Here is a 142,485-nt window from a genome sequence, read left to right as displayed (position 1 = left end):
ATCCCAAGACAGAGATGTTAAAAAGTCCTTATTTTACGTGAGCAACTTCAGAGTGCTAACCACCCCCAGGGCTGCCACTATTGCCTGTGTACATTTTTTTTTTTACGAAACCTTCCTTCCAAATATATTAAGAACCAGAGCTACACTTGAAAGGGAAAATAAGCATACCTAAAATGTAATTCCTTGTGCCATATAATGAGGGAATCAGCTCTCTGCATATTTTTCAAAGTCAATGTTTACCTGCCCAAACCTAAATATTTAACTTAGCTGGGGCACTAGATGGGAGACCTCCACGATCACATATTGCCACTGAAATTGTGCTGTCTGACAAGCAGATACTCTTAATCTGTATATATTCACTCTCTCTCCTTAGCTCAGAGTAGCCTCAGAACACCAATGAGATCCTCAAAGGTTGTTTGGGCTAAGTTCCCATGCACACAGCAGCTACCTGGGCAGCACTTCCTGTGCCCCATTAGTCTAGAATGATCCTAAGCATTACTGCAAGAAAAGGGAAAAGATACACATTTGAATTGAACCTACAACCTATTAAACAAGGTTGGCTTCATGATGAAATGACAAAAAGAAAAATTGCAGCCCACCGGGCTCCAAAAAGACTCAAGGATTGTTCCAGATGAGGCTTTTATTGCTCATTCATGGTTTTTTTAAACAAAAGACCCGTATTGCCATGTCCAACTTTTGCAAAGCCTCCCATCTTTCCTCATTTCCATCATTTTTCTTTCCAGAGAAAATCTGTTCAGAGGAAAAGATTGTAATTGTTGCAGAACACCTTTCTTTCTTTGGATCAATGTTTAAGAGCCTTCCATCTGGAAGCCTATCCAGTCTCACCTGGAAAAAAATGGCCCAAGCCTCCAGCAGGAACACTGTCCTTCCTCAAGTGGGTCCCTCAAACAGCCTTATCCTTTGCCCCCTACAACATGCATCAGGATGAGAAGACGTAGCTGCAGAATCTGGTTTGTTGATTCAGTTGAATCTCAGAATCTACCAGCCAAACGTAGATGTTAAAAACCCAAAATAAAACTCTTGAAGAGGACTTGAAGTGTGTGTGTGGGGCGGGGGGGGGGGATCAGGTACATAGAATTAAAACACTTGCATTCTTATTTGTTTTCAGTATCAGAACTAAGCTCACAGTGTTTTTAGGTAAAAATCCGCTCCAGGTTTTCTTCTTTTTAGCACCTACCTTAGGGGTTGGGGGTGGGGTAAACTTATACCTGCTGCTATCACAGATATTCGACCAACTGTCCAGCAATATTCCCCAAATTCCGATGTGCATTCTTTCTGCTATTCACATAGACCAGTTCTGCACCCTCTGATCTTACAACAAATCTTTTCCTTCCTGACATCTTCAGTGTGCCCCAACTCCCCAACATGCTGAATTGAAGGATTTCCATGCTAATAAAATAATTGTCATTCTCAACACTGATAGTAACCACCCCCCCACCCCCCAGGGATTTCTGAATAATATGCAGCTACCTTGAAACTTACACGAGACCCAGCTGGATCCTCTCCCTGCCCCTCCAGTCTCAGCTTTGGTAAGCTGGACCCCCTCTGGGGAATGAGAAACAAATCCTCCCCAAATTACCTCTCTTTCGCCCCTTTCTCTCTCCCTCCCCAAAGCAGCTACAAACAAAATGGTAGGCAGTGGATATTTACGTTTGAAGTCCTGGATGTGGCGTAGGAAGGTCTGGACTTGCTCAAACATTTTCAGGTAGAGAAGGATGACAAAACAATCGGGGAGGAAGTTAAAACAGGGAGTGGGTCCTCTCTCCCAGCTGTTTTTCCTGCTTTGCTCTCTGTTCTCCTCTGAACCCCTCTCAGGAATTTCTCCCTTTGCCTGATAAACCAAGGACTTTCAGGGGAGGAAATGGAGTGGCTGACGCTTAACCTGTTCAGAACCAGGAGGAACAAGCTGCTCTGTGTGCGCGGGCGTGTGTGTGTGTGTAAGTGGAAAGTGCCTGGTTATTTTACTCTCGCACAGAAACTACAATTAAGGCTTCTAATTCTGTAGACACAAGACATCATGAGAGACAGGTGCTTTCTCAAAGGATCAGAAATCAGGTGCATTTGCTTTCCCATTCTGTGCTTATTGGACCAGAAGACCAAGAAGGTTGTCTACGAAGTTACATTGGTTTCCCCATCATTTCACTATTATGCTGGATTGCTTCTTAACATTCTTTTCATTCTGCTTCCCCACCATGGCCCCAATATGCACACACACAAAATTTAGAGAAATGCACATTTTACCACTCTGTGAAGAAAGAGAATAGATTTCCCCAGCTGAAACACAAAAAGTCATGTGATGCTTTTAAAATTAACATATTTATTACTGCATGTTTTCATGGGCTTGAATCCTACAGTCATACATGTGCAGTCTTTAAGATGTCACATGACTCTGGTGTTTTTGTAGCAACACGGCTATTCCTCCTGAAACTGAACAGCAACTGTAGTACAGATACACGGAAAGATGTCAGGCTGAGATGCTTTATGTAACAAGGATTGGCTGCCTTAGGTTTTTTTAAAGGTGTTATTTTGAAAATGACAGATACAACATGGCACTTTTGATTGCTGTATGCAGTGTTGTGGGGGTTCTACAGAACCATGCAATGGGAGTAAAATACAATAAATAACATACCAAATTCTGAAGCGAGAGCCCTCTTTTACTTTAATACAGAATTTAACAAGGTGAAATCTGTCACCAGATTATTTTCCCACCTGAAGAGAGTCTTTGTTTTGAAGGTTACCTTCCTTCCAAACTCTAATTTGTCTTCAACAACTTTTTTGCCTAATGCACCAGTTCAGCTTTGCGGATATAAAAGGCTGTTGTATTTCTCTTTGCTTCTGTCTTCCACGGAGCCAGCAGCCCCTCCCCCTATATTTTAAGGAAAGAGATTGATCTGGATTCTCACTTATTTACAGAAAGTGTGTGTGTTAGATCATTCTTCTTTCTCTCAGAGTGCCAGATATAATCTGATACCTGCAACCTACTAGTGACAAATACATTGAGTGTATAGCCAATGTTTTCACAAGGTTAAATTAGATGTGATGACATGTGACCTACTTCCTTTTCTTCCTCGATTCTTTGCATTTTGTATTACCTGTCCTGATTAAGGGGTTCCAGATAACCCAGAAACTTGCACTGTTTTATATCATCACCTAATATAAGAATTGTGCAATTGTGTATTTTGGATTTTCTTTAAGGGCCAGCTCATCTGTTTTCATTTCTAAAGTGGTTGTATCAGTGACAGCAACAAACTGCATACAAAGGCATGTTTTGCAAATACCTGGAATCTGCTCAAAGCTCATGGCTGAGTACAACATTTGGAATTTTGGCAGGAAATGGATGCAGACTATTCCCAATATATTCCATTCTCCTTACCGGCTCTTCCAGCTGCAACTCCATTGGTTGATCGTGCAATGCTACATCCATGCTCTTCTTTAGGACCATCCACACTTACGGGTTCCCCAGCCCCTCCGGCTGGCTGAGGCCTCCTCAGCCTCTGGGAACAACGAGCAGGACACACAAGTACATTCCGAGGTTCAGGACCCACAAAACTGGTCACCGTCAAAGTGTCACCTGGGGGACCTCCCCAAGGATTAGAAAGATCCTGAGGACCTCCTTTATTATGAGTGGAGTTGGGCAAGAAATGTTCTTGTCTAAAAGAGCAGTTTTCCTGAGGATGCCTATGGGAGTGATGGCCTGTAAGAAGAAGAAGAGCAGAGGGAATATTCTATTAGGGGTATCACCAAACTGCAGAACCAGGTGACATAACTAGTATTCTCAGCAGAGATTGAAGCATTTGGCCACACCTCAACCTTGGTATACCCATATCTAGTTTTCAGGACTCCTAGTTTCAGTTCTGATTCTTAAAGCCAGTATGGTCTAGTGCTTAAATCACTGGATTGGGACTGTGGCAATTCAGGTTCAAATTTCTACTCAGTCATGGAGCTCACTGAGTCACTATGGGCAAGCCTAACTTACACCATGGGGTTAATGTGAGGATAAAGGAAGACTCAGGTGGAACACAAACATAGCAAATAATTAAAAGTTTTACCTTTGAGTCAATAATTGATGTGAGTGAGAGAATGTAATTATAAATCAATTTGAGAGATCCTTGCAAATGAAAACCACCACTCTAAATAGGGTTTACTAACCTTAGCTTTCATTCTGAAAGAAACAGACTTTTCCATTAAGAGCTGAAAATGAATTTGCATCACCCAAACCATGACAAAATCTGCTTTGTATCACTGATATTCTCCCTTTCTTCAGCAGAGCATAAGATGGAATGTGCATGTTCCATCTGGGGGCTGTCTGGGATCCACTTCTCTTCAGCACTGCTGCCGTCTTCTGCGTACGTATATACTTATTTGTTCGGTTGGTTTTATTTTGAATTGTGTTGTTATATTTTAACTTTTTTGTTACGTTGTGAGCTGCTTGGAGTCATTTCGACTCTGGCAGCGCCTAAATCAAATAAATTAAATTATGTGAATATTTACTAGTCCAGATCAGCCTCTATTATCCAGCAATCTTTTCTGTAGGTCTCAGAATTAACAGTAAGTTTACAACACAAAATTGGATGCAGTAACATGGCTGCATTTTACATGTAGCAATTAACACTGACAGCAGGCTGAGTAAGCTTATGAAAGTGAACCTATTTTCTCCTGAAGCTTACACGTCCATTAGGGCAGCTGTAAGGAGATGTTCAGAAACTTTCAGTCCACTTTCAGACAAATTGCAGCTTGTTATATTGTCCAAGTTCAATTATGGTTATTAACTTTGATTTGTGGAAGCAAGCTAAACATCACTGTTTATTATACAGAAAAGTCAGTTTTCAAACAGAATTTTAGGATAAATGACTATTATTGTTAGCCTGTAGTTCACTATAACAGTTTTGATTAGCCACTTTTTTTTTTTTTTTGCCTTCTAGTCGGTGTTGACTCCTGGTGACCACTTGAACTAGTCCCTGCAGTTTTCTTGGCAAGATTTTTATAAATGATTTGCCCTTGCCTCCTTCCTAGGGCTGAGATAGAGTGACTGGCCCAGGGTCACCTAGCTGGCCTTGTGCCCAAAGCAGAATTCATGACTTCCAGGTTTCTAGCCTGGTGACTTAACCACTACACCAGACTGGTTCTCTAACCACATTTAGATAGCATATTGAACTAAGATTTACAGAGCAGCACCTACATCTGGTTAGTAGCTGGATGGGAGACCACCAGAGAAACTGTCCTAACAGTCAGAAATCACACTGAGACAAGGAGTAGGTCTCTAGTGTTTATTACTGCTACATAAAACAGAATCCTAACAAACTGAAGAAGTGTGGGAAAAACCCAGACAGATAAACCCCGAAAGTTAAGGCGGGTCTGATCTGTGTCTCTTGAATGGCTGCTCAACTCCTCAGTACTACGCATGCGTTTTCCCCCCTGGATAGAGGCCCCCTCCTGCTCGCCATCAGTACTCATGACAGAAACCAGGGCTATAGCTGAAATGGCAGACAAATTCTGCTGTCAAGAAAACTACATGGATATGTCCCTGAATTGTGCGGACGTTGAGCTCATCTTGAAGGAGACTTTACTTTTTAATCCCAAATAGAAAGAGAAATAGAAAGATTTCAAAGGAGAACAAAAGTATGAATATCAGTGGAGTCTACACTTTGAAATGCTGAAAACCATGGTTTGGCATTATACCTGAATACTTTCGTTACTTAAGTGCTGATATATAAAAGCATTTAGTTAACTGTATACTTGTCATGAGCACAGCTCAACGGCACACATAACAATACCACGGAAACGAGAGTAAGGGATTAAAAGATAAGCAAAGCGACACACAACAACAGACACAGACCCCGAGGAGAAGGGAACGACCCCGGCCGGAAAAACCAGTCAAGAGAACACAAAGGGGGAAGAAAGAGCGACAAAGACAGGGCGGATCACGAGGCACACCTGAAGCTGTCAGCAGGAACGCAAAGGATATCGCCCAGCTGAAAGCAATCACCGGCCAGAGGAAGAAAACGATTATGAGAGAAGCCCGGGGCACCAGCAGGGGCCCCGCGACCCCTCACCTACCGGCAACGAAGCACACAGGACTTGGGGGGATGACACAACCCAAGGTGGGGGGGGCGCTGACCGGCGCGGGCTATTTAAACCCCGTACTCCCTTCACTCTCAGCTTTTTCTAGCTATGCACTATGCTGAAATAAACCAGAACCTGATCTTCCCTGAATTAGTGTCTGTGTTTTACTCAGTAGTAGGCAGCGCATGACAATACTAATATCACTATTTAAACCAGCCTTTCCTAATCTGGTGCCCATCAGATGCAGTACAAGTAGTCCTTGCTTATTGACCACAACTGGGACTGGCAACTTGGTTGTTAAGCAATGTGATCACTAAGTGAAAAACCAAGTGACCGTGACTGGGCTTATGACCTTACTTCCCCTTTGGTCGTTAAGTGAACCAACGTGGATGCTAAGCAAAAGATCACGTGACTATGACTTACAATTTTATTTCCACCTTCTGTATTAACTCTGCTTGTTGCAAGCCAGTTGCGAAGTACACAAAAGGCCATCAGTGACTGAGGGATACGGCGACAGTCGCAAATGCGAGGATTGGTTGCAAAGTTATTTATTTTAGCACCATCGTAACTTTGAATGGCTGCTCATGAGGCAGTTGGTAAGCAAGGACCACTTGTACAACTACCGAAATTTCTGAGTTGAGGAAGGCTGGCTTAAGCAATGAAAACAATCCCCTTTGAACAGCTGAAAAAAATCATGCACACATATTCCAAAACAGTCAGACTGTAAAATTCAAATACTGATAGATTGGGAAGCAGGAGGTCATGGAGAAGAATCAAACACAGTATTGCAAAATCTGAAATTTCATGTTTTAAAAAATGATACAATTTTTGCACAAAAAGTTTTCATTGCCCTCTACAATCTTCCCTCAAGAGAGTACTATAGCTGGGGTACTGCCCTATCTTCTCAGCACTTAGAGTACCTTTTTCTCCACCCCAGGAGTACAGTACTATTTATTACAACTCACTTGTGAAATGAAGTGGTATGAGTGTCACAGGCAAGCTATTTACCTATTTTCAACATTTATACCCCAGTTTTCTAACACACATTCAGAATACAAGCATTTACAATAAAAATAGGGCAGCTTTTGATCAGAAGCTGGATCTGATGAGTATTGTGTGTGAATGAGAGCTGTGTTGGGCAATATAAAAGTGCAAGAATCAAGACAGATGCAGTACTCTTGTTTCAGGGCCTCTTCTGCTGTAAAGCACTGCTTACATGATGGGGTTGCTGCCTGTACGCAAAAGCAAAGCAACTTTATCCTCATGCTGAAATGGGTGTCTGAGCCTTACGGCATAATGGCTAGCCCAAGATCATCTGAGAGCCAGTTTGGTTAAGGCACCAGGCTAGAATCCAGGAGACTGGGAGTTCTAGTCCTGCCTTGGGCACAAAGCCAGCTGGGTGACCCTGGGCCAGTCACTCTCTCAGGCCTAGGAAGGAGGCAAAGGCAAACCACTTCCGAAATCTTGCCAAGAAAACTCCAGGGACCAGTCCAGGCAGTCGCCAGGAGTCAACACTGACTCAAAGGTGTGCGCACGCACACGCGCACACACACATACAAACTTAGAGTTGCACCACCTACAAGCAGCAAGTGCCTTTGGTTTCCTGAAGGCCAGCCCCATCACTGGGCACAGTGAAGCAAGCACTTCAGGCAGCAGATGCTGCAGGTGCTTCTGAACTCTTTGTTCATTTCCCTTTGGTGGAGGACAAAGCCATGTGTACAGCTTCTAACCTAGACTGCTGTTCTCAGGTGCAGTGGAGGAACATTGCCAGTGTTGAAGTAAGAATCAACTGTTTTTGCACATGGGATGGAAGAGGGCATCCTCTCAGCCTTGGCCTTAGGCATCAAAGTGACTTGGGATGGCCTTGCACACATGCACTTTATCTGGTGCCTCCTGATGCAAGGACACAGAGTGAATTACAAGAGATATGCATTCTTCAATAACCAGAACCATGTACCCTGGAAACTTTCACTAGGCCTCAGCTCTCCAATGCATATACATGGATGTCTTAAGGAGTGTATCTCCCCTTCAGGCTTCATTCACTGTAAGAAATACTGTTTCTGTGCTCAGTGTATAGTGTTGCTGCTCTTGTAAAAACTGTGGCTAAGACGAGATTTTAATGCAGGTGTGGTTGAGGTTCCAGTTGTGACTAACGTGAGATGTGAGGGCATTGTTAATAATAATAATGGTACCATGCTTACAGCCATTTTGCAAACGGTTTGTATTAGCTTAATTTAATGTAACTTACGTATTCATGTGAATTCCTTGTCTCAGAATTATATAGTGCCTCTTCTCTGGCAGAGAATTTGAACTCTGGTCCTTTGTCACCCCCCAAGCAGTGATCAGAGCTCTCACTCCTGATTGCTTCCAGCTGTCAGGATCAACCTAGGCATAAAGGCAAGCGAAGCAAAATGCCAGCCCAGCCTGGCAGAGCTAAGCAAGTGACTCGGGGAGAAAGCCACATGGCCTGTGTTCCTGGAGCTCACGTCGCTCACCTTTCCTTTCCACCAGAAGGATCACATCTCCTGCTCGCATATGCTCCTGCAAGACACTCTCCACTTCTCCAGGGCTCAGATCTCGGACGTCAGCCCCGTTCACCTTGGCGATGACATCTCCTTCTTCCAGCAAAGGGCATCGCTGCCGGTCCCAGATCTTCACAACCCGAGCCCCTCGCCTGCCTCCACTGAGGGATCCTACTCCAAACCAGGGCCCAGAAGGGCTGCAGGGCAAGGGCACCGGGGTGAGGCGACCGCAGGGTGGCCCCCGATGGAGGTGCCGCTCGGCATGTTCCTCTTCATCACCCAGACAGGCTTTGGTGCAACAGCGGACGCTGAGTCCACGGGTCCTGCGAGACGGGACCGGTCCAGCTTCTTGGCCGCAAGCTGGGCCTCTGGGGATTATGGGGCTGGGGGGCACAGCACCGTAAGTTGGTGGAGGGCGTCGGGGCAAGAGAGGCTGCCCATCAGAAAGGCAGGAACAAGGTGACTGACGATGGGTATACTGGAGGATACAGTTCCCGTCAACTACTACTACGACATTCACTGCAAGGTGGAAGGAAAACAAAGAAAGCTATCTTTGTCTATGCACAATAGGCAACAACACAGCATCCTCTGGCCTAAGGAAGGCAACTGGGGCTCCCCCAGCTGTTTGGAACCACAACTCACCCAGGATCTTGCCCCTGGGCATGCTGGCAAGGGCTGATGGCGTGGACATCTAAACTTCCAGGTGATACTAGGTTGCTGACTTCTGCTTTAAGCCAAGATGAGGCTGAAGCAAAGCTCACCCCAATTTTTATGTCAGATATTCTCCAGACAAAATCATTTGTCAAATACAGACCCAATATGTGATATTTGCATTTCTGACAGTACCTGACTGGTGTTACGTAATAGGTTTAATAACTGACATGCAACCATTTTTAGTTTTCCATAATATTTAATAGCTAATAAGCAATGAGATTTAGTATTTGATGAAGCAAGTAATAGCATTTAAATACTTAATGAGTGGCATATCACAGCATTTAGTATTTGAAAGTATTTTTGACAGTGATGTATTATGAAATTGCATATAGGTTTATCATATATTATTGATGATGTATGTCATGGGTAGCTTTAGTAATCCAGTGCAGGACTTGTTTAAGTGGGGTATAGATGTGAAAATAAATAAATAAATAAATAAGCAAATGCTTGCTGAAACACAAGATGCTAAAACAATTCAAATCTGAGGCAAAATGTCATACTCAACATTCACATTTAAATGGGTAAAACAGGAAATTTCAGTGAATTTCAAGTACCCATTTCAGCTTGAGCCAAGATCAGTCTCTGCTATGGAATGCAAGGCCATAAAATGATTATAAACTAGTCATTCTTACATTTAGAAGGATAAATGTTCCAGAATCACCTGCTTGAGTTTGAAAAGGGTAATCCTATCTACTTCGACTCAGAAATAAGACTTGCTAAATTCAGTTGAACATACTCCCAGGTAAATAACAGGCATAAGATTGCAGCCTATATCTGATATCAGATCTGGATCCAAAAAACCTCTTCTTTTGCTCCAACTATCTTAAGTCAGTTCCTCCTTTCTCAGGAGTACCAGAGAAGATTGTAATTAAAACTGAGAAGATGGATGGGATGATGTCACAGAGGTGGGACCCGAAAATTATGTCTCTCAAAAGAGTTGTATTCCTTAGGGGCCACATGTTGGCAGCAGGCAGCAATAAATCCAGTCAAGTGGTGGACACACGTAAACATGAGTAGGTAATCCCTTCTCTCTCTCTCCTGATCTAATATGTTTTGCTGCCTAAGAAAGAACAGCAAATGAGGTCCCTCAGCTACACACGCCAAGGTGCGGAACTCTAAGCCAGCCATGTTATTTTAGTACACAAGGCAGAAAATCCTGCAGGTTTTTTGCCCTATCTCTGGGAGGAAAAAAATGCATTGACAACAAAAGCAACCTACTGTCAGTACTTGCTGCTCTTTCACGACACTCAAAACCTATTGCTTGAAACCAGGGAGGTCTGCAGGGGGGTCAGTGACGTCAAAATGGCAGTGACATACATGCTAGAAGAGGCTTTCATTCTGGCACTATTGACCAACAGTGCCCCTTCTTGAAGCAATTGCCTTAGTCTTCCTACCAGCAGGGGCAGCCCTGCTTTCTAACACTCCCTTCGCTCCCTTTAACTCTCTTCCTTCTTCCGCCCCGAGTGAGCGCTGAGAGAGAGATCCTCTTGCCAGAGTTATGAACTGATCCCTTTTAGTAGGGCTGCCACAACTGGGCTGTCAAAAAGAGATCAGAAAGCATGAATTCTTTGCTGCCATCTAGTTTGTTTATTTTTATTTCTAAGGCTTATATCTTGCCTTCCACCATGAGGTCAGGATGGCTTACACAGGGAGTCTCTTCTCATTTTAACCCATGAGGTAAGTTGGGCTGAGTAACCAGCCCAGTCACTTGCTCCCCCGCATCCTACTGTACTACGTTAACCAACCCAACATGCTAGCTCTAGTGGTCATCTGGATTTTTGCAGCCCAGATAGGATAGCCCTATTTTGAAAAACTCCTAAAAATGGGCCAAATGATATATGAAATTAAGCCATATTGCCTGTAGAAGGTTTGGAGCAAGATGACTTTACAGCTGCTATTCTTTGATATATCTGTGTATGTCAAGGAACTGTTCCTGGTTAATCCTAAATAACTGTAGATATTTTGTTTTTCAGCAAAGGTTGTCTGCAAAAGGATCCCAGAGAGTAATCAAAAAGACCATTAGTATCTACTTCCCCAGAGGAAGATTTCAAACAAAAATGTGTTGGTCATGATTGTCCATTTTTATTCCAAAGGAAAAAAATTTCCAATTTGCTATTTGTTGGAGACTTACTTGAATATTCCCATATTTCTGCAGAACAAGTGGCAATCCTGGTAGTTAGTACTGGGGATACAATACAGTGACAGGATGGAACTAGAATGATAACCATAGTAGGTACAATCAACCATGTACTTGGCAGCAAACCAGGGACCAACAGGACACCAGTGTATTTTGGAACTTACAATAAAATTAAGCCATGTACTATGACTGAAGTCTACAAAAGATTTATTCTAGCCTGCATGCCCCTCCCACCCATTCATTAATCACACAGGACCTCAAAATGTCTGGAGTAGAAGAAAAATACCACCTTTATTTAAAGAGATTATTTTCCCCCGGACAACCAGTTCTTTCCAAGACCGCCCTAAGGTTGCATGCATTCACAAAATCCCCACCTAAGACACTGAAGAAGTAGGGACGGGGCCAAACCCTCTATCATTTTTTGCAGGCAGATGAAAAGGGAACTTAAATATCTCTTTTTGCAGTGTGGACAATTCAAGAGGTTTTGGCAGAAGAGTCCTTTTTAAAAAAATATAATCTTTATTATTTTTTAACAAAACAATCATTAATCTTAAAAGACAAAAAAATCAAAAGTACAAACCAAAAATACAAACAAAATCCATCACAATTCTGAAATATCATAAGGCCTTCACTTTAGCCAGGCTGGATGCATTGCCCTTAGCAGTCGTTTTTGGATGTTTTAAGGATACTCCTATGTCTCTCTGGTTATGTCCATGTGGTGATGGCTCAACAGAAACTTTAAGCCATATGCCGCTAGGCTGCTCCCTATATAAGGACTCTAGACAGACCTTCATTCATCTGATCTTGAAGAAATTTCAGGGCAGGGAGTGGGATTCCTACTTACTGTTACTTCTTTCGGAGAACTCAAAAATATCCTCGCAAGTTGTTCTGTGCTACCATCTATACAATACGTCACATCATTAACTAAGTATGGATACTTATTTATTTTTTGCCTTTTATAATACTATTTTATTTTATTATTTTATTTTACATGTTCTTATTTATTTTTAGATCTTATTATACCCATTGTTTTTCTGAGATAGACAGATAGATAGTCTAGTGGTTAAAGCACCAGGCTAGAAACCAGGAGGCTGTGAGTTCTAGTCCTGCCTTAGCATGAAAGCCAGATGGGTGACTTTGGGCCAGTCACTCTCTCTCAGCCCAACCCAACTCACAGGGTTGTTGTTGTGCGGAAAATAGGAGGAAGAAGGAGTATTAGGTATGTTTGCTGCCTTGAGTTATTTATAAGAATAATAAAGGTGGGATAAAAAAATCTAAAAAAAAATAGATCTATGTAACAGTTCTACTATTGGATATTTTACTGTATCTGATTTTACAGCTATAATAAACTGATTTGATTTGAATTAAGAAAAGGGGAAAAAAGGGGGAAAATCTATATTATATTTTATACTTACCAATAGTCACTGGTTTACCAATGAATTCACTACTATAATAAGAACAATATAAGGTATTGTAAAATACCACAGGATCTCTGCCATAGTAACAAATATTGCTGCATGGCAGAGGATTCCTTCAAGCGCTTTGCTTATTCCCTGTCCCACACAAGCCAAAAACACAAGGAAATGGAAGTGTGGGAATGCTGCAGTATAAACACAAACAATTCATAGTTAGTGCTGCAAGGGGTCTTGCTGTTATTCACAAAAGGTAGGGGGCAGGACAAATTAAATAGCCCTTTGCCTCCATTTTAGCTGAGTGGGAATTAATCAGAGACAGAGTTGCTAATCCTTCAGCCTCTGCTCAGTTGAAAGTGTGAGCTCCATGTTAAAAACTAAATGCCAAGCAACAGTCCACCCTATGCCTTTTCAGAATCTGCCCTTTTTACACCCTCCAAACTCACCTCCTGCAGCTGGGGTAGTCTCTGTGGCAGGGATACGAGTTTCACAAGTCACCTGGGGACTCTGCCGTGTGCTGCAGCTTTGGGAAAAGGGACAATAAGAAGGCACGAATATTATGTGGGGGAAAAAAGCCTCCATCTCCCCTCTCATTCAAAATCCCGAGTTGGTACATCAACCCACTGGGTCTGAAGAACCCTGGGCTGGACTCACCTGATGCCACAGGGTTCAATCCGTTCTGATCCCCAGTCATGGACATGGGGGCCAGCACCCCCCATGACTGCTCCACAGTCAGCACAGCCAGGGATCTCACTCCGGGGACCCAGGTTGAGCCCCCCACATCCAACTGGGGGGCTTCGCAGGACCCCCAGAGGTTGCTTTACTTTGTCCTGTGAGGAGACACCAACACTGACATGATTCAAAAGGTACTTAATATGAATGCTATCTTCAGATGCATTAACCGAGACAGAGAGTCCAGTTGATGAGGAGTAATTGTTTCACTCAGTTCTGCCCTGGTCAGATGCCATTTGGACTACTGGATCCAGCTCTGGGCACCACAGTTCAAAAACAACAATGGCCAATTGGAGCAAGTTCAGAGGACAGTGAAGAATCTGGAAACCAAGCCTTATGAAGAATGGATAAAGGATGGGGGTATGTTTGCCTACAGAACAGATGTCTGAGATACATCCTTTCAGTCTTCAGATATATTTAGAGTTTTCATACAGAAGAGAGAGTGGAATTATTCTCTATGGCTCCAGAGGGCAGAACCAGAACCAGTGGGTTAAAACATTGGGAAAGTAGGTTCTGCCTAGACATCAGGAGGAACTTCCCGACTGAATGACCTGTCTGCCAGTGGAAATGACTGCCACATGAAGTGGTGAGTTCTCGTTTGCCAAAGGTCCCCAAACAACAGAAAAATAGTCATCTGTCAGAGAGGTTCTAGTGGACCCTGCACTGAGCAGGTGGTTGGATGATGACCTCTAAGGCCCCTTCCAACTCTATGAATGGAGAAAGTGGTAGCCAAGAATGGCTTGCAGGCCCTGATTGAAAGACTCATACTTGTTAAGCCTCTGCAACAGGACTAGCAACTCTATTGGTGGCCTGCCATTTGCTTGACCACCTCCTCACCACCACCTAGCCCATGAAAACCACAAGCCAAAAAAAAAAAAGCATACTGGAGGTGCAGGGCTCCACAAATTAGTCCTGTCCCTCACCATAAGCCTGCCCAACAGCCATATTCCCAATTGGCAACATTATGCTTTGCATTTCCATGTAGTTAGAATACACCAGGAACTGCCATACACACATATCAGTGGACACTCAGAGGCCCACCACTATTCATTGGCACACATGTAAAACCCCTGACAAGTAAAAGATAAAACATGGAGGTAAGGGATATGCATCACTAGCCTGTGCGGGCAACAAAAACACCAGGAGATTCAGCCAGCTCTTGTGTATACAGAACTATACACAAATCGTATATAATTTGTGAGATTCACTGGATTACAACTACATCTTGAGATAAAGCACAACCAGAATTTTACTCATAATGTGAAGCCACGAGTCAACAACATTGTGGGTGGTTGGAGGCCACACTGACATTTGCAGGGGTGGGGGGTGGGGGTTAGTCCTAGGACCATAGTGGGTGATGCAAATTGGACAGGGATGGTTTTTCCCTTGTTTGGGGAAGAGCTTTGGCACGGGGTGTCATCTTTGCTTTTTAAAGCTATGTTAATCCCATTGTAGGATTTACACTACAGCTTTTCTGTGATAACTGCCTCAAAATGGTGAGAAATTGGGCCACTAGCTTTCAGCAGAAGTGGTCTAAAAAGCCCCAAATATTGCAAAGAAAGAACACCATAAATTGCTGATTTCTGCAGTGACCTATAATAGGTGGTTTCCTACATCACAGTTGGCCATAAACAAAGGGCATTATAGTTCAGCATTATGCAGCCACTGTGTAGGATGGTATCTTCTTGGTACGCTCCAAATATTTAGTGAAGTCCTGCTCTAGCTGTCCCCAGAGAGTTTATGTTTCAATATGCACAAGGCATAAGATACTGGTGGGAAGAGAAAGGCAGCCATTGTTGAACTCAGCATGTGTATATTTGGGATTAGAGTGTTATGGCACCTGAGTTGTGTGTGTGTATAAGACCTTTAATTTTCTTATTAAAAGTTATTTTTGTATGTTGCTATTGTGAGCCACCCAGGATTTTATTCTATAAATTGGGACGTCATATAAATCGAATGAATGAATGAATGTCCCGAATTTATAACTCCTCTCTCTCCTTGCAGTGACTTGGTAGTACGAAAAGAGAACTGGGTAACTGCATACAAGCTATGTTGTAGAGAGCCAGTTTGGCCTAGTGGTTAAGGTTCTGGGCTAGAAATCAGGAGTTTGTGAGTTCTAGTCCCGCCTTAGGCATGAAAGCCGGCTGGGTGACCTTGGGCCAGTCCCTCTCTCTCAGCCCAACTTGGTGCAATGTAGACTAGCCTCCTTGTGGTGCAACCCAGGCAACATGACTTGTCACAGCTAAATAGTCTACACATCTGGCTGCTGGACCTCACAAGGATTTCCCAGCAAGGAAAAAAAAAAGCAGCATGAACACCGAACTACTATGCCATACGGGGAAAAAAAAGGATTATGTACAATATAGTATAACACAATCATTCCCCCTCCTCATTCCCCCATCTCCACCCATCTTCCTATGCACAATTATGGTTCAAGGTCATTGGTAGATCATGAAATTTCAGGTACAAAGACCTAGATTCCATCTCTAGTTCAAAGGGTTGAGAAAAACAACTCTCTGTCTAAAGTAATGGGAACTTCTGTCAGTCATAATAGACAGAACCCAAGATAGATGTAATATAGTTTAGCTTACAGCATAACTTTGATATTGCCAAAGATCTCTTTTTTGTCTATTAAAACATAACTTTTCACAAACCATTGTATTTTTAATAAAAAGGCTCCAGATCATCCTACATAATATTGATAATATCACAATTACACTAAAAAGTACTTTTCTCATATACAAGATATCCCTAACCTCCTTTCTACACATAAACCTTGTCCCACATTCTGTAGTCTCCCTGTAGGATTATGATACAACATCCATGTCACGGCTATGCAGAGAAGGGAAATTAGTTTTAAGAGTCATTATAGCACATTGGATAGAAATCTGGAACCAGGATAGGAAAGATCTGGGTTCAAATTCCCACTAGCCATTAACCTCACTGGTTAGCCATAAGCCAGTGACCAACCAACTCAAATGTATGTTAGTCAACCATTATGTGGAAAAACGAGAGCATGGAGAGAACCATGTTCGTCTTAGAGCAGGCAGATGGGACACAGAGTTGCCCTATGCCTGCCTAAGACAGAAAACAAAGGCAACCCATAGGGGCCATTGCCCTCAATGCTCCTCCCCTTGTGCATCTGCCTGTCAGCAGTTACTCATATTTTCCCCAGTCCTATAAGCCCAAATAGTTGGTATTGGTGACAATAGCCACAGCATTTAAAGTAGATGCCAAGCTCTGACTGAACAATAGAGAATTGGAGTTCGTAACAATTAGCCAACCATTTTAAAACCACCAAATTTCCCCAACAAATTATGGTGGAGGTGGGAGAATTTAAAAATGGCGGAGGCCTGTGATAGAATCTAGAGGTCTGAAACCTAGCTACCAAGTAGAAGCTCAACTTCAATTTGGACAGTAGATAGCAGCAGGATCCTGGACTGACAAACATACTTGCCCTGCCACCATTTCCAAACCGCTATCTGAAATAAGACTCCCTGAGCAGGGCCAGCCATGGTGGGATATAAATTAAAGGTATGCAATTTGGGTTGGATTAGATTAAAACATCTGAATCAATTCAGAAGGTCAATCTGATTCCATTCAGACCCAATTTGATTTGGATCAGATCTCCAAACAGGACCAGCTTAATTTGGACCAATTTGGAGCAGGTGCCCATGCAGGGTAAATATCTGAATCGGTCTTGATTGATTTGAGTAAGTATGATTTGATACTGCAAATTGGTCTGAAGCAGTCCAAACTGAATATTCCCCCAAGCTTAATCTAAGTGTAACAAATATAAAAATATCTAGTTTAAACACAACAAAAATATGAAACGCTCTGCAATCCAAGCAATAGAGGCTGCTCACACCATAATCAGAGAACAATTGTGATAATTCTATGACATTTTAAACCCTGGAGATAATACTATTATAAAACACTTAGGAAAATAATTGGAAATTCTTCTTATGCCAATCAGCTGTTAACACCATTAAATGAAACAAGATTTGCATGAAAGAAAATTGCAGCCTGGAAAATTCAAAGGGCTTTGGGAAGGATAATTTATAGCAAAGATAGGCCACCCAATTCTGTGAAACCACACATGGATCCAAATCTCATTTTTGCAGCTCCTAGAGAACCCAAGTTCAAGTCACAAAAATAAAAATAAATCACCAGGTTTGGGTGGTGCAATATTGGGTCCTTTTAAGCAAAAGAACACTAATAGCACATCTACTCTGTGAACCCCTGCCCCCAATAAAAAAAAACAGGCCTGATATTTTTGCCCTGTCCCCTCAGGTGACATTTCTGTTTCAATGCCATGCCCTCTTGGAAGCTGAAAAAACTTTTTAAAAATGAAGCACACCCACAAAATGAAAATAACCCTTACTCACAGTATATGGGAAATTATTTCTGTGATCTTCCACATATACCTGCAGTTAGGAAATTATTTGCAGACTGTTCCTTTAGGACATCATTTCTGATACTAAGTGGATACTTGTAGGCAGTAATATTGCATGTGCCTGACTTCTTTGCATTCATAATACATTCTTAAAAGAGTCCTTCTGCATAGCTGTTAATGTACAGGCCTCTCTTCATGTTCTCAGAAGCCTTAAAAATGGTAGGTACACAGGGTTTTTTTAATTCTTCAGATCTTGCTCTGAACACATGGAGATCAGGAGGGTGTAATCCCACTCCTTCATCTCTGCATGTTCAAATAAATCTGAACAGGATTATACAATGTGTGGAATGAAGTGGAAAAGCTTTTTCTGGACTGCTCCAGCCTGCAGATGAAGCAGCTACATCCAAATTGTATCACTAAAAACTTGCGCTCCTGAATACTGAAAGCTGGCATGTCAGGGAAAAGCTTTTTAGCTATCCATCTTTCTGATTAATAGATTTTCTGTGTGAAGGGAGCTGAGGTCTTTTGGAATGTAAGAAAAACTAGCTTAAGCAGGTGCTATTTTTATACAGCATGATGGTTATTATTTTATGTGTGTGTTACTGAATTATCCTGAAACATACTCAGTAATAACTTTAGTTAAGCCAACTTTTTTGAGAATTAGCATACAGCATAGTGGCCAAGAAACAAAATGAACGTTTCGGATAAACTTTATTCAAATCTCACCACTGCCACGAATGTTCTTTCACAGAACAATTACTGAAGCAATATATAGGAAATGCTTTCAACACTGCAAAAATAAGTGACTGTTATGATCACTTCCATGTTCCAAATATTTCAATTTTGACTGTATGCTGTTCCACTAGCTCAGCTTGGACCACTTAAATGCTCTGTTCATCTGCAACACCCTAACTTAAGGGTGCATTATATATTGAAAGAATTCTTAAGACTTACATGTAAGTAAAAGACAGAATATGGGTAAATAAAACAAGCATAATTCAGCCACATAGTTCAGGCAGGCAGGTAAACTAAGAATAAGTAACAAGCCATTCGTTTTCTATGTCATATTCCCTGGAAACAAAGTGGTCATAACTTTCTGTGCCAATAACCAATTCCAAAACTCCTCTCAGAGTTCCTAATAATCAGTACTGCAGAATCTTGGTTGTTATCAGTTCTACAGTGACTCCCACATCTCTTTCCTCATCAGCCATCAAATCACTGGATCCATACAAGAAGATGATTTTATTTCAGCCTGCCTGTTACTGTCATGTATGCTAGACTACCATCTGGGTGGAGAACATCCCTGCAGTCCTTCGGACTATCTTGGATGTCATTTCCTTGAGTCATACAAGCATCATTATGTGACAAAGATCAGCATCCCATTTTCAGAAATGAGGCAAGAGACGAAGGTCCTGGGAGCCCTGGAAAGGAAATGGACTTTATCTGGGACATGAGACAACAGAAGACCAGAGCAAAGAGACGCTGTGAAGGTGGGGGAGATGAAGTTTCCTGACTCCATGTGCAGGCCTCCGTCCTGGCAATCATGACGGAGCTAAAGCCATGTTCCCAGAGGACAGCCTGTCCCTGTTGATCCCTCCCCTCCATCCACCCAGACAACAAGGTCCAAGACGTTGCAGTAAGTAGCCAGCCCATGTATGCGTGCATGCGATAAAACCCCTGATAGAAAACGACATCATCCCATAGGTTCTGCATCTACTTGGCCTGCCACCGCCCTCCTCTCCCGCCTTGTTCCATCTTATCCATCGCTATTCTTGCCCTGACAAATCCTATCCCTTCTATGCCATAATCCATCCAGCTCTCTCTCTTCTTCCTTCCGCCACCCTCACGGAGGGCATGCAGCCAGCCACCTTCCTCCCACAACCCCCTACTCTGTCCCCACTCCGCCCGGGATCCTTCGCTTCCCGCCCTCCTCCAGCCGCCCTGCTGCCAGGACAGACTGGGCGATCCAACCATAGCCACGCCGGGAAAAAGAGAGGGCTGGAGGAGGTTGCTGTCCTTACCTCTTTGACTGCCCCCGCCGCCAGCGCTGAACCCGGTCCCGGATCTCCTGCCTTCCGAGAAGCCCCTGCGACGGGGACGGCAGGGACGGCGGGATCCAGGGCGGCTAGGAGCAACCTGGCCGCTGAAGCTGCCCTAAATAGCAGCAGTGAGCAGGGGAGGGACCCTCGGCTGTAGCCATGACGACGGGAATTGCTATCCTCTTTCCCCTCCCCGACTGAAAATGGGGCCCGTGGGAGCCGGGAGAGAAGAGAAAGACGGAAGGGCCTGCCAATGGCACATCGCAGCAGCGGATAATCCGCAAGACCAGGAGCCTTCCCTCTCTTTGCTACGAGCCTTCCCCACAGCTGTCACGCGCTTTCTGGCCCCTAGGGGCCGCTGACGTGCGTCGGGGACTCCAACCTCCCGTAACAACCCTTCATTATTAGTTAATTATATTATTAGCATGCATTAGGTTTCTATTTTTAAAGAGCTGCTATATTTTTTCTTTCCCTGTTTGACAGAACTGAGATACCTGTACAGTAAATCGCAACCACAATTATGAATTATCTCCATGGCATCAAATTAGTCAGCCATTCCTTTCATGTTATACACATGGAGCCTCATCTTAGTCATGTTTAAAGGAAAAGTGAACTGATTGCACGTGGGCACACGCACATACAGGCCTGCAGCATCAGACCTACACTTCCAGCTTAGGTCCTTTCCACACCACCGTTTTTACTCTCCCAACCAGGGCTGCAAATAGAGGGGGCAAGCAGGACATGTGCCCTGGGTGCCGCGCTGGGGGGGCGACTAACACCTCCCTCACCAACCCATGGGGAGGGCGCAGAATCCGTGTTTGCCCCAGGTGACACAGACCCCAGTTGCAGGCCTGCTCCCAACCCTTAGAACCACTTTCAACCATGATGGTCCTCACCGTGATCCACCTCAGTTGAGCATTTGACCCTGAACCAAGTAGCAATTCCTCTCTGGCTGTTAAAGAAAGTGTGACGGTCCCAGTACCAGGATCTTAACTTTAGAAGTTCTTCAGACAGTCCATTAGGAAGCTTAAAGAATTCTTTATTAAAATCCGATTAACACAGGACAGCTGCAAAGCTCTGAATAAGGTTTTGGCACCAAAGCATTCAAAGTGATTAATTCCCTCTGATCTCATCCCTCCTCCCTGTCTTACAAACAAACTCTTTCTCACTCCTGAATTCCCCCCTCCCAGTTCGTTAGAGTGATTTAGAGTCCAGGTGTCTTATCAACAGCGGCTAGTCCTTGGCTGTAACAGCTCAAGAAGGAATGTGCTGAAGCATTCTGTCTGTTTGCGAAGCTGCAAAGCTGACACTTGTTTGCAGTGCTTTATGGCAGGTGAGCAAAGGGAGCCTGACAGAAAGAGCATAAACAAAATGACACCCAACCCCTCTGTGCCCCCTTCAAAGCAGGCCATGAGTGTATTTGCTGTTTTGGGGTACGTATCACCATATTTCCTACAAAAAGATAGTAGCTAGCTGCCATGGCATCACCCCCCTATTCATAAGTAAAAGAGCAACCTATGTCTGATTGAAACAGTAGCGTGAAAGCTGGTGTGGCCTAGTGGTTAAGGTGTTGGACCATAGGAGTTTGTGCTGGGGTGCAAATGATGAAGTGTGCAAACCACATGACATATACTTGCATCTGATGTTGGAATACAAAATACAAAAGGTTTGCATTGTGATACCACAACACACATGATGTTACTTTTCATTACAATGGTTTGTATTAGATGCCTATGCATTGGACTAGGACCAGCAAGACTCAGGTTAAAGTCCATGCTCAGCTATGGAAAATCTTTGGGTGACTCATTTTTCCTCATCCCACCATCACACAAGTTTGCTTTTGTGGGGGGAATGGAAATCTGCATTTAGACCCCCTTAAGCTCCTTGAGAAATGTCGGGAAATCAAACAATCAAATGAATACAGCATCTCAGCATGATGTTATCAGGGCTCGACCTCTGAGAAGCTCAGAAGCTCGGGTGTGGGAGTCCCCACACGTGAGAAAGTAGCCTATGACCAAACTCAGTGGAGTTCTAGCATTTCAACTGGAAAATAGACTTTCCTTGATTCAGCAGCAGAACAGAGATAAAATCATGGATCACAGGGGAAGTTGCTGATACTATAGCAGTGCAAAACCTGAAGGTCATGGAGGTGCCTTTCTTTTGTGTAAGAGATATGTTGGAGGTAGTAAATCCCAAGTAATGAAAAAAACACTTTTAAAGGAAGAGCATAGGAGGAGGAGGGGGAAGAAAAGGAGGGCCAAAGAGTTGATGTCTGGGGAGTGGTTATTTCTCATTTTAATTAGTAGAGACTGAAGTTTGTATTCATGCTGCCACGAATCCATAAAGCTTGACTGATGCTACCACATGTAGAAAATCACAGATATAACCTTGGAGAAGGTATGTAGCAGCAATAAGTAAAACATGATTTAAGGCCAGGACAAGAAAATAACATTAGAAAGAAACTTACACTGGCTTTGCCATAACTCTCTTTTTATCATAAGAAGGAGGGAGGGGAAACACTGTCAGACTTTCAAGGTTACGTACTATAGCTTATATTAATAAAGTAGAGTTCTAGTAAATCTTGTGGAGTCTCCTTGCTGATCTAGCCTATGTTGAAGGGCTGACATGAACAGAGTATCTGTAGCTCAGGGTTGAAGTGTGGAGTTTGTGGTGCTTCTCTGATCTTGGTTGTTTGCCTGCAGATGTTTTATTAGCCAACTAGGTAACTGTTGGAAGTTTCAGCAAATCCAGCATGCCTCATTAACATGTAAATTAAGTTGCCCAAAATGCAACTCTGAGGAAGCTGTTTGTTGCCACTCCCACTTCCTGTTTCTCTGTCTTTCCCTCCTCTCCACCCAGGGGGAGGCAGCATGGATGCTGCTCTCTTCATCAGGGCCATGTGCTTGGGCCTTGATGAGGGATTCTGCCCCTTTCTTTCACATACCTCTTGGCAGCTGTAGGGCTGAGAGTTTAGGGCAAACTATGTAATTAGAAAGAAAGGAAGAACAAAAGAACTTCATCTTTTCCACCAAGATGGATGTAGCAGAAGCAACAAAGAATAAAGTCAGTAAGATTCTTTTTAGTTCTTAACCTAATATGTCTAAGCATGTGATTCTTTATGTTTGGGAGGGCTGAATGTGTAGAGCAATAACCTGTGTTTCTCTGGCATGCTCATTGAAGCTATCTAAGATAATTTTCTATGCCAGCTTCTAAGCTGTGTTATAAGCTCTGCTCCATTTCAGTGGTTCTAGCAGGCCGCTGAATTTGGCTTCAGTAACATCATCAGTACATTGATGATGTTACTTAGTTGGGTCATGAAACATCTGCAGGCAAACCACCAAGCTCAGAGAGCACCAAGGACTCCATCAATCTTGAAAGCCTGTTCCAGGCGTAAATAATGTTTTGCTAACTGCCACTCCATACCTCTCTGTGGTTCTCAACATCCTGCAGCCAGGATGCTGCTGTATCAACAGCCCCTGTGGTTACCGGTCAAAATGCACTGTGCAGCTTATTTCATATGGAAAGATTTTCTGTGGAAGCAAAATGAAACAACACAAAAAATGTCCAGGGAACACAGGAGGATTCCAAGTGGAGGACAGAAGCATCTGGAGCCCTATAAAACTTCACAAATGACAAAAGGTAAATGGGCAGAAAACAAACAAGCTCTCTCATCTGAAAGCAGTCTAGGTTCCAATGTCAAAGTCCAGCCTTGGAATACTGTATAAGAAATTAAAAATTGTAACCAGTGCTTGTGAAATGTGGAGAAGGCTTTTCAGACCAGGATTAGATTATCTGATTCCATCCTCTCTCTTCAAGAAATCAGGTAGTCTAATTATTTCCATAATTTAGTCTAGATCAGAATAGTCAATTAAGCATGTGCTGGAGTTGGCCAACTCAGGGCCATGTGCTTAAACAAGGAAGGAAATGGGGTTCCCTTTGTATTGTCCAAATAGAAATAGTTGTGTGATGCTTTTATTTGGACCAACTGGACGTCACAAAACAACACCACACATCAATGCAGGAACACTTAGAACACTTCCTTGTTCCAGGTCTTAAAAAACAGTGTGAGAGAAGACGACGAAAGATTGCTGTGTTAGAATTTGGAGGTAGACTGCATTGTATGAGTGACTGACTGAAAGTCACCCAGTGAGCTTCTGTGCTGGAGGTGAACTGGATCTTTGATCTCCATACCCCATTTTTTAAAATATATTTTTATTAGAATTTTTCAATGTGGTAAAAATATACAAAACAAAAAAAGAAAGTAAGAGAAAAAGGAACGAAATGAAAGCAACAACATTCAGTTATGCCTTCCGCCCTTCTATCAAGTCATTATCATCTTAATCTTTTCCCCATCCTCTTCATCCCTTTTAATCCCTGAATCCCAAAATCATCAATTTAATCTTTTCTTTCAACAAAAAGTCCATACAAGGTTTCCAGTCTTTCAAAAAAATCTTTGTTTTTTTTCCTCTGACCAAACTGGTCAGCTTTGCCATTTCTGCAGGTTCGGTTAATTTATAATCCAGTCTTCCACTGTAGGCATTTCATTGCTTTTCCAACTTTTTGCATACAGTAATCTTGCTGCAATTACCATATCCAATATTAATTTCCCATATAATTCCTTGTCCATAAAACCCAGTAGGAATACTTCTGGTTTCATCATGATGTTAGTCCACAATATCTTTTGCATCATTGTATGGATTTGTACCCATTTTTTTCCCTTTACTCCTAACCTAGGTCATTAACAACTATACCACACCAGTTGCCTTATATATGAGTACCTATAAGACTCTAGTTACTTAACTTTATCTGATAACTGCCTTAGTTACTGTTTTTGAATCAATAAAAAGGGTGTGATTTGGCTAAAATTATGGGGACTCAGATTGTGAGCCAGATTTTGGATTTAATTATAGGCCACTTCCTTCTTTCAACATTGCACAAGGCATGATGGAGACCGGTATGCAACATATAATGCTTTGAATGCTCTTTGCAAACTAGTTAAGTGTGTAGCCAGGGAACAGTCTTCAGATTGTATAAAAGCATGCTTGGATCAAACATTAATCATCACTCTCTATTTTAAAATAAAAAAGTGATCAAATGATGTGATTTTATTACTAGCCAAACTGCTGTAACTTTAAATTCTAAGCAGGTGGGGTGACACCACACATTTAACCCCAAATCTGAGTTAATAAAACACAATTGTTGTGTTCACGTAACGTAATCCAATAAATCCCCATTGCCAGTTTGTATCCTTCTTCTCTTGCCTCTGTGCCCAATCGCTGCAATCATCTGATATCCTGCCAGGATAATAGGTGACAAAACAAAACAGGATTTTGCACACCCTGAGGCTGCCCTGGGGCAGGGTTAAAATAAGGGGAGGGGGGAACTACTTTAACTTCAATTCAGCTAAGAACTAATTAAGCCTGTCTGATTCATGGTCTGGAGATAAGATTAAGGCAATGCTGTGGGTATAAGGGAAGAAATTGCAGTTGTCAATTAATGATTGTGCCATCAGGGCTGCAACTAGGGTCTCTGTCACCAGTGGCAAACATGGATTCCACGCCCATTTTGGTGCCCCCCCAGTTGCGGCCCTGTGTGCCATGGTTAAGTGCAAGTGGGGACAGGGCCAAAGATGTGCACTTGCCTGCCTCCTCACTTTTTGCTTTTAGGCAGGCAATAAAGTAGTTTTATTAGAGTTTTCTGGACTTTTAGCCTTAATACGTTTTAGTGTTCTTGCTGCCATGGGCAGAAAAATCATATAATCACATTTTAGCAGGACAGGAGATAGGCAGTTGCAAACAGCTTCCAGACTGCATCTAATGCGTGCCCAGTCTATTAGGGGAGAGGAAAATATGCTGCTAGTAAATATATGTGCCTTTGGAGGGGAGCATGTATAATCATAATTTATGATGGCTTGACTCAGGGCAATACTCCTGGCCAAGCCCTACTCAGACAAACATTTCATGGCAAAATTTTGTGATGTAAGAAATTGAGGGCCAGGACTGGGGGAATTAAAATCACTCCCAAGTCATGAAACCACTTGGGGAACCTGAAGCTAACTACAATTTCTCAGCCAAATCTACCTGACAAGTTTGTTGTGAGGATTAAAAAACAATGGGAAGGGAGAACAATAAGTATTTTTAAAATACTTGAAAGAAAAGTATAATTAAAACTGTAAGAAAGGAGGAATGCAATGGCTTGAAAATAGTTTCCAAGGGAAAATCAATAACCAGAAATGGGAAATTTGTGAGGTACAAATTTGGAATTGAAGCTATCAGAATGGTATATACAGTGCACCTTCCCTTAAGTTCTCAGAGCAGAGAGATACAATACAGGTATTATGCCAAGCACCAAGACACATATTTGCCACACAGGGCTGTTTGGTTGTGGATTAAAAAGCAGGTGACCAATTAGAAAACCACACAATCCTATACATATTTCCCCCATCTCCCATTAGATGGCCTAGGCTCTGTGGGAATTATTCTCAGGCGAGCAGGTCAGGCTGCTGCCCAATAATTCCTTAATCCATATTTCCCCAAGCGGGTGCCCTTCAAATGATGAGTACTACAAAACCCACAGTTCACAGCCAAATAGACCATGGTCTGAAGGTGGGTTGCTTGTCTTAATCCACCTAGAGAGGACACTGCTGAGAAGAAACCCAAATAAGTTGTAGGATCAGACAAGGGCCATCCGGGGTAACCATCTGTATTTTTGTCTGATTGCTCTACTTGGTTATCGGTTTACTGCAGTGCAGAACTGGAACAAGGTAGATTCGTTTAGGCATTTGAACTTTGTCAAACCGGAAGCACTTTTTCCACCACAGGACAGAGGTAGGTAGGGAAGCTTGGCCCCTAATCCAGATACAGTTAGTTCCCCATTTCCATTATCCCAGCCAATGGGCTGGACAAGAATGAAGAGAACCAGGATCACATACCAGGGACCAAAGATCCCCCACTCTGGGCATTTCGGGCCTTAAAAGTGCTCCACATATCTTGTGATCTCATCAGGATGCCATTCATTTAGCCCTGCAGCAGGAGGCAGCAGCATCCCAGGCCTGAAGTTGACACCAACGGTATTGCCAGCCACCAACAGGAGAAAGATTGGGTTGATAGACTGTAAACCACACCTGGGCCTGTTTGACAGGAGACATACTGTAAATCAAGAAAACTCAACTTGGCTACATCATCTTTAGTCAAAAGACTTATTTTTATAGCATGGGGCATTCTCTTGAATTCTCTGTGCTGTTTGGCCAGTAAATCTATTTCAGACTTGTATGTGTAGATAAGGCTGTTTCCACTATTAAAGATCAATGGGATACCATAAGACATAACATAAATTACCCCCTGAAATGTGTATCTTTTCCAATATACAATTAAAGAACAAAGAGCATCCTCTACTAAGAATACAGGAAACTGCCTCAGATCAAATTGAACCCTCAACAGATCTAAGTGCTCCTACAAATATCACGGGGGGGGGGGGGTATGTGCCCATGTGTTGCAGGAAGGGGATCCATGGATGTGACAAGAGGAAGAATGGAAGCAAGAAAATGGGAAAGGGGGGTTCTGCAGCTCCATCAACCTAATGGGAAAGGTGGTTGAGAAAGTGGTGGTTTTGCAGCTCCAGAGGGTCCTGGAGGAAACGGATTATCTGGACCCCTTTCAGTCAGCTTTCAGGCCCGGTTATGGGACAGAAACGGCATTGGTCACACTTATGGATGATCTCTGGCGGGAGCAGGATGGTGGCAGTGCATCCATCCTTGCTCTCCTTGATCTCTCAGCGGCTTTCGATACCTTTTGGGGCGGCTCAGGGAGTTGGGGGTGGGCGGCGTGGTCTTGCACTGGTTCATCTCCTTACTCCAGGGCTGGTCCCAGTCGATGGTGATAGGGAGCGAGAGGTCCCTATTTTGTGGGGTGCTGCAGGGTTCGGTACTCTCTCCACTCCTTTTCAACATCTACATGAAACCACTGGGTGAGATCATCCGTCACCATGGGATGAGGTATCATCAGTATGCTGATGATACTCAATTGTATATCTTCATCCCAGGTGAAGTAAGTGATGCCGTGACTGCCCTCTCTGAGTGTCTGGGGGCTGTGGGGGTCTGGATGGGGAACAACAGGCTTCAACTGAACCCTGGTAAGACGGAGTGGCTGTGGGTTAATGGTTCTTCCGTATCTGGGACATTAACATCTCTTGTTTTGGATGGGGTTGCACTGCCCCAGACAGACCCAGTGCATAATCTGGGGGTCCTCCTGGACTCACAGCTCCTGCTCGAAGAGCAGGTGGCAGCCATGGCCAGGAGAGCCTTTGTGCAGCTACGCACTGTGCACCAGTTACGCCCTTTCCTGGATCGGGAGGCCCTTTGAACAGTCACTCACACCCTTGTTATCTCTCATATAGACTACTGCAATGCACTCTACATGGGGCTACCCTTGAAAAGTATCCGGAAGCTTCAGCTGGTCCAGAATGCAGCCGCATGAGCTGTCTTTGGTGCCCCCAGAAGGGCACATGTAACACCGCTGCTGCGCAAGCTGCATTGAGTACCAGTTTGCTTCTGAGTCCAATTCAAGGTGTTGGTTATCTCCTTTAAAGCCCTATGTGGCATGGGGCCAGGTTACCTGAGGGACCACTTCTTCCCCATTACATCAGCCCATCCCACCCGATCGTGCAGAGAGGGCATGTTGTGGACCCTGTCTCTAAGACAACTTCAGTTGGCAGGGTCCAGGAAGTGGGCCTTCTTTGCAGTGGCACCCGCCCTATGGAACATGCTGCCCCGGGAGGTGAGATTGGCCCCATCACTCCTGGCCTTTCAGAGGAGTCTGAAGACCTGGTTCTGCCGCCTCGCTTGGGGTGGAGAGGGGAATAGATCTACATGGGGATGGCTGCTATAGATCACTCCTCCCACACTTGGACTGCTTTAGATTCTTTTGCCACTTGGACTTTTTTATTTTTTATTCTTATTTATATTATTTTTTATTGTAATTTTATATTGTGGATTTTATTGTTGTTGTTTTAATTGATTACTGTAAACCGCCCAGAGTCCCCCGATGGGAGGAGATGGGCAGGGACAAATCAAATCAAATCAAATAAATAAATAAATAAATAAATAATCCCACCCACTGGAAGCCTTGGCTCCACTCACCTTAATTAATTAATTAATTAATTAATAAATAAATAAATAAATAAATAAATAATCCCACCCACTGGAAGCCTTGGCTCCACTCACCATCTGGTACCTTTCCCTGCATGGAGAGCGCCACACTGAGCCCAGGATCCTTTGTATGCAAAGAATGTGCTCAGCCAGGTCTGGTCTGGTCATTTGGCAGAGTGAACAGATGCTGACGTGTATGAGAGAGAAGATGGGGAAGGAGCAGCAGCAGTTACCCAGCCATGCCCCCAACGCCCCTCTGTTGTTCTCCTCTGTTGGAAGTGCCCACTGAATTAGCCTGTCCTGCAAGCTGTTATATGTGGAAACCAAGGGCACCATTTTCTCCTCCCATCAAGTAACTTATATTCTCCCACCCAGTTGCATCCCTTCCTCCTATAGCTTTTCTGCAAGCAAAGGAGGAAAAGCTATTAATTGTTGTGTTTCTGGAGAATATATAACATGTTTAAGCTGATTAAAAATCAGCCACTTTAAGACCACATTAAGGCTGTCTTCTGTTGGCTTAAGCACCACAAAGCCAAGAAACTAAGGCTGATGTCTTGACACAACATCCCCCAGTCTGGTACCCTAGTTGATTGCCAGATTGTTCAAATCTAGGTATCCTAGCCTCTTATAATAAACCTAATTTAAGTATTCCAATTCAGTCTTCCCCAACCAGTATGCCATGCTTGGGTGGGAATATTGAGACGTGTAGTCCATCTTGGCTTGTTTGGTATTTTTCTATGTTTGCATTTCATGTCTTAATATTTTGTAAACACAATCCTCAGAACTATTGTTAGTAGGAGATACTGAAGTACAATAAATATGTAGCAAGAACCCATCTGTGATTTCTTGCATCTCTCTTAAATTCCACAATATTTACAATAATATCACAATATGACAATATGGTCCTTCATTGGTGGGACAATCTGTGGGCTAGGCAAAGGGTTTAGACAACTCAGGGATTGAAATGAAAGATGAATTTAAGGCATAAGGAAGAAATGGAATATTAAGTAGAATCAGAAAACAAATAAAAAGGTCCTAGGCAAGACCAATTTATATGATATAAGCATCATATGCTCCTAAGTTCCTTAATCAGACTATTATTACAGCTTTGGTATCAAAGGAAGAACTGGAAATTTATTCTTAAAAAGCTTGATCTTGTCCGGCTCAAAATATTTTGCTACCTGCGGCAATACAATAAATTTCACCATCACCCCTGACAAGTTGCTGGATCTGATACTCAAAGCTACGCACCTGATTCAGGAATTCCCAGGGATAAAAAGCAGTCACAGAAAAATAGAATAACTACTGTGTCCATCATTTTCCAAATCACTTGCCTAAGGGAGGTAGTTTCCATCCTGCCTAATTTTAGGACCAAGCCATTTGCATAAAGTTGAGGAGCATATATAAGGAATATCCATAGGTATGATGATAGCCCAGGAAGTTAAGAACAAGCCACGTATATGCTGTGGAAGGTGAGAGAAAATGGAAACCCAAAATTTAAACAGCGAAAGCTGGATTCTCTCATTTCATTCCTTTAATTTATTTTACAGTCATTCTGATCAAAATAGTAATATATTCTCAGGCAATTAGAAAAACACACAAGTGGAGCTATGGGATTAGCAACTGGAGTACGTCTAGCTCAGCCTTCCCAAATGTCAAGCGCTCTACTTGATCCTGGAAGTTGTAGTTCAACGCATCTGGAGACACTGAGTTGGAGAATATGTGCTTGAAATGAAGGCACACACCATCCCGTCACATTAGAGGAATCTCCTTGGCTCTGAGACCTCTGCAGTAATAGCAGCAGAACCTTCCAGCTTCAGTCCATTCAATGACATCATTGCAAAATCAATGGAACAATCACATTTTTAAAAGAGGGAGGGGGAGAAGAAGAGGGAGAAACCCCATCTGTTGCCTCATCTTATGGGGACATCCCTCAGACCATCATGGAAAAGACATCACCAATAGCTCCCCCACCCCACCCTCAAAAGAAGAAAAACTAACACCTCAATTTGACAATATTTCAGGATTCAAGGAGAATTTTAACACATCCACAGCATAAATGTATCCTTTTGATGATGGTCTGGGTATGGAAGAATGAAACTGTTTTAAATGTGCTTCATTTGTCTGAATAATAATATCCAACTGTTTGTTAGGTGTGTGGGCAATCAGGGAGGCATTTCATCAGTTTCGGTACCATTCCTGAGTTACAAAACTCCAGATACCTCCTAGATGATGCTTGTTAGAGGTGTCTATACCTCTTTGCTGCCATCTAGTGGATCTCCAAATGTAGTGTGATGTTTCCAAAAAGAGGGATGAACTCCAAGGGCCTCACAAGGTATGAGGCCTTAGCAAAAGAAGTTCAAAGCATCCACCTTTTTACTCTGAAGCCATGGAAGGAATTCTTGGAGGGACAGAGAGGCACCTTGGTAGCCTGCCACTGCATAAGTTAAAGGAACATGGCATTTAGGCTGGGAAACAGATAGAACAGCATTCCAGGCAGATCTCAAGGCAGTCAGAGGACCCACAGCAATCTTGCAGCATCCCACAGCCTAACCCACAGGGGCAATTCCCACCACCCCCCTCGCCACAGCAGCTTTCGGATAGCGGCTCCCCTCCTTGCCCACTGCAGCAAGCCTCTAGGCAGCCCCCGCAGGCCCCACATTCCAGGAGGAGGGAGCAGAAGGTCATGAACTCACAAAAGAGGCAGGCCAGGGCACAGAGGGCACAACAGTCTGGAGGAAAAGGAGAGAAAAAGAGATTAGGAAAATTTGAGAAGATTACTGTCCAATCACCCATAGATTTCCACACTGTGATTACTCCCTCCTCCTGTTGCTCTTGCTAAGAAAAAGAAAACTCAAAAATCTTTTCTAGTCCACCAGTGTATCATGTCCGCAAACTGTTCTTCTGCTGGACCATGTCGAAGGGGGGGGGGCCCTGCATAGATAGGGCAAATGAAAATCTGTATGTTCGCCTGTCAGAAAATAAGGTTCTCCTTTATCCTCTTCAGGGATGATGATGTCATTGTATATCTATATAGATTCAGTTGACAATTTGTATGTCTTATAGCTTTATACAGAACAATGTTAGAAACAAATGATGAGTTTTATCTTGTTCTTTATTGTAATAGTCCAAACTATAGTCCAATACAGCATTTTGAAATAAAATAATTGTTCCCTGTCTCCCCTATCAAATTCTAAAATGTCTGTGAATTGCAATATGAATACTGGTTTTCAGATACTAACAATCCATTCTTTCACTGACATAACTTTTTTTCCCATTAATGATTACCTGCAATATTGATGAGTATTAGCTAATTAATTATCATTTCCTGATCAAAATCGCTGATTCTTTACATATCCAAATAGACCATAAAACCAGATGCATCTCATAATTGCATTCACATTTTCTAATATTTGGCAATATCAAAATATATGTGATATTTTGCACATCCACCTCAGACACATATAATCTGTACCTCATGTAAAGATGAGTTACATTAAAAATTTCCTTTACATGTGAACAGAGAAATTTTTTCCCACGATTTATAAGGGTATGCTAATTGTCCATGTCAATTATATATAATTATGAATTTCATAACTACGTAAAGTCCAAGCCAATTTTACCATGCTTGCTCTTTGGCTCAAGAGCCTCCACATATAAATAGGCATATTATAAAGTATTCCTTGTGATTCTTATCTACAAAAAAAAAGCTACATTTTTGCAATAAGCTTAATATGATCTTGGAAAATTTTATTCCCTTACTATCCAGCAAAATAGGTTAGGATGGAACGTAGGATGGAACTTGACAGAGAAACATGTTTTATTACATTTTCTGCAAAGAAACGGATTAGAAGAAAGGTAAAAACAGCCCGAAGGTAGACCCACTTGGATTTTCCTTCCCTAAATAAATTATGCAAGATCAACAGTAATGCTGGGAGTAGAAGAAGTCTGGAGAACAGGGATCTCTGGATGTTGAATCACGGCTCCCAGCAACCCATAGAATTAGCCATCTAGGCAGGAGTGACTTGCAGGTACAGAGGATTCCCATCTCTCTCCTACTGGATTTTGCAAATCAAATGTGTGGACTTCAACTCCCAGAATTCCTCAGCCAGCAGGGGGAACTGTGGAATTTAACTTCCCAAAATGCTCAAGAATAGTCATGGTGGCTAGGGAATTCTGGGAACTGAAGTCCATGCACCTAGGCAACTCCAAGGAAAAGGATAATGGAAAGGATGCCAGGAGAAACTACTTTTCATCACCTGGAGGCCCAAGCAAATCTCAGCCTCACAATCATCCAGGAGGGACCTTGTTGGTGACTAAGGGTTGTGCTTAAGGGGGAGGGACTAAAGGCTGCAAAGTGTGGGGCCAGGATTTGATTGATTTATTGATCTATCATTATCTATCTATCTATCTATCTATCTATCTATCTATCTATCTATCTATCTATCTATCTATCTGTTTTGATAGCCCTCCCAGCACAAAGAACTCTGGGCAGGTTACATCTTAAAGTGCAAAATAAAGTAAATCAAAATTGTAAAGAGCACAATAATGATAAGCCAATAAAAGTAAGTCAAACCTCCCCCAGTTTGGAAGCTAATAAAACTAAACTTAGCTAGGTTGAAAATCCAGTGAAATAAAACTTTTTTTTTAAACTATGAGGGATGAAGCTTTGCCAACCTCTGGAGGTAAGGCATTCCAAAGTGTGGGTCCACCAGAGAAGGCCTGTCATCTTGTCCATGTCACCTCAGTTCAGAGAGAGAGGGGACTCCTAATAGGTCTTCCTGAGGTATTCTTACTGGATGGGGAACATCAGTTCTGGCTTTGTGTTGAGTTTTGTGGGTTGCCTGTGTTTTTAAACTATGATGTGCCTATTTTAGGGCTTACCCCAGAGTTTTCAAGCTTCCCATCTCAAAAATGTTTCAGAATTGGGCTTCGGGCTATACATCCCTGCCCAGGAAGTACAACAGAATTAGTATCTATCTGGCCACAGTATTCTGTCCTTCTATTCCAAGATATGGCAATATTCTGAGTCCATAGGGACAAGAATATACAGAACTCCGACTTGAAATCAATGTTAGACTTTGCTCACCTGCCATGATGATCCCAGAAGAAAGGCAGTTAGTAGGAAGCCTCCATGGCAGCCAGGTTAATCAATGATAGTGCAGGTCAGACACTTCTAAGGCAAGTTCCAGACAGTCACCAGTCTGGTAGCAGAACACCAGGGCTGGTCCTCCAAGCCTGCAGCTGCAGCAGCAGCTAGAGGGGTCCGAATGCAGCCCCAGAAGCTTTGAGCTACAGGCAGGCAGAGGGGAGCAGAAAGAGCAGGGCCCAGAAAGAACAGGCAGGGTGTCAGAAAAACAGCAAAAGAAGAAACAGGCTAAGAGGATTGGTGGCACACAGCTCTGTGGAAAGGAATATGAGGGAGGAGAAGACAGAGGTCACACTTCCACAGCAGTGGGGTGAATTTGGCAACATCCTTATACCTTATAATTCAATTCAGGCGTACCTTTCTTGGCAAAGTCAACATCTGAAGATACTTGCTTTGCATGCTAAGTTGAAGCCAACAATGACTGAGCTGGTTGGCACCTTTGATGTCATGAAACCTAAACCCCATTCCTGGGCCAGTTTTGTTAGGACCATCAGCACTAGGTTACAAAAATCCAGACAATCATAAGATGGGAGCAAAGAATTAGAGCATTCAGTGTCTCTTTGCTGCTCCCTGGATTTCTGCAGCCCACATTTGGTTCTCTCCCTCCCTCCCTCTCTCTCCTCCCCATAAAAATAAATGAAAAAAGGGAGGCCCATTTCAAACACATGGGACAAGGAAAGAGCAACTGTGGAATCAAGGTTCTGATCTGTCTGTCTGCACATCTCTTCTTTCTCATGAGCCCTAAGGAGAAAGCCACCCTATATTGCAGCTAAGGGACACGTTCTGAATCCTCTTTTTAGTTTATGCCTGTCTCTATTTTTGCATCTCTGGCCAAAAACCATTAGGAATGTCTGGTCTTTGGCACTTAAGTTCATTAAGCATAAAGGGGAGGATAGGTAAGAGCCATTCTACATATTCAGGGCAGTCACGTGGCACAACCCAGTTGGAATGGCACCACTTAAGCCCACAAGTGGAACAACTGCACCCTTAAATGCTCCCTTGTGCTGATAGTACACAGTATTCTTTAACCCCATCCCTTCTCACTGTCAGCTGAGTAACAATTTAAGAGCTTTTTCTCTACCCTCAGTAAAGGAAGCCAGTTTTGCTAGTCATCCTGGAGATCCAGGCTGCAAAAATCACACAATCACAGGAAAGAGCAAAGAGATACAAAGAACCCTAAGCCTTGTAGCTGTCATCTGGTGATCATCCAGATATTTGCAGCCTAGATCAGGTAGCTCCAAGGCAGGAGGGGTTTAAAGGGCTCTTTGCCTGTTAGTGCTGTTATGAAACAGTGGGCAGAATGGAACCAAACCTCCTTGTGAAGCTTTCCTTTTCCTGTTTTATGCCCCCCGGTTAATCGTTTCTGATACTGGCCTTGGAGCTTTTCCAAATGATTATAAAATGCACATTTCGGATTTTAAGCAGTATACCCAAGGATGGAGAATGCTGATATGGCAAGGCTGGTCCAAAATGTTTCCCACCATGAGCCAAGACAAGATGGAATCTCCACACCACTCCTCCATGGCCAGTTGCTACGATGGCTTACCAAGGACCTCCATGAATCCCTCAGGCAACTTAGAAGGGAATCATCCTTCTCTCATCCTCCAGCTGTTTTCCAGGAATTGGTACCGAAAAGCCTTCCATGTTGTTACTGAGAATAACATGCAGCCACCATGACTAGCTACCATGGAGAGATCAAGCTGCTGTTGAATCTGATTTCAAGATGGTACCAGGTTTTAATGCCTTCTCCTGCACCTGAGCTTTCAGAGAGTGCAAAGTGAGTTCAGGCAGCCCATACAGATCTACCTGTTCTTTGCCATCTCAGGCATCTGCCTCACCCTGCCTAATTGTAGGGCTGTCTTCTGTGATATGTTTTGGGTGAGAAACTGTCCTTCCTAATTAGGAGAGGGCTCTGTATAAAGCCATGCACCTATTTCTGTGGAAGAAGACAGATTTAAAGGTCCTTTTGGGGTGGGGAGTGTATAACTGGGTGATAAAAACCTTGCCCTGTTTTACATGAACATGATGCTTAAAGTACACATTAAAAAGGGCGGAACTTTGATCGCTCAGTCACACCTCCTACTTTGAAGCTGCTGACCTCCCTCACAGTTGCCCCTCAGTCCTCTGCTGGAGTATCCTCTTGCCCTTGAAAAAGTTATCAGAGCTCCTGAATGAGAAGCTTCTGAAGTTCACCTGAAGTTGTTTTGTCCTGCTCTCTCATCACTTTCCAGATGAAAGTGGGATCCTATGGGACAGACTTCCCATTTTGGCTTCTAAGAAGCCAAAAACCAGAAACCACATGTCACTCTTTGGCAGCCTTGACCCAGAAATGACATGTCACTCCTTGGCAGCTGTTTCTTCCCCATTACCCACTATTCCTCATTCTTCAGCAGCCTCCCTACCGGACCCTCCCTCTGCGAACTCACCATCCCCGGCCACCTCCTGAATCTGAGAAGCCGTTGACTTGCAGCTCTTCTGACTGCTGATGGTGCAGACGGAGGAGGTGGAGCTTATGCGCTGCTTCTTTGAGGCCTGGGGCTGCTGCTGCTTCAGAGAAGCCTGAGGGGGCCCACAGCCATTGCTAGAGGAGACAGGGCAGAGAGGAACCTTCCCCTGCTGGGAAGATAAGCAGGTTGTACTGGTGGCAGTGGAAGGAGGAAGCTCTGCAACAAAATTAAAAAGAAGGATAGAGGTTTAGCTCAAGCAGCAATTTCCCTTCTGTAGTTAAGAGTAACTTTCAGAGGACTTCGGGGATGGGAAAAAATATACTACTTTCTTCCAAGCACTGGTTCCAAACTCTATTTCCACCACCCTGATCAAAGTTGCCATTCATATTTTTAAAGAAAAGTTAATTGTTTTAATTAATGTCACCTGCTAGTTGAGGTGCCATGATAATAATTTTTTATCTGCTATGGGTGCTTAGAATTACAACTCCCATAAGGCCCCCTCATCCCCAAACACATTTGCCCATTGATGCCCTATACAGGCATTCATAAAAAAGTAGCATAAATAGTGGCTGGAGAAGAGAACTTGGAAAGACTGCTGCAGATCCAAAGTAGAAACTTCTGTACCCAAGCTTGGATCAATATGTACAGATCTCTATAAATAACTGACTATCACAGTGGATTACAGACCATTACAACAGCCTAATAAAACCAAGATGTCTATTTAGGGTCCTGCTTATTAGCTCACACTACTGATGCACTCCTTTTCTGCTCTTAGTCCATACCATTCTCACTAGCTGGGTGAAAGGAAGAAGGACCAAATCTTCACTGGAGTGGCACTCCTTTGGCAAACAAATCTGGTTTTCAGAGAAAGAGATATTTCTACTGCTTCTTGATGCTCTGACAGCTGAAAGCAGGAACAGCCGTTTGTCAATTCTTCCATACAGATGTGTGAGTGTGACTTTATTTGAGCAGAGGCAGAGTTCAATAATATCTATGCTGCAGTCTTGTATATACACTTACCAAGAAGTAAATCCCAGGGAATTAAGTGGGACTTATTTCTGAAAAGGTATCTACAGAATTATACTGCATGTGCACTATACCTGATTTCAAAGCTCTGGAAGATACATAATTTAAGAGAGGAAGAACCATTTAGGGAAGACTGTGGGAGAGGAAACATTTATTGTGTATGTTAGATCATGTGATTAGGTCTCAGCATTATTTAGGTGGCTTTTTATTATAAGATACCACAAGCAATCATAAAAAGTGCTCTGGAAACACTGCAGCTTTGCAATTTAATCTTGGATACGTTAGAGACATGACTTTGAACCTTACCACTTATTGTATTATTTCCATATAAAATGCATTTTCCCCAATTCTCCCCCACCCCCAGAAGCCTGAGGTGGCATGACCCACCACTGGCAAATAATGGAATGGAATGGAATGGAATGGAATGGAAAGGAAAGGAAAGGAAAGGAAAGGAAAGGTTTTCCCTCTTTCTAGCATGAGTTATATTGGATCATGAAATATTTGCTTTTAAACCTGCACTAAAAGATACTCTTAGAAAATGGGGGAAGGGAAGCTTGTGTTAATGATTTCCTGCTTATTTACAAATATAACCAAAACAGCATTTTCTTAAAACAGCTAGTACAATTGCTACCTATGCATCATAAAGTATAACAACAGTTACTAAAGCTTCTTTTGGTTTATGTAACAGTCTTCTCTGTTGAGAAGGGATGATAGGATATGAGCTCTGGCAACATCTAGAAAATGCTAGGTAAGGAAGTCTGGATTAATCTGACACAGTTCAGTTTTCTACATGGAAGCATGTCACAGTGCGATGGGTTTTGTTTTTGGACTGGAGGTGTATTACATAGCAAAGACGGCAACAGACACAGAAACACACAACAGTGGAGGCTTGTGGAGTACCACATAGCCAGTGGAGGCTATGTCACAGTGTGACAAAGCATCCTTTGTATAACCTGGTCCCTCGTTCTTTTTCAATGGGAGATGCCAAAGACTGAATCTGAGACTTCTTGCCTACAAAGCAGGTGCTTGTTCACTGCCTTCTGGCATGAACGGCTAGAGCTGCCTCCTTAGGATTTGTCCCATTCCTGAGGATGACAACCCTTTCCTCATCACTGAGTTCAACTGCAACCAGCCCATCATTGAGATGGCACAAACAATGCAGGCATACAATTTGTTGCCCCCATTGTCAAACTCCTATCTTGTCTTTCATGTGTCTTTCCCAAGTGACTACTAATGGAGAACACTGATGGTGTTTTTTTGATTATGCAAGAAAGACCTGCAAATAGAAGTAGAATGACTATGGCAAAAGAAAGCGAAGGTAGTACCAATAGTAATAGGCGCCTTGGGTGCATTTTCAAAACACCTGGAGCACTGCTTGAACACAATCGGCATTGACAAAATCACCATCAGTCAATTGCAAAAGGCAGCTTTACTTGGAACAGCTTACATCCTGTGACGATACCTTTAATATTATTAAACAACAATGTCTGCCTATCCCAGGTCTTTGGGAAGGACTTGATAGGTGAGCAAAAATAACAAATCCAGTCTAAACACCTGGCTGACTGTGTGATCAACCATAATAATTTAAATTTATGTGCTGCCTGATTCCCAGCAACTCTGGGCAGTTGGTTTGTCTCCTCCTAGTGTGTCATGAGCACCGTTGAGCTGAATGCATCAGCACAACGGCACACATAACAATACCACGGAAACAAGAGCAAGGGATTAAAAGATAAGCAAAGCGACGCACAACAACAGACACAGACCCCGAGGAGAAGGGAACGACCCCGGCCGGAAAAACCAGTCAAGAGAACACAAAGGGGGAAGAAAGAGCGACAAAGACAGGGCAGATCACGAGGCACACCTGAAGCTGTCAGCAGGAACGCAAAGGATATCGCCCAGCTGAAAGCAATCACCGGCCGGAGGAAGAAAACGATTATGAGAGAAGCCCGGGGCACCAGCAGGGGCCCCGCGACCCCTCACCTACCAGCAACGAAGCACACAGGACTTGGGGGGATGACACAACCCAAGGGGGGGGGGCGCTGACTGGCGCGGGCTATTTAAACCCCGTACCGGCGCGCTCCCTTCACTCTCAGCTTTTTCTAGCTATGCACTATGCTGAAATAAACCAGAACCTGATCTTCCCTGAATTAGTGTCTGTGTTTTACTCAGTAGTAGGCAGCGCATGACATAGTGCTCTTTTGGGCATCTCTCAAGTAAAAATAATATGAAATAAAGAAACATATGGAAAGATACCAAGGCAGCTGTGGGAGGCCAAGATGCCATGAAGAGGTCTTGCACGGCAGGAGAACTGAAACTGACTAGCCTCTGGGCCAAGACTCAGTGACTAAAACTGAGCAACACAAGGAAGCTGGCAAATAAACACAAACTCATTCCCTCTTCTTCCCTAAATGAAAAGATGGAGATCTGTTCTCCTCTCTCCCTTGATGGAAGCCTGAAGAGGAGTAGCATCAAAAACAGAGAAAGGGAGAGGTGACAGTCATGAAGGGACTCGGGGAATGAAATGCAAATGGCCAGGCCAAAGCATGGGAGAGAAATGGCTGAGGTAGAGGTTGGGTAATTCCCAGAGGGGGATGGGCATGCACAACACTCCTCTGATCACACCCACTACTGACCACCCGAATTCATAGTCAAGACAATGGTTGGCAAAGCATTATGGATTTTATACACCTTGACAATGTGGTGAGATAGCATCAGCTTAAGGGGAAAACACTACTTTTACAGCTAATGATGACTGAAAGCAGCCTCACTTATGGGCTGGGAATGAAATGAAGGGAAGATGATGAAAACAAGGCAGAGAACTGGTGTTGCTGCATCATGCCTGAGCTGTGCTAAGGTGCCAGTGGGGACAGGGCTCAATCTCTCAGTAGAAAGTATATGCATTTTCTCCAGAGCAATAACACTAGGAGTTGTGCTCACACAACCTATAGAAGCATATGGAAATAATCGTGAAGAAGGAATGCAAGGGTGTTCTCTGAAAGAGAAGAGGGGATGAGAAAGAAACTCAGGATTGCCCTACCTTGATTGTATAACAGGAGGAAGAGAGAAGCTCTGTCAGGCTGTCAAGATTCTGTTGTTATACCTTGCAACAATAAGGTAGAGTTCCAGTATGCCTTGTGGCAAGTGTTTCCTGGCCTGGCCTACCTCAAGGGACTGACACAACCCTACTATCAGCACAACCCAACAGTGCTGAGATGTATCTCAAGCTGTTGCTAACCCTTAGTAGGACTATTGTATTTCTCTAGCATAGTTTAGTCAGTGAATACAATCCTCTTGGTTTTCAATTCTACAGAAAGTAAGGGACTCTGAAATAAATAAAAAAATATGATGGAGGGAATAGTTCAGTTAATTGCAGCTAAACCAGGCCAAAGCAAAATTGATGCTTAATCATGCAATTAATAATAATTTTGAAAGACAACCAGAAGAGAGGGGAGTGACCCCTGGACTAGCACCATGCCAGGACAAAGATTTAAACTGTTCTGATTCAAATTGCCTCCCATGAAAGAGAAAGAAAGACAGGAGTTAAGCCTTTGATTCTACTGTGGCTCCTCTTCCAGATATTCTGCAGCTGTTTTTCACTTGGAAACCATGTCACACTAACTGAATCTGTACCAAATGAATGCGTACGCTTTTTTGGCCTATCTCTGCCTCATCACCTTTTTTTCCGACAAACCTCCTGTGTCTGACATTCTATAACGATTCCTCCCATTTTAGCAGAGACGCGCTGGATATTGTGAGAGAAGACTGGTAACTTCTGAGGCCAAGATGAGGTTCCAGAACCTCTAATAACGGGGTGGGAAACTGACATTTGCTTGTCAGTTTTCAGCCCTTCCATATCACCCAGTTTTTTTAGGTGAATTTCACCTGTATTTCTTCAGACTGGGCTCTGACAATGGAAATACACCAGAAGAAAAAGATGATGTAATGTCCCCAGTCCTGCTGTTTCTGACTTTGCAAATTGGCATTTGGAAGTCCTTGTTTGTCCAGGTACTATATGCCTCTGCCCTGAGGCCCAGCATGGATCATATCTTTATGCAGCAGCGCTTCCTTTCCGGGAACCTACCAGGAACAAAGCCTGTCAGGAAGTCATGCCCTCTGAAGCAAAGCCAACTAATGCCAGCCACGTGCAAATCTTTTGTGCGAGGGACAACCCAATCTGGCTTATGGGGGACAGTGGACCAAGATGTACAACTGGGTGATTTGTTTTGTTATTGAATGAGAGGAAGGTACAACTTAGACTTTCACCTTTAGAGATGGATGTTCACCTCTACTTGACATCCCAGCCAACTTGACCATCCTACCATCTAATTTGAAAAGTACAACTCATCCTGAAGCATTTTCACACAAGGGGGTTACATTGCTCCTAGACTGCTGAGCTACTGGTAGGGAAAATATGATCCTTCAGGTGTAGAACACCCATTGTCAAGGGTGCTGGGAACTATAGTTTAGCACCCTCAGAGGCCCATAGCTTCCCCACTCTTATGCTAAGATATGTGTCACATGCAGCCTGTCCAAAATATGTTGGTTGCCTAAAAATGGTACCCATCTTCTATTTATCAACAAACAGACACAAAGTGATTGAACTGGGAACTGGAACTGCTGTGCTCTTGGGACTGTTATGTTCGTATCAATGGGACTTTGGGACAAAATAATGTAGTGCCTTAGTGGACTGATATGTCAGACCAGCCTGATACCAACTCTGATGTTCTATACAGCAACAAAACTGTTCCTCGAGAAATCAGTTCCTCTTAGAACACCCATGTTCACTGAGGATTATGTGAGTTTTAATCCAATATATCAGGACAGCACTGCTAATTTAGTCCATGAATTTATCTCTCAATATCTACCTACTGATCTACTGTGCTTCTAGACCACCTGATAACATAGTTCTCTGTGTGGCATACAGGTCAATTTGAACACACACGGACCAGGTAGCTGTCCGTAGCCAACCTTAGCCAATCTCAGATAAAGCTAAGCAGGGTTAGATCTGGTTACTATTTGAATGGGAGACCAATCCTGGAATTGATAGTTAAGTTGAAAAAAAAAACAGCCTCAAAGAAGACAGTGGCCAACTACTTCCATATTATTGGCATATGAATTCAACTCAAGGGAGTCTTTATCTTTTATATATATATATATGTACATTTTAACAATAGGAAGAACAACCCAGAGAACAGCACAATAATATAAAAGTCAGGAATGTTACTAATAATGGCGATAAATACAACATAAACGTCCAGTAACAGAAGTAGCAAGTAAAACCTTAAGTTTTAAAAATACTAGCATGGTTGTCAAAATGTCCAGAGAAATACAGAAGTCTTTACTTGGTGCCAAAAAGATCATGGTGCCAGGCCAGCCTTTTTGGGGCAGGGGCTTTGCGTGATAGCCCTCCATCTAGAGCATCACCAATCTACTTGCACAGCTATGCCAACTGAAAAGCTCCCCCTACAGTGAGTCACTTTTTTTTTTTTTTTTGGTGCCTTCAAGTCAATCTTGACTCCTGGCAACTGCCTGGACAAGTCCCTGCAGTTTTCTTGGCAAGATTTCAGAAGTGGTTTGCCACTGCCGCCTTCTTCCTAGGGCTGAGAGAAAGTGACCGGCCCAAGGTCACCAGCTGGCTTCGTGCCTAAGGCGAGACTAGAACTCTCGGTCTCTTGGTTTCTAGCCTGGTGCCTTAACCATTATATCAAACTGGCTTTAACGTTTTAACAATAACATTTTTCTACAAAAGAGTATTAAATATTTGCCTGTGAAGAAGATGATAGATAAAGAGAAAGATAAAAGATAAAGCCCAGGCAATCCAGAAGGTTTCTATGCAATCCAGAAGACTGTAAACTGCTTAGGGTTTCTAGATCACTCACCTGAATCGGGAGTGACTTGAGCAGCATCCACTGTGTCCCTTGTAGGTTCTGCATTTGTTCCACTGGTCCCATCCAATACATGTGAGTTGATGGCTGACATCTGGGAACTAAAAATGTGGAGTAGAAGAGAAGAACGTGTTGCATTACATTCTAGCTCTGAGCCATACCGGGAATGGGTCACAACGTGACATTCTCCTCCTTGCAAAAAGAGTCTGCTTCACTGCAGGGGAGATCAATTGCTCCTGAAAGAAGTGGGGGGCAGAGGAAACAAAGGCGTGCTTTCCCTTTTTCTGACCAAAAATCCAGGTCTGACCTGAGATCAGAAAAGATTATGCATTTATACAACCATCCAGTGGTAATTTAGACTGCAACCTACAAAGGAGCTCCCTGCTGGCCTCAGACGCGTGACCTACATATCCGTCCAATCGGACTATAAGTTCAGTTGGTACACGTGCAGCTGGGAGCTGGACCTGGTGCAGATGAAAGGAGCAAGGGTCTCCAAGGTGAGGCTGCCGCTGTTTCCTGAGCTTTCCCCATGCTCCTAACCAGCCCTGTCAGTTCAAAGCCCTGGGGGGCGGGTGGGGGGGACAGGAAACAACAGGTCCATTAACCTCCCACCCCACTGGGGCTAAAATAACAGGAGGAAGCAAAACAGCAGGAAGAAAAGCATGGAGCGGGCTGGACCTCTGGGCTTTGGGCAGGGAGAACCACATAGTTTTAGCAAGCTGGGGCGGAGGGTGCCAGGCGGAGCCAGGCCATCTGTTCTGCCATCACTTTTACCTTCCTAAGCCTTAAGAACAGATGTCTGACAGGCAGAACTTCAGTGCCAGCATCTTCTACAGTATTATGGAGATCGGAAAAGCATCTGTGCTAAATGTTTGCTTACTGTTTTCATTTAGAAATCCAGTGAATTCAGAGGGACTCAGCAGAGTAAAGTTAAGTGTCTCTACCTAGAGGAGCCCATCATGTTTAACTTTCCCCTGAACTGCTTGTTTCTTGAAAGTGTTTATTTTTTATTGGTTTAGGCCCCATATTTGCAGGTCCTGCAGGATCAATATTTCTACCTTTACCTTGTAGCTTTGTTTTTGAAAGACCAACTTTAAAATAGTTTGTCTTCAGGCAATGAAAGAGCCCCTCTCTTTCTGATGCAGCCAAGTTAAATGTAAAGCAACTGTTGCTTGCTAAATGCTGTGTCCCAATTAGCCATTTCATCTCTACAGTACCTTGACACATTTTGCAATATAGGAAACAAACAAAGAATTATTATTTCGATCAAAGACTAGTATACAATGACATAACCCTGTAGATGCAAGGATTACAGACATCTCAACAGTAAATTAAACTTACTACTACAAACATAATGATGTAAAACATTTCAGCTCTTAATTCTATAAGTAAAATTGTTGTAGCACTACTAAGCTATCTAAGTGATAAAATGCAGTCTGTAAACTATAAGATGTAAAATGGTTAATTACTGTATACAGTAGAATAAAAGTTGTTAAACTGTATGTCTAAAGCATCTCAGAAATTCAACATCAGTTTAATCCTAATGTATAAAATGAGAAGAAATGCATCCTCCTCTTTTGCCTTGAGGCTGGCTCATCCATAGTACTCAGCTGTTGCTCACTACAACCCTAGTTCCCCAAACTAGAAGGAATGGAATTAGGAGAGTTGAGATCCACCAAGTCGGTGAGGGCGGGGATTATGTTGACCAGTCAGTCGCTGCCTTCAGTTCAAATTTACAAGTTTGTGGATTCTCATTGACTGTATTCAGACAGACTTGGGGCCGCTTAGAAGCAAATCCCTAACTTTAGGAGGATATTTGCAAGAGTAAAAGCAAAAGGAAACAAACAGGAAAAAACACAGAAGGGCTCCTAATTTATCAAAGACTGAACTTAAAGGCCCTTCTCCTAGCCTGTAGTGGCATATCACACATCCTGTTACAGTAGGTATCTTTTAAAGGGGAAACCTCCATAAACATTAGGTAAAAACTTCTCAGCAAACACATGAAACAGAAATGCATACATCTGTGCCACTACAACATGCAAACTTTCCAATTTATATCAAAATATAAAAAGGCCAGAACACTTCTTTTTAAATAGCCTCAGAGGGAACTTTGCATTATAAAGGGCAGGATGCAGAATTTTTAAAAATGGGCAACAGATATTGCATGTGTGTGTGTATATACACACATACACCCCCCCACCCCCAGTCTCTGTCCCAGTGAGATCCTGATGTACCTGTTAAGGCAAGCAGTTCAAGGCTGTGGGTTCTCTTCAGAATTCCAGGACACTCTGACCAGGCTCCCTGATTTGCAAGCTGCGCACACTTGCTGTTTAGGATAGGCTCCGCTCAGTCTGCTTGGTCCATCACGGTCTGGCTGATGCTCCAACTTCTCTGTCGTCATCACATCCTGATTGTAGCTCAGCATGGTAGTTGGGGAGGGAAAACAAATATCAGATCATATAAAGTAGCCACTCCCATCCCCCTGCCTTCGTATTGGGCTGGGCAGAGGTCCAGGGAGTGGGCGGGAGAGGTTCAGTTTATACAAACCCATTTTATCTCTGCAAAATTCCACCAGACTGGAAACTGCTCCTCCTGAAATCACCAAGATGTATATTCCTTCATGTTATTGGTAGCTGCACCTTTTTCCAAAATGAGCATTTGTTGCCCCAAGGCTGATTAATTCTTTTGCATGACCTCACTGTATGAAGTAGGGAGATTGTGCTTTCTTCTCAAGGTTTCTTGCCCCATATCACATTCAGACCATTCTGTCTTTTTATTGTTTTGTTAGCTGTCTTTCTATCATACCTTTAGTCCAAACTGAAATCCCAGGGCATGCCCAAGACACTTGGCATGATGGAGTTTCTCACCACACTTCTAATCTTTCCTGTCATGTAACAAACCAGAGCCAACAGGATTGGCAGCTGAACCCTACTTGGGCACTGCCAATAAGATGGCACCTTCCTCAGGGTACAGGGTGTCACAGCCTCAACTGAGGACAACTCTTCAAAGGATGGAGATAGTTCAAATGATTCTACTGCACCCTCTGCACTAGTTGAGCCAGGCCTTAGCCCAAGACCTGGGTCAGAATTGTTCCCCACAAGGACCTCTGAACTCTGATCTAGATTCAGAGTAGTACAACACAGCTGCTGGGTTGAATATGAGGTGTGTTTTGGGAATTCAGTCCTACTGAAATTAACCCAGGCATGACTAGGTGACCCTACAGTTTGATGAGGCTGAAGGAGACCAGCTGAATAAGGATACAGCTACATCTTCTAGTGTAGAACTCTCCGAGAGTAGTTCGCTGCTGGAAGTAATAGCTATTGGTTAGCCTTGAAGCCTGATGGACCTCCAAAAGGGGACAGACCTTTTGTTACCTGACCTTTGCTCACAGACTTACAGAGATGAAGGTCAACTTAGAACTTAGGAGGAATTGCAATAGGTAACTTATAAATGTTGTCATTTAAAGTGCAATAGATAAATTATAAATATTATTTCTTGTTTATGTATTTATTTGTTTAGATTTATTAAGAATTTTCATATAATAAAAGATAAATCAAAATAAAATAGAAAAAAAGAAGACAAAGGAAAACAAAACAGTGCAAGAAAAGAAAAAGAAAACCAAAGTTAAGAAATATATAATTGACTTCCGACCTTTTTTTCAAAAGTCACAATCTTATTGTCCATCCTCCCTCTTAAATATTATACAAATCCCCTCTCCCCCCTCATTTTAGTCCACATCTTTCTTAATCGTCAAATCCATAAATCATCAATTCATTTTTTTTCTTCTTTCAGCAAAAAGTCCATATAAGGTTTCCAGCCTTTCAAAAAAGTTTTTGTTGTTTGGTCTCTGACCAAACAGGTCAGTTTTGCCATTTCTGCAAATTCTGACATTTTCACAATCCATTCCTCCACTGTGGGAATTTCATTATTCTCCCATAAATTATATATACTATTTCAACCTACCGATTATCTGCTTCTCACTTGGACAATGGATTCTGTGTAAAGAGCTGCTTAGAATTTGTTACCTCTATCCTACAAAAAGATGCGTTTTTCAGGCAGCATCTAAATCTATGCAAAACCATTTACAAAAGAGTAAAAAGTGGACCTCTTTATACAAACAAATGACACCTGCCCCTAACAGATGTTTAAATCCATATCTCTGTGTAAATTATATGGAAAGAAAGGGCTTGTCTGTGTGATATGTGAGAGGATGAACTGACACACTTGTAATTTTTGGAAAAATGAATTCTATATGCTTGCCTCATACTGGACTGAAGAGGATAAAAACCCTGCAGCAATACTGGTGCTGCTAGGTTGGGGAGGGCGGGGTTGGTGATATCAACTTTCTACAATTTATATAAGTGCAATCTCTGATACTGACAAACATTGAAAATCCCTTGGGACTTATTTCAGCACTGAACATTGCCTGGTACTTTAACTACATCAAAGACCAATCCAAATCCTAGACCTTACTGCTAGATACCTTCACAATTATATGCTGATAGAACATAGTCTTCAGTCCAAATCTCACAACAGGTTCACCAATTGGCATGAAGAAACCCATCCTCTCAATTTCAGCATCATCACTACAACATGGAGATAACACTTCCCTATTTCACAAGATCTGTGTAAGAATAAATGAAACTGTATGTGGGCTGGTTTGAATACCCTAATGAGGTACATTTTCCTCTTCATTCCCCATACTTCTGTTGTGTTTTTCTTGTGCTGTATCAAACTTGAGACTAGTCCTCTATAATCTAAACAAATTTGTATACTGCTCAGAACATGGTAGGCACTTCACAAATGATGATGAGTCAGACATGCCGATTATTATTTTATTATCAACAACTCCTCTCTAGACTAAGTTCTAACACTGCACTAAGTCAGAATATCCATTAGTTTTGTTAAACGATCTGAAGGAGTATATCTTATCCACACTACAGAAAGCAACAGATTAATGGAAAGACAATAAGTATGCAGTAAAGCATATGTATTTAATGCAAAACATTTCATCTCTGTTACAGTAAATTTCCAGGTAGGACTCAGAAACTGTCATGCTTGAAATCCAGATATATGCTGCAAGATAGCATAATAATAATATTAGTGAGTAAGCCAGATACATAAGTGGTCCTCTTTAGGAGATTCCTAAGCTTTCACTCTTCAGCAAAGGATCGTTACCTTGTTGTGGTGCTGGAGCTTGAGCACCTCAATGATGCCATGAGCGAAACCGTGAAGGGCCACCCAAGACGGGAAGGTCATGACAGAGAGGTCAGACTAAATGCGATCCCTGGGGAAGGTAATGGCAACCCACCCCAGTATTCTTGCCGTGAAAACTAAACGGATCAGTACAACCAGAAATATGTCGGTATACCATCGGAAGATGAGACCCCCAGGTCGGAAGATGGTCAAAATGCTACTGGGGAGGAACAGAGGATGAGTTCAACTAGCCCCAGACGTGATGACGCAGCTAGCTCAAAGCCAAAAGGACGGCTAGCGGCTGACAGTGCCGGTGGTGAACGGCGAATCCGATGTTCTAAGGATCAACACACCATTGGAACCTGGAATGTAAGATCTATGAACCAGGGCAAATTGGATGTGGTTATTGGTGAGATGTCAAGATTAAAGATAGACATTTTGGGCATCAGTGAACTGAAATGGACTGGAATGGACCGCTTCACATCAGATGACCACCAGATCTACTACTGTGGACAAGAGGACCACAGAAGAAATGGAGTAGCCTTCATAATTAATAGTAAAGTGGCTAAAGCAGTGCTTGGATACAATCCAAAAAACAACAGAATGATCTCAATTCAAATTCAGGACAAGCCATCTAACATCACAGTGATCCAAATATATGCCCCAACCACAGATGCTGAAGAAGCTGAAGTAGAGCAGTTCTATGAGGATCTGCAGCACCTACTGGACAACATGCCTAAAAGAGACGTTATTTTCATCACGGGAGACTGGAATGCTAAGGGGGCAATCAGATGACATCTGGAATTACAGGTAAGCATGGCCTGGGAGAACAAAATGAAGCAGGACATAGGCTGATAGAATTTTGCCAAGACAACTCACTCTGCATAACAAACACTCTCTTCCAACAACCTAGGAGACGGCTTTATACATGGACTTCACCAGATGGACAACACCGAAATCAGATTGACTACATCCTTTGCAGCCAAAGGTGGTGGACATCTATACAGTTGGTAAAAACAAGACCCGGAGCTGACTGTATCAGGGATAGCTTTGATGGTGTGGTCAGTGAGAGCCAGACATCCTGAAGAGTGAGGTTGAATGGGCCTTGAGAAGCATTGCTAATAACAAGGCAGCAGGAGACGATGGTATCCCAGCTGAATTGTTCAAAATCTTGCAAGATGATGCTGTCAAGGTAATGCATGCTATATGCCAGCAGATTTGGAAAACACAAGAATGGCCATCAGATTGGAAAAAATCAACTTATATCCCCATACCAAAAAAGAGAAACACTAAAGAATGTTCAAACTATCGAACAGTGGCACTCGTTTCACATGCCAGTAAGGTAATACTCAAGATCCTGCAAGGTAGACTTCAGCAATTCATGGAGCGAGAATTGCCAGATGTACAAGCTGGGTTTAGAAAAGGCAGAGGAACTAGGGACCAAATTGCCAATATCCGCTGGATAATGGAAAAAGCCAGGGAGTTTCAGAAAAACATCTATTTCTGTTTTATTGACTATTCTAAAGCCTTTGACTGTGTGGACCATAACAAACTGTGGCAAGTTCTTAGTGGTATGGGGATACCAAGTCATCTTGTCTGCCTCCTGAGGAATCTGTATAATGACCAAGTAGCAACAGTAAGAACAGACCACGGAACAACGGACTGGTTTAAGATTGGGAAAGGAGTACGGCAGGGTTGTATACTCTCACCCTACCTATTCGACTTGTATGCAGAACACATCATGCGACATGCTGGGCTTGAGGAATCCAAGGCTGGAGTTAAAATCGCTGGAGGAAACATTAACAATCTCAGATATGCAGATGATACCACTTTGATGGCTGAAAGTGAAGAGGAACTGAGGAGCCTTATGATGAAGGTGAAAGAAGAAAGTGCAAAAGCTGGCCTGCAGCTAAACCTCAAAAAAACCAAGATTATGGCAACCAGCTTGACTGATAATTGGCAAATAGAGGGAGAAAATGTAGAAGCAGTGAAAGACTTTGTATTTCTAGGTGCGAAGATTACTGCAGATGCTGACTGCAGTCAGGAAATCAGAAGACGTTTAATCCTTGGGAGAAGAGTAATGACAAATCTCAATAAAATAGTTAAGAGCAGAGACATCACGCTGACAACAAAGGTCCGCATAGTTAAAGCAATGGTGTTCCCCGTAGTAACATATGGCTGCGAGAGCTGGACCATAAGGAAGGCTGAGAGAAGGAAGATCGATGCTTTTGAACTGTGGCGCTGGAGTAAAATTCTGAGTGCCTTGGACTGCAAGAAGATCAAACCAGTCCATAGTCCAGGAAATAAGGCCAGACTGCTCACTTGAGGGAATGATACTAAAGGCAAAACTGAAATACTTTGGCCACACAATAAGAAGACAGGACACCCTGGAGAAGATGCTGATGCTAGGGAGAGTGGAAGGCAAAAGGAAGAGGGGCCGACCAAGGGCAAGATGGATAGATGATATTCTAGAGGTGACGGACTCGTCCCTGGGGGAGCTGGGGGCGGTGACGACCCACAGGAAGCTCTGGCGTGGGCTGGTCCATGAAGTCACGAAGAGTCGGAAGCGACTGAACGAGTAAACAACAAGCTTTCACTATTTCCCACTGCTGAATTGAAGTTCTCTCCACCTATTCTTGAACTGGCATAAAACTATTGGCATTGTGCAGAGATCCAGAGTCAAAAGCCAAAATGTGATTCCATGTGTGGGAAGGTGCGCACATCACACCCCCTTAATGTAGCCATGTCATTTTGCAAGATCAAGAGGATGTCCTCTGCAGGACATGCAGGAAAAGGCAAATTTTGGTCTGAAGTGTTCCCAACAGCTCCCTGCCCGCTGAATCATATTTTGCCCTTTGAGAATATGGTTCTCTGCACAGCCTTCAAAACTATGCTGGCATTTGGTGTCCCCATTGCCAATCCCTATCCTTCCTCTCTTGCCTCTGCTCCCCGTCACTGTAGTTCCCTGATTTCTCTCCAAGGAAATGGGAGAAAGCCATACAGATTTTATACAGCTCGAGACTGCCCTTGCATGCTGTCAAAATAAGTTAAATATATACTTTAACACTGGAACAGCTAAAGAGAACTTATTGGCTGGGGATGAGATGAAAGCAATGTCATGGGGAAGGACAAAGCAAGCAAAATAATGTTTTCAGGACACAGGGAAAGACCCTCACACAGCCATTGAAGGGAACATCTGGTAAAAAAGAAAGTTGGAAATTCTAAATCCCAGTTAAAATAAACTGCCCAAAATCATCAGCTACATGCCAGCACTGGGCCATGCTCTTTGAGTATATATAAAAAGCACACTCTTCTGTGATCAGCGGGTCCCCACTCCCCCACCCCCAACTGTAAAATTTCTTTTGTTCTCTGTATAATGATTTCTCCCATCTCAGGGGCAGCTACAGGTGACCCAATGAATATAATTTGGGGGGATTTCCCACCAGAGGCCACTGTCATGTTCGCCATTTCAATGTGTTTGATACATCGTAACATTTCACATGTCATTCGCTGGATGCGTGTTTCATCTTTGCCGGGAGGATGGTTCCTGTGGAGAGTGGTTTATCTCTTGGCTGTGAACTTGGAATGTATTTGGGTTATCTCCTGTGTTCAAGGTTACTTTCCCAGGCTAGAAGATCTGACGGTTGCCAGCACCTGGGACGGGCGGCTCTGCTGGTAGGGAGGCGGGGTTACGTTTGCAACGAGGGTTTTAAGTTTGTATTTGGCGCGCTTTCTGTCATTCTCAGCTTTCTCTGTATTTGTCCTAAGTTCCCTAATAAATCAGATTTCATTTAGCAACCTCTTGTGAGTCTGAGTATTTGGGCTGGGCAACCATTACATAAAGCTGAGAATCTTAAAACTCAAAATTCCGCTGGCCCCTTTCCAGGAGAAGGCAAGTTTGTCCGACCCTGTGAGGGAGAGTGCTAGCGATGACCGAACCTGATATCATGCTACTGGAAAGTGAGGAGTCGAGTGAAGGGGAGCCGGATTCGACCGTGATGCGCCCCGACAGACCTCCCCAACTGGGGGAGCTCTCAGCGATTCGAGAAGAGGCGAGTTCTGGGTCGGAGGGCGAAGCAGGAGGCATGAAAACCACGCCGGAAACCACCGTAACCACCCCGGGCGAACTGGTCACCTGGGATGAAACCCGGGGGACGTCTCGGTGGTGGGGGGCCCATCCTGGAGGCAGAGGTACCCGCTGTCCCCTACAGTGATCCAGGTGCCGCCAAAAGGGGATTCTCCCACTCTGGACCGTATCCGAGTGTTAGAGTCAAAAATGGACTCATTGGAAATGATCCTGAAACAGATGAGTCTGGACCTGAGTTCGTTGAAGGAAACACGGGAGGGGTCAAGCCAACGGCATTTGACCCCTTCGTCCCATGGGCAGTCCCCGGAGCGGAGAAGGGCGGCACGTCTGAGGGAAGGGGACCAGGCTGTCCGAGTGGAATTAGCGTCGCCGCCCGTAAGGTCGCCACCAGCTCCCGAGCGGCGGCCAGCAAGAGAAGTCGAACCCACCGAACCCTCAGTGGGAGGGCGCAGCCTGTCGGCGGGCGGGTTGAGGGACTTCCCCGTCAAATTCGATGGGGACCCGACAAAATTCTCATTTTTCCTAACCAATGCCAAGGCATACATGGAGGAGTGCGGGTCGCTTTTTCATTCGGAAAAAGCGAAGATCATCACCATTGCTACCAAGCTGAAAGGGAGGATGGCAGACTGGTATGTACAGATGTGCCAGTTGGAAGTGCCCGAACTGGAAAAATTCAATGAATTCCTCTGGGCTCTCAGGCAGCACTTCGAGGATCCCTTGGCGAAAGAGAGGGCGAAGCGTGCCTTGAAAGAACTCAAGCAAGGGTCGAAATCAGTAGCTGATTATGCGCTGGAGTTTAAGGCGCTGGCAGGAAAGGTGGATGACTGGTCTCAAGCCACCATCATCGAGCTGTTCAAGGATGGCCTGAATACAGAAGTGCTGCGCTGGTCCTTAGGATGGGACGACCCGTACACTTTGTACAAGTGGATCCAGCTCGCTGGGAGGGCTGAACACACACACGAGGTATTTTCCCAGCGGAGGACAGCGAAGTCGGGGCGAGAGGTGAAACCTAGTCGCCCGCTGAGTACCGGGGGAAGACCCGGGCAAAGATCCTGGGAAGAGGAGAAAGAGAGGCGGTATGCGAAGGGGCAGTGTCTGCGATGTGGCAAAGAGGGACATCGAGCGGTGGCGTGCCTGAAGGCAAAGGGTGAGGAACGACCAGGGAAGTTGACGGCGAAGTCCCCTTCCCTGCCGAGGAAAATGAAAGCAGCGGTGGCCGAAAGTGAGGGAGACAGCGTGCCGTTCTACGAAGACGAGGGGGAACCGGAATTATTGCAGCCGGCGGGAAACGGCAGCCACCTGCCTTAAAGGGCGCCGCAGGGCAGGTGGTGGAAGAAGGGCGCGAGCCTACATCGGTGAGTGGCAGTTATTGCATTCTCACGGTGAAGTTAAAGTTGGGCTCCCAATCCAAGACCATAGAAGTGTGGGCCATGATTGATTCGGGATGTTCCCGGTGTTTGATGCACCCCGATGTGGTAGCGGCTCTGGAGCTACCTACATTCCCCTTGCAATGACCCATTGCATTTACGCAATTGGATGGGTCCATGGCAGGTGGCAAACCGGTCACCCATTTCACTGGGCTAGTGGCTTTACAACTGGGCAGCCATCGGGAAGGGTTGTCATTTGTGGTGGCTCCGGTGGGGGGTCCCCTGGTGGTTTTGGGAGTGCCCTGGTTGGTCCAGCAAAATCCCCAAATAAACTGGGTTTATCGGACTGTCACCTTTAAGGACGGATTTTATCAAGCACTGGAGGGCAGGGAATCCCCAGAGGAGGGGGTGGGGATAGCGGCAGCTGCGACTCTGCATTGCCCGGCCCCTCCTCTGGAGGGCCTGCTGGTGGACTACCAGATGTTTGCTGATGTGTTTGGAGAGAAAGAAGCAGATCAACTGCCCCCTCATCGGAAAATGGACTGTGCCATTGAGCTGGTGCCTAACACCCAATTACCTAAGCCGAAAATCTACTCCATGACGCAAAAGGAATTAACTTTGCTTCGGGAATTTGTGGACAAAAACTTGGCTCGTGGGTTTATTGAGCCAGCCAACTCACCGGTGGGGGCACTGGTTCTCTTTCGCCCAAAGAAGGATGGGACATTAAGACTCTGTACCGATTTCCGGGGGCTAAATGCAGTCTCAATTTCCAATAAATATCCTTTACCTTTGATCAAAGACATGTTGTCTCATCTGGCCAAAGGAAAAATCTTCTCCAAACTTGATTTGAGAGAAGCCTATTACCGTGTAAGGATCAAGGAGGGCGATGAGTGGAAAACGGCATTCAATTGCCCATTGGGGGCATTTCAGTATAAGGTTTTGCCTTTTGGTCTGGCTGGGGCCCCTGGGGTGTTTATGCAATTGATCCATGAGGTACTCCATGAACATCTGTTTAAAGGGGTATTGGTGTATTTGGATGATGTATTGATTTATACTGAAACTATGGAGGAACATGTATCCTTGGTCAAACAGGTGCTTTGCAAGCTCAGAAAAGCTGAATTGTATGCCAAACTGTCCAAATGTGCCTTTCACCAAACACAAATTGATTATTTGGGGTATAGAATTTCAGATAAGGGCATTGAAATGGATCCTGCCAAGGTCCAGGCTGTCGTGGATTGGGAAAGACCCCGCACCCACAGGCAACTTCAAAGTTTCCTGGGGTTCAGCAATTACTACAGATTGTTCATCAGGGGGTTCGCTGAAATTGCCTTGCCACTAACGGAATTACTTCGCACAAAGGGACTGGGAGATACTCAAAGAGTAAAGAATCCAGGGGAGCTGCTGCGGTGGACACCGGCCTGTCAGGCGGCGTTCGAGCAGCTAAAGGCGTCTTTTACCAAAGAGCCAATTTTACAACACCCTGACCCCTCCAAACCTTTTGTGGTTCAGGCTGATGCCTCTGATTATTCCATTGGTGCATTATTGATGCAGGCTGATGGGGCAGGTGCCTAAAACCATGTGCCTACCTGTCCCGCAAGTTCTCTGAGACGGAGAGGCGTTGGCATGTGTGGGAGAAGGAGGCATTCGCAGTAAAAGCTGCTTTGGAATCTTGGCGGCACTTATTAGAGGGGGCGAATCACCCTTTCGAGGTGTGGACAGACCATAAGAACTTAGAAGCCCTCAGCACCCCCCACAAATTGAGCCCGAAACAAGTCCGTTGGGCTCAGTTCTTCAATCGATTTAATTTTCAATTGAAGTTTATTCCGGGGAAAAAAAATTTCCTGGCAGACGCATTGTCACGGCAACCTCAGGACTCCTGCGCAGCGCCCGAAGTGGTCAGCACTCTGTGGACTACGCCACAACTGGGGATGCAGGCTGTGACGCGCAGCCAAACACGGGCGCAGCAGCCAGCCGCTGCGGACCCCAAACCGCCGAGCGCTTTGTCAATTCCTTCCCAGTTGCAACAAAAGTTTCTAAAGGAGTTAAAAACTGATACTTGGTTACTCGCCAACAAAGACAATGTTACATTTGACCAGGGTTTTGCTTGGAAATCTAACCGTCTCTATGTCCCTGAGAATTTGCGAAAAGACGTGTTGCTCCGTGCACATGATGACAAGGTGGCGGGACACTTTGGTTTTGTGAAAACTTTGCACCTTGTCCGGCGGCAGTTCTGGTGGCCCACCTTGTGCAAAGATGTAAAGGAGTATGTCGCCTCCTGTTCTGTCTGCGCTATGTCAAAGCGCAAAGGAGGTAAACCTCAGGGACTCCTGCAACCTGTGGCTAGCCCAGCTTGCCCTTGGGATGAGATTTCCATGGACTTTATTGTAGAGTTACCACTCAGCCAGCGCAAAACAGTGATTTGGGTTGTCAAAGACTATTTCTCTAAACAAGCCCATTTCATCCCATGCGTGTCAGTTCCTTCCGCACGCCAGTTGGCCCGCCTTTTCTTGGTACACGTGTACCGGCTACACGGATGTCCTTCTCGCTTGATCTCGGACAGGGGCACACAGTTCACCTCGCAATTCTGGCGGGCGTTCCTCAAACTTTTAGGAACTAAGCAAGCCCTGTCCACGGCGTGGCATCCACAGACGGATGGGGCCACGGAGGCGTTAAACTCCACGCTGGAGCAATACCTTCGAGCTTTTGTAAATTATCAGCAGGACGACTGGGTTGACCTCCTCCCTTTTGCTGAGGTTGCCTACAACAATGCAGTTCATCAAAGCACCGGTCAGACCCCATTTCGTATTGCACATGGCAGGGACTTTGTGCCCATCCCGGATCTACCGCAACCCTCTGTCGGACCAACGTTGCCGGGGGATTGGTCAACACAACTAGCGGAGTCCTGGCCGGTGATTCAAAAGGCGTTAGCTGACGCACAATCGGATTACAAACACTATGCTGACCCCCACTATGCCCCTCATCCTGCTTTTCAAGTCGGTGACATGGTCTATTTATCTACTAAGTTCATCAAGTCCTCGCAACCTTCAAAGAAATTGGCACCTAAGTTTGTGGGTCCTTTTCCCATTACCGCTCAAATTAACCCTGTGACTTTTAAGCTTGATTTGCCACATAACCTTAAACGCTTACATCCTGTTTTTCATTGCAGCTTGCTCAAACCAGTTACTCGTTCTGACCGATGGCATCATCAGCCTCCACCTCCAACCCCCATCATGATTGACGGTCAACAACACTTTGAAGTTAAAGAAATTTTAGATTCTAGACACCTTCGCAATACTCTACAGTATTTAGTTCGCTGGAAGCATTTCCCTCATCTGGAATGGGTCGCTGCCTATGACGTGGCTTCTCCTACCCTTGTTGCCCGCTTCCATTCCACCTACCCCTCTAAACCGGGTCCTTAAGTTTGTTTTTGGGGAGGCGGTATGTCATGTTCGCCGTTTCAATGTGTTTGATACATCGTAACGTTTCGCATGTCATTCGCTGGATGCGTGTTTCATCTTTGCCGGGAGGATGGTTCCTGTGGGGAGTGGTTTATCTCTTGGCTGTGAACTTGGAATGTATTTGGGTTATCTCCTGTGTTCAAGGTTACTTTCCCAGGCTAGAAGATCTGACGGTTGCCAGCACCTGGGACGGGCGGCTCTGCTGGTAGGGAGGCGGGGTTACGTTTGCAACGAGGGTTTTAAGTTTGTATTTGGCGCGCTTTCTGTCATTCTCAGCTTTCTCTGTATTTGTCCTAAGTTCCCTAATAAATCAGATTTCATTTAGCAACCTCTTGTGAGTCTGAGTATTTGGGCTGGGCAACCATTACAGCCACTGCTTTTGAGGGTCAGGTTAGGGGGAAGTGAAGCTGGGAAGAAAGGTAGCCATATGGGAGACCCAGGAATGGATTGAACCTTAAGTAATTCATCCCATTTAGAAGAGAGTGAAAGCGGGCCTCCCAGGAGATGTGGGCCGGATCTCCAGGAGCCCCAGACCAGGCCAGGCTAGGATTACTTAAAGATCTCTAAAGTGCTATTAACTCAGGTAGAATGGGAGCCAAGCCAGGCAAGTTGAGCATCCCCTTATTCATTTGACGGCCAGCTGTTGGCTGGAGAGTGGTGGGGAACGGCCACGAAGAGGGTTCTGAGGGATCAGTGGCTTGGAAGGGTGGGAGGGATGGGGTGTCCTGTTTGTAGGCTGCCCCTAAGGATTTCAGCCTGGGCTTGGAGAAACAGAAGGGCCCTGGGGAGAGTCACAAAGCATCAGGAAAAGCCTCTCCTCTGCATCTCTGGGGGTCCCCAAAGCATTACTAGGAGGAGGGGAGTGGGAGAATGTCAACTCCACTGCAAGTGAGTCTAGGACACTCCCATCATGCACTGTGTCTTTCCTGCCATTGTCCTTCTTTGGTCGTAAATGACTCATTATGTCTCCATGGTGATGGATGCTGCAGAAAGCAAGATTGCAATAACCACAAGGAAGAGGAGCGGGGGAAGGACAAAGAAAGCATCAGGCTCAAGGGCGTATGCTTGAGATGATGATGACAAAGCAAGATCCCAACCTGGGGTTTTCAAGAGTCCGGCTTCAGGCCCCGGCACAATCCGGCCTCACCCTTCAATATTACAGTGTGGCTTTTTTCACTTTATAAAATAAGCAATTTATGAGGAAAAAGGTTAGAGACTAATACTTTTTAAAGCAGATTTTAAAGTATATATTTAGTAAAAATCTATGGGCCTTTTTGCACCGAGTTATAGTGTTGTCTACCCATCCAGGAGTTGGCAGAAAACTACACTGGCATGGAATTTACTGCCCTTCCTCTGTCCTGGTTGGCCCTCCCTATCCTGCCCCTGTCCCAGCTTCCAAGGTCGTGGGTGACCAAACCTAACAGATGTGACACATCTGGAGGCTGCCCTTGGACAGTGTCAGCAGCCTAAGGGAGCAAAATGCTGCTTTAACATCGGTACAGCTGAGGATAACTGAAGGCTGTCTCAGCATGACAACGTTATGGAGACCTGGTGAGAAAAAGATATTGCCAGGGTACATCCATGTCCTAATGAGATGCAAGTGAGGAATGTGGCCTATAACTATGTATTGAACCACCCTTCTTCTTAATCAAAAGAGACATATTCATGGTGTGGAGACACAATAGTGGTGTAGAGGTTAAGATGTTGGATAGCAGAGGGGAGTCCCATGTTCAAGTCTACCCTCAGCCACAAATGCTCCTTGGATGGCTTTGGATGGTCCCTTTTTGTCAGCCCAACGTACCTCACAGGGTTACTGTTGGGGAAAATAGGAGGCAGGATGGTATGTACAGTAGCTTGAGCTACTTTTCATTCAGAAAGGTCTGATAAACCACTCAACAGTTTGATTTGGAAGGTTCCAATTCAAATATGTCAGGCTGGTCTAGAAATAACACTCTTTATAACCGGCAACTTTATCATGGATGATCTTTACATGATCTGTAGCATGAAATAAACTCTGGGTCTCACTGTAATCTACCTTTAAACCTTTCCTATCTGCAAGCTTTCTGTGATTCTCTTTCAGGGCTCTCTCCAGTCTGGGAATTTATTTGCATTAAAGTACAGATTTCTGTGTGGAATGACTTATCTCTCTCATCACAGCAAGCATGCAAAACTAAGTGGTTTCTGGAGAGACAAATGCAAGGCTGGAAGTGACTTAAAAGATATTTGCAGGCATATATAATCATTCTGCTTGTTGGAACAGCACACTTCCCCCGGCCATCCATATGCGCCCTCTGCCCAGCTTTAGGCACTCTTTAAAAACTGGGGTTCTCCCTGGACCTGGAGCTAGATGTTTTGGGGTCCCCTTCTAGTTGTGAGTGACACTGAAGTATGTTATGTTTCCCTCATATGCCAATTGTGTTTTTATATTATGTTGTATATTGTTTTATGCATAATATTTTTAATCTTGTGAAGCCATTCATTACGGAGCTGGGCAGCCTAGAAATTTGCCAAACAAACAAATATAAACCAACCAAAACAAAACAAAACCTTACAAGTCAATTGTATTTCTCTATAGAAAGACTAAGCTGTTTTATCTAGTCAAGCTTTCAATCAAAATCAAAAGTTATCCAGGAGGTTATTTATTTATTGTGTCTGCCACTTCAAAACAGGAGCCAAATCCCAAGTCACAATGGGGCTGCCCCAAGATATTTGCTAGCCAAGATATGGATCAAAATGCTGCAACCCTGAATTTCACATCTGTGCTCTGACCAGACTGGCAATCAAGCTTCTCTTCAAGACAGTATCCTGCATACTACCTGTGGCCAACAGATTAATTGGGCATATAGAGAACTGAAAGCAAACGATAGTGTGGAATATTCAGCACACACCATTCTGCCCTCTAGGACCTCATTGCCACTTTCCATCTTATTGCACTATGATAGAGGATCCTTCCGGTTTATCAACATTTGTATGTATTCGTTTGTAAATCATTAACATATAAATGCTACCAAATGATTATATGCTATACATTACATTTTATAAATGAATCTGCCTCGGTCAGAGACTTTTTTGCTCAGTGCTTAATTCCTGAGCTAGCCTCACATGAAAGCTTGTGCATCCTGGTATAGTAAGGAGCAAGGCCAATAGATCTCTTTGTCCCACGCAGGAGGTGATCCTACTTTCATTTTGCATTGAAACTGGGTAAATCAGGCAGAATGGATAGATAGTCAAATAGTGTCTCATATTTCTTGTTCCCTATGTGACCTACATGGCAACAACCATTTATAGCATTCAGAAAATAATCAGGTGACCAACATGTAGAAGTAAGAATCAGCAGATACCAAGGACATTTTTTTCTGGGATGTGTAGCAAACCTAGCAGTGGTTTAAAGATGAATGCTCTGATATTTCAGTCTAATTTTCCCAAGCTGGTGCTCTACAGATGTGTTAGACTATAGGTTCCATCATTTCTAGCCAACATCACAAATATCACTGGGAGATTATGGGTACTTAAGTTTAACACATCTGGAGGGCAGCACTTTGTAATGTGTTGGCTACAATGCCTAGTGAATACAGGCAGAAATAGGGGAATATACTTGGAGGGCACCAACTTGGAGAAAACTGATCTATATTAAGACTAAAGAAAGCACTTTTGATGTAAAGTGATCTTAGGTGCTTCTTAATTTGGAAACTGAAAATCTACAAGCTGCTCACTTTTCACAGTTATTAGTAGTTTGTTTGTAAATCTTATTTATTTAACAACATGTTGAGAGGAAAGATTATCTTCAGGCTTGCATATGGAACAGCTTAACAAGTAACTGCAGCTGAAAAGGGAAAAAAGAACATTTTTCCTCATTGTGGGGAATTGGAAGGGCCCCTAAACCAAAGTATAACATGGGGAACCAATACTGATATTAATGGAATAATCACAACATTCTGTGTTTAGAAATCGGACACAGGATGGGAGGGTCAGTTTTCTTTCATGCCCTGTTTCTCTCTTTTTTTATATGTAGGTGGAACAAGATTTTCCAAATGTAAAAACAAGCACTGCCTATCATCAAGAGAGATGGAGAGATATGGATCCATCTTATTTGGGTAAAATACAGTGTGTCCTGCCACAATCTGAAATAAAAGCCATTTCCTGGATCTTTGATGGCCTAGGGCCTGGTTACTTGAGGGACCTCCTGTCTCCCATAGTATCTACCCGCCCAGTTTGATCTGGCAGGGTTGGTGCGCTCTGGGTACCTTTGATTAAACAATGCCATCTATTGAGACAACAGAAGTACGCCTTCTCTGTTGCAGTGTCTGCCTTCTGGAATGAGCCCCCCCTCCCCCATCAGGATGGACCCACCCTGCTGGTGTTTCAGAGGGCTTTGAAGACCTACCTCTTTGTTCAGTCCTTTGATGAGAATGACTGAAGCCCCTTGGGGTTTTAGGGATCAGTTTCTTTTTCATTCCTTTACAGTTTTGTCATCTTTGCCATCTTTTACTCCTTCATTTTTATTATGTTTTTTTTCTAGTTTTTCACATTTTTTGCTTGCAAACCATCCCATTTTTGGGAGTCATGGAGGTACATTAAATAAATAATAAATTTATCTTGCTTGGTAGGAGAGATAGACACCATTGGCTGAACAATTGGAGGTTGATGGTGGAAGTAGGAGTAAAAAAACACATTTTAGCGCTACAACTTAATTCCGACTAGGGATTGAATAATCTTTGACCTGTTGCTAAACTGCAACTCAGTCCTCATTCCCTAAAATTGCTGGGGCTTCTGGGAAAGGTGATTCAGACATACCTGAAGTTCACAAGTTCCTCATTTCAGATTCATTGCAATCATTTAAATTAACTTCTTGACAAAAGGCAAGGAAATGTGCTTTCTAAATTAAAATTCAACCTTATGGTTACAACCACTGGCATTTAATAGTATCATGGTTAGAGTGCAAGGCTGAAGGAGAATTAGAAACACAGATTCAAGCCCTCTCATCTATAAAGTTCATTGGGTGATCTTGGTTTGTCTTTCTTAGCTTAAGATGAGGGTGGATAGGGAGAGAACTCTATGCATTGCCTTGAATTTTTTGAACAAAATACTGAGATATAAATGCAATAAGTAATAGTTAACCAAGGGGTTATTCAGTAGAATTTCTCTGCCATCACTGATCTACAGAAACTTCCAAAAACTCAGGCTACTGGAAATAAGTTAAATATCCCTTTCCTGGGTACTTTTAGGAAGCTGATAGAAATACTACTTTGTAGAGACAGCCTTTAATACTGCAGAGAAGATTTTAGCTTTTCTCTTCCATTCCACCTACCCAGGCATGGATCAGAGGCTGGAGTCAGGATCAAAAAAAGTACAGAAAATGCAACATATTACAAGTTTCAGAGTTTTTCCCACTTCTGAGTGGAAGTGCTATCCAGCCATCCCCCCACTGGCAACTTGCAATTGTTATCTCTGGCCTCTTCTCTTCTCTTTTCTCTTCTCTTTCCCAATTCCCTGACCTTTCTCTAAGGCAATGAGTGATGAGACTAACAGATTTTATACCCCTTGATGCTGCCCTTGGATGACACCAGAATAAGGGAGAAAATGCTACTTTAACTCCAGCACAGCTAAGGACGACTTCAGCCTTTCTCATCCATGAGCTGGGGATGAGATGAAGCAGTAATCCCAAGGGGCCACAGCCGAAAAACTCACGTTGCCAGGGCAGGTTTGTAGGGACAAGCAGAGAAAACGCCTCAAGCGGCCACCCACCCCAGACTGTTCAGTGGGAAAGGAGTGCACTCTGCACGTGCTCAGGAGCAGTACTTTTCGCAGGGGCAAGACAAGGCCCAACACCCGGCTCCCTACTTTCCCGCCCCCGTTTGCCTGCCCGCCACACAAGGCTGCTGGGGAACTGGAAAATGGGTGTGGGCGGAGCCAAAGGCTGCGGGGTGGGGCTACTGGGCGGAGCTGCCGGCGCTGTCTGGCGCCGTCCGCTACTCCGCTTGGCTGGTGCAGTCCGCGCTCGGCTCCGTCGTTCGCTTGCTGTCGCTGCTGCCGCCATCCGGGCAGCCTCTACCTCCCAGAGGGACTCGGGAGCGATGGGCCCGGCGCTGCTGCTTGCGCTGCTTTCGGGCCTCGGAGCCGCCAAGGTAGGAGATGCGAACTCAAACCCGGTGGATGAGTCCAACACGCAGGCTGGCCGTGCGAACGTGACTGGTCCTAGGTGATGTAGATCTGGGGCGCTGCGAGCAAGGGAGCCGCGGGTGGAGGGGCAATTGCTTATACGTCATGTAACCCATACTTTAGTTGTAGGCTAAGGAGTGGTTTTTCTTTTGTTTCCTTCTGAATGCGGGTTAGTAGCCGTCCCTAGTTTGTGGCTTGGATTCCTTACTTGAGTCATCTGTCAGCCTTTTCATGGCGCACCTATTTTCTTGCTTCTCTAACATGCGTCTGTCCGGATTGCCAGGATTTGATCTGGTGGATTCGGGGGCGATGAACGGTAGCAAAATAAAGTGGAGCACTGCTTGATGGTCTGTAAGCCACTGACTCCCCAGTTCAGAGCTGGACTCATCAGAAGACCCAACCAAGGGACACTTTGGGATTTTCATGGGTGGCTGAAGGAGCAGTCCTGATTTTTCAAAGGAAGGAGGAATTGTGGAAGACCAAGTGGCAGTCTACTTACAGAGTGATTTGTCTGATGCTTCTATTCAAGCCATTTCAAACAGCAAAGGACATCTGGCTGCCGTGTGTGTGTGTGTGTGTGTGTGTATGCATGCACATTTGTTGTAGGAAAGCATAAAACACCATGAATCATGCATGCCTATTTTTCACCCACCTACCCAGAGAAGTCATTGTTGTGCACATTTGTGTAACTGATTCACACATGTGCCTACAGGAAGCAGCTGTGTATGTTTTACAGGACTGCTGAGTGTGGGGTACTTGTAGGTGGGAGGGTAAGTAAGGTTTGCAAATTGTCTGTGTGGCTGTGCCAGGACTGAACTATGTGGGGAGGAAATGCAAAAGAATGGTGCAAAGCATAATCCGTGAGTGCAAAAAGGGTGAACATGTTATTGGGCATTAAAGGGTGTAAAATGCGAATAGATCTGACTTTTATGGAAGGGGCGTGACAGGTGACTGTGTAAAAAGCATTGTGTCTTAAAAGCATCGGTTGGGTATATTTCCCTGATGAGGGTAGGGTGTCCGGGTGTGCTCACAGGAAGATGCCTGTTGTTTTAAAAGGAAGGTGCAGCATGGAATACATATGTGTGATGGAGGTGCATGTACCAAATGCCATCATGGATGCTTTATGTAAGCCCTGCGTCCCTTGCCACCATGTCTGCTCCAGGCGTCTTGACTGATTCATTGAGGCCTGGGGGACTGGGATGGCTGGAAACAAAGGCAGAGGCAAGTGGGAGGCTGAGGGGTAGCAGACCATCAGGGAAGGCTAACCATTGCCCTGAAAGGTCAGGACCACATTTTATTTAACCATGCAGTTCTTTGATGCACCTATCCTAGATTTCCTAATTTCCCTCCTGCCAGTGGGTGTGTGACTAACCCTGCAGGAGGACTGCAGAGCCTCTTTGGCATCCTCACAGATTTCTCTATACTTCTCTGCAGAGATGCCCGCCCGCCTTTTTGGGAAAAGCCCTTCCTTCCCCTTCTCCCAGATGCTCTTGGCCCTGACTTCCTTTCTCTTCATTTCTGCTGTGCTGGGGCTTAAGTTCATTTTTCTGTTTGCCATTTAATCACTACAAACAGGTATATGGAGTGGGCCATTTCTTTTATTTTCAAAGGTTCGGAGGGTTTGTGTTAACTTCGGAAGAATCTAATCAGACTTATTATGCAGAAAATTGGACCACTGAATATAGAGACAAAGGTGGTAAGAATGGTGGGTGGTAATCTACAGTAATAGCTGATCAGAGGAGAGTCTGTTTTTTATTCATACTGATAGATTTTGAGCTGAATCAGGCTGTATCTGTGTAAATGGTTTATTTGTTTGTGTGTGTGCGTGCATGGGTTGTGTGTGTGTGTGAGTGGAGAGAGAGAATGGTTAATAAGATTAAGTACGCGCACACACTCTTACTGTGTTTGTGTTTGTTTTAAGCCTTGAACTTCCTCAGTTCTCCAGTTACAGGGTCGCTCATGAGTGGTAGAATAAACAAACCACATACCTCCGTTTGGGACAGTTAGTCTTCATCATAATGACCAATTAAAAATGGTTAACAAAAATTAGCTTGTGCTACACAAACCCTTACCATTATTTTGAGTGGCACAAATGGGAACTCTGACATCTGTCCCTTCTCCCCAAATGCTATGGCATTTGAGGGAGAAACTAATGTATTGAGACAAAGCTTTTCTTTCTTATAAACTTTCCTGTGATTGTATGTTACTACACATGTTAGAATAAGCCAACTATTATCTATTATGTATGAGGGGGAAAAAATGAGAGTGGATTTTTTCCCCTAGGATCCTGAGGTGTCTGTCTGTCTATCAATGTTTTTATCCATCCATGCATTCATCCTTCTATTTATTTATTCAAAATTAAATAAATCCAGTTCCATTTTTTCCATTTGCTACTGATGAGTTGCAATCCTGCTGCTGGGTCCAATTGCTAGCTCTTGGTCTAACCTACTTCAGGAGTATAAAATAAGGATGGAAATTCATATCATACTAAGCGCCCTGGGGAAGGATAGAATTAAAATAAATGTGTGTGTGTGTGTGTATAAAACAGAGATAAAAATAAATAATACTGATTTATTTCAGCAAGCAAGTTAAATGCTCTTCTCTGGTGAAATCAATGAGATTTAAAAGTGCTTTGCTTTGATTAGATCAGTGTTTCTCAACCTTGGCAACCTTCAGATGTGTGGACTTAAACTCCCAGAATTCCCTAGCCACACATCTGAAAGTTGCCAGGGTTAAGAAACACTGGATTAGATTGACACTTTCCTTTATTTTTTATGAAACTACTTGTCTGTTCAGCTACTTATAGTTTGATGGGGGTTTTGTTGTTGTTGTTTCATATTAATTTGTAGTGAATCTATTGCCAAAGACCCAGCTAGAAGTCTACAGCAGGGATGATCTAATATCAGGCACCAGCCTGATTTCTGTCTGTCTGTGTTTATTCACTTCCTGTCAATCACCTTCCTGTTTCTTGCAGCCTCTGCCCACCACAGGTAGCTCCCACGGAGGGGTGAATCACAACCTGTCCGGGGGGGTCCGGCGGGTGCGCCGTGAGCTTCAGGGGGCACCGTATGAGGCTGTCGAGACCGCCTTGGCCAATGAAGTATATTACCCAGAACTGGTTCAACTGGCTGCCCTGGAAAGGGCCATGTCGACTCCGGGTGGCCAGATGCAAGAAGATCACTTTGCCCAAGCCTTAGAGCGAGCGTTGGCTTCTTCTGGGAACCAGCTGGCCGATGAGCGCATGGCCCAGGCCCTTGAAAGGGCAGTGTCCCCACCTGGCAACCAGTTCCAGCCAGACAAGCACCTGGCACTTGCTTTGCAGCGCCTTCTTCAGGATGGGCATCGCCGAGACCAGGAATCTGTCTACTTGGCAAATCTACTGAGGCTGTGGGATGAAGCAAAGGGGGCAACCTTGTACCCTGAGTATGATGAGACTGGCTTGGCAGGCGGCTCCTCTCCACCCAGAGCACTGCCGAATCGTTATTGGGCCCCAGAAGGAGGTTTCGAACCCCAAGAAGAGCTGGGCGCAGAGGAGGAAGCTGCTGGAGAGGTGGACCCTGAGATGCTGAGGTAGCCAGAGATGAAAAGTCGGGGTTTGCTTTGAATTAGGATTTAACTCTCGGTGTTCGGAATGCTGCCGCTGAGCTGTGCAGTATAGGAAGTAGGGTGGGGTGTGCCTCTGAGCCTGTGCAGCGTCAATTCAATTTTCACTACGGAGTAAAATCAGGCCACTCTCAGACCTCATTGAATTGAACCGTTTAAAAAAGAACAAATGGTTGTTTGATGGTCTTTCAGGGAGCGGTTCACAAAAGAAGCATCAGAACACAAAAGAGGAATTTTTCAGATTCCCTCCTCTGTTTGCAGCTCCTCCTCCTCTCCCGTCCCAGGGAATTATCAGTTCTCTGGAACAGATTTTTGAGAGAGCAGTTGCTGCAGAGGGAAGAGAGGGGCACTAATTCTTCTCCCATTCACAAAAGACTTTCCTGGATCATGATGTCTCCATCAACAGAAAGATACTTTGGACCAATGTGATTATATTCAGGTTTCTTACTTTTTGCTTAGATCTGTGAATTTTAGCTTTGACCTGTAAATCTCCAGTCTGGGTTAATTTAGGAAGCCCTTTACCTGTGAATTTCTGTGCAGCAAAGGGTCCCATGAGACCTTCCAGGGCACATGCAAAGGGATAGCAAGAGTTGCAGTTAAGGCAAGCCATGTTTTGGGAAAGCTGCTCCAACAGAACCGACCTTCTTGTGCTTCTGGAGCCCCCAAGTTGGGGAAAACTCCCCCTTGATATGGCCATGAGAAGTGCAAAGGCCTCTCTAGAGAAAAGTCAGGTTTGGGCAGTAGATTCATGGGTCAAACTGGATGTGGGAACTGCAGAGAGCAGCCCCTCTCTTTTTCAGCTCACAATAAAGGTATCATTAAAGAGCTGGCCTGTCTGCCCCTTTGCACACAGGCAAACATTTCCACCCATGCCGGCCCTCTCCATTATTGAGGCTCCAGCTGCATTGCAGACAACCGCACCACACTAATGGACAGCTGTCTCTTCACTGATGTCACCAGCGTGATGTGGAGAAGAGAAGGGTTGATCCCCAGCGATCGCACGTTCAGTTCTCCATGTGAATGCATGAACTTAACCGGGAAAGGATCTGCACTCCCGGTCCTGGCATGCATCCTCAGTGCACAGAGGGATTTCCTTGGATTCTGTTGTTGGGAAGGCCAATTGGAGGGAAGAGCTGGGATTTGTGTCTGCTTTTATATTGGGAATTATAACAGCTTTTGAAAGGCAGGTGGGAAGGTGTAAGGCCTTCTAATCTGTTGGAGTTTTGTTTCATTTTGCTTGGCTCAGGATGAGGTGTTGAACGTAGCTGTTGCAGTTTGTAAGCCATGGTTTACTATATGTCTTAGAGTATGGCAGGAGGCCAGACATCATAGCTTTTTGAAAGAAACCATGTTTAATAGATCATAGCTTAGCATGAAATAGGAACTAGCTGTCTGCAGATCAATGTCTTCTCCTATTTCCTGCAAAAGATGGGTTGGTAAGCCCCCCATTCTATCTTTCCCTGTCTTTTGCAGGTATCTGGTGGGCAGGATCCTGTCAGGAGCAAGCAACCTGTCCTCACAGCGCCTCCCGCTGGCCCCCAGACGCCTGCGTCGTGCCATCTTTGATGGAGGAGACCTACCTGAACCCCCCAACCTTCTGCGGGTCAAGCGTCTTGGTGGGGAGGGTGGGGATGAGCTGCAGCGAGTCAAGAGGACAGAAGGAGAAGGGGTGGGTGGGAGAAGGAGTATCAGCGGGGGCAGCCAGAGGCTTCGGTATCTCCCTGAATAATGAGAATTGGTTTCTGTGAAAAGAAAAATTGGGGAGCCACCTCACTGATGAGCCCCCCCTTTGAATGTCAATGGACTGTGAGTGACACCTCGTGTTCTTTCCTGCCTCTGTCCTACCTGTGACCCCAAAATACTGGGAAGGAAGGGGGATAACCTTGGACTGGGATCCCCAAATCCCAATTATGGTCTACAAAGTGTGTGCAGGGGAGGGGGCTTGTCTCTTCGCTGACCTTCTCAGTGCCCTGGTAGAAAGCTCTTTTCAGCTAAGGAGATGGTTCTTCATTGATGGTTAGTCCCCACCTCCCTCCGAAGCCAGAGCTAGGTATCACCAGCCTCATCCTTCTCACATCTTGGCTTTTTAAAAGTGGCTTAAACAAACTTCCAGCCCCCCCATCTTCCAACTGCCTTAATGCTCCTCCTTCATCAATGCTGCCCCTCACCCCTTCCTCCCTGTTTCCACCTGCTTGTTTCTGTCTGGTTCGTAAGACCCCTTGTGTTCAACCCTCCTTGGCCTACATAAACACAGATGCTGCTCTTGCTGATTTGTTGCCATGTTCAATCATGCTTGTGGCCACAGTTTTAGTGTTGATGAATTATTGAATAAAAAGTCCCACCAGGTATTTTATTGTAGCAGTGGTCTTGTTTGTGCCACCTTGTGGAAAATCTGTACTATGGGAACGCACAACTTGAGGGCCCCAACACCACATGTAACTTGAGGGAGCCTTGGATGTGGCCCTCAGAGCCCCTCCAGGACTTGCCATGAATTTATAACATATAGAATGACGAAAGGGAACATGATGATATGTTAATTAACCTTCAGTCATTTTACTCGCAGCCGTGCCTACATTTTGGAGTGTAGCCCCTGCCTTTCTGCTCAGGGTAACTAAGTTTGAAAGAAGTTGGGAACCCAGGGCTTGGTGAAGAGGGACCATTACTCTTAGCTCCACTCTGGGGCCCTTACTCCCATCAATATCAGAAATAAGCAGATAAATCCAGGCAGTAAAACTAACCAAAATATAAACCTAAGAGTTATTTTGATATTATGGATTTCCCCAGACACTCCTGTTTACTGGGCCCTTTGGTGAAGAAAAGCCATGGAGGGGGAAAAAAACCCCTTTATACTGGGATTTGAAGCAACATCTAGGAAGGCCTATAGGGTACTATTAGAAGGAAGAGTTTGGTGTTGAATGTACAGTCTGCCTCTGGGCCTTCAAAAGTCAAGAATCTTCAAAAAATGGTGTCCATGGCAAGCTATAGGTATTTTGCTAGTAGATATCAGCCTTAAACAAACAAGAAGTTCTGACATGAAAGGTGATGATCAATCCATAGGCCACCATGAGTGTAAAACTGCTGGAACTCATTTTGTTCTCTTCCAGATGTCATATTGAACAAGGGGTTCAGTACTACCATGAACATCACAGAGTCACCTCCTTGAGTGACCTTCTCCCCAACTCTTTTCATGTCATAGAGGACTCTGGCAACGAACAATATCAGGAATTGGGAACTTTTTGGCAACTGGGTACCTTTTCCTTTTCAAATGTTTTTTTTTTCATCTGCCAAAGGCCACAGGAAGTATGGTAGTTACGTTACTGTATCACTGGGTAGATCTGGAATGTTCTGCCCTTTGTTTCAATTTTTGGGTGGGGGGGAACTTGAGGATTATTTTAAATAGTAACGTTTAAACCTGTTGATGGTGTAACCTACTGTCATTTCCTGCTGAACATCACTCGGAAATCACTCTGCTGTCATTTATTATTTGCTGCCAAATTTTGGTTGTGTGACTTTTGGGGAACTGCAAAAAAATAGAATTAGGAGGCCATACATTGCCCTTGAGCCTCTGGTTATCCATCCCTGAATGAGAAAAATGGTTTTGCAAACATTTTCAAAGAAGTCATGGAAGATACTAATACAATACCATTACATTATCATTTTCTAAAATTTATTGCAGTGGGTACAGCAAAACCATGGTGTATTCGACTCTGAAGAATGTCTGCTGGTTGGAATCAATCTGGAGCCAGCGCTGAGGTCACACCTAGGCACATACCGCAAGCAGAAAAGGGGGAAATTATAAGATACTTTCTAAAATCTGTGATGCCCAAGGCATTTGGGTTCTTGAAGCAAAGTCCAGCTTCTCCACCCACTCCCCCTAAGATAACACTAGGAAAAGTCTTACTTAAAAGCACTTACAAACAGTAAAAAAGTCAGTTTCAAGCATGGTGGTCACTTGTGGGGCAGAAAATGGTGGGCAATCACCCAGCCAGGCACAAATGTTTCATTCATTTTCTGGAATGTGTTTTCTGAATGTAATTATATGTTTTTTTAAAAATGTGTTGGGCCTGACGTTTTGTCCTCCCCCTTGGCCCCTTCATGTGTGTGTGTGTGTGTGTGTGTGTCTTTCACAATGCATATATGTTGAAGAGGAAAGGGAACGTTGAAAAGCTGGGGGTTGCAGCTTTATCTTATCTATCTTGTGGTCTTTTCTGACATTGTTTCTGGGTTTACCAGCAAGCTTTAAACCAGCACTATCAAACCAAGGGCCTTCCAGATGCACTGACTTTAACTGCCATCGTGCTTGAGCGATAATTAACCTTGCGGTCCAAGGAATTCTGTTGGCACTTTGAAGCATTACACACCAGTCTCTCAGTCATGTGAGCTTCCCACATCAAGACTTGTGAGCAGGGCACTCTGCAGACCTGACGGATGCCAACATCATGTTCTCTAACCTTAATAGCTCTTTTTTGGCAAACATAGCAGCAACATTTTAAATCAGAACAAAATGGTGCCACTTTAATTTCCTATAATTGTCCTGACATGTTGTCAGTCTCTGGCAAAATGGAAGATTAAAGACCAGCAGCTGGGTGTTTTTTGTGTATGTGAATTTCCCAACCGCTTATTCCAACGAGCCCTAAATGGTGTGCAAAAGTATGCATGTGTGTTTGAGTAAGCCTCACTAACCTGCTGATGTCAGCTTTTGAGATACACCTTATCATATCTGGGCTGCAGAAGTCCAATGACATCAGGTAGGAAAGAGAGGCAGAATAAATCTAATTCTTTGTTTCTATCAAATGATCATCTGGATTTTTCAGCCCAGCTGTATCAGCCCTAACATATCTCAAAAATCGAGGCTAATATATGCCCACCCTGAACAAGTTAGTTTAGGCATCATATTGGAGCCAAAAGGGTGGCAGGTGAGACAAATACCTTGTCACCTGCCCAAACCATTTGGCCATGGGAGCAGAATATTTTCATATCTCTTCCGAAGACTTGCAGAAATTGCAGAAGACCCAGATTTGCAGCTCCCAGTTTTTATGAAGTCTATGTGCAGAGTTTGTATTCTTTGGGAACAAACGGGTATTTTTATCATTTGGCATGTTTGAGAGAAAGGGATGGATGCTTTGAAAATGCTAGAAAGAATGCACTTTTAGTCACGGTCAGAAAACCAGCAGCAGGACCAGTTCTGGGTGTCTCATTGCCCGTAACTAGGCAACAGCTCATGTGACTGACAGTCCTGCCTCTCAAGTAGCTGGGCCTTGCCAAAGCAGCATCCCTCGGCTCCTCCATCCGTTACCAAGACAGAGGGGGCACCGGGTGTGCCAATGCTTACCTCTTCCCTCTCGGGGTGGTGTGTAGCCTGCAGGCAAGAGAGCGTCCTGCCTGTTTCCCAGCACAAAAGCGAGGGTGGCCAGAACCAGCGCATCAGCAATGCCCAGCAGGGCAAGAGTAAAGGCCCAGTGGATCGAGCAGGTACCCAGGGTGTAGCTCCTGGCCTGGGGCCCACAAAGAGCCCTCACCTCTGGGGCTCCCCAGCCGTCTGGGAAGACCAGGCAGCCGAGGGCCTGACAAGTTGCTGCAAGACAGAGAGAGAGGCAGACAAAGGCAGAGGCGGGGGAGAGGGGAGGGGACGACAAAGACAGGATTAATGGAGTCGTGGGTCCCATACAGACACTTGCTGTAGAATGCAAACCCGCTGACTTTTCCCAGCCCTGATGTCCTTCTCCCTGTGGCTCTGTTCACATGACATGCTTAACTAGGCCAAGAAAAGAAGGAATGCATTATGCAAACATGAAAATGCAGTCAGCCCTGGAGCAGGAAAAGGTTGGTTCCACTCAAGGGATCCCCAGGTTTGTTTAGGGTTGAACTACCCCCCCCCCCCCGCAAAGTCAACCATGGAGACCAAACATGAGAAAGAAGCTTCCATTGGGGTTACTCTTCCCTCCCTGCTTCTGCACTGAACCCAGAGGGGGGAGTCTAAAACAGCCCTGCAAAAACAGGTCTCAAACTCTGCCTTTTTTGGATGTTCGCCTCCCACCCATAGGCACAGGGAGAGGGGAGGGGGCAGAATAAATCTCCCCCCAACCTGCATCCATGGTGGCTCTGCTTTTGGCTAGGCCGGGTTGGGGGAGGGATAGACAAAGCATAAAATAAAATAGAAATCTGCAGTGTCCTAATGGGGGTCACATTAGGACACTGCAGATTTCTATTTTATTTTATACATTGTCCATCTCTCCCCCAACCCGGCCTAGCCAAAATAGGCAAAATACCACTAAATATGGTAGCTGTTGGGGTAACTGGAGCAGCTTCATATTTCGCTGATTGTCTCCTGCTGCTTTGACAAATATGTTGGCAGGCAGTGTGATTGTTGACTGGGTGAATGTAAGTGACCCTAAGTTAAATACAGGTCATCCTCGTTTAGTGACCACAATTGGGACCAGCAACTCGGTTGTTAAGCGAAGCAGTTGCTGAGTGAAACAGCGACTGTGCTTATGATCTTTCTTCAGCTTTCCTTTGCTTTACAGACCTGTCAAGGCCGTAAATGCGATAATTGCTCACAAAGTTACTTTTTCATCACCATAGTAACTGCAGTCACTAAATGAGGCAGTCGCTAAACAAGGACTACCTGTACATCCATTGCATGGGCATGCAGCCCTTCAGATTTGAAAGTTGAAAGGTACTTCGAAGCACATGAGGATTCTGGCAACTTTTTCAAGCAGCTGCGTCTTATCCCAGGACTGGGTGCCTGCTCTTTTGCAGCAGAATCCCCAAAAAACCCGGCTGGTTGAAGGCAGGGATCCTCCAATTTTGCAGTGCCATGACTCCTAGAAATGATAAATAAATTGGTGTGACACCACCACTGCCACAAATACAACCAATTATTTCATTTGATTTTGGGTTGTGCAAGAAAGAAACCATTTACTTTAATGATCAGATTTTAAACTCTGTATGAAAACTATGATAGAACTTTGCAACTTTATAAAAGCTTTTTATTGCAAATAAATAACACACTCCCTCATCACATTTACAACCACATTTTGAACAAAGTTTGGCATAATTCCTGAAATCTAGATTTTATTTAGAGACATTCTTGCTTTTCATTCCATATTTACCTCAGATTAATATTTGAAATGAAATAGAAAAGCCCAACTTTGCTGTTGTCTTGTACAGGCAGAGTAGGAACATATTTCAACAATGCTCCTGCTTGGTGTGCACAAGCCCCTCAAATTTGCTCGTGACCCCATAGGATTTGAAAACCCTGGTTTACGGAGTTGCCAAAGGTGCTATTTGTGTGCCTACATGTGCTCTGAAGTACCTTTTTCCCCTTTGAATCTGAATTACTGCCTGACCTTATCCAGATAGACCTCATATCTTCTCTCCCAAGGTTGCATTTGAAGGGTAACAAAACTGGTCATTTATAAGTGCTCTGAGATCACCAGAAAGGTTTTGTTTGGTACAGAAAATTCAGGAAGATTGGCTTCAGTCTGTGGAACTCCCTATCTCAGCATTTCTAGGTTAAAGGGGTCCACTGAGGGTGCTGTGTCCAAAGGGCTCCCAATTCTGAAGCCAGTGGAGAGAGAGAAGAACTGGTTGCTTTTCAGTCTGATCAGTCTGACTGCGACCCAATATGTTTTGGCATTTCAGACAGATACCCACGGCACTGTCTTCCTGCTAATTAATAAATGACACCATCCGCCAAGAACTTCTCCTACCCTAACCTAATTGAAATGAATGAGACCTGCAGAAGACCACTCCGTTCACTCAGGGGCTTTATGTCCCATAATTCAGCTTCCCAAGGTTAACTCATTTCTAAATCAAGCCAGCAGCCTTTACTGCCACAAGAGATGCTCGAAAATATGTGGGCGATAACTGCTAAAATCTAAGAACGCAAACAGCTCCCCGCAACCTTGCATGTTTCCACATCCTTTCCTATTAATAATAAAAAAATGAGGATGCACCACAAAAAAAGTGAATACATCACACAAAAGTAAAATGATGTACATTGGCACAGCTCACACCAGTTTCAGAGTTTAGCTTGTTTAGAATGGTGTCTGGGTTACCTAGATGCAGAACTAACTTTTGCTTCCATAAAGAACATTGTGCTCTACCCATGGATTTTATTCTGCTTTCGCTGGCTTTTGGTAACTCCAAAGACTGGTCACTGGAATCACCTGCACCCTTAATGCTGCTATTGCTGATAAGACCAGAAGAAGAGCTTTGCCTCTCAAAGTCCTCTGAGGAGAAAGGCCAGGTTTGCAATCTAGCTTGATGGAGATAGGATCCCAGATGGTAAAGGACACACAGGCTCACTCAGATATAAAGAACCATTTTCTCTCAGTGCAGCAAGTGAAGAACAATCAGCATACTCAGGGACACTGGTGGAAGGGAAAATACGCCTGCTGAACATTCTCATCTATTCTGAATGAAGCCTGCATGGTCTTGTCTGGGTTTGGCTGTTTCTATCCTTGTCAAAAAGAGACCAAACTTTGTGATTTGTCTTCCAAATTCAACTGGCAAGCGTACAGCATGGCTTGTGTTGGACTTGAGCCTCAGCGGTGTCTCATTTTGCAAACTCTTCCCCCACCCCACCCCACCCCCTTCCAAGTTTCTTCCTTTAATATATTGTGTTTTCAAAAATGACAGCCCAACGTGGATTCTCTCACCTGCTGAAAGCTGCTGCCAGGCACACACCTTGTAGACGGTCCCTGCACTGCAGACCCAGAAAAGACCCAGGGAGGCCACGCTGCCCATCACCAACACCAGGGCCATCAGGACAAAGACAGCAGCTGCTTTGAAAGATGGGATGGGGGTTAGGGTGACCAATGACCCCTCACACTGGAGGACCCCGTCCTGCTCTGTGCAGACTTGGTAGAGGCCAAAGGAGCCCACGGCGCTCACGCTGGGGTCAGAGAGGGCCCCGGAAACCGGCAGCTGGTAGGTGAGGGGGGCCGTCTGCACCCACGCTGGCTGGATGAGCACCACCACCTCCAAGATGCCAAAGCAGAGGCTACAGCCAGCCCAGAGAGCACCCACTGCCCTGGCATTGCGCACAAAATCGGTCTGATAGAGGGCTGCTGCTTCTTGGGCTGCCAGCATGGTCCGCGTCTTCTTTGAGGGGCCTGCTGCAAGCGTCCTTCCACAAGAAGCGTTTTTCTTTCCCTCTCTCCAGGGAGCCAAATCCTGCCAGCCTTTGCTCCCCAAGCCAGTTGATGCACCCGTCCTCTGGCCACTCTCCTCTCCTCTGCTCAGCTCCTCCTCCTCTGGGAAAAACTCTGCGCACCCCTGCTCCAGCAGCTCCACTTCTCCACCAAGTTATTCAGGTTCTCCACCCCTGGAAGCTGGCAGCGGAATCCCCCGTTCTGTGCAGGGATCTCCTGGGGTGAGGATAGCTAAGCTCTTTTCCTCTGCAGTCTCGGCACTCCTCCGCTGATGGTGATGGAAGAAGCGGGAGGGGGGCGCGATGCTCCATTCCCTCCTTCCCCAAGATTGGCTTCCTTCTTTTGCAGGGTGCTGGGAGAGGGGGGAGGGAGTTGGTTTCTCTCCCCTCCCAACCTCATCACTCTAGGCTGCTTCTTACTTCTCCTGCCCGGGAAACAGAAGCAGCCACTTGGCCAAGTGCCCACTAGCCTTGCCCTTTCCTCTCCATCCGTCTTCCTGAGCAAAAGCTGCTGGGAAGAAGTAGCAAGACTGGGCTTAGAGCATCGGCTGCTGAATTCATCTTCCATGTGAGAGGATGGATGCAGAGGTTCACCAGCTGTCTACTGCTGAATTGTGCCCTGGCTTGGGAGAACAGGGAGAGGAGACTGAGGAAAGAGGAAGGAGATCAGGGGGAGGGGGGCAGAAATAGTGCCCCCTTTTCCCTATTCACACCAGGCAGTAGTTACAGGCATACAAATGCCAGGGAAGGGGTAGAGCTTCCAGCAGGAGGCAGCAAATGCCTTTGGATAAAATAGGCAAGTACTTGGTTATTGATACAGCCCATTGATCATCCAGAACTGCTGTATGTCATATTGGTTTGTTGAAGCGGTGATTACCCTTGCCTGGACTATACCACTTCATACTCACATGGCAGCTCGTGTGATACAGCGTCACACACAGAGGAATAAGGGAGATGGGTTGCCGCTCAGTCATCCGCTGCCCTGCTATGAAAGAGCATTCAGCCAAGCCTTCTGCCACTTCCGTGGATATATAGATATATATGCCAATATAGATTCACCCTTCACAGTGAGAACTACACCTAAAAGACTAGGTGCTATTCTACCCTGCAACTTTCTTCTGCCAGGAATTCAGGAGTGGTGAGGTAGGCAGCACCTTTCTCTGTCACTTTCATTTGCAATGTAGAGATAATGAAGATGATTATGATAGCTCTTAAATGCCTTAGAGGATTCTTGAATGCATTACTGAGAAATGCTTGGCACACTTTAAGCTCTCTATACAATGAATAGGAAATCTACTCCCTCCAGTGAGTGGTAAGTGTCAACAGAACAGGGGCATAAACAAGGCCCTTGAGAAACATACACATTCAGAGAAGATCGAGGTTTGCTGAATTAAAGAAAACGATCACTGTCATGGGAGCAAAGCATTCCCTCCAAACAGACCAATAAGGACTAGGGCTGCTCACAGGGACAGACTAGAGGTGCCATATTGCTCACTGTGTTTTCTCAAGAAAACAGGAACTGTGTGTGCTATTGCAACTGAACAGTGTGAACAGAAGAATTCAGGGATGAGGAGGCAAAAAAAGGAGAAGACATTTAAAAGAAAATTAAACACTTGTTAACATTAGTAGAATGGGATCAGACCAAAAGGGGAGATTCAGGAATGGAAATGTATGCAGAGACATCTGAGGAGAAAAAGTGTAGAGATTATGGTGGGATGAGGAAATGAGAAAGAAACAACAGAAATATTAAAACAGTCTATGGAGATGAGAGGACAAAAACTACTTACAGAGAAAATGTTCAAAGACTTGTGATTGTACAGTATATAAAAGTGAGCAGCCCGTGGCCCTCAGACAAAAATTCCCTTCTCCTTTTTCCACCTGTCAGTTACCTCCATCTCTCTGTCCCTGGCCTCAGGGACCCATTGCAAACTGTTGGTTGTCTGCTGCCATTAGCAGGAGGCAGGCCTTCAGCGGACCAACAAGTATCAGCTGGCAGGAAAACAGATGGTTGGTGATGTGGTTCTCATCAGCTTTTGCATATCTTAGAAAATGCTGGGGCAGGCTGCCAAACAAATTGTATGGGACAGATAATTATCAACATGATGTTTGTCTTGTATCATAAACAAATAAACAGTTTTATATCCTACTGTTCCTCTAGGACAATATTTCTCAATCTTGGCAACTCTTAAGATGTGTGGACTTCAACTCCAAGAATTCCCCAACCAGCATGGCTGGCTGGGGAATTTTGGGAGTTGAAGTCCACACATCTTAAGAGCTGCCAAGGTTGAGAAGCACTTCTTTAGGAGTTTAAGGTAGCACTTGATAGCACTTCTAGTTTTTCCCTACACTTGGGTGAAGTAGGGTGAGCTGAGAGAGAGAGCGATTCCCCAGTGAGCTTCCTGATTTCCTCTATTTCCACTGAAAATGAATGCAGGATCAAGTTAGGAAAGTTTGGTTGAGATCTTGAGGAGCTGCTGTCTGTCACAACAGACTGGATGGTCCAAACATCTGACTTGGCAAGACTAGCAGCCGTATGTGCATGTCACTGAACTGGCCACAGTTTGCACATTTTACATGGTGTAAACCCAGCCTGTGTGGTTAGTTTATGGATCAATGTGTTCAGGACAATGGATGGAATAAGCCATGGTTTAGTTACCCAGCCAGGGTAGTACATTAACAGTGACTGAGAACAACTCCCCCCACCAGCTTTTTAGCTTGAAACTAAATTGAATCAAAACTGCTAAAGTGATTCCACTTGTAACATGTAAATTGAACAGCAGCCTGAACAAATTGAACTGGATACATCAGAAAATTTGCTTTGTATTTTTAGGCCTTCTAGTTTGTTGCGTTACAATTCTACCACACTTGCCAAAAAGTAAGTCCCACTGAAGTCCCTGGGGGTTGCTCTCAAGCTGACATGCAGAGGGCTACACTGCTCATCCTGTGAACCCGAGTCCCATTAACTCAGCATGGCATTTCTACTTTCTGCATATGTGCACATATGCATGTATTATACAGAACAGCTATTAAGAATCAAAAGAACAATGTTGTTTTCCGAAACAAAGAGGTTAAAATACTATTCACAGGGATCAGGGCATGAGAAAAAGGGCCCATTTGTGGAGTCTTAGTAAATATGTCAAATAGCTAGGGCCATGCATTTTCTTTTCTACTGTGCTTTAATTTATAAAGAATGCAGAATTAGTACACTGAATTAATGGTTAATTACCAGAACTCTACATATAGCCTGCTCATAGGCTTTCTAATCCCAGTCCAAGGCAGTGCTATAGAACTTCACAAACTGAAGGCTAGATTGTTTTTTTCTCCTTTGCATCCAACTCTGATAATCAGGAATGTTCCCATGGCTTATATATTATTCCAACCTTTTTCCATAGGAAGTTTTCTGGGACTTGTATATTTTCTAGTGATATTGCATGGTTGTTTTGAGCAGGTCAGTATTTGCCAGACACGGAGAAGGAAGCAGAGGAAGTAGGTTTGTTCTCCTGAATCTTTCCAATAGGCCAGAAGCAAAAGCAAAGACAAAGCAACAAAGGGATGCAAACTGGTTCAAGTTCCCAATGCAGCATCCTGCAGACAGACCCAATGGACACCCAAGCAGTATATGCCAGAAACAAAGGGAACAAGATGCAGAGAAAGGGACTGATGGGTCCATCATGTGGTTGCTGCTGTTTCTCTTAGCATTTGTCCCGCATAGTTGCAGAGCCTGCTAGTTTTTGCCCCATGCTTTCCCAGTACTTACAGCAGAGCTATCAATGCATGATGTGACAAAGGGATTTTGTTTATCAGCCAACTTGTTGCGGAGTCTGATACGGACCAGGGCTGAGAGGGGGAAACTGGCCCACAATCACCCAGGTGGCTTCCGTGCATAAGGGAAGACTAGAACTGGCATTTCCCTATCCTAATCTAGGACCTTTACCAATATACTATGCAGGCTCTCATCATTGGGCACACAGGACCACACTTTTCCAAATGTATACATACTATAGGAAATTGTGAGGAAGTAGGTACTGGTAGAAAGGGAGGACAATATAAGCTCAGCATGAGCCCGCAAGCTGAGATCCTGGGATGGAGACAGATCAATCCCACCCTCAAAAGCTTAACACTGCACCTCTCCTCTGAGATCCCCTTAAGATATACCCACATACAGCAATTCACAGGACACTTTATTTGAATTAGAAAGATTACAAATCAAGCAGAGAAACATATGCAAACATTTTTTTTTCAGTGAAGGCTACAATCCAACTAAATTCTCTCCAAGTTTCAATATCAACCCTGTAATACCCATACACCCACCCACCCCACTCCACCAGGGCCAGCCCTGGAAAACAATGCACCCTCATGTGGAAGCTGGTGCTCTTCTTTCACACACACAGTGACCCCCTTCCACCCATCTTTTCGTCTTGCCACCCTCACCCATTAACTCTTTTCAACACATAACCTTTTCCTTCATCAGCTTTCAGAGCAGGAAGCAGATTGGCCTTGCCTAGATGTTTCAGACATGCCATTAATTCTAGCTATGGGAGCTATAAACCAAAACATCTGAACAGGACCACGTTGGCTCCCTGTATTTAAAGGCTGGGCGTGTCATTTTATTTATTTTACCAGTTCCAAAACAAAAGCTTTTCCTCCTGATCATTTTTTAGCTTGATAGAAGAGATGCTCTAAGGCTTCCATATTGTAAACCTAAGCCACCCCAGCCTCCAACTCTGCCACTTTGCTACTTTGGAAGCGGCCAGGGAATCCAATGCACGCCTTCTCCAGTCATTTGCCAAGGACAGGAGCTCACCCCCAGGGAAGGCCATCCTGCTCCTTGCTTAGCAAGCCAACTTCACCAAGCTATTTCCAACATAGCAATCAAGGGCCAGTTCTCCCATTCTCTTTTGCGGCAGGTCCATTCTCATTTTTATCTGCAAAAAACAGTGTGCACATGAATACAGTGCTTGCCATGGAGGTTCAAATAATACCATTCTAGAAGTGTCATGACTCATCATAAACAGTGGTTTTGCTGTTGTGGTTCAGGTCAACCTGCTTCATGTGGAAATGGCTGCTTCCCTTCCTCTCTTTTACCCATACATGCACATACAACGTTTAAAGTCCAAAATGTGAACTCGGTCTTAAAATTATCATGTAGATCCTTAACAAGGGCAGACCAACGTCTGGGCTGACCCCTTGTCACATCCTACTCTAATTTCAAAGGAAACACCCTTTCTCTCATTCGCTCCAATGGCCTGCACATTACTTCAAAATCAACATAGGCTTTTCCCAACCGAGCAAGAAATCACTATAACATAGAGGAGAGATGATTTAGAGGAATATACAGTAATACGGGAAACGCAATCTTGCGCAATCAGACACTGGAAAAGTGAGCCCCTTGTCCCTTCAGCAAAAAAAAATAAAATTGGCACTGGTGTTTCTTCAGCACTGAAGAAATTGAAGTACTTCTGATTGGAAGCAAAAATATCCTTAATGCGCTAACGTCTGATCCTTCCCCTTCACGGAATGGGCCAGAAGAGGACATTCTTTGTTCTAGTGGGAGCAGTGGGGGTGCTGGCGCTTGATTTGTAGCTGCTGGTGGTACTGCAATTGATGATTGCTGGCTATTTTTGGCACAAGAGCCCTTTAAGCCTTGGATTCACTTCAGTGAGGTCAAATGATGGTTGATTGTGCTGCATTCAGTCTTAGAACTTCCCCTCTGAACAAAGTCACCTTAGGAAGGCAGATGCATATCCACTCCAAACTTCAGCTTGTGAGCCTGGCGCTTGGATTCAAGAAGGACCTGAAGAAAAAGAAACTCACACTGAACATCTGTAGTTGGATCTGGCCATCTACCCTGTATTTTTTCCTTCACTGAGACTAATGTAACAGCTGTACCGTTGGTGAAATGGAAGCTGAGAGACAGAGCTCTGCATTAGTGAGAGTGCTGAATTTACACAGAGGGACTATTATAGTTGATTATTTTTTATTATTCTTTATTTCATATATAGGTCCCAAGAAAGTTACTAGACTTGCGTTCAAAAGCTGTTCTAACCTCACCCTCCCAATTCACCCTTGCTACAAGCCAAGGGACAAATGTGAGCGGCTTGCTGTACTCTCTTCCATCAGAAGGAACACACATCAAAACTATGCAGTTCAGAACTACTGCTTTCCATTTCCTCCTTCCTCCCCAACACAATGCACAGAAGGAGCTTTTCCCTTGGATTACAGTAGCCAGAGAGAAGAGATTTATTCCTTCCTTCCATAGCAGTCATTCTTGCAAATTCTGACTCTTGCACTGAGATTCTGTAAATAAAAGCCTGTGCTATGTCCCATGTTATTTGGCCCTTAGCCCTTTGAATTTGTTGGCACGCAGAAGTTTAACTCAGCTGCTCGGTGTCAGTAGCTGGGCTGGGCAAAAATACAGTTAAACAGAGAGAAACGTCTCCTTACCAACAGGACAAATCTTTACCCCAAGACACACTTAACTCTTTGGCTCCAATGGCAGGGTCCAGGAAAAGACTGCCACTGATCATGGAGTTTCCAAGAACTATTAAGTGCAGATAAGGAAGTTTTCCAACAGCAGAACTGAATTACATAGATCAAATATGAAGGAAGGATCATCACCCTGGCCATTTTTGTACCCATCCCTCCCCCAACATCGTTGCATATTTTACCTCAAGAAACAAATGACACCATTGCCTGTAGAAGGAAACCCATTCCACACCAGCCATTTACTTAACACCCTTTCTTACAAGAAGAGACGTTACTATGCTACTTGTATAAAGGGGGAGGGGGGACAATGCCCCTCCCCTAACGGAGTATTATCTCCTATAGACATTAGTGGACGTTTGTTTATCCATTAACTCTATATCCCGCCTTTCATTCAAGACAATGTACACAATATTTCCTCCTCTTATTTGACTGTGAGATAGGCTGGCCTAAAAGACTAGCCCAAAGTCCCCCAGTGAGCTTCTGTGGCTGAGAGTGGACTAGTCTCCCTACTCCGAGTCCAAGTTCAATGCTCTTGAAATGACTATCAATCTAAAAAGCAAAAGGCTACCCTAATCAAGAGTTGTGCCGATGCACTGGCTGGGGATGATGGGATTTATAGCCCAGCATGTCTCAAAAGCACAAAGCTGGAGGGAAGCTGAAAAATCTACCAGATGTGTAGTTGGGCCACTTTGCATGATGAACGCTGTTTGCCAAGTAGGGGGTCACCTGCCAAGCATCCTAGATAAGCTCTGGCTCTCAAAATACCAAGGAGGCTTTCCTAAAGATGCTCCTCCCTCCTTCCCCAACATTATGCTCCAGATCTATTGGATAACGACCAGCTGGACTTCCTGGTGTCGTAATCCAAACCCTTCTGGAGCACACCAGAGTTCAAAAGGCTCCCCTAAATCATGTTCTGTAATTACTTCCTGTGCTTCCCACATGCAGTAAAATATTATGACCTCTGCCTCATTTCTCTCACATGGTCCTCAGAGGTGCAGCTCAATATGCAAGTTTAGTTTTTCCCAGCTGGAGGAGCAGCCTCTAGTGAGGTCACAGGCAAGGTGGAAAAAAAGAAGAAGAAGAAGAAGAAAACCACAGTTACAACTCACTGGGTGATGGACATAGGCTTGGCAGTCATAGCACCAGGCAGAGAGATCTGCAAAGCTAAGCACTAGCGGATGCCCAGATTCCTTATTGTGATCCAGCATGTGTTGATTAATGTAGCGGCCACAACAGACCTGAAAAGGATAGAATAATTCAGGAGAGCAGGGCTGAAACATTAAATGCACAGATCCAGGATGTCACAATCTCAGCTCATCAACTTTACGTGAAGGCAGACTCCCCACAAAGCAAAGGGAGAGGTATATAATGGGGGAGAACAAATTCTGCTGTTTTGTATTTCATTCAAGCCAGTCAGATGGAAGATGATAGAGGCAGGTCATGAAACCCCTAAAATAGCTCCTGGCCAGGAGTAGGTAGAGGACTTCTCCTTACACACCACAGAGACAATGAGCCTCAGAGCAAGAACTCAAAACTAGCATCTCCAGAAGGAAATATTACTGGAGCACAAAGAGCCAGCTTAGTGCAGGACAAGTATGTGCAATCTGCATACAGAGAAGCCCTTTTTTACTCCACAGAGCTCTCAAAGATGGTGTGAGTTTTTGCCAATTTGGATGGGAAACTAAAGAAAACAGGTATCATATGCCTTCAGAGACTTAATAATACTGTGTAGATATAGAAAACTGAACACTCCCAGCAAAATAGAGAATGAACTGAAAATGTGGCTCCCTTTGATGACACTGTTGCATTACTGCTTCATCAACTGTAATCCTTTGTGTAGTAGAGACCCCAGTTGGTGGAGGACGGCCCCTGTCCACCAAAAAGTTACCCACCCTAAGCTATTAAGTACAGTTCCTTCAAGAACAGGGAGAGTCACTATTAGCCCCAGGTCTGCCAAAGCCTAACCACTTCTAGCCTCTAACCCCAAAGCTGCAGCTTCAGGACTGGTCTGTCCCCAGTTAGCCTGCATTAGTCCTCTTACCTTATAGCATACCAGACAAACCCAGTTCTCCATCTTGCTGCCACATTCTGCACAAGGCTCCAGCACATTCAAGCCCACAGGAGGCACAGGCAGCACCGAGCTGAGGTGGGGGCACCAGGGTAAGGGAGTCACCGCATAGAATAGCCCCTGGAAAGAGATACCGTAGCAGAAGAATCCCTCTATCCTGACATCTAGCCTAGAGGTTGTCCCTTCTAAACCTTGGCTATTTGTCTGTCTGTCTGTCTATCTATTTATCAAATTTGTCAGCGCCCATCTCCTCCCACCAGAGGGACTCTGGGCAGTTTTTTCCCTTCAAGTTACACTCCCCCCTATCCTGGAACTTTTGCCAAACTTGGAAATTCCCTGTGGTGCATCTTCAGCTCTCTGGGCTGTTAAATAATCCTCAGCCAGTTCTACCACCCTCCTCCCTGTCCTGGGATGGTGCTTTTGAATCCAGAGCCTGACTGGACTTGGTAGGACTTGCAAGAACTGCTCAAGGACTACTTCTTCTATTATGTCTGTGCTAGTTCTGAAGTCAGGCTTTAACTAGATTTACTTCTTAGATCTAGCAACAGGGACCCTCTATTCTCTAAGTCCTTGTGCATCACAGGAACATTCCTAGAATCTTTGCTTGTATGTATATGGGGTTATATCACACCCATGTAAAATCACTTCCACATTATCAGTCTCCCCTGTCTCTAGCTGAAAGGCTTTTCCAGTGAGACTAGAAGCCAAATGTGCCGCTCACTCTTCCTTAGGCCACTGTCATGCTGTGGCAGCTCTCTCAAACGTAACTTTCTCTAAACTCAAGGAATCCAGCTCCAGGTGCCCTTGCTAAGGCCTTCCCTTCCCCATACTCACACTGTCAGCCATATCTTCCCCAAGTCCCTCATCCAAGGAAGAACAGCCCCCGGTTGCTTCATCCAACAGGACAAGCTCAACATCAACAGGGGGGTGATGTTGCAAGCTCACCTGGATGACGGTAAGCGACAGGAAAGAAGAGCGATTGAGATGACGCGGGCTGATATTTTTCAGAAGTCCTTGAAACGTAGTTGCTTTATAGTAGGGACACAGCTTCCAAATCTAGAGGCTTAGCCACCCCCTCCCCCATCTCTTTCCAACCTCAATTTTGATAGTTTAAATGCTTCAGCTGGCTTGAGCAGCTTTTACCCATCTGAATTCCAAAATGAGCTGCCTTTGTTTAAAGACTATCTTTTCCTCCCTAAGCCAGCTTTAGTTCCTTTAAATATGGACTGTGACTTCCATTATCCCAGACAGCATGACCAAAAAAATGTCGGCTGTTAGGTGTAATGGGATTTGTAATCCAGCATACGCAAAGAGCTTGCTAACAGGCAGGGACTCTCAAGTGAATGCCATTTAAAACTAGATGCCACTTTCTTTTAAATTAAGAGAATCGCTGAAGAGGAACCAAGTTAGACAAATAGGGAAAAAACAGAAATGGAGCCCCCTATGGGTCATATTTTTAAGTCTGAAAAAGAAAAGAAGGAAATCACAGATTCAGGGTAGTATGGTTTTTTCTGCCTCCCTGCGGTTAATCATGGGCTCCTCAGGCAATGAGGAGGGTAAGCCTTCCCAATGTTAACCATCTTTCTCTTCAATATGAAGCCATATGGGAAGGTTGGCTCCTTCCTAAACCGATTCTCAGCACACGTGGAGTCAGGGGAGAGGCCAGGAAGCCTGGGCTGGAACACCCACGGATTGAATGCACAGCCTTTCACACAGGCCCCCAACTGCTTTGCAACGGCCATCGTTCTATGGGAATACAAGCTGATGTGAAAAGTATTCCCTAAAAAGGAAAAGCAGCCTGGAAAATCCACGATCCATAGAGAAGAAAACTGTGGGGCTCACTTCTGCCTCTTTGTCAGCAGCTGTCACTTCACCAGAGAAGCCCTCTGCCGATACGCCTTCTCTTGCTGCATCCTCTGCTGGATCCGCTTCTTTAGGGGAGCCGCCAACTTTTGGCTGAGCTTCCTCACCCACAGGACTAGAGTCGGGAGAGAGAGAACTCGAAGCTGTTTCGCCCTCTTCCATGAGTCTGTCTTCTAGCTGGAGGGAGCCCAAACCCACCACGGCATCTTCTATAGTTTCCACAGGTTTTGCTGCAGGGCTCTGGAGCAGCACCTGAGGGGCTTCCTCAGGAACCTCATTTGGGACAGGAGTTTCCTTCCCAGCCCGGGTCCTGGGCTTCTCCCACAGAGTGGCAGGCACTGGGGAGGAAAATGAAAGTCACCGCCAGATGCTTAAAGTGATGGGAACCCAGTTAAAGTGATGGGCATGTAAGAGGTGGGAACATGACTCCATAGCATTACTAAATGGGCAGGTGTTCAATACCAACCCCACCCTCCCTTCTTGGGCAGTTTTTTGTGTGCTTCTACCCCCCTGCTTCTCCCCTGACTTCATCTTATCCCTCTTCTCTAAATTCTTACATCAGGCCTCTTCCACTCCCTTCCCCAGCATTTTTTGCCTTGTTCTGCAGCAGCTCATCCCTGTGACAGTATTTTGTAGGGAAGAGTCTTTTGCGACATCAGCAGGAATTCAACCAATCTCTACCACTCTTTTCCTACACTGTATAGTTGCTAGGCACCCTTAAACATCAAGGTGAAAGGCTTTGGTGCTACGGTTGTGAACATCAAATGTCTTTTAATGGACCCCCACTTTTTTGCAACTTCTTGGAGTTAGGCCCCTTGCATGCTTCTCAAAGGCCAGGGGTGCCCTTGGCTCAGAAACTACACTGCATGGAGAAGCAACTGTGTAAGTAATCTGCTGGCTGGGGAATTCTATGAGCTGAAGTCCTCACATCTTAAAGTCACTGAGCTTGGGAAACACTGCAGTATAGCAAACGTCTGACCACCCAGCCCCCTCTATGAAAACCTCAAATGATGGGGAATTGACTTTTGTGGCTTCTTGTCTTCAGAGGAGTCATTCTTTTTGCCTTCTCTCTGTATAGTATTTACGTGATCTTCACTTTGATGAGCCTTAAAAGGAGAAAGGCTGGCCTCCAGTCCTCTTACCTCCCCTCCAGCAAGGAGACAAGCCAGTACGTATAATAAGCAAGCTCTGCTGGTAAGAAGACACATGCCTAACAAGTCACACAACTGCACCTTCCTTTTGGCAGAATCTGAGTTCGTTCTTCCCCCTGCTAAATTGCCACACAAAACTCCCCCGTTCTGGTTTGCTTTGTCCACTGTCTAATGAGTGCCATTTGAGAATAAGCTCCTAGCTAAGAAATGTTACTTCCTCCACCCGCTAGCTGGTCACCTGATCACTAAGTCTGCTATAGCTGAAAGCCCCCATGCCCCTTCTTCGGACTCTGTGTTCAGCAAACAAACAAACACACAACCCCTCAGCCAGAAAACTACACAGACCCATGCAATCAGCCTGCTCTGCAACTCACAGGCTCCCTTGCAAAACTCTCCTGCTCTTGTTGCCTTGTTCTGTCCCCTTTCTGCCTACCTGTGGCTCACTCTCCTCTAGACCGTGGCACGTTCCCACTTCACAGGTGCCCCAAATGCACGATTCCATAGTATTAGCCTCTCATGGAACAGAAGTGGGGCAAACTGAAAAATACTGGCTTGCCTAAGGGCCCGTATCACTTTACAGCAAGCGTAAGAGATGAACTGCAGACTTTTTTTAGTCTATAGTCACTAGGACTAGGGTGTGGCAGTTATTACGAAGAGCATCAGCCCAGACAGAGCAGAGATGCTTCAGATGGAAGAGGATTATTCACCTTCCAGTCGGAGGCTTGCCCAATATTTGCGGTGCACAGCAGCAACACGGGCCAAGGACTGCAGGGCCCTCAGGTGGGGGGGCTTTAGGTGTCCCAGTGGGGGTGGAGGATCCCCCAGGAGACTGCGCGTGCACATGGTCATAGACTCTGAGATAGATTCCAGGTTGTAGCCACCCTGAAAGAAAGAAAGCACCATTACTCCCACGTTAAAGTAACTGGTACCAGTCTATATGCAGGTTGGCATGCAAGTACAGAGCTGCTACTATAAAGATTTTCCATTGCCATCGAATAGAAACAGCAAGTTTCTAGTCCTCAGGGTTATGCTTCCAGACGGCAAATGCAACTCAGCCACTCTAGGGAACATAAGCCACCAATCATCCCCTCGGACTTCAACTTAACACCAGGTGCTGTCTATTGGTGAAGGATGGAAGATTTTGGTTACTTTGTGCACAAGAAAGAGAGGGAATGAGGAAAAGGAGTAAGAACAGCAATTAACATAGGGCTTGAGCATTCACAACAATTCAATACAGGTAGTCCTCGCTTAATTCCCACTCATTCAGCAACCATTCAAAGTTATGACAGCACTGAATGAGAGGAACTTATGACAGGTCCCTGTAGTTGCAGCTGTCACAGTGTCCTGCAGTCACAGGATCACTATTTGTGACCTTCCCTGCTGGCTTCTGACAAGCAAAGTCAATGGCGAAGCTGGAAGGAGGTCACAAATGACGATCCTGTGACTGTGGGACACTGCAACTGCGCGGGATTCACTTAACAGCAGCAACTGGAACTGCCGGAACTGCTGTCATAAGTCAGCACGGTCACGTGACATCACACCTTACAACTGCATTGCTTAGCAACAGTTTCTGGTCCCAATTACTGTTGGTAATCAAGGACTATCTGTACACATTACCCTGAGTTAGGTGACCTTTGTGGGCATATTGGGAACTTTGAGAATATGTTGTGGACATTCTCATAAAACAGTTGCCTATTCTCACAATAGCAGCTATGGTGATTGTGGCCAGATCCAACACTCCAATTTAGCAGATGACAAGCTTGTGAGAATGCCGCTTCCTGGTACCTTTGCAGCCTTCCAGAATATTCTCTCCCTCTTTAGTTTATCTTTGACTGTTCCCTCAGCAGGTCTCCTCCTTCTAAATAAAGCACAGGGTGATAGCCACTCTACTTTTTCCCTGGGTCAGAAGCCCTCTGGGGCCCACATGGAGCCCAGAGGCATTCTTGTAAATAATGCTGACATGAGAACCTGGTGCTTTGTAGCTTGCTGACTTCTGCTTTATTTAAAATGAAAAATGAATAAGTTAACATTGGGACTGGCTGGCAGCATTAGGATTGGAGGGTAATGTTCAGCACATTTTTCCTTCTCCTCCCAACAAAACTGTCTTCAAATGTAGCATTTGGACTTTTCCTCGTAGGAACAGAAATGTGTGGCCCTGTGCAACTGCATGGCAACTATAGTTTCAGTAGCCTTTTTCTTGCTTTGAAACAGAGAACAAACAAAAAAAAAGGAGTAGAGAAGAATACCTATTTTTTTCCTGAAACTCCCTCCTCAAATCATTTTCACCCCACTGGATTCCAGCCCCAATTTCCTCATGATTTCTCACACTGCCAATCCACCTACACTCAAAAGTAGCTCCCTGGCTCACAAGCAGGGCTCTGCCAGATAAGAAAGAGAGACTTCTGACTTACCTCTAGGATAACGGCTACTTTCCCTCCTGCCAAGCCCAAGAGGAGGTGGGTCATATGGGCGTAGCATCCTGGGGTCACGAGACAGCCCCCCAATGGGTCCCCCCGAGCAGCATCAAAACCAGCTGACACCAGGACCAGCTCTGGGTTGAACTAGAAAATATGCATTGTGAGTGTTCCCTCCACTTTTCCTGCCAGCTCACCCCCTTGCCCAGGCCAGCCCTTTCTACCACTGGAGGCCAGGTGCGTGCAGCCTGGGTCTCTTCAGATACTTTGACTAGCAAGTCCCAGAATCCCTGAATATAAGCCAGGATGGGTTGGGCTCTTGAGAGCTGTAATCCAACCTACCTAGAGGCCACCCAGTTGTCTTAGCCAAATGGACATGCCTAAAAGTTCTAGTCCAGTGGCAAGGAACCTTGATTTCTACATTTTCCTGCAAAAGGACTGCAAAAGGCTCTAAATGCCTGAATTGTTGGTTTTATTGTACACTACCCAGAGTCACTTGTGTGAGATGGGTGGCCGTATAAATTTGATTAAATAAATAACGAACTAGCTAAATAAATAACACTCAACAGCCCCCTTGTTCTATCTCTCTCTTTCATCACGTCTAGCAACTGCCATCATGGCACCATTTGGGCCACTCCCAAAACTTCCCATCATGAATATTCAGTGCCTACCTCATAGCCAACAGGCATGACAATCTGATGAAAGGCAGCCAGATACTCAGAGTCTCCCATGCGGGAACAATTCCAAGGCACATTAAGGGTGAAGCCTTCTCCAGGCCCCACACCCACCCGGTCATAGTCTGCATCCTCAGAAGTGGGGAAGAAAGTGCCATTGTCGTAGCGATGGAGGGAGATGTACAGAACACTAGAGGGAAGTGGGAGATGATCAGAAAAGAAGGGGCCGAGGGCAAAGGAAGCCTAGGAACCACAGGTCACAATTACACCTTTATGCTCCCTGGACTTGCCAGTTTTATCCTCCCTCCTTCCCTCCCATTAAAACCCTAAGTTCTTCATGGGAGAATGGCTTCAAGGAGTAGGAGGGCAATGTACAGTATATATATGCAGAATTAAGGAGAACACCTCTTGAGTACTCACTACCTGTGCTCACAACAACAAAGCTGACACGCCTGCTGTTATTTTAAATAACACTAATCATTTTGTGCCAGCAGCCAGTGACCTCAGAAAGCTGCCACCTTTGACAGCCTCCCACATACTGCAATGGGAGGGAGATCCTAGAAGGGCCTAGCTACTCCAGGACTTTGTTTCTCTGCTGGCAGTGGAAAGAGAGGTTTAACTCTTTTGGATGAGACAAAGGGCAGGGAGAAACAACATGGGGCTGTTTGGGAATAAACTAAACCCCTCTAACATAGCACTGACTGGGGTATGGTCTTCATATGACACACTACTTCCCCTTTTTAACCTGCTAGGTATGTCTTGTGAACACAATCACACAGTCCAGATATTTGTGTTAGCAGGAGACTGAGCTTATAGCCTTTCCATGATGAAATCTCCTCCTAGTTTTCTCGTGATTTCAGCTGCCGAAGTTAAAAACCAGAAAAGCAGAAGACCTTTTTTATTAGAGAACAGGGAGCCAGAAACCCTTGTCAAAATTCTGCTATCTGTGCCCTCTACTATTGTTTGGAGACCTGCCCTCATGGTCTGGCCTCATTCATGGAATTTTATAAGGAAGGGTGGGGGCTTTTTCAGTGTTTTTTCCCTCCCCCAATAAATCCAACAAGGAGGCAGAGAAGGGATAGTTTCCCAATGCCCTTTTATTGATAAGAGTTAAGAAGTGTCCAGCTGAAAGTAGCCCACATTTCTTTTCATGCCCTCGGCACCCTCAGGTTATAGGTATGAGCCCCATTATCCTTTACCCCTGCAAACTGGGACCCTAAGCTAAACAATTCTACATATATTTGAACATTAAGAAATGAGGAGGGGTCTCTTTTCAGCATGCATCAAAATTAATGCAAGCCTCACAGGCATGTTTAATGCTTGCCTGCCATTTTATCCTTTGTCTTAGTTCAAGGATGGGGGAAAATTGGTCCCAGGGGCCAGGAGGCAAGTGGTAGAAAAGAGAAAGCAGATTCTCCACTGCAAATGTGAGGTGAGGCGGGTCCCTTCACTCCCAACCTTCCGGAAGGGTTTAAAGACCTGGTTCTGCCACCTTGCCTGGGATGGGAAGGGCAATAGCTCTTCCTGGGGGTGGCTGGTGTCGCAGAGTCCTCCCTACCAAATGTAATCTCTGACACTTGGATTTTATATTTATATTTATTATTTTATTATTTCAGTTGTTAGTTTGGTAATTTATACACTGATGGTTTTAAATGGTCAATTTTATTGTAAACCGCCCAGAGTCCCCCTTTTTGGGGGGAGATGAGCGGTGATAGAAATACAGACACACACACACACATACATAAATAAATGTGGCTTCCCTCATAGAGAATAACTTTAACTTATTTGTGTTATTTCATGTCTCAAAAAAGAAAACATTTTGATTAAGAAACTGGGGCAGGGGGGTTTACTGCATAATACTGTCATCCATAACAAATAAAGATGACTGCTAGCTGGGCAGGGGAAAAAGTACCCTGATTCCCTATTCTGTAGGATATAGCATCACTGTTCCTTCAAACGGGAAAAAAGATGATATCTGGCACCTGGGATCATCTTCAAACATGTGCTGCGTCCCATTGCCATGGTGAACATCCCAGTCTAGTATCATCACCCTGAGAAATAAAACCAAAATCAGGTCAGTAAATTAAACTCCTCAATTCAGTTCAGTTAAAATAAGCTTTACCTGTTACGGAGCTCCCAGAATCCCCACTCCCAGGACACCTCTTGGGGAACAAAATTCAAGAGCTAAACCTGCTTTAATTGGTCAAACAAAACTTTATGCTTTTGTGAGTATACTCACCTCATGCGCCGCCCAGCCAGGCGCTGGGCATATCGTGCTGCCAAAGCCACAGAATTGAAGAAGCAGAAGCCACAGGCAGTATCTGATTCAGCATGGTGTCCAGGAGGGCGGACAATGGCCACAGCATTTTGAGTCTAGGGCCCCAGAAGAAGAAACAATATGGGATAAGTGCTATATGGAAATCCAAGACAGCAATGGGACTTATGCAAAGAACTGGAGGAGCCAGACGGAGTCCCACGGAGCTCCCTGGAGCAGCAGAGTGGCAGAGGTGCAGTGCAGCAGCTGGGTGGTGCAGTGGCCAGGCAGCACAGCAGCTGGGCGGTGTGGGCTGCTGCAATGAGGCTGGGAGGTGCAGCACAGCAACCAAGCGCTGCGAAGAACCCTTGGGGTGGCCTGGCAGACCCAGTACAGAGCCCGGCAGGCCCAGACGGAGTCCCCCGGAGCAGTGGAGACGTGGCGCGGTAGCCAGGTGGCATGGTGAACCCAGGAGGGGCAGCACAGCAGCCGGGTAGCCCGGCGAACTCTTGGGGCAGCCTGGCGAACTCTTGGGGCTGCCCAGCAGACCCAGCATGGAGCCCCCGGAAAGCAGTCCTAGATGGATCTCCCTGGAGCAGTGAAGGCACAGCATGGCAACTGAGCAGCACAGCAAACCCTTAGGGCAGCCCAGTGGACCCAATGGATTGACTATAAGTCTCCTGCGAGCCCCCAGCCCAGCGACTCAATACCGTGCTGAACCAGGTGGGCCAGCAAACTCCCTGGGCCAAGGAGCCAAGCAGGCCGGCGAGCCTGCCAGAATAAAGAGCCAAGCACTGTGGCGGATGGGAGCCACCTGGCGGGGGGTGGCCCACGAGCCTCTTGGGGCAGCAGAGGCTGGATGGAGTCTCCCAGAGCAGCAGGAGTGCAGTCCACAATAGAGAGCCACAGCGAAGCGAGTGGGTGAACGAGCCCTGAGTGGGCCAGTGAGCACCCTAAAGTGGCTCAAGTGAAGACCTGAGTGGGCCAATGAGCCCCCTGGAGTGAGGGGCCAAGTGCCCTGCTGGGGTCCCTCCAGTGTGATGAGTGGGACACTCCCCACCATGGCGGCCATGAGCGTGTCCCAGATTATTCGGGACCTGGCTTGGGACAGCGGCCTCACACTGGACTTGGTTTTCTTGTCAGAGCAGTGGATATGTGATCTGAAGGGAGAGTTACGTCTGTCCCCTCTGTCATGGTCAGATCATGCCCTAGTGACCTTGAGATTCTCCTGTGCTACCCCCCTCCGCAGGGAGGCAGGATCCATTCAATTGGTCCGCCCCAGCGACTGATGGACCTGATGGGGTTCCAAAGGAAGCTAGGGGTTATACTCAAGGATCTGCTGCACGGTCCAGCGGAGGCCCTGGCTGCTGCCTGGAATAGGGAGGCGGCAGGGGCCTTGGATAGGATTGTGCCTGTGCTACCTCTCTTGTCCCATCGAACCCGACACTCTCCATGGTTTATGGAGGAGTTGAGGGTTCTGAAGAGACGTCTAGAGCACTGCTGGAGGAAGACAAGGACCAAATCCGACCAAACATGAGCTAGAGCCACTATTAAGGCCCATCTTGTGGCGGTAAGAGCAGTGAAATGTCAATATTTCTCCGCACTTATTGTCTGCAGAATGCCACCCACCGGCCCTGTTTAAGATCACCCAATCTCTATTGGGGAAGGTGGGTCCAGTAACCCACCTACAGGGCCGTGCAGAGGAATTTTCCAAGCATCTGGAGGATAAAATCACTCAGATTCGTACCAAGTTGGATTCTAAGCATGGTGCATAGCCTGTGGAGATGCCTGGGGAACATACTTACCTGGTTATCTGGGGACAGTTTGATCCTGTTGGGCCTGAGGAAGTAGACAGAGTCCTCCAGATTGTCAATTCCACCATTTGCCAATTAGATCCATGCCCCTCCTGGCTGGTGAAGGCAGTTCGGGAGGTGACATGTGGGTGGGTCCAGGCGATAGTGAACTCATCCTTAGGGAAGGGTTTCCCACAACCTCTAAAGTGGTGCTGGTGCACCCCTCCTCAAGAAACCATTGTTGGATCCCACCATACTGGACAATTTTCATCCAGTCTCCCACCTCCCCGTTTTAGGGAAGGTGGTTGAGAAAGTGGTGGTGTTGCAGCTCCAGAGGATCCTGGATGAAACAGATTATCTGGACCCCTTCCAGTCAGGTTTCAGGCCCAGATATGGGACAGAAACTGCTCTGGTCACACTTTTGGATGATCTCTGGTGGGAGCGGGATGGGGGCAGTGCATCCACCCTTGCTCTTCTTGACCTCTCAGTGGCTTTCAATACCATCGACTGTGGTATCCTTTTGGGTCGGCTCAGGGAGTTGGGGGCGGGTGGCGCAGTTTTGTGCTCATTCACCTCCTTCCTCCAAGGCCGGTCCCAATCAGTGTTGATAGGGACGAGAGATCTGGCCCGCAGTCCCTCCTTTGTGGGGTACCACAGGGTTCAATACTCTCTCCACTCCTTTTTAACATCTACATGAAACTGCTGGGGTTTCTGTCGCCACGGGATGAGGTATCATCAATATGCTGATGATACCCAATTATACACCTCCATCCCGAGTGACTTAAGTGATGCTGTGACCACCCTCTCTCGGTGCCTGGAGGCTGCAGGGGCCTGGATGGGGAACAACAGGCTTCAGCTGAACCCTGGTAAGCTGTGGGTTGGGGGCTCCTCAGCATCCAGGAACTTACCATCTTTAGCTCTGGATGGGGTTGCACTGCCCCAGACAGACCCGGTGTGGAACCTGGGGGTTCTCCTGGACTCACGACTCCTGCTCAAAGAGCAGGTAGCAGCCGCAGCCAGGGGAGCCTTTGCCCAATTTCATGTCGTGCGCCAGTTACACCCCTTCCTGGATCAGGAGGCCCTCCAGTCAGTCACTCATGCCCTGGTCAATTCCCACATAGACTATTGCAACGGGCTCTACATGGGGCTACCCTTGAAGAGCATCCAGAAGCTACAGCTGGTTCAGAATGTGGCCACACGAGCAGTTTTAGGAGCCCCAAAGATGGCACATATAACATCTTTGCTGCGCAAGCTGCATTGGGTGCCAGTTTGCTTCCAGGTCCAATTCAAGGTGTTGGTTATCACCTTTAAAGCCCTACATGGCATGGGTCCAGGTTACCTGAGGGACTGCCTCATTGACCTGTTCCACCAGGTCAGGCAGAGAGGACATGTTACAGACCCTGTCCATGAGAGATTGTCAATTGGCAGGGTCCAGGAAGAGGGCCTTCTCTGCTGTGGCCACTGCCCTGTGGAACATGTTACCCCCAGAGGTGAGGCAGGCTCCCACCCTCCCGAAAGGGAGTGAAAACCCGGCTTTGTCACCTCACTTGGGGTGGGAGGGGGAATAGTTAATCATGGGGATGGTTGGTGCGGTGATGTGGCCCTGAGGAATTTATATTTCATATAAATTTTAAATATTTTCTGTATTTTATATTTATATTTTTATGATGTACTTGTTTTTATGATTTTAATCTCTTGTTATTTTAAGTGAATTGTAAACTGGCCAGAGTCACTTGCAAGATGGGTGGTGCAGAAATGTGAGAAATAAATCAATAGATAAATAAATAAACTTCCTCCAAGCTAAAAGGAATCTACAGAGCAGGCCATTTGCTAGAGGCAGGCCCGTCCAGAGGCCATAGCAAAGCAGCTGGACAAAAGGGTATCATCAAGAGTAGGAGACTGGCTGAATTAACTACTGCTCAATCCCTGTCCTGCAAAGGTCCTGGCACTTACCTTCCCAGACAGTACAGCTTCTACTGCATTGAATGCAGACCCAGCTGCCAGCTGGGCACACTCATAGGAGCTGGCACAGATGTAGACAGAATTGTACTGGTCGCCCTGGCGATGCAGGTCACGGGGCTTCATGGTGGCTGTGGACTTCACTGTCTCCACATAAGCCAGGCTGCATAGAGGAGGAGGAGGAGAGGCAATAAGGCAGCCTTTCTCAACCAGATGCCTGCCAGACAGGTTGGGCTTCCGCTCCTAACATTCTGTCAGCTAGTCTAGTTGTGGAGCTAAAGCCCAATGCCTCTAGAGGGCATCTGGTTGGAGAACACGGTAATATGGACTCCGCTCCCTCTTTAAATAAAAGGAAGAAGAGTATGAAGCTTTGGGCACCGCTGACTTATCCCAGCCCTCCTCTGTCAGACCTCCCACCGCTCTCCTTAGTGTTGAAAAGACTGTTGGAACTAAACACATCCAAACCTATGGCACATTTGGAGCTCTTCTTCAGAGGCCAGGCGGGCTGGGAGCCGGCAGCACCGCTCTGTCAGATGCAGCTCCCCATGGCGCTGGAAGATCCTGGAGACTCTCTGAGGCAGTTCTGGATGTTGGCTGCAGAAGGAAGGTGACACTAAAAGTGAGAGAAAGCCATGATTCTTACAATATCTTGCTTTCAACCTTTAGGAGGGAAAGAAAACCTAACCAGCCTCTTCAGAAAACCTCTCAGATAGGGATGGAAAATCCAAAGTTCTTGGACCACACACACCTCTTGGTCTAATTTCAAAAAACTTTTGCAAGGGACTAGTTCAAACCCCTATTAAGTATTCTTTGCCCATTCTCTGATCATCTGCTGCTTGAAGAGGAAAAACAGAGGTTAGCAAAAAATGAAAGGCCTCACCTACTTCTGAAGCTGGGCCCAGCCACTGCTTTCTTCAGCCCCGTGCACCAGTGCACATAGTCCCCACCAGATTATTCTTAGAAGAGATCCTTAATACAAAAAAAAAGTTCCCTACTTCCCTCCTAAGGAACAATTTCATATGGGGGATCCTCTGACCTTCCAATGAGCTTAAGAACAGAAACACACTGGATCTCAAACCTGCCTGGAAGCCATGTGGTTGAACCATTTGATAGACTGTTTTTGGTGAATATCTTAAAATAGTGTAGCCCTTAAAGTCTGTATTTCCAAAAATAATTAAACGTTCCCTTGATAGAGACTCGGTCAAAAGTAGAGTTGTCAGCTATGGTGACTTAGTGGGGAACATACACTCTACATCTGTTCAAAGACATTCCCTTTACCAGATGGTTCACGGTTTGTATTTTATTTTACTACACTAGCTGTTGCAAAATGGCCTGCATGAGTTACACATGCAGAAAGGATGGAAACATTCCCTTCGACTCACCTAAACAATATTTGAAATTCTTACCTGTCCCACATGTTGTAATGCTCCATCATCTTCTCATCATAGACTAGCCCTGTGCAAGAAGGAGGCCGGGGCTGCATCAGTTCAGCTGCTGACCTGGAGAGGGTATCAGCTACAGACAGAGGGCTGGCTGGTGGCCAAGCTACGCTGAGTTTGCCATCCTCCTGGGGCACGTCAGCACCTGAATTGTACGGAAGAGGCAGAGAGGGTCCTGAGCAGGCCTGAGTGTCTCATTGTGAATCAGAGTGGAAAAGAATTGACAGCAAAGGTGCCCCCGGCTACTTGCTTTTGAGGAAGGGGAGAAAAAGAGCTACATTCACTCACTGATCCTCCGTAGGTTCTTCCAATACTTGCTATGAACTGCAATGGTCTGAGACACTGAGCTGAGGGCACTGACAGGAGGAAAAGAAGTTGCTTTAATTGGATTCCTGCTCAGAGTAGGGGGTTGGATTTGATCCAACAGGGTGATTCTAGACACACCAGGTAGCAGGGATGGAGCCAAAAGGGAAATATCAATACTACCTGCTACATGGGAGGAGAGGTGACTCCATCAGTGGACAGGGATCTCCTAGAAGAATCTTAAGGACCATGCAGGTTCCCTCTGCCAAGGACTGGAGATTATACCCACCCTGAGAAAGCGAAAGGGGAGAAGCTAGATGGCTTCCTTGAGAGACAGCCCACCCGTAGCCCTGGCCAGAAATTGGAAAGAAAGTCACTCACCTCCAGAGACAAAACCAGCTTGCCTCCAGACAGCGACATTAACAGATGTGTCAGGTGAGCAAAGCATGCTGGGGTGGCAGCCATCTCCCCCTAGGGGTGCAAAGATTGGTCAATTTCGCTCTCCTGACTTACTCTTGGGAAAGGGGGCAAGGCATGAATCAGGGAATGGATACCTTAAATGAAACTAAAAAAAAACAAGGTGTTATCAGGCAGATAACTACTTCTATTGCAGCAGACCAGGGAAGTGCCTCTAAGGCTGCAACAAGAGAGGTGGCAATGAGAAAGGCTCTTGGTCCTCAAGGCTGATGGAGCCATTTCTGCATTGCCTAGCTGAAGCTCTAAGGCTACAGAAAAAGAGCTTGTGTCTGTCCTTGCCACCAGCAATCCCATACCTCAAAACACTCTTGCTAAGAGGCAAGCCCAGCCCTCATTCTCAGTACACCAGCTGAGGCTTCAGGGATGGTCTAAGGGGAGCAACCAGTCTCCTCCATCCAGTTATCCATCAAAGCTGCCATCAGCCACCATGCATAAAGCTAAAGGCAATGATTAAATGTCTAACCTCTTGGGACAACCTGGTGATCTTACAAGCAGGACAGGAGTTTAAAAAATGGTCAACCCCTCTCCCAAAAAATATTAGCTATCAATCATTTTTTTTTTTTTTTTCTTTTGCAGAATTGGTCAGGCATGTTTATCAAGAAGACAGCTGGGAAGCCAGATATCCCTACACTTAAAGAGGTTTGTGAGAGCAGCAGCTCAAGCAGAACTGTATAGGCAGTGACAACATCACACAAATGTTGCCATTATGCGCTTGCTTCCTGACACCTGATGCAAGTACCTAAGTTGTGCCATGTATATGATGCCAAAAGTTGCCACTGACTTGCAGTTTTAATGTGACCGAAGAGGAATTTATTAAAGACACCAAGGATAATCAAATTAATGACTGAATTAATTTTTACTGAATTTCAATTAACATTAGCTTTTGCTCATTTCTTGCCTGGTCCGTTTCTTTACTCTAGCTCTCCTCAGCCCCTGGCTCCAAAAAGGCTGACTCTCCCTGCTCCAGAATGTAATTGAGACTTTAATCCAGGGTGCCAGGAGGAGAGGAGGAAAGTAGATTTTCAACCTTTTTCCCTTGCTGAAACATCTAAAAATTGCTGAGACATGCTCTGCAGAGAGCAGAAAAACCATCTTACCTTAAAGTCACCAATTACAGCATCAAAACCAGCAGCAACCAGGACCATCTGGGGTTGGAACTGCAAACAGAGTACAGTAGAGCAAAAATAAAATGTCTGGTTGGGAAGGCAACAGAACAAATAACAGAGAATTCCCAGAGTTCAAGAACAAGACTGGGGGGCAGCTCTTTGCTAAGAACTGTTTGTCATGTGACACCTGTATACAGAACAAAGCCCACTGGGGTGCAACTTTATCTTGCATTATGAAACCACAAAGAATGAAGCTGCCCTAGAGGTCTGCAGTGGATGGAGGAGGGGGGGAGGGGAGGAGGGAAGAATGCTGACTTCACCAAATTTCCATCCCATGAAGCAAGAAGAAAATTCTGCAAAGATTTTGGGCAGACCAAAATTGTCATGTGCTGCCTACCGCTGAGTAAAACACAGACGCTGATTCAGAGAAGAGCAGGTTCAGGTTTATTCAAACGTAGAGCTAGGCGCGAAAAAAGCTGAGAGTGAAGGGAGCGCGCCGGTGCGGCGTTTAAATACCCCGTGCCGGTCAGCGCCCCCTCACCTTGGGTTGCGTCATCCCCCCTTTGTCCTGCATGCTTTCGTGCCGGTAGGTGAAGGGTTGCGGGGCCCCAGCTGGTGCCCCGGGATTGCCCATAATCGGTTTCCTCCTTCAGCCGGTGATTGCTGTCAGCTGGGCGATCTCCGTTGCGCTTTTGCTAACAGCTTGGGTGTGCCTCGTGATCCGCCTTGTCTTTGTCTTTCCTTCTTTCTCTTTTGTGTCCTGATGGCTGAATCATCCGGCCGGGGTCTGTGTCTGTTGTTGTGCGTGCTATGCTTATCTTAAGTCCCTTCCTCTGCTTCCTCGTTATTGTCATGTGTGCCGTTGTGCTGATGTCTTCAGCTCAACGGCACTCATGACATACTGCCCCCCGTCCGAATAGTGCCCCCCCCCGGCCTTCCGGTTTTCTCCAGGAGAGCTGTCAAAAATGGTTTTTTGTTTTTTTTTAAATTTCCCGCCGGAGTGTTTTCGCCCCTCCCTCTGTTCCGCCTTCTACCTCGTGTCCATCTTTAGGGTGTGTTCCGAGTGCGCATGCCCGACCACACCCTGGGCATGCGCATGCCCCGGCCACACCCTGCTTGTTTGGCTCAGTTCGTCGAGGGAAGAGGCGTGGCTGGTCGGGTGCTTTTCAGCTCCAGGTAGGAACCTTATCTTTATGCGTTGTGCGATTGCCATTGTATGTGTGCATCCTGGGCGTTGCCCCCAGGCATGCACTGGTGACCAATCGTCGCTCTCTCGTGGGCTCGGGGCGGGGGGAGGGTGAGTCCCGGGGGGGAGGAGGTCTACTCAAGTCGCAGGCTTGGGGGGCCCTTTCCCCTGGGGGCGCAGCGGGTGGGGGGGGCGGCCCGCAGGGGAAAGGGTGTTCAGGGGCCGGTTCGGCTTGGCGACCCTTCGGCTTGTCGGGGTACGTCCTGTGGAATGCCCGGGTCAGGTCTGGCGCCTTAACGTGTTGCGCCGCCACCCATTCTGGGTGGGGGAAGTGTTTCCACCTTACTAGGTAGTGTAGTGTTCCCCGTTGACGGCAAGAGTCGAGTATGTCTCTTACTTCGAAATGTTGTTGGCCGTCGATCATCACTGGGGAGGGCAGTGCCGTGCTTGGGTGCCATCGAGAGGTGGTTGCAGGTTTCAGGAGGCTGGTGTGAAATACCAGGTGGAGTCTCCGTAGATTGTGCGGCAGGTCCAGGCGTATTGCCACCGGGTTCACTACCTGTGTCACTCGGAGCAGCCCGATATACTTAGGCCCCAGTTTTTTCGAGGGTTGCGGTGACTTCAGGAATTTGGTGGATAGGTAGACCATATCCCCTGCCTGGAACGTCGGTTGCTGGCGCCGGTGCTTGTCGGCCTGCTCTTTGTAGGCCGCCTGTGCTTCCTTCAGTGCTGCCGTGATTATTGGCCACGATTCCGCTATCTTCCATCCCCAGTCACTAGCGTCCACTTGGGGTCTCGGGGGTTGCGGTAGCTCCGGTATGGGTACGAAGTCGCGCCCAGAGACTACTTCGAACGGGGTTTTCCCCGTGCTCGTGTGGACGGCGTTATTGTATGCGACTTCTGCGAACGGGAGCAGTTCGACCCAGTCGTCTTGGTGGTAGTTGGTGTATGAGCGTATGAATTGTTCCAGGGTGGCATTGAGGACCTCTGTGGCTCCGTCCGTCTGGGGGTGCCAGGCCGTGGATAGGGCTTGTTGGGTCCCCGTCAGCTTTAGGAAGGCCCGCCAGAATTTCGAGGTGAATTGTGTGCCCCTGTCGGTCACCACACGTGCGGGACATCCGTGTAGCCGGTACACGTGTATAAGGAAGAGTTTGGCTAGTTGTTGGGCGGACGGGACCGATGAGCAGGGGATGAAGTGGGCCTGTTTCGAAAAGTAGTCTTTCACCACCCAAATGGCCATTTTCTTCTGGCTGGGTGGGAGATCTACTATGAAATCCATGGAGATTTCCTCCCATGGGCGGGAGGGCTCCGCCACCGTTTGTAAAAGTCCCGGGGGCTTACCTGGTGCCCGTTTGGCCCTGGCGCATGTCGGGCAGGATGCTACATAGGCTTTCACGTCCCGTCTCAGTGCGCGCCACCAGAATTGACGTCGTGTTAGGTGCAGGGTCTTTAGGAACCCGAAGTGTCCCGCTTGCTTGGTGTCGTGGGATCTGCACAAGATCGCCTGGCGTTGCGAGTCTGGGACATATATTCTGCCTTCCCCCCATGCCAGGTCCTGTGCCATCGTCACCTTGTCGGGGTTTGCTAGTAGCCAAGGGTCGGTTTTGAGGGCGGCGGTGAGGTCCGCGCGTATCCCCCCTGGCAGTTGCGGTTGGCGCCGTCTGGTCACTGGTTGCCCCACCGTTGGTTGCGCCGTGGGGTTGGGCTGCCTCCGAGCGCCGCTCCGGGTGGTCACAGCCATCCCCAGCTGGGAAGCGGATAGGACCGTCCCGATCATGTCTGGGGCGGGCTCCTCGTCTTGGGGCAGTCGGGAGAGGGCGTCAGCCAGGAAGTTCTTTTTACCTGGCATGAACTTCAGCTGAAAGTTGAAGCGGCTGAAGAATTGGGCCCATCTGACCTGTTTTGGGCTGAGGCGTCTGGGCGTCCGGAGGGCCTCGAGGTTCCGGTGGTCTGTCCAGACCTCGAATGGTTGGGTGGCTCCTTCCAGTAGGTGCCTCCATGTTTCCAGCGCCGATTTTACTGCGAAGGCTTCCTTCTCCCAGACCTGCCAACGCCTTTCTGTCTCAGAGAATTTCCTCGACAGGTAGGCGCATGGTTTCAGGACTCCTGTGGGGTCCTTTTGGAGTAGGATGGCCCCCAGGGAGAAGTCTGAGGCGTCGGCTTGGACCACGAACGGCCGTTCTGGGTCCGGGTGCGCAAGGATTGGCTCCGTGGTGAACAGCGCTTTCAGCCTGTTGAATGCGGTTTGGCACGCGGGAGTCCAATTCAGTACTGTCCCCGGGTTCTTGGCGCGTCGTGTGTCCCCCACCCCTTTAGTTTTGAGGAGGTCTGTTAGGGGGAGGGCTATCTCCGCGAACCCCCGTGCGAATGACCTGTAAAAATTCGCGAAGCCGAGGAAGCTCTGGAGTTGGCGCCTGTTACGGGGGCGTTCCCAATTCACCACCGCCTCGACTTTTGCGGGGTCCATCTCTATGCCTTCCCCGGAGATTCGGTACCCCAGGTAGTCTAGGCGTGCTTTATGGAATTCGCACTTTGAGGGTTTGGCATAGAGTTTCGCCCTTTTTAGCTTATCGAGGACTTGTCTGACTAGGGTCACGTGTTCCTCGTGCGTTTTGGAGTAGATAAGGACGTCGTCTATGTAGACCAGGACCCCTTTGAACAGGTGTTCATGCAGAACCTCATTGATGAGCTGCATGAACACCCCCGGGGCCCCTGCTAGTCCGAATGGCAGCACTTTGTACTGAAAGGCGCCTAGGGGGCAGTTGAACGCAGTTTTCCATTCGTCCCCCTCCCTGATTCGGATTCGGTAGTACGCCTCGCAAAGGTCCAGCTTGGAGAATACTCTGCCCGTGGACAGGTGGGCGAGCATGTCTTTCACGAGGGATAAGGGGTATTTATTGGATAGGGAAGCTGCGTTGAGGCCCCGGTAGTCGGTGCAGAGCCGTAGGGTGCCGTCTTTTTTCTCCCGGAATAAGACGGGCGCTCCGACCGGTGAGCATGAATCCCCTCTCTAGGTTTTTGTCGATGAACTCCCGGAGGGTTGTCATCTCCTTCGGGGTCATCGAGTAAATCTTCGGCCTAGGTAAGGGGACATCGGGCAGCAGGTCAATCCTACAGTCCGTCTTGCGGTGGGGGGGTAGTTGATCAGCTTCCGCCTCTCCAAAGACCTCTGAGAAGTCAGCATATTGCTCAGGTAGGTCTTCTGGGGTAGCTGTGTTGTCCTGGGTTGCCGCCTCTGCCCGTCCCACAGTGGGGTTGGTCCTGCCCGCCGGAACTGGCGCCCGGTACTCGCCGTCGTCGAATTGGAAGGTGCGGGTCTTCCAGTTGATGCGCAGGTTGTTTGTCGCGAGCCATGGTATTCCCAAGACTACGATGGGCCGTCCTATGTGGGTTACCACGAACGATGTTCGTTCGGTGTGGGTGCCCATTTGTAGGGTGACCGGCTCGGTCTGCATCGTGGCTGGTTTCTCTCCCGCTGTTGAGCCGTCCAGCTGGTGAAATGCCAGCGGCGTGGGGAGAGGGAGGCAGCGTAGGTCGAGTTTGGCGACTATGTTGGGGTGGATCAGGTTTTTCGAGCACCCCGAGTCCACTAGTGCCGCGGCCGTGGTGGCTCCGTTGCCCACGGAGAGCTTGATTGCCGCCATTATTACGGAGCTTTCGCCGCTCTGTCAAAGTGATCCGCGCCTCTGTCCCACCACCTGCCTCGCGGCGCGTTTTAGGGCAGGCGGGGAGCGTTTCCCGCCGGCTGGTCTGGGTCTACGGCGTCCTCTCCCCCCAAGTAAGCGTCCCAGCCTTCGTCCGGTGTCGCTGTGGCTCCGGTCATTCGGCGGTGGGGGGGCAGCGGCGGGTTCGTTGGTTTGAGGCTAGGTTTCAGTGCGGGTTTGGGAGCGCTAGCTAGGGTTCGGTTGGAGAAGCAATCTGCCGTTTTGTGCCCCATTTTTCCGCACCTCCCGCAGGGCCCGCGAGTAAATTTCTTCGATATGTGGGACTGGCCGGCCCCACGTGTGGCACGGGTACCTTTGGGCTGGTGTTGGTTTTGTCTTCCGTCGTCGCCATTAGGAAGGTGCGGTGCGCTTGTTCCGCTCTCCCCGTGAGGTGGATCCAGCCTTGCAGAGTCTCCGGGTCATCCCGGTAGAGAGCCCATTGGAGTACCTCGCGGTTGAGGCCCCTTTTTAACATTTCTAGCAGGGTGGTCTCGGACCAGTCATTGATCTTCCCTGCGAGGGCTTTAAATTCGAGGGCGTAGTCCGGGACAGTGCGTGCGCCCTGTTTGAGGCTTTGGAGTGCGCTTTTAGCCCTCTCTTTGGCTAGCGGGTCCTCAAAGTAGCGCTTCATCTCGGTGATGAAGGCATGGAAGTCAGAGAGGGCGGGGGAGTTGGACTCGTACATTTGGACGTACCAGTCCGCCGCCCTGTCTTGTAGTTTGATCGCCACGGCTGCGATCTTGTCCACTTCTGAGTTAAAGGAGTGTCCGTGCCGCCCCATGAACTCCCTGGCGTTCGTGATGAAGAACGACAGTTTCGCAGGGTTCCCGTCGAAGAAAATGGGGAAGTCCTTTGGGGCCCGGGCGTTCAGTGAGTCCCCTCTTCTCGCTTCCCGACCCATGGCTTCGTCCGCCTGGGCCGCTTGTTGATTAGCATTTGGCCCATGGGAGTGCGACGACCTGCTCGGGGTGTGGATCGGGGTGTGTACCTGCACGGGAACGTCGTTGTGTGGCGCGGGGGACATCAGCGATTGCAGCATGGTCCTGAGGTCCTTTAGCTGGGCCTCCATGGCCGCGAGTCTGGCTTGTGTTTCCCCGTCCGAGATCCGCGCCGCAGCTGGGGTCGGGTCTATCGGTGTTTCCGCAGGGTTGAGCCGCCGGTGGGGTTCAGGCGTTCCCGTCCGCTGGTCAGCTTCCTCCGTTTGGGAGTGCATCGGCTGGGTTGCCTCTCCGTCCTCCACCGTGCTTGCCGCAGTTGGGCTGACGCTCCACGCCTGTGGCTGGGGTGCGATGTGGGGCGGGGGGGTCTCCGCGGGTCTCGGGAGGTATGTTGCTCCCTCCCGTGGCCGGGTCGCCTCCGCCTCCGTCTCCCTCTGGGGTTGGAGCTGAGGCTCGGGGTGGGCCGGGAGGGTGCCCGTGGCTCCTGGGGTCCGTGGTGCCTCTGGCCTCGATCGGTCCTCCTCCGCTTCTTGCTGTGCGGTTCACCCGCCTTGGCCGCGACGCATCGGCCCCATCGCTCTTGTTCTTCTCGCCGTCTATTCCTCCCGCGGCTCGTTGTTGTCCGGTGGGGCTCGGCGAGGCTGAGTTTGTGACTCTCAGCTTTATGTCATGCGCTGCCTACCGCTGAGTAAAACACAGACGCTGATTCAGAGAAGAGCAGGTTCAGGTTTATTCAAACGTAGAGCTAGGCGCGAAAAAAGCTGAGAGTGAAGGTAGCGCGCCGGTGCGGGGTTTAAATACCCCGCGCCGGTCAGCGCCCCCTCACCTTGGGTTGCGTCATCCCCCCTTTGTCCTGCATGCTTTCGTGCCGGTAGGTGAAGGGTTGCGGGGCCCCAGCTGGTGCCCCGGGATTGCCCATAATCGGTTTCCTCCTTCAGCCGGTGATTGCTGTCAGCTGGGCGATCTCCGTTGCGCTTTTGCTAACAGCTTGGGTGTGCCTCGTGATCCGCCTTGTCTTTGTCTTTCCTTCTTCCTCTTTTGTGTCCTGATGGCTGAATCATCCGGCCGGGGTCTGTGTCTGTTGTTGTGCGTGCTATGCTTATCTTAAGTCCCTTCCTCTACTTCCTCGTTATTGTCACGTGTGCCGTTGTGCTGATGTCTTCAGCTCAACGGCACTCATGACAAAAATTCAAGCAGATGACAATGACATCACCAAATCTATACATGCTGTGAATGAGCTGTCAGACAGAACAGAATGCCACATAAAGGAGGCTTTCAACTGAAGCTGCCTGGGCAAAAATCCTCTAATGGATCCCGCACTGAGCAGGAGGTTAGGCTAGATGACCTCTTAAGATAACCTTCCAACTCTATGATTCTACCAACTGCACATAGAGAAAACAATTCCCAATTCTGCATGACCTCACTTGTGTTTCAATGAAAGCAGAAGATTGGACATTGGCTTGAACACAACCTACTGTTCTGGATAGTACGCTTCTACATAGCAAGAGAGAGAGGAAGACAGAGGGTCAAGACTAGTTCTTAAATATTGTACTAACAGCTTTAAAGGGCATGTCATCCAACACAAGATTAAGAAATGCTTTCCATCAGCATTTCATATTTTATGATCCTGGATTACCACAAGCTATTTATGATCCCAGACTACTGTTCTGGACGATTATATAAATCAAGAAATAGATCAGACTGTACATCCTTTCAGAATGCTGGCTGCTTCATTGCTTACCTCTAAGGCCACAGGCAGTAGGATGTGTAAAAAGGCAGAGAGGTAGTCAGCATCCCTCATTCCTGTCTAAAGGAACCAACAGACACATTAAACTTAAAGGAGATGAAAGGAAATCCACAAAGAACATCTTTAAGTGCACACATACAGCACAAGCATTTGCCTAAAAGAGCAGCTGCTACTGATGTAACACAGGAACAGTAAGGAAGGTCCTAAACTTTGATGGGTCTGACATTAGGGACACCAAATGAAATCAGATCTAAAACCTCGCTTGTTTGTTTTTGGCTTAATGTAATGTGTGAATCCATCCCAAGAAAGAAACCAAGCTATAATCTGAAGTCATGGTTTGTAATTGGCTTCTGAATCTTGGCTCATTCCTAGTTGGATTCTAGAACACAATGGCTGGATTCATGTACTACACTAAATCACAACCCAGTATGCTAAACCACAGTGTAACTGTTTTGATGTTGGCTTACCATGACAAAAGAACACAAGGTCCTTTGTGAATGAAACTGATGGTTTACCATTCAATGTGAACCCAGCCAACTGAGGCTTATTTAAGTACTTTGGTGAAACCAAGGTTTGGTGTGATATGTGAACTTGGTTTATTAGTTGTAAGAAGCACAGTAGCATTGGAGCCTGTACTAACGGGCCCCCTTCCAGACAAATGTGTCCTTAATTTGAGTGGCTACTGCAACGGGAAAAAGCATAGCAGTTTCCAAGCAACTGAAGAGGGTGGAGAGACCTTTCTCATGATTTGAAGCCCACCCACCCCCTTCAATTTTCCCATTCCCTAAAAAGGCTATGCCAGAATTTGCACTTAGATCCATACACAACTTTGTCTCCCTCTTGTAACTAGGCAGTCTAACTAGCAAAGTCAGGGATCTGCCTATTTGCAAAAGATGATCAGCTCCCCCATCATTTTTTCCCCCCAGCAGACAGGATAGTCATTTGGGATACTGAAACCATATTTAGGTTGCTAGCCAAATGGCTCTATTTGCAACTGCTGTTAAGAAAAATAGGACCACATGCAAGCAACATTACAGGAGTGGGGAACTGCCAAGCTCCCACTCCCAGCAATCTCAGCCTAGCATGTCCCTACCACCTGGGAAGAGTCCCTACTCTTCCCTACCTGGTTCCAAGGCACATTGATGTTGTAGCCCTCTCCCCGACCTCTGCCCACTGCATGACTGTCAGATTCTGGAAGGTGGGGCCAGAATTTCCCTCCTTCGTAGCGATGGATGGAGAAATAAAGGACGCTAGGAAAAGTAGTCACAGCAGATTCAGCAGTGAAGAGAAACAAAGCCACTAGCCAAGCCCCAGCCATCTGAACCCAGTCTGGCTGCAGCCTATATTTAACCCCAAACTAATTTGCCCTGCTTTTGCCAACTCTCCTCATCCACTATAGAATTTCCCAAGTTCTCCAACTAAACAAAGCTCATCCCTTGATTAGACACCTGGGATTCTCCTCAAAGAGGTACTGAAGGCCTTGCCCATGATGCACATCCCAGTCAACAATAAGCACCCTGGAAGAGAAATAAACACAAATGTAATGAATGAAAAAGGGAACTCATAAAAGGCAGCATCTGAAAAAACTGGCATCAATCCTCACTGTTAACAGCATCCCTTCCAGGAGTCATGGGAACTGTAATCCTAAGGGGGGCTAGAAGACTTCTCCGCTTCCTCACTAAACTACTATTCCCAGAATTCCTTATAAAGGCATTGCCATGACCACTGATGCAGGTTTGAAGGCCACTGCTCTAACCTCTAGGGACAGCAACAGAAATGGTTGTTTGTTTGTTTGTTTATTTATATTAAATTTCTCTGCCGCCCATCTCGTGCACAATGACTGGGCGGCTTTAGTAAGATTTATTTAGTAACATTTGTTTAGTAACATTTGTTTAGTAAATGTTTAAAAGTAACTTTTATTTAGTAAATGTTCAATGAAAAACCAAAATGGATTGTAACTGGGTACTGAGAAACTTGCTTCAAAAGTTGGAGTGTGTGGAATGACTAGGACCAGCTGTACAAATATCTAACACTTTGCATTTATTCAGCACCTTGGCTAATCCACTGTCCACCTAACGCAGAGGAGCTGAAGCTCAGAGAACATCGAATCACGCTTGTGGCAAACTGTTCAGCAACCAGCCTTAGCTGTTACCTCCCCCCTCCAGAGCTACTCACCGCTCCACCCCCAATTTCTGTCGGGCATAATGTGCTGCAATGCCTATGTTGTTGAACATGCAGTAGCCATCCATCTTGTGGCGGTGAGCATGGTGTCCAGGGGGCCTAAAATCCAAAAGACACAGTGGCTCACTCTAGAACTAGAAAATCATAGGTCAGCCATCAAGGAAAAAAGAAGCCAGAGTGCCTAAATGTTAATGCTTCTACAGTGCAAATTATCAATTGCATTTTGCACCTTCTGCTATAAATGCTAAAGGAAGCATGCTTGAGCCACCACTCCCATGTGTCTTCAAAGACACAAAGTTCAAAAGGAGTGAGGAGTCACTCTGGCTACTTCCATATAAGGTTTTTACTGTGCAAGTGAAAATGTTCTCATAAGCAGAATTTTATAGAGATCAAGACATAGCATATTTCTGATTCAATCAGCTTTTTTCTCACATTCTCCCACCTTTTCATTAAGTGGGGAAGACAGCAACACAGTACTTTGGGTTGTTAATTCTAAGAGGCTTCATCTGGGTGAATTCCACCACTTATTTTCTTTCTGGATTGGATGGACCATCATTCCCATCCTCCACAAACAAGCACATGCATATACACACAGTCAAGACATTGACAATCCTGTCTTTACTGTGTGATCCACCTGGGAGATTGTCCTAATTTCTCTCCTGCATCTGCTTTCCTGTAGTTTTACCCCATTGCTTTTTAATGCAACCTTCCCCCGTCTGAGGCCCTCTGGATGCGAACCAACTCTCAGAATCCCTAGCCAGTATGGCCAACTAGATCCTGAGAGTTAAGTCTAACACATCTGGAGGGTAGCAGATCAAAAAGGCTGTTTTGTGGATAAGGGGAACCTCTTCTCCACTGGCTAGTGGGCAAGAAAATAAAAAGGTAACAAATATAAGTTATGCCTCTGGGCTTGTACTGTACACAACCCACTGTGAGAATATGCCCCTTCCCATACCTGTCAAAGGGCCTATCAGAGCAAACTGACCAACCATGCTTGCTTGCAATGGTATTCTGAGTCAAGCAAAAGTGGAAATATTGTCTATCTGCACCTTACCTGACCACGGCCAGCCCATTACGGAGTTCCCCAGACCGTACTTTCTCCACCAGTTGCAAGACAGAACCAGCAGCAAGGCAGGCACAGCGGTAAGAATTCTTTGGTAGGAATTGAAAATCAGGTTAGCAAACCCTACTAGAACACCAGGGTTTCTCCTGCTGCAGAAGAACAGATGGAACTCTGGGGTCCCAGCAAATTGCTTGGTTCTTAGCCCTGACCCCTCAGAAAAAGCAAAACAGAACAAGACATGTATAGGTGTGATCACCTGGAGGTGCGAAGAAAAAAAAAGCCAAAGAGCCCTGAATCCAATAGCAAGTTATATTATTTGAATAAAAAATGTAGAAATCAGCTGTAGAGAAAATTATAGGATCTGAATAATTTGTTCTATCTACTAAACTTTTTTATGATTCCAGAAATGGGTTTTAAACACACTTTTTTTTCCTTTTTCAAATATTGTTAGAGGAAAAATTCTGATACTCAAGAATTGGGAACTTTATTTACAGGGATCAGAAATGGAGAAAAAATACAAGACATGGAAGACCTTACAATATCATTTCTATTCTCCCTTGTTCCCACACCTACACCTCCCTTCCTCAAAACTGGGATGCCTTGTTTCTGGAGAATTTCATCCCACATGTCCACACTTCTCCAAGGATCCTCCACAAAAAGATGCCAGAACCTGTCCGCAACACATTGTTTCAACAGCTTTTAGACATGGTTCTATGCAAAGCCATTTATACAGTATAAATTATACCCATCCTCTTGTGCCAAGTTTTGCCCCATGGACATTAGACAAGCATATGTCTAACAGCATTAGAATGAGTGACATTCCCAAATTCAGTGCTGCTGCCTTCAGTTCAAAAAGATCACCAGAAGTTCACAAAGGTACAGTCTAACTGTCAACTCTGCACCAAGTATTTTAGTTACAAAGGGTGGAAACTTCTGCCTTTAAACGTAGCTCTGAAGATACTCACTGGATGCAGGTAAACAGAATCAAAGGTATCTGCCAGAGACCTTAACTCAGTCTCACTCATTGTTTCAGTCGATTTCATGAGTGTCAAGTACTCCTGACTGTTAAAAAAGAGATACACACATGTTCAGCTGCAGCTCAGTCTCTGCCTCGCCACCCCTCAACTTCATGCCTGGCTCTGCCCCAAGATTTGCTTTCACCTGTGAGCCAAGAGGATCTCTTCTTCAGAAATTTCTCGGCCCTGCAAGGAGAGATAAGAATAAAAATATTTCATTTTCTACTGATTGCTTATTACACGTTCATTCCATGCTTCCTCCAAGGAACTCAGGACATGTCACAGATGTCCAACTCAGCTCTCCCCAAAATTATTTTGATTCTCCAATCTGGGGTGGGCAACTTTTTCATGGCTGGGGCAGCCCTTAATGGTTTGAGGAGACCATAGTAGGTGGGCTGATGATTCAAATGGGGGCAGCCACTGCCAGATCATGGCATTTTCTGTTTTCTTGGAGGGTCAGGCTAAGGTTTCACTCGATTTTGGTATTTATTTATTTAAAATGCATTTATCTATCTTAAAAAAGAATAAAACTTCTGCTAAGTGGATCTGAGTGCTTTTGTGTTTCCCACCTCAAAGCAGAGAAAGAAGTGGAGCTCAAGGGGCTGCAAAAAGAAGTTGGGTGGCCACACAGAGGCACAGGTGGCCTCCTCCTACTCGAACCACTGAAATCTACCTGGGACCTGTCCACAAATTCTTGCTTGGTCTCCTCTCCTCTCTCTCTTACCATCACTGGGACGCAACGCTCCAGCAGTTCGTATTGAAGTAGTCTGTCCCGAATGGTCACCAGCCGCTCTGGGCACTCTGGGAAGCTAGGAAAAAGACAACAAAGGGGACATGTAGGGACAGAGCAACAGCTCATTAACTAGGAGGCCAGTAATGGAGCTGGGATGGTTTGGAGAAGAAAGAAACAAGGGTGGGCTGGCCATCTTTCTCTAGAACCCAGTCCTTTATTCTGACAATTCAGGAATGCAGTAAAACAAGCAAGATGGGAGGACAGGGAGGCGTGAACTATGGCTGCAGTGGAAGAATGGCAGGGGGCATTTAAGCCATTGTAATAGGCATCATCATAACAGGTGGAGCAGGATTCAAGGATGAGGACAGTAGGAAATAAAGTGGGAGGGAGACAGCAGGGCTATAAGAGTTAGTGCTAGGGAGCAGAGGCCACACTCAGGAACTAATCTGGGAATGTTTGGGAGAGCAAAGGCCTTCGAATCTGCATAACTGAGATTGTGCAGGAGACGGCAATTTACAGAGAATCTGACAGTTCACACAGACATATGACAAGGCTGTATTTTCTACACTGAAAAGCATGTGAGCTCCCAGACCTTATGGTGAAGAGGTCCTGTTTTGGGAACATCCTGAGGCCAAGAGGAGCATGTATATATTTCTCTATGACTTCTACAGACAAGACCTTCCGGATGCCTAGCTGAGAAGCTAGCCCTGCTCTTTTCATCCTTCTCTTCCTCAAAAAAGCTGAAGACAGAATTCTGAGTTCCCATAAACGTTGGTTCCAGCTAAAGGAAGCTCACCCTGAAAAGGCAGTTTAGTCAAACAGTAGAATCGGGTCCATTTGCAGCTCACCCAGCACTGACTCCAACAAGGTGTCCTTCGGAGGCAGAAGGACAAGACAGCTCAGAGTTCCCAGGCAGCCCCCCCGGAGGCAATGCTGAACAATTCTAGCAGTATAATCCTGACAATTCGGAAGGGCAGCATATTGGGAGAAACTGCTCTGTAGAATTTCAGAGCTCTTGTCAAGCATAAGACATTTTATTCCTTAAAACTTCTGAAAAAACTCCCTCCTAAAACTGACCTAGCCAGTGTCACGTTCACTGTTTCAATGTGCCTGGTACATCGTAACACTTCACATGTCATTTGCTACTCCCGTATTTGATTTGTGACACTTCACGTGTCAGTTGTTAATTGCGTGTTTGATTTGCAGGGAAGGGAGGCTTCCATACCCTGCACCGTTATCTCTGGGCTGAGGGAATGGAATGTGTTTGGGTTTTCTCAAATGTTCAAGGTTGCTTTCCCAGGGATGGTGAAGACAGTTGCTGGCACCTGGGGGGGGGGGGGGTTAGAACGGCTGGGTGGGGGGAGGTCTTACGTTTTGAGCCGAGGGTTCTTAATTGGTATTTGGCGTGCTTTTGCTCATTCTCAGCTTTCTCTGTACTTGCATACTAATCCTTCAATAAACCAGATTTCCTAGAGTCTACTGGTGAGCCTGGTTTTGTTAGGTTAGGCAACCATTATAGCCAGGCTCACTTCTGGACCGTAGCCCTCCAGACACCATGCAAAATCTGCTGTGGCCTTTGAGTCAATAGAAGTTGTGTGCGCACTGTGTAAGTGCTGTGAAGCAGAGACATTAGCTAAGCAATCGCAAGCAACACTGACACAGACTCTTCACATATTGGCGGTGGTGGGTTTTTTTAAGCCCTCCATGGAAATAACATTTTGGAAGTAGGCATGAAGTCAGGAGGAATTATATTGCTAAAAACAATCACTGAGCAAAACTGGATCTTTACTCAAAAAAAGCCCCACTGAGTGCAATGGGAATAACTCCTGCTATATCTGCTAGGGCTGCAAGCAACCTCAGTGTTTAGCCAGCAATCCTCTATGGGCTGTTCACTGTGGCAACCTCAACGTGCATCCCTCCAATCCTTGAGGCGACAGAAAAGTGTGCCAGCATAATTTGGGCTGTACCAAGTGCCAAGCTCTAATCTGCCTCAGCAACAAGAAGGTGAGCAGTCCTGCCTTAAAGAGTTTTACTGCAGGACAATTTAAGGGCAGTGATTGATGGATCCCCCAGCTTTGTTTCCTCTCACTCAGCACCACCAGCTGGTGGAAAAAAACACCACCAGTCTTCTTAATATGTGGTGTGGCGGGCCTGGGTGAATGTGGGCCTTGGCCTGGGGCAGAGGCTTTTAACCACCTTTCATGCTGCCCAAGTGCCAGATGCCTGACGTGGACATGCCTCATCTCAATAACCTGTCACTCAGGCTCTTCCTGAATATGGGCCTGCTGGTCTTAACATGTGCCCAAAAGTAGCCCGATGAAGCAAAAGAAGGATGTGAAGTGAAGTGGGAGGGAGGGGACTCACAAGCACCTTAAGTGAGCTCTCTCCTACTTCATCCCAGGCCCATTCTTCTTCCCACGAACCTGTCAGCCAGCCTGTTTTTTGAATGTATTTTTATCAATCTTCCAGAAAACCAGTAGATCTATGTTCAGACATAGCTTGAGTGAGAGGTCATAGACATGGTGGAGGAGCTGGAAGAGGCATATGGAAGCATGTCCTTCTGCCTCCCCTGCACCTAAAAAGAGAAACTGACAGAATTCTTTTTAATTTTATGCCACTTCCCAAATGTCTCAAATCAGTTAAGTTCTGGCAACTCTGGCAGCAAGTAATTGCAGACTGCAGCACCGAGGAGTATCTCACAAGGTCACAAAATGTCACTGGAGTAGGTAACTGGCATCTCCTTTCCAAAGTGATAAAAGCAGTAGGAAGTATGGTCACAGAAAAGTTTTTGTCAGCAGAAGCAATGAGAAGCCTATAATGAACACATATGGATCAGAACCAGACACACAGCTGGCAGCCAAGCAATCTTCTCTGGTTAAAATCAACCTTGCATGCAGAACACATTAGCCCTGTTTTTTAAACACAGGTTTACCAGTCTTTCAAAAGACCACTAAAAACATGTTTTAAAAAAAGAGTCTGACTCTCTTCCAGAAGAACGCTAGACCTGTGTTGGTGCTTCATGAAGCAATGGTCAAGCATGAAGCAGGAAGATGCTTCTGCAGAAGCCAGGTATCTAATATCTGCTGTAGATCAGCCAAAATGATTAGTCGGAGGGGAGATCCCAGTTAAATGAGGAGAAGAGGCGTGCTGGGTAGCTCTCAACCTCTGACCACATCACCACCAACATGGACAATGAGGCAATGCAAAATGCTTGTATGGTAACATTTGTGCCAAGAGAGAAAGAAAAACACTACTTTAAAATCAGAACATTTAAAGACAAATGTTAGCCATCTCCACAGTTGACTAAGATAAGCATCTCTGTGCTGAAATTAGGAACATAAGGATGAGCCCTCTCCTGTATGCCCCTAAACAGACTTTTTGGAACTATTTCTAGGCCTTGTCGGAACTCCTTCCTAAGCTGATGCTCTAAAATGTTTTGGACTTCAACTCTCATCATCCCCCTCACCATCAGGTGATAGCTGTCTGGGAAATGATGGAAGTTGTCCAGCACATCTGGAGGACAACAGTTTGAAGAAGGGCTGTTACAGGACATGTAAGGTAGATCACAAATTCACTGATGTTATGAGGAGAGAGAAAGAGTGATTTATTGCTACTATAGACTGGAAATGAGGAGTCAACTGTTATTGCAAATACAGAATTGCTGATGGAGTGATCTCACAACTTTAGAACACCTATATATAGAAAAGTAGCTGCTTTTGGAACGTTATTCACTCCTTTCCCTATTCCAGTGAAGACAGTCCTTTTCTAGAAGCAGGGAAGCTCTTTTCATTGCTGATGCTTGGGGCCTATTCACACTTGCAATGGAGAAAATAAAACTATTCTTCCTACCTTCAGCCTGACGTAGTGCATTAAAAGAAAATCATTAATACAGTCCCTTTGTTTTGTTGATTCTGCAAAATGACGCAAGGATTATCAGAATGGAACAGCCATAACTTTTGCAGGGTTAACCCCCATGCTTCTCTAATGCCTTTATCGCCTCTTCTCTAAGTAGAATCTACCCACTCTACACAACATGGCTAGGAGAGGATGTTCTCTAGCTCCTAGAAAGATCCAGCAAGCGGGGACCTAGGAATGGCATTTTCAGTGGCAGCCCCCCACTTTTGCACAGCTTACCCCTGAGATCAAACTAGCCCTCAGGAAACAGGAGGAAACCATCCTCTTCTGCAGGCATTCGGAAACTGGCTTTTAATGGAAGATAGCAATAGATGTTTTAAGATTTTAATGTTTTATATGTCAGCCCTTTCAGGTAGTCTAGACAAGAAACCAATACCATGAGTACTAACAGTACCTTTATTGTAAGGTTACAGTAACAGAATCTCGCAAGGCTGAAAGCACATCTTTCCCCCCTCACCTTTACTTTCCAGGGAAGTAGGGAGGGCCCCTCCACGTTCCCATTCCCTATGTGGGCTAAGATGTCTCTTATCTGACCATTGCCCTGGCTGCGGCTCTTCCTCCTCCTGGCTCTCAAGGGTATTCCCACAGACCGTTACATCAATCTACATAGATTTTATGGATGTTCTTAATGTAACTGGTTGTAAGTCACCAAGAATCATTCTAGTAGGCAGCCTACAAATAATTGAGATTGACTGACTGACTGACTGACTGACTGATCCGCTTGTTGCCAGTCTAGACTGAGTCTCTTCTGCCTCACATGTTCCCTCTAATACTCTGTTAATTTAGAAATGGCAATATGGGTAAGGATCCATACAGAAATCAGGACAGGAATGTTAGATGCTGAGTCTACCTAAGTATCTAATCCTGTTCTAGATGAAAGTGGGTAAGATCCACAATCCAATGCAAATTTAATATGAAGTGAATTTGCTTGTGGTCAATGGGGCTCCCTTTCAGGTAACAGGCATTAGGACTAAAGTCAACATTACTCAATGGCATTTCTTTCTCAGAGTTTAAGAATGACTGCATTCAACAAAGAAAGATATTATTTTAAGATGAAAACTTAACAACGAGCAAGGGTCAAGGGTCAAGGGCTATTATTTAAAACTGGAGATGAAGAATCCAATGAGGAATCAAGGAAGAAATAAAAGAATCATGGTCAACATATCCAGGGAATTATGTTGAGATTACACGGAAAAGTGAGCCAAGTGGGTGGAATAAACACACACACCACAGAGTTACAGGCAGCACAAAGGGAAATAAGAACAGAATTATATATTTACCCACATCCAAACCAAGGTTACTCTTCCTCCCTCTGCCAGGAAAAAAAAATCAGTGGTTTTGGAATTATGAAACATATTCAGTTCAGAATTTAATACTGTTTTCAGCTGATTCAGCGGGGGTGGGCTGTGGGTGGGAGAAAAAGTGGGAGCAACTTACTGGAGCAACTTGCAACCTTCCCTGCCAGCTTTCCCATTAACTTTGCTTGCTGGAAGCCAGCAGAGAAGGTCTCAAACGGCAACCACATGACTGCGACTCCCTGAGATGTCATAATCACAAGCCAGGCACCCGAGCACCCGGATCGCAGTCACATGACCGCAGGGTGCTATGATGGCCAGAACTTTGAGGACCAGTCATATGTCCATGTTTTCAGTGCCACCATAACTTTCAATGGTCACTCAAAGAACGGACATAAGCCAAGGACTACCTGTACAGTGTTTTGGTCAGGTATACAACAGTGTTTCCAGGACAGAATATTGGGGTGGAGAGGGGAAATCTACAATCCGTTTGCAGTAGTTCAAAGGACTCATTAACCAATCTAATCCAACTCTCTGATCTTGAGAAATCTATCTCCTATCTATATCCTATGACTATCTACTTAGAGGAAAGCTCCATTGCCTTCACAGATACTTCAAATAAGCACACATGGCAAAGATCATCAACTTTGGATGTTTGTAGGCACCTTTTGGTATCTAAACTGCCAGGATCGACCAATCAAGTGAACTCAGTGCATTTGATTGCTGGTTCCTGTCAGTACCAGGCAGAGCAGGATGGCTGGACGCGTGTCAAGACTGTTTGGACTGAGGAGCGGGAGGGGCTGGATTCCAGCAGGAGCAGAACCATGGGAACCAAGGTTGAGCTGACCATTTTAGCCAGATGTGGGAGGGGGAACGTGAGATCACTGAGAAAGGAGTGTGTTAATTAGAAATCGTGTGCCAAATTCAAGCAGTTGCAGTTTTTCCTTTGAACTGTGCATTCTATCCTGAATTAAAGCTTTTCACTTCTGCCAAGAACATGAGTGACGTTTCTTTGTTTGGGGTTTGAGCATAGCAGTTCTTACATAAACAGACATCTGAGCCAACCAGAAAATTAGTATTATGGTTCAGCGAGACAACAATAAGTGAGAGATTGGTTTTGTGAAGAGAAGCCCCACCCCCATTCCAGTGACTACAGAAAGTATCTCAATACTCTAAATGGAGGGAATCCTCCCTCTACAAAAAGATCCTTGAGGGAGGAATTCCATCCTCTGCAACCACTTTCACTGTTGTTACTGTTTTTCTTTTCAAAGCAAATGAAATAAGATATGGCTCCACTCAGTAACAAGAGCCTCTGCAAACACCATGTTGGTGTCAGCCTTTTGAGATAGGCCTGGTCAGGAGATAGATGCCATAGAATTACTGAAACTTTACTTTGTTGCTACAGGGTATTACAACAGAACCTTGAAAGCCTGAGTTTCTCTCTCCTTCCCTCTTATACTAAAGACAGTCAGGGTGGGGCAATCTGGATTTTTTTCCTCACCTACTCCTGTCTTTCCAGGCTAAGATGATGCTTTCATAATGGCTGTCACATACCTCTTCAAGGCTATCTCCATACTCCTCTACCGTAGAGGACTCTTGGTACATATTATGGCAGCTAAAGCAGTTGTTCCCAACCACTTCCTTCATGGCTACCACTATATCACTACTGAAAACTTTTGTAAACCACCAAGTCAGTCAAGGATCAGCAAGACACCACCACAGTACATGTGCAAAGCCCCCACCCCTCAAATAAAATTAAAATTACTTCACTTAAAATGTTTTAAGATGGCTAAATCTCATGAAATGTTGGTTTTCCCACTGGATATCTTCCAAGAATTTTGTGAAAACATCAAATTCTTACAAGGCTTTGGGTGAGATTTGGGGATCTCACAAGATACTGGCCATTGCACAATACATTTTTATTTTGGCATGTGCAGCATGGGTTACCTGCAGTAACTTGGTAGAAGTTGTAAGGAAGTATGATTGTGACTTGAGAGGCAAAGATAGAAGGAAGTGAGGCTCACCTTGCAGAGTGAGTTTTTAGGCATGTCTACATGTACCAAGTGTTCTATTAGGATTTCTGAAAGAACAGAACAGAACAACTAGGACTAAATGTACAGTACAGAGAAACTACAAGGGCTGGAGGCAGTGGTTGAAACTAGGACAATATTTGGTCTGTGACTGGTTATGCCATTTGGTAAGGTTTAGATATGATACACCAGGTTCAGATAAACCTAGACCAAGGGAGGCAACTTGATATTCTGATTTTGGACTCTGGATCCATTGGCCATGCTGGCTCAGGCAAATGGGACAGGAAGTCCAAAACTTCTGGAAGGCATCAGGTGCGTGGCTCTACCTAGTCTGCATAAAGTATGGAGATTACGTGACCCTTCATCACTAACCAAGACAGCTTTATTCACATAGCCAATGCATTTTATTTTATTTAAAAACATCCTGAGCAATTACAACCATTAATCAAAAACAAAACGAAAGACCCAAATCCATGATTATTGAAATGAGGTACTACTTTAGAAAAAATATGTATTTGTGCCTTAGACAAATTTGTAAAAATCATCAGCAAATCAGAGTTATGGTCGCTTCCATCCTAACTGTATTGAGAGAGCTCTGTTAAACTGAGTCCTGATGAAGTAGGCAAAAGCTCAGTGCCTGGTTTCCAAAACTGGCTTGCCACCTGCCCAGAGGAAATTCTGAAGCAAGATAGAAACGTAAAATCCTTCTCATTTCATCTAACCTTTCAGCATTTGGTATTCTAAAGCCCACTGTTTCTGAACAGGGCCATTCTCTGTAGTTCCTGGTTAAGAGCTACTAATCCTTCATTAATTTGTCTGCTAATAGTTGTTTTAAAGCAGCCAGCTGAAGTTCAAGAAGATCCCTTGTGAAATATTGTTTGTCATTCAAGCATCTCGTTCTATTTTTAATCTCTGGAGTAGATGCTGTTGAGATTTTCATCTACCCCACCCCAAGGACTCAGAGTGACTTACAATTTGAAATACCCATTATTCTTGAAAAACTATTTTTCATTGGGTGAAAAAGAGTAAAGATTATTTAATGAATGATTTACCATAACAGAGTAGCAATTAAAACAGACAGGCAGAGAAAGTCTCAATTTATGATTAAGAGTACACAAAACTGAGATTAAGAGACCGTAATCTTGGGGAAAAAATCCTGTAAGTTAAATGGCCTAAAAATAATACATCTCAGGTGTTACACTTAAGGCTCAAAACCCCAACCTTTCACCCTAGATACCTTTCATCCCATGGGCAGCAAAATTCTGTCATCCGCTCATCCCAGATCAGTCCAGTTCCTACGGGAGCAGCACATTCTGAAGTGAGATCCTGTTTAAGAAAGAACCACACAGAACAGTGGCGTATGCAGGAAAAACATCTCTTCTGATCCTAATCCTCCCCTCCAAGGCCATACCCTAATACTCTCTTAACAAAGTTTAAGTGGTGCTTTCATCTCTCTCACAAAACAGATCCTGAACTGTTTAAAAGTACCACTCGTGATGACCTCACTGCTACCATCACTGCAAGAAGGCTTGCAACTTCCAGTTCTCCCCCAAGAGCCAGTGAAGAATCCACAGCTGCTTTTTCAGCCCAGAGCTTGGGAATTGGATCTACCTACCAGTCGCTGCAGGCCCAAGAGCAGATCCTCGGCATCTTTGTTCAACCTTTTTGCCCGTCCTTTCCGCTTGGCCTCTGGAAGCCCCCCCTTTCTGTTAGCTTTTTTCTGGGGAAGCCAAGAGGACATTGCCTTGATACACATCCCTGCAACAGAAGTAGCAAGGCTCTCCCCTCTTCCATGGGACAGAAAGGATAGCTGCCTTGCTCACCCAACCACACTCCCAACAAACTACTGCCTTCCCATCTCCACTGCAACAATAGGTTACTTTACCGACGGAGCCTGAATCTCCAAAGCAGGCACAGATAAGGGATCCAATACTGAGGCATTTTCCAAATTAGAAGCCATTGTCAGGGCAAGAGATACTGGAAGAGAACGAAAACACGCATTACAGGAAGTTCCATAACTGAAACAGATGCTAGAGCATTCAATTCTAAAATCACCCTACATCTAAATACCTTGTTCTTGGAAATAAGCTACCACCAAGAAAGCAGTTGCCTGTATGGGGAAAATCTTAGCTGTCACTGAGTGACTTCTCCCCAGCCACATGAAAGAACTTCCACTTCTCAATGTTACTATCATTATGGAACCCACACGAAAATTTCATTTGCCAAAGAATTAGTCTGACAGGTGGCAGTACCCAATGAATTTTGGCTGATCTCAAAGCACTAAGGAGGGTCTGACCTAGTTAATACGAGAGACCACCAGGAAATACCAGGTCTAAACAGACAAGCAAGGGAGAAAAATCTCAGAAGGAAATGGCAAACCAGTTCCACACTGGTGGATGTGTTTATGTAGTCATCAGGAGCTCAGGTGAAGTAATAAAGGAAATAATTTTAGAGGAGTCATTAGATAGATACCACATAGAGGGGAAAAATGGATGCTGAAAAGTTAATAGATTAAACAAGAAGTCATAGAATCATAGCATTATTACATTTGTACTTTTGGCCCTGTATAGGCTTCTGATAGGCTGGGGGGTGCAATTTAAAGTGCTGTTCTTCACCTATAAAGCTCTTATCAGTTGGTATGTAGTTATGTCCAGGACTACCTACTCCAGCTGGAAATGTCCTGACCAATAATGCCATCTTGGGAGAAGTAATTCCCCACTTCCAGGAAAAAAGGCTCCTGAAGCTAGATGGTGCTGCTTTTCAATAGCAGAGCTGACTCTCAGGAACAGCCTTGCAGCGGAAATTACACTGACTCCTCCCTAATTTAATTTTAAAAAATGTAAAAACACAAACAAACAAAAACCTGGGCTCTTTTGCAGAGTATTCACATTTTAGACCTAGCCACTGATGTGTGATTTAACATGGAAGTTTATATTTTGCCTGTCATATTTGGGGTTTTGTTTGTTTGTTTGATTTAATTGATTCTAGATATTTATATTTAGTTTCACTGGAGATATTTCAGGTATTTTCTATATATGTCTTATAAACTGTCAAGAGTTTTATTTGATTGCAGTGGGATATAAATGTAATAAATAAATTAATAATAGGTGGATTCACCCTTTGTGCTAAGCCATAACACAATTCACTCAGTTTAGGCTTAGCATATTGTATGACTCCAGCCACTGTGGTATGTAAACCATTGTCTATGGCTTATTGTTATCTGTGAATCAAAGCAAGTGTGATTTATTCAATACACTGTCATTAACAAAATTACGATTGGTGAACCCAGCAATACACAAACTCCTCTGATAAGCTTAAGCCTATTAGTTAAACTGCAAACTGTTCCCCAAATCTACACTTGAGGAAACAAATAGGATTTTGAAGATGAAAGATAAATTGTTTTATAAATCCCAAAAGTAAAAAAAATTAGAGTTACATTTCTGTCTTTCACACAAATGTGACAACAGCAGGAAAGAGGCTCAAATGTGCTTAAAATAGCAAGGATAGAAACTGCCATGTTTCCACCCAAACATCTGACTATGATCACTACCAAAGGACAGTCTTTCTCTCACTGGCAACAGCTCTACACTTGTTCTTTCTCTGAAAGCATTTTCCTCACTAACAGCATTGCTATTGTGCAATGGAGCCATTAGCTTCTTTTTGACAGGGTCTTTCTACAATCAACAGTAAAGCCAGGCTGCAATTCTACAGGCTTACCTGAGAGTCAAGCCGGTTGATCTTAGTGGGATTTACTTCGAAGTAAACCGACCTAGGAGTACTGGCAGAAGCAGAATCTGAGGTGGGAAAACACAGACTCTTTCGAGACACACCCCCTATGCCCACAAGCACCTCTTTTGACCCTTCTGATCTCCAGATCTTGTTAGCAGAAGACATGACAAAGAATGAACGTCTCCCCGCTAGAAACGGGTGCGGCGACGCCACATTTCAAAACTTCCCCTCGCCTATCCGCGTTACCAAGGTGACAAGGACTATCCTCATCCACCACCCTCCAAAACTGCATTTGAGGAGCCACTTTCCCGCCCCTGAAGGGTCGACTTCAAAGGACCCCTCTCCGATTGAAGAGACGGCGGCTCACTACTACGGGCTGGAGCGACCTGCCCAAGGCGAGCTAGCTGGAGCCAAAGGCAACCAGGACCTTGCACGGGGGTCGGATCGGCAGCAAAACGGGGGTGTGAGGGATGCAAGGGCTTGGCAGGGGCGGGAGGACCGCCACGCCCCCCCCCCCCCGTTCTTCCCGCATTCCCTCAACAGATCGCCGGATCGCGCCTCCAACTCACCTGGCGCTACGGCTCGCCTGCCACGACCTTCCCACTTCCCGTGCCCAGTCTCTCCCAGGGCGCCGCCTGATGCTGTCACCTCGGCGCCACTCCCCCTCTGCTGGGGAAACCATTCGCCGCCCTCGGAGAAACTGGTCAAGACCATTCCGCGCGGGCGCGAACGATTGGGCGGGGCCGCTGGAGAGCGGTCCGTTTGTGGAGGAGGAGGAGATTAGGCGAGACCATTTGTCATTGGGGCAGGGGGAGAAAACGGCTCAAGGAGGTGGAACCGGGCGGGCTTTTCCATTGGCATTCCTTTTCTTTGTTTTTCCCGGTGTGTGTCGCTCTTCCTCCACTCAGGCTCGATTATGATTTAGGGTTTAATTGCGAACCTATGCAATACTTCTAACAACAGCCTCCCAAGCGGTTCTGCCTGGCCGCCTAATCATTGGCGTGCACACGCACCCTTGGGCTGCTTTGAATATGTACTGTACTCAAGCTCTGATTTTGGAAACCGTCGGGGGAAGCTCTTACATAGGAATGTTAGGACTAGAAGTGGGAATGAAGCCACTGAGCATCCGTTTGCTGCAGGGCAAGTTACTGTATAGAAACAGGGAGCAAGCACTCAGTGGCACTGATGATGATACCTGGTTGGGTAATGAAAAGTCTTCAAGCAAACAACCAAGCTCAGAGGGCACCAAGGACCCCACAGTTCAACCCTCAGCTACAAATACTCTTCTATGGGAACACTGTTTACTATAACCACCCTCTCTACACAGAATGAGGGGCTATGGCTTCTATGATTAGATCCCCGGCCTCTCTTGAGTTTTTGACGTACAGAACAAGAAGCTAAAATAATTGAGCCCAACTGCTCTTTTCATCACTTTTATTATAGCATAAGGGTTAATGGACAAAACTCAGATGAAGTGGACAAGAACCAGTGGAAACGTGGGCTGTATAAATGGGTTGGTTTGTACAGAGCCACAAGACTCCTCCTCAGACATTGGCTGAGCCTTTCCTACCATGTTGCAATACTTAGAAAGTTGTACCTTTTTTCAGGGAATGGAGACTCCATGTCATTCCTTTCCCTCACCTTCAAAGCATCTGCAAGCAGTACAGAAGTGAAGTATTTTACTCCTGAAGATCCAGTGGGGGTAAAAGGCTGGCATTTGGAAAGGTGTTGGTGTGAACTAGCGCAGACTGCTATGTCCTGTGCTGGAGGGAGGGGAGGTGACAAGAATGGACCTAGGCTGTGATAGCTGAACTTGAGGCAGGTCTCACATGTTTTAAAAATAAGGCAGACCTGTGAATTGGGCGGGAGGCTGAGAGAATAGGTGAGAAGATCAAACTGCAGTGAACAATGACAAAGGCAATCAGCTTATCTTCTAATCTTCTATCTTCTCCCAGATCAGAATTGGAGTTTGATTTATTTCATAGAATCATAGAATTGGATAGGATTGTCTGAGGGGTAGTCAAAAAAGTCAAGATCGGCAACATTGTATAAATGCCATGGTATTGAAATGATACAATGTGCGATGTAAGTTTTACAACAAAATAATAATAATAATAGTCAAGATGGCAGCTGCAATCAAAGCCCTGCCTCTGTTTACATGGGTTGTGCCCATGGGTCATACATGCACATCTGTTAAAAAGGAGCAAGTGTCATGTTTCCCCTTTCAGTGTTCTGTTAACATTGTAACGTTTCACATGTCAAGTCATTTTCCGTGTATATTCGCTTGGCTCGTTCGGGGTTTTTCCATTCCTGCGCTCTCCTTTGTTTTGGATCTTTGGAATGTATGTTTGGGTTTGCAATCCTGTTCAAGGTTACTTTCCCAGGCGTGTGTAACGGTTCTAGCACCTGGGAGGGGGTGCGTACGGACTGGTGCTTGGGGCGGGACTGGATTGAAGGCAAGGCTTTTTAAGTTTGTATTTGGCGCGCTATTGCTCATTCTCAGCTTTCTCTGTATTTGCATACTATTCCTTTAATAAATCAGTTATCTTTAAGCCCAGGCTTGTGAGACTGAGTATTTGGGATTAGGCAACCATTACATAAAGCTGAGAATCATTTAAGTACTTTCCGCTAGCCCCATCCAAAGTTGGGTAGAGAGGAGCGCTAGCAATGATCGAACCTCCGCTTCGCGAGAGTGAGGGGAGCGAAGAAGAGCCAGACTCGACGAAGACTCTGGTAGCTCCAACTTCGAGAGCGCAAAGGGCAGCACGTCGGGAGAGGCGAGATGCTCAACTGGATGAGCTATTGTTAGCGGTGTAGGGTGCCACAGGGGGTGTACTCCAACCCCAGCCCGAGGTGGGAGCAGCACAGGGGAGGGGATCTCCACAGCCTTCCTGGGAACCCGAAATCCCCTTATCACCGAGGGTGGTGGTAACCAACAGACCCTTAGAAGAGCCGGTCACCCCTGCCCGCATGAAAGCCATAGAGGACAAGATGGAAATGATAGTGACCCTCATCAAAGATGCCACTAAAAGCTCGGGGTCCCTACAGGAAGACTGGGAAGAGGAACCCTCTCAGCTGTTTCCCCCCCGACGGAGTTCCCTGTCATTCAGGGGAAGAAGCAAGACTTGAGCTCCCCGGCCCGTGGGGGGAAGGGAGTCAAGGGCGTCCCGAGATCGGCCACCACTGGTGGCTCGACGCACGCTGTTGTTTGCGGAGCCACCACAGCCGGTGGAGCCGGTAAGAACCTTCCCACCTTTTGGGGTAAAGTTTGATGGGGACCCTACCACACTTTCCTTCTTCATTACCAATGCTAGACATTATATGGAAGATTGGGGTCGGAATTTCTGCTCTGAACAAGGCAAGATTAATTTCATTGCCAATAAGCTGAAGGGGAGGGCAGCTGACTGGTACGTAACACTGTGCCAAGCTGAGGCCACCGAGTTAGAGGACTTTGATGAGTTTCTGTGGGCGCTGAAACAGCACTTTGAAGACCCATTAGCCCAGGAGAGAGCAAAGAACGCCCTAAGAAAACTCTACCAAGGGACCCTCTCTGTCGCAGACTACGCTTTAGAATTTAAAGCCCTGGCGGGGAAGGTGGAAGACTGGTCCCAGTCAACTTTGGTGGAGATGTTCAAGCAAGGACTGGAGACGGAAATCTTCCGTTGGGCTTTGGGCAGGGATGATCCCAAAATGTTATACGGCTGGATACAGTTGGCAGGCAGTGCGGAAAGCGCCCTACAAATGTATGCCCAGAGTAAGGAGATGAGACAGACCCGAGCCGCGAAGGGGGCTCGTGCCGCTGGATTTTCGAGTCGCCCTAAGCCGAAAACCTGGGAAGAAGAAAGGGAACGGCGATTGGCGAGAGGGCAGTGTTTAAGATGTGGAAAAGAGGGGCATTGCGCTACTTCGTGCCCGAGGCGCCGACCAGAAGAGCGGCCCGGGAAAGCGCCGGGAAAATCGCCCTCCCTGCCGCGCAAGATGAAGGCTGCCTGTGCTGAGCTCGACCCTCCCGACCTCCCATTCGGGGATGAGGACGAGGAATTACAATTTGACAAACCGGCGGGAAACGCCTTCCACCTGTCCTGAAGGGCGCCCTTGGACAGGTGGAGGAAACCGGGCGCGACCACGATTCGGTGAGTGGGAACTTCCCTACAATGACTGTCAAAGTAAAATTGGGCTCTAGAACTAAGACTGTCGAAATCTGGGCCATGCTGGACTCGGGTTGTTCTCATTCGCTGATGCATCCTGATGTCGTAGCTGCCCTAGAACTGCCCACGTTCCCTCTGCCATGGCCCATGATCTTCACGCAATTGGATGGGACCATGGCGGGGGGGAAGGCAGTCACACACTCTACAGGACTGGTGGCTTTACAGATAGGTACCCATTGGGAGAAATTGCCTTTTGTCATAGCTCCAGTGGGGGGGCCTTTGGTTATTTTAGGAATGCCTTGGTTCGTGCAACAAAACCCTTTTATCAACTGGCTGCATAGAACTGTAACGTTTGCTGATGGATTTTATAAAGTACCTGAAAAGGACATGTTAGAGGACATGGAGGGAGGTCGGGTGGCTAGCACTACAGTACAAACTCTTTCACCACTAGAAGGGTTGCCCAGCCAATACCAAGATCTGGCTGATGTGTTTGGGGAGAAGGAAGCAGATCGCTTGCCACCTCACCGAAAAACAGACTGTGCCATTGAGTTCTTACCTAATGTAAAGTTACCTCACCCAAAGATTTACCCCATGTCTCCCAAAGAGCTGGCTACGCTAAGGGAGTTCATTGACAAAAACCTGGCTAGGGGTTTCATTGAGCCTGCTAACTCCCCGGTGGGGGCTCCTGTCCTCTTTAGACCAAAAAAGGATGGCTCATTGAGGCTCTGTACCGATTTTCGCGGGCTCAATGCAGTCTCAATAATAAATAAATATCCTTTGCCCCTGATCAAAGATATGTTATCACATCTGGCCAGAGGCAAAATCTTCTCAAAATTGGATTTGAGAGAAGCCTATTTTCGCATTCGCATAAGGGAAGGGGACGAGTGGAAAACAGCGTTTAACTGTCCTCTCGGGGCTTTTCAATACAAGGTCTTACCCTTTGGTTTGTCGGGGGCACCTGGGGTTTTTATGCAACTTATCAATGAGGTCTTGCATGACCACCTGTTTAAGGGAGTACTGGTGTATTTGGATGATGTATTGATTTATACTGAAACCATGTCAGAACATATTCACTTGGTGCGTCAGGTGCTTGCTAAATTGAGAAAAGCAGAGTTGTATGCTAAACTGTCCAAATGTGCCTTCCATCAATCACAAATTGATTATCTGGGATATAGAATTTCCGCTAAGGGCATCGAGATGGACCCTGCCAAAGTGGAAGCTATTGTAGCATAGGAGCCTCCACGTACCAGGAGACAATTACAAAGTTTCCTTGGATTCGCCAATTTCTATCGGGCATTTGCCCAAAATTTTGCTGAAATCGCCCTCCCCCTTACTGAACTGTTGAAAACTAAAGCGCAGGGGGATACGTGGCATTCAAAAAACCCAGGAGCGCTCCTTAAATGGACTCCGACCACTCAACAGGCATTCGAAGCGCTCAAACAAATCTTCACTACCGAACCAATTTTGCAGCATCCAGACCCTACCAAACCTTTCGTAGTACAAGTGGATGCTTCCGATTTCTCCGTTGGAGCACTACTACTTCAGTCAGACCAGTCAGGCACCTTAAAACCCTGTGCTTACCTCTCTCGCAAATTCACCGAAACAGAGAGACGGTGGCATGTTTGGGAAAAAGAGGCTTTTGCTGTAAAAACTGCTTTAGAGACTTGGCGCCACTTATTAGAGGGGGCTTCAAACCCTTTTGAAGTCTGGACTGACCATAAGAACCTGGAGGCACTAAGCACCAGTCGTAAACTCAGCCCCAAACAACTTCGCTGGGCTGAGTTTTTCAGCTGTTTTGACTTCACCCTTAAATTCATACCAGGCAAGAAAAACTTTTTAGCCGATGCGCTCTCCCGCAGACCCCAAGATGCTGGCCCAGGGCCAACAGTCCAAGGTACGGTCTGGACTGAAAAACAATTGAGTTTGGCAGCGGTGATGCGCAGTCAAGCGCGAGCGCATCAAACGCAGCCTCCAGCCGCCCCGCCTCCCAGCCGCTCACTGCGCTTGCCAATTCCATCGGATTTGCAACAACAGTTGCTGCTCCACCTTAAAAATGATACTTGGTTACAAACAAATCTACACACTGTAACTTTCACTGACGGTTTTGCCTGGCGCAATGATCGTCTCTATGTGCCTGATGCTTTGTGAAAAGCAATCCTTCAGCGCTGCCATGATGACAAGTTGGCTGGGCATTTCGGATATCTAAAAACACTCCACCTAGTTCGGCGGCAATTCTGGTGGCCAACGTTGCTAAAAGACCTTAAAGCCTATGTCACGGCATGCCCTGTTTGTGCAGCTACAAAGCGCAAGACAGGCAAGCCTCAAGGTCTCCTTCAACCAGTTGCCACCCCATCCGTCCCGTGGCAGGACATCTCCATGGACTTTATCGTTGACCTACCCCCCAGTCAACGAAAAACCGTCATTTGGGTGGTCAAAGATTTTTTTTCAAAACAAGCCCATTTCATCCCATGCGCCTCTATCCCCACCGCGCAACAGCTGGCACGCCTCTTCCTCGTTCACATGTACCGCCTTCACGGTATCCCCGCCCGTTTGGTGAGTGACAGAGGCACACAATTTACGTCACAATTTTGGCGGGCGTTTTTAAAACTGCTGGGCACCAAGCAAGCCCTCTCCACCGTGTGGCATCCAGAGATGGACGGATCTACGGAGGCCGTTAATTCTACTCTTGAGCAATATCTGCGAGCTTTTGTCAATTACCAACAGGACAACTGGGTTGATTTACTCCCTTTTGCTGAAGTCGCTTATAACAATGCCGTACATCAGAGCACTGGCCAAGTTCCCTTTAAGGCTGTCTTCGGGCGGGAGTTTGTTCCTATCCCTGAACTCCCACACCCGCAGCCCCTACCAGCCTCTCTCACTGACTGGGCTGACTCTCTCAAGGACTTGTGGCTAAACATTCAGCAAGCTCTGCTCCATGCCCAAACCACTTACAAACGGCATGCTGATGCTAAACGCTCCCCTGCACCTACTTTCGCTGTAGGGGATAAAGTCTATTTGTCCACCAAATTCATCAAGTCACCACAACCTTCAAAGAAACTTGGCCCTAAATTTGTGGGTCCTTTTTCTATTGTGGCACAAATTAACCCTGTTACTTTTAACCTCGATTTGCCCCATAACCTCAAACGTTTACATCCTGTTTTCCATTGCAGTTTGCTCAAGCCCTACCTGCCGTCGGACCGCTGGCATCCCCAACCGGTTCCACCACCTCCTCTCATGATTGATAACCAGCAACACTTCGAGGTTTCGGAGATCCTGGACTCCTGTCGCCAGCGTTCCACTTTGCAGTACCTCGTTCGCTGGAAACATTTCCCTCATCCTGAATGGGTTACTGCTCCCGATGTGCACTCGCCTCGTCTGGTTGCACGTTTTCACTCTGCCTACCCTGACAAGCCCGCTCCTTAGCATTGTTTTTGGGGGGGGCAATATGTAATGTTTCCCCTTTCAATGTTCTGTTAATATTGTAACGTTTCACATGTCAAGTCATTTTCCGTGTATACTCGCTTGGCTCGTTCGGGGTTTTTCCATTCCTGCGCTCTCCTTTGTTTTGGATCTTTGGAATGTATGTTTGGGTTTGCAATCCTGTTCAAGGTTACTTTCCCAGGCGTGTGTAACGGTTCCTAGCACCTGGGAGGGGGTGCGTACTGACGGGTGCTTGGGGCGGGACTGGATTGAAGGCAAGGCTTTTTAAGTTTGTATTTGGCGCGCTATTGCTCATTCTCAGCTTTCTCTGTATTTGCATACTATTCCTTTAATAAATCAGTTATCTTTAAGCCCGGGCTTGTGAGACTGAGTATTTGGGATTAGGCAACCATTACAGCAAGGCTTTGATCTTGCAGATGTAGCTGCTATCTTGCCTTTTTTGACCACCACCACCTTTCCACCAATGCTGCTGGAGTTGGAAGGGGCCATTTAGGTGACTGAGTCCAATCCCCACTCAAAGCAGAATCCAGATTAAAGCATCTCCAACAGATAGCTGCCCCTACCCTCTTGAAGGCATCTAACAAAAGAAAGCTTTGTCACTAATTGGGTTCACATTAATTGTTGACACCATTACGAAGTTCTTCCCAACATTGATAATTATTCCATGTTCTGCACTGGAGTGGTAGAGGACAGCCTTGACTTTTCTTTTTGTGGTACCCCATCATATCACACCTCAACTTGGTGAGTGGTTAAGGTACTGGACTAGAAACTGGGAGACGTTCTAGTCCTTCCTTAGAGATAAAAGCTGGTGGTGACCTTGATGCAGTCACTGTCTCTTAGCCCAACCCACCTTGCAGGGTTATTGTTGCAGGGAAAGTAGGAGGGAGCATTAGTATGTTGCCTTCAGTTGTACAAAATAAAGGTGGGACATAAATCTAATAATAAATAAGTACCTTCTCTTCTGAAGGCTGAAAACATGCCCCAATAACCTCTCCTCAAAAGACTTGTTCCCAGCCCCCAGATCATCTTGGTTGCTGACTTTTATACCTGTTTTTCAGTTTCTTTGGTTCCTTCTCAGAACTTGACATGTTACTTAAGGTTGGACCCAACTACTGGATATTACTTCCCTGATGTGTACTGTATATTTCTACTGATGCAGCCTAAAATTTGCAAGCCATATCATACCAGTGACTCTTACTCAGTTGTAATTAGCTATAGTTATAGAATCCAAGATACTGTTATTCTGTACCCATACATTTCAGTTTCTTTCTAAATGAAGACCTTTCATGTACATTAACTTCTATTATTATAGTTGGTCACACAGTCAGCCAGATGTTTATACTCGATTTGGCATTTTTATCCACCTATTGAGTCCTTCCCAAGGACCTAGGATAGGCAGATGTTGTTTGATGGTGTTAAAGGTATTGTCGCAGGATGTTCCAAGTAAAGCTGCCTTTTGCAATTGACTGATGGTGATTTTTCAATGCTGATGGTGTTCAAGTGGTGCTCCAGATGTTTTGGAATTGCACCCAAGCCGCCTATTACGATTGGTGCTACCTTTGCTTTCTTTTGCCACTCTTGTTCTACTTCTATTTGCAGGTCTTTATATTTTGTGACTTTCTCCAGTTCTTTTCCTTCTATTCTGCTATCTCCAGGTATTGCAATGTCCACTATCCAGACTTTTTGTCATTCTTAACAATTGTTAAGTTTATTATTATTATTATTATTATTATTATTATTATTATTATTATTTCAGCTAGCCTATTAATGATCATGGTGATTTTTTTCTACCTTCTAGAGCAGTGAATGGCATTGGAAAAAACTCCTGAGAATACTGTGGAGAGCAAGAAAACAAACAAATGGATCATTGAAGAAATCAACCCAGAATTCTCACTCAAAACACAAATGACCAGGCTCATTTCATATCATCCCATTTCAGACATATTATGCAAAGAGCTAGCTCTCTGGAGAAGGCTCTGATGCTGGGAAAGATGGATGACCAGCAGCAAGGGGGATGGACTCAGTTACAGCAGCAATGGGTGCACCACTGGAAGACCCAAAGGAGAACATCTATCTGTGTAGTCACTAAGAGTCAACATTGACTTGATGGCACTTTATCAGAATAGCAAAGCTAAATCTTTGAAGAACTGTAACCTCTTAAAATGATAAATTTGAATTTATCATTTTATTGAATACCAAATATCCAATAAAATATAGAATACCCTCCTGTATTAATGAGGTTATTTATTTATTTATTTAGTAGGGTTTACAGGTAGTCTCGCTTAGCGACCACAATTGGGACTGGCAACTCTGTCGCCAAACGAAGCATCATGTGACGGCGATGGACTTACGACATCACTTCCCATTCGGTCGTTAAACAAGTCACCATGGGTCGTTAAGCAAGATATGTGACTGCAGCTTGCAACTTTACTGCCAGCTTCTCCATTGGCTCTGCTTGTCAGAAGCCAGTTGTGAAGTGCACAAATGTTAATCATCTGACCATGGGATGCTGCAACCGTTGTAAATGGGCGCCAGTTGTGAAGTGCCCAAATGGCAATCATGTGACTGTGGGGATGCTACGATGGTCATAATTGCAAGGGCTGGTCGTAAAGTTTGAACAGTCGCTAAACAGGGCAGTTGTTAAGCAAGGTCTATCTGTATACACCAGTTCAGTCATTCCCAACTCTGAACAGCTTATACTGACATGGGTATTAGGGTTGGGCAAGAAATATAAATACCACCTATATGTTAATTACAGGTAAATCTATCTATCACAAGGTTTCTCAAACCACCCTCAGGGGGTTATGAAGGGAAAATAAAGCCCAGAATGAATTCTTCCAGTGCTCCTGCCTCCACAGGCAAAACAGGAGCGTTGTCAGAACATCATCCTGCATTTTTGGGAAAGCCCACAGCCAACTTGCACAGACAATGTGGGGAACAAAGCCCAGATTAAATTTTAATAGTGCTCCCATTTAACTCTGCAAGCCTGAGCAGGGCTTTTTTTTTTAATGTGACACCCCACCCCCAACTCCTGGGGGTCCCAATCCACAATTGAGAGTCTCTGATTTGGAGTGTTAGCTACCCCACCCAGTATTGTGGCATTGCAAAAAATATGTGATGCTTCAAGTATGTTTTCATGGTCTCCCCAGTCTCTAATTTCTAGGAAAAGTAGCAGGAGTTCTTAGCACTTTTATTGTCCCAGCCACTTTGTTATTCCTATTTTGCAGATAAGACCGTTTACCCTAGCTGGACTCCCACCAAGGCGGCTACTCTGTCTTCTGGATCAGGGCAGTCAAGCTGGTCTAGTGATGACTAATGAAAAAAGACACCGTTTTTTAAAAAATCATGCTATTAACTAGGTGAATAGGAGCCATTAACTGTAAGGAATGCCTAAGACCAAATAAAAGACTCAGACTCTAAATCAAGTTTAAGCTCTGGCTTTTATTTAGAATGGAATGCACACCAGTAAAAAGCTGAGAGTGAGGGAAGTGCGCCAAAAGTTGAATTAAATAGTCTCGCGCCAAACAGCGCTCCACCCCCACACTCCCCGGGTGTGCCCCACGAGTTCCACAGAGTGACAGGCCATCAAGACTTGATAGGTGAGAGGTCGTCCAGCCCCATTCGCCCCGGGCATCGCCCTGTTTATCTTCCTGCGAGGTGATGGTCCATTACCGGGCGATTAGACCTCGATATTCCTCGAAAGCCGGACGCGCCCTTCCGAACCTCGCCCTGATCATTTCTTTGACAATGGTGTCAATGGTCAATTACCGGGCGATGAGACCTTGTTGTTCAATAGATCTCCTAAACCCATTACCTTCTTTGTCTGGTTTATCGCCCGCCCCTCTCCAGTCATTGACACACATCCGCACTCCAGTCATTGACACACATCCACACTTTGTCATGTTGCCAACATCGCAACGGCGATCATGACAGTAACTCTGAATCATTATGATCAGGGCTCTCAAATATCAGCCTGGACCAGTATATCTGATTCTGGGAACTTTTATTCCATCACTCTATTTTTGATTGTAACTCACTAGTCATGCCTATGGAAAAACAGTTCATACATACAAAAAGAGAGAAAGGGAGGGACAGAGGGAGGGACAGACTCAGACAATCTGGCCCAAAATGCTTCCAACACAAGGGCATCTCAAAGCCATTTATAAAATACATAGAAAGGAAAAACCCAATCAATTAAAAAATCCTTCAGAATGAAGATTTCTACTTCTTTGCTCCCTGAACAACTTCTTCCTCAGCTTCTCCTTTGTAGTGAGAGGGCAAGCAGATTCAGTACACTTCTGTCTATGCCAGGAGTGGCTGTAGCTACTGTATTGAATTTGTTCAATGTTGGCTGATGCTAACAGTGAGAATTCTACACTGTTCATTTTTTTAGGGTTTACTAAAATTTGCAGATTTTGTCACAAAAGAAAGAATGTAAGATTATAAAGGGATGAAAAAGCAAAAATGACAGCTTTCTGATGATTCATGATAGGAGTTTACTCCCAGGATTCATGTCTGTGCATTCATAATCATATGCACTGGTGATAAGTATCTACTCCCACATAGAGATGTAATTTTTAGGGACTGTGGGGAAGAAGCTGAACTTTAGAGAATGGTGGCCCATCCTTCTCGACCAGCAAAGAGGCCATGAAATGCACTTCCTTGGGAGCCACATGTAGCCCCCACCTTCTCTGTATTTAGAAGAACAACTAGGATGCATCATTTTTGCTGGGCTTGTAATTATTAATAATAATTAATGCATGTTTTTCCTATTTTGCATTTCTGTTATTTTGCTAACAGTGTTAACTTGGAGCACTTGCTTGAGCAAAAAAGCAGGAGGATGGATGGATGGATGGATGGATGGATGGATGGATGGATGGTTTCTCCAAAGGGAAAAGTAAGATTCAAATAGACATTGTGATTTATCAGGGGTAGATATTTAAAAAAAAGGCATTGTCCCTGGTCTGTTGGAATACCTGGAATCTCTTTTACTGTTCGTCATTGTCTTGGGCTTAAGCATTGCTTCAGCTGTTGATAGGTCCTGGTCCTGCTGCTAGGATGATGAGAACTGAAGACAATATTTTATTTATTTATTTATTTATTTATTTATTATTCAAATTTAATTACCGCCCATCTCCCCCAAAGGAGATGTTGAAATAATATATCAACAAGGCATGGCTTTCCATACTGCATTATATGAATTTTGCTGATTGGTTTGTGAACCAGCTGGTGCTTGAGATGGCAGAGAAAATATGGCAATGACATATGGGGGAATTGCAAAAATCTAAATGTTCAGGGCTGCCTTTGGACACAGGCCTGACAGTATATTATCTTCTCCTTCTCCTTCTCCATCTATATTTATTATTATTATTATTATTATTAACACTCTTCTGGAGGAACCCAGAATGGTTGTCCAAAATGCAGACTAAAAACAATCTTAAGTAAAACCATCAATAATAAAACCAGTATTCTTAAAAGACTTTCAAAAACCAACATTAAAAGAAAGTTAATTTAAGAAGCACAAGTACATAGTTCTGATAAACTGTAGGTGCCAACTACACAAGGCACCTATGTGAGAACTAAACCCAGCTTTGATTAGCAGGTAAAATAATGGATTTGTGCTTTCAAATGTTTTGGCCTCTCCAGCCAGTTAACTTCCTTTGGTTCTAGAAGGATATGCCTCAGTAAGGCAGTATAATACAACCATGAACTTTTGCAGGATGGATGAACAAAGCTTATGTATGGGTGGGAGGAAGGAGGGGGGAGGGATGCCTGCCAATCTGCCTCCTTCTCTGTCATTTGCAACCTTAGAAGCTTTGTTCCCAATAGCTCTGCCAGCCCTTTATCTGAAAAGGAGAGGACTGTGTGGGGAACAAGCAATGATCTCATGCTGACTTGATGGGCAAGATAAAATCCCCACAGCCTCTTTTGATGGCTGTGTTGACGCATGTGGGAAAAGGAGCAGCAGAGATGTTATGTGATAAGACTCCCCACTACCCATGCTTCAAGACTAGGGCTGCCCTTGGAGGGAGTCTCCTAGATTTTACTTGCAGCTTAGGGAAACCCTAACATGACTGAAATGAGAATCAACAACCAAGCAAAGTTGCTGTATTTCCACCTCCACAGTCAACTAAATGGTGCTTTCTTGAAGAAGCAAAGCAGAAGGAGATGGTACTCTTACAAGCCAACTCTGCCCCAGCTAGGTGACAGCCCCCTAGCTGTCAAAAAGCTAAGCAGGGTGGACTTGATTGTTATTTGGATGGAAGGAATTGCAGGGATATCAACTAGACTAGGAAATTGAAAAAAACATCCCTGAAGAAGCGTCCTAGACATCTCTAGCAGCAAGCAAGATCAGACGCAATCAGTCCAAGGAGCAAGCCTCTCTGAGCACAGATTAATAAGGAATGTTAGGAAAAGACCAACAGCACAAGTTGTTTTTTTAAACTATCAATTCAGGCATTCTGGCAAATACTTTCTTTTAACTGAGAAAACTATACAGACAGTCCTCTACTTATGAACAGGTTACATCCCAAGACGCTGTTCATGAAGTCCATTCTGTCCGTACATCCAACCAAGTATAAAAACAACATGTGACGGTCCCGCCAAATGTACATATGTGGTGTGCTGCAAACTAACCCTTTCCCACCTTCTCCCACTTTTGGGACCTTCTGGGTTGGAGTTGCAGACAGGCTTGTTCATACTGGCGAAAGTTCATAACTCAAAAGTTCGTAAGTAGAGGACTGACTGTATACAAATCAAGTGGTTTGCCATTGCCTACTTCCTAGGGCTGAAAGAGAGTGACTGGCCCAAGGTCACCCAGCTGGCTTTGTGCCTAAGGCAGGACCAGAACTCGTGGTCTCCTGGTTTCTAGCCTAATGCCTTAACCGCTACACCAAACAGGCTTTCTCTGTCATCTTTAACTATTCCCAAGTCTTCCAGTTCCATAAACAAGCTTGTCCATTTCTCCTTGTAGCCCATCATCTCTGAAAGGCCCTTCTAGAAAAATTGTAATTATGGGACCGTCCCTTCCTTTTTTTCCTTTCTATCCCTCCTCAATATCCATTTGATAGCACTTCCTAGTTCTTCTTTCAAAATCCTTGAATTCTTATCTCAAATTGAAATTAAAGGACACCTAACTTCAGTTGTGTCTATTCAGTTCCCATCTATCTCACTTGCCTGCATCCCACTCTTTGCTTCATCCACTGTCAAAATGTTGACTGATTGTAAGCATCTTGGATGCAAAGTTTTTGCTGAGATTTTTCTATAAACATTTTAAATATTAATAATAATTTCAATAAAGCAAGATGAATAAAGGCAGGATGTAAATGTAATAAATAAAAAATTAACAGTCAAATCTACAACACTTCTGGGAACTCTTAGTAACATGGACAGGGCTTCTGGCAACTGAATCAGACTAGCAGCTCCAAAGCTGTTCTGCTATTAAAAAAAAAAGATTATAAAAGTAGGATTGGATTTTGCTTTCAGTATTTGGGTACGCCAGGATTCCAGATTCCTAGCTTTTAGTCAACAACTTCCTTTCAGAAAAAACGGAAAAGGGTTGGGAACATGGCTAGTTGTAGGTCAAACTAGATATGGTTAAAGCTGCTCGCAATGTCTTTTCTGAAGTATATAGCACCATGTCAGGAAGGTGATTTGCAAAGGAGAAAGAATATTCAGGGATCTGTTTAGTTGGCTCCTAAATGTCAAAACAAGCCAAGAAACTAGCTTTATTTCTTACAGCTTATAATGTGACATTTATCTCAACAATTCCCAGTAAAAATTTCTTAGAGAATAGAGAAATGGTAAAGATGCCCTCCAGCTGAACTCATCTTCTAGTGACATGGACACATCCATGTTGTTTGCTTGGCAACACTATAGAAACGGTTCCATTCAGATTCTTTGGAGATGTTTTTCTGACTTCTCCATCTCGTCTGGATTTCTGGTGGTCTCCCATCCAAGTCCTAACCAGCTTCAACCCTGCTTAGCTCTTGCAAATTCAAATGAAGTCAGTTAGATTCTGCTATGTAACTGGGCATTTTATTACCTGCAGCGTACTATAAAAAGTTTCCTTCAAATCAAGCTTGACTCCTGCCAACTTCATGCACATATCCATATACTCTTCTTGATAGACAGATGGAAGTGTTGTCATTGTCTTCTTTCACAATGTTTTTTCAGCCTCCTAGTCTCCTCTGCTTAGCTTTCAAGCCCAGTTGCCCCTAAATCTAAACAAGCAAACCCACCATTTTTTAAAAAACATTTGGTACACTGTGATTAATCAGTGATTCAAATGAAGACTTTTCATACATGCTCAGAAAATTCTTTCTTATTAAGACACATCTCAGCGCATTCAAAATGCATTGCAAAACTGAACCCAAGAATGTATAACATGGGAGGGGGGGAGGGCAGGAGGAAGACGCAGAGGAAATCAGTGTTCTGATGCAGGTCAATAAATTCAGTGTGGATCCCACTTCCAATGAAGATTGTATTCAATATCACTGATCTTTGTACTGTGCCTTCCTCTGAATTAAAGGAAAACCTGAGTTCTGGGGGATTCAGTGAGGGAAGTTAGGATATCTAGATTTGATCCTTGCTCCAACAGCTGCATTTGCTGGATACAGCAAACTGATTGCTGGGTTTATTATCTGTTGTTTTAGAGCTATGCCAGCTGAGATCCATCAAGCCCAGCATAACATAGCAGCCTTCCAGGTGTGGATAACATCTCTCTGCATTTCCTCTCTGTGCCCAGTGCCCAGAAAAGGGCATTCACCTTAGGGATTATAGGGTGAGTGAGCCCACTCTAACAGAACCTGTTTTCCCACTTAACAAAAATGATCTGTCTTGCTAATAATAAGATTACTGCCTACCAGAAATCAGGGTCTGCCAATTAACATTTCAATTATCTCCCATTAGATTTGCACAAGAAGACTTTCATTTGGGCCCTGCCCGGTGTTAATCTGTCAGATGAGAAAGCCGTCTGAATTTTCTGCAGTGAGAATATCATGGGATAGCATTCCTTTTGCACCACAAAGAAGAGAAAGAAAAAAGAATGCCTCCCCTTTCCCAGTGAGATTTCATTTAAAACATAAATTTAATAGTACAAATAAATTTCAGAAGATACTTAAGAGAAAATTGTCATTCTTTGGGGGAACATCCCTCATGCCATGCTCAAGCTGGCTCTGCAAAAAATGCATTTCAACCTTGTCTCTCCATTGTTAATACAGGAGGAGAATATTCATACAAGCCCAGGAGCAAATATATAAACCCAGCAAAGAGATCTCGGTAAAAAAAGGCAAATCCTAAAAGAACCTCAGCCAGAACATACATGTCCCCTCCCTTCTTCTATTGCAGTGTTTCAGAGGTGAGAGTACAATAAAAATAACTTATCAAGGGAAGATTATGGTGAGATTGGGCGGATGTATTTCTTAGCAGGCTGATATGGTAGGAAAGGATGAGAGAGCAGAAAGAGAAATGGAAGGAAGGAAGGAAGGAAGGAAGGAAGGAAGGAAGGAAGGAAGGAAGGAAGGAAGGAAGGAGGGAGGGAGGGAGGGAGGGAAGGAAGGACAGGAAGTACCTATGGGAGAGTTTCAGGGGTTCACATAGTTGCCAGCTAATTACTGGGAGTTAGGATTCTTGCAAATAATTCTGTATTAGGTGAACTTTGGTCTGGTTTATCAAAGTGAATTTTCTATTTACAAAGAAAGCACACATTTTTCCCATTGGTAGAAAATGCAGAGAGTAAGCTGTTATTCAAGTTAGTTATCACTAAGCTGTTAAGAAATGTCCCCTTCTTCATAAATTTAAAACATATTATTGAAGGACCTTAAAAAAAGATAACAGAAGGCAAATCATTCCATTTCTTGGTTCAGAATTACTGCTGTAATGAGCAATTAATTTTTAAGTGAAGTCTTATTTCAAATCAGGAAGGGACAAAACAGCACAGCTAAAGCACAAAATGTGTATTGAGAGGGGAGTCCTTGGAACTAAAGCTGTGAGGACAAATAGGATTTAACCTTTGGGGAAATATGCCTTCAAAATGGTCTTTCTACAATGTCCATGATTTGCCACACACAGAAAGCATCAACAGACTGGATGATCTATAGTAAAGGTAAAGGTAAAGGTTTCCCTTGATGTAAAGTCCAGTCGAGTCCGACTCTAGGGGGCGGTGCTCATCTCCGTTTCTAAGCCTTGGAGCCGGCGTTGTCATAGACACTTCCGGGTCATGTGGCCAGCATGACTCGGAACGCCGTTACCTTCCCGCCGAAGCGGTACCTATTGATCTACTCACATTTGCATGTTTTCGAACTGCTAGGTGAGCAGGAGCTGGGACGAGCAACGGGAGCTCACCCCGCCGCGCGGTTTCGAACCGCCGACCTTCCGATCGACAGCTCAGCGGTTTAACCCGCAGCGCCACCGCGTCCCTTGGATGATCTATAGGGAAGTTAAAATGGAACCAAAAGTGAATGACTAAATGAAAAAGACAGGGTCGATTCTCCATTCAGGTGGCATCTGGAGTCAGTAAGACACTAGTTTTCACAAGCAAGATACTGGAGTCCTGTGATTGTGTTCCTTCCAAACATGAAGTCAATGGTAGCGTGCAAAATGATGCTTCCTGCTAATGATGGACCAATTCACTGAGCCAAGTGGTGGTAGTGGTGGA

General features: G+C 45.4%; 5 protein-coding genes across 11 annotated transcripts in view; 1 reads left to right on the top strand and 4 right to left on the bottom strand.

The window, feature by feature from the left end:
- LOC134490835 (membrane-associated guanylate kinase, WW and PDZ domain-containing protein 1-like) overlaps positions 1-20,288 on the bottom strand; it is a 32,819-nt gene extending 12,531 nt beyond the window's left edge. The window contains exons 1-5 of the mRNA XM_063294148.1: positions 20,019-20,288; positions 13,524-13,699; positions 13,316-13,392; positions 8,580-9,125; positions 3,395-3,715 (exon numbers count right to left, since the gene is read on the bottom strand). Of these exons, the coding sequence (XP_063150218.1) occupies positions 3,395-3,715; positions 8,580-9,125; positions 13,316-13,392; positions 13,524-13,588 (1,009 nt within the window). The 5' untranslated portion in view covers positions 13,589-13,699; positions 20,019-20,288. The remainder of the gene's footprint in view (positions 1-3,394; positions 3,716-8,579; positions 9,126-13,315; positions 13,393-13,523; positions 13,700-20,018) is intronic.
- Positions 20,289-30,695: 10,407 nt separating this feature from the next.
- Positions 30,696-46,074, bottom strand: LOC134490824 (myoD family inhibitor-like). Of its 4 annotated transcripts, none has more exons than XR_010067251.1 (5): positions 45,923-46,074; positions 43,683-43,995; positions 37,560-37,681; positions 36,757-36,993; positions 30,696-31,913 (listed from the first exon to the last, which is right to left on the bottom strand). XR_010067251.1 is itself a non-coding variant. In XM_063294122.1 (4 exons), exons 2-4 carry the CDS (start codon positions 43,780-43,782, stop codon positions 31,645-31,647), a joined length of 606 nt encoding a protein of 201 aa, XP_063150192.1. In that variant the 5' UTR covers positions 43,783-43,995; positions 45,923-46,074; the 3' UTR covers positions 30,696-31,644. The 4 variants fall into 4 exon arrangements, 2 of the variants coding, with proteins under 2 accessions (XP_063150192.1, XP_063150193.1); XR_010067252.1 differs by lacking the exon at positions 37,560-37,681 and adding an exon at positions 34,688-36,603; XM_063294122.1 differs by lacking the exon at positions 37,560-37,681.
- Positions 46,075-63,751: 17,677 nt separating this feature from the next.
- PCSK1N (proprotein convertase subtilisin/kexin type 1 inhibitor) lies at positions 63,752-69,906 on the top strand. The gene is made up of 3 exons (XM_063294121.1): positions 63,752-63,921; positions 66,930-67,525; positions 69,032-69,906. Exons 1-3 carry the CDS (start codon positions 63,871-63,873, stop codon positions 69,285-69,287), a joined length of 903 nt encoding a protein of 300 aa, XP_063150191.1. The 5' UTR covers positions 63,752-63,870; the 3' UTR covers positions 69,288-69,906.
- A 1,314-nt stretch (positions 69,907-71,220) lies between these two features.
- On the bottom strand, positions 71,221-77,255 carry LOC134492452 (LHFPL tetraspan subfamily member 5 protein-like). The gene is made up of 3 exons (XM_063296624.1): positions 76,222-77,255; positions 72,891-73,133; positions 71,221-71,318 (listed from the first exon to the last, which is right to left on the bottom strand). The coding sequence occupies exons 1-3, from the start codon at positions 76,652-76,654 to the stop codon at positions 71,290-71,292; spliced, it is 705 nt and encodes a 234-aa protein (XP_063152694.1). The 5' UTR covers positions 76,655-77,255; the 3' UTR covers positions 71,221-71,289.
- Positions 77,256-80,879: 3,624 nt separating this feature from the next.
- HDAC6 (histone deacetylase 6) lies at positions 80,880-124,894 on the bottom strand. Of its 4 annotated transcripts, XM_063294139.1 has the most exons (29): positions 124,228-124,672; positions 122,396-122,487; positions 122,126-122,230; positions 121,748-121,836; positions 113,262-113,346; positions 112,683-112,723; positions 112,487-112,583; positions 111,513-111,610; positions 110,453-110,557; positions 109,726-109,794; positions 109,401-109,527; positions 108,272-108,337; positions 100,694-100,753; positions 99,501-99,590; positions 99,303-99,409; positions 99,105-99,172; positions 98,784-98,961; positions 97,843-97,971; positions 97,372-97,540; positions 93,611-93,744; positions 93,354-93,422; positions 91,369-91,561; positions 90,695-90,844; positions 88,991-89,165; positions 87,112-87,470; positions 86,104-86,214; positions 85,243-85,389; positions 84,311-84,439; positions 80,880-82,509 (listed from the first exon to the last, which is right to left on the bottom strand). In XM_063294139.1, exons 2-29 carry the CDS (start codon positions 122,468-122,470, stop codon positions 82,441-82,443), a joined length of 3,294 nt encoding a protein of 1,097 aa, XP_063150209.1. In that variant the 5' UTR covers positions 122,471-122,487; positions 124,228-124,672; the 3' UTR covers positions 80,880-82,440. The 4 variants fall into 4 exon arrangements, with proteins under 4 accessions (XP_063150209.1, XP_063150206.1, XP_063150207.1 ...); XM_063294136.1 differs by lacking the exons at positions 80,880-82,509; positions 84,311-84,439; positions 85,243-85,389; positions 86,104-86,214 and adding an exon at positions 124,805-124,851 and having other exon boundaries at positions 87,001-87,470; positions 124,228-124,386; XM_063294137.1 differs by lacking the exons at positions 80,880-82,509; positions 84,311-84,439; positions 85,243-85,389; positions 86,104-86,214; positions 124,228-124,672 and adding an exon at positions 124,809-124,894 and having other exon boundaries at positions 87,001-87,470.
- Between the last annotated feature and the right edge of the window lie 17,591 nt (positions 124,895-142,485).

The sequence above is a fragment of the Candoia aspera genome, chromosome 2 (assembly GCF_035149785.1).
Source record: "Candoia aspera isolate rCanAsp1 chromosome 2, rCanAsp1.hap2, whole genome shotgun sequence".
Taxonomy (NCBI): Eukaryota; Metazoa; Chordata; class Lepidosauria; order Squamata; family Boidae; genus Candoia; species Candoia aspera.
Note: the sequence above shows the minus strand (reverse complement) of the source record. Positions and strands in the feature narration are given on the sequence as shown.

Coding starts and splice junctions, on each gene's coding strand:
- LOC134490824 (XM_063294122.1), bottom strand. CDS start 43,782: ATGTCAGCCATCAACTCACATGTATTGGATGGGACCAGTGGAACAAAT. Junction 36,994..43,682: donor TCAAGTCACTCCCGATTCAG/GTGAGTGATCTA, acceptor ATTTTGTTGCAG/AGCTTCCTCCTTCCACTGCC. Junction 31,914..36,756: donor TCAGGAGGTGGCCGGGGATG/GTGAGTTCGCAG, acceptor CTTTTCCTCCAG/ACTGTTGTGCCCTCTGTGCC.
- PCSK1N (XM_063294121.1), top strand. CDS start 63,871: ATGGGCCCGGCGCTGCTGCTTGCGCTGCTTTCGGGCCTCGGAGCCGCC. Junction 63,922..66,929: donor CGGGCCTCGGAGCCGCCAAG/GTAGGAGATGCG, acceptor TGTTTCTTGCAG/CCTCTGCCCACCACAGGTAG. Junction 67,526..69,031: donor GTGGACCCTGAGATGCTGAG/GTAGCCAGAGAT, acceptor TGTCTTTTGCAG/GTATCTGGTGGGCAGGATCC.
- LOC134492452 (XM_063296624.1), bottom strand. CDS start 76,654: ATGCTGGCAGCCCAAGAAGCAGCAGCCCTCTATCAGACCGATTTTGTG. Junction 73,134..76,221: donor CTGGCAGCAGCTTTCAGCAG/GTGAGAGAATCC, acceptor TCTGTCTTGCAG/CAACTTGTCAGGCCCTCGGC. Junction 71,319..72,890: donor ACCACCCCGAGAGGGAAGAG/GTAAGCATTGGC, acceptor GTATGTGCCTAG/GTGTGACCTCAGCGCTGGCT.
- HDAC6 (XM_063294139.1), bottom strand. CDS start 122,470: ATGGCTTCTAATTTGGAAAATGCCTCAGTATTGGATCCCTTATCTGTG. Junction 97,541..97,842: donor GAGCTCCAAATGTGCCATAG/GTTTGGATGTGT, acceptor TCCTCTATGCAG/CCTGGCTTATGTGGAGACAG. Junction 91,562..93,353: donor ATGTTTGAAGATGATCCCAG/GTGCCAGATATC, acceptor ACTTCCCTCTAG/TGTTCTGTACATCTCCCTCC.